At 37.4% G+C, this 142,841-nt stretch overlaps 10 protein-coding genes, 2 long non-coding RNA genes and 2 pseudogenes across 25 annotated transcripts; 7 read left to right on the top strand and 7 right to left on the bottom strand.

Annotated features, from left to right (window-relative positions):
- Positions 1–817: 817 nt before the first annotated feature.
- Positions 818–7,246, top strand: LOC103444435 (beta-glucosidase 12-like). Of its 3 annotated transcripts, none has more exons than XM_029108502.2 (13): positions 819–1,057; positions 1,526–1,595; positions 3,141–3,199; positions 3,413–3,488; positions 3,582–3,659; positions 4,978–5,020; positions 5,358–5,613; positions 5,827–5,942; positions 6,039–6,256; positions 6,345–6,376; positions 6,464–6,566; positions 6,678–6,786; positions 6,908–7,246. In XM_029108502.2, the coding sequence occupies exons 1-13, from the start codon at positions 857–859 to the stop codon at positions 7,077–7,079; spliced, it is 1,533 nt and encodes a 510-aa protein (XP_028964335.1). In that variant the 5' UTR covers positions 819–856; the 3' UTR covers positions 7,080–7,246. The 3 variants fall into 3 exon arrangements, with proteins under 3 accessions (XP_008381585.2, XP_028964335.1, XP_028964334.1); XM_029108501.2 differs by having other exon boundaries at positions 821–1,057; positions 4,933–5,020; XM_008383363.3 differs by lacking the exon at positions 4,978–5,020 and having other exon boundaries at positions 818–1,057; positions 5,351–5,613.
- Positions 7,247–18,417: 11,171 nt separating this feature from the next.
- On the top strand, positions 18,418–19,477 carry LOC139188239 (uncharacterized). Its single transcript, XR_011571548.1, has 2 exons — positions 18,418–18,732; positions 19,201–19,477. It is a non-coding gene; the product is annotated as an uncharacterized lncRNA (long non-coding RNA).
- Positions 19,478–43,825: 24,348 nt separating this feature from the next.
- LOC103426767 (beta-glucosidase 12-like) lies at positions 43,826–59,818 on the top strand (annotated as a pseudogene). Its single transcript, XR_011571487.1, has 13 exons — positions 43,826–44,033; positions 44,352–44,421; positions 45,132–45,190; positions 52,314–52,389; positions 52,478–52,557; positions 52,707–52,792; positions 52,913–53,168; positions 53,321–53,436; positions 58,665–58,882; positions 58,968–58,999; positions 59,088–59,190; positions 59,300–59,374; positions 59,502–59,818. The product of XR_011571487.1 is annotated as a beta-glucosidase 12-like (transcript).
- Positions 59,819–60,785: 967 nt separating this feature from the next.
- Positions 60,786–63,407, bottom strand: LOC103426766 (reticulon-like protein B17). The gene is made up of 8 exons (XM_008364845.4): positions 62,634–63,407; positions 62,388–62,538; positions 62,207–62,281; positions 61,970–62,111; positions 61,807–61,876; positions 61,627–61,692; positions 61,407–61,529; positions 60,786–61,062 (listed from the first exon to the last, which is right to left on the bottom strand). The coding sequence occupies exons 1-8, from the start codon at positions 63,157–63,159 to the stop codon at positions 60,866–60,868; spliced, it is 1,350 nt and encodes a 449-aa protein (XP_008363067.3). The 5' UTR covers positions 63,160–63,407; the 3' UTR covers positions 60,786–60,865.
- Positions 63,408–76,726: 13,319 nt separating this feature from the next.
- On the bottom strand, positions 76,727–78,568 carry LOC103444463 (DNA-directed RNA polymerases II, IV and V subunit 6A-like; annotated as a pseudogene).
- A 411-nt stretch (positions 78,569–78,979) lies between these two features.
- LOC139187894 (uncharacterized) lies at positions 78,980–81,141 on the top strand. The gene is made up of 4 exons (XM_070804511.1): positions 78,980–79,084; positions 79,183–79,954; positions 80,492–80,550; positions 80,947–81,141. The coding sequence occupies exons 1-4, from the start codon at positions 78,980–78,982 to the stop codon at positions 81,139–81,141; spliced, it is 1,131 nt and encodes a 376-aa protein (XP_070660612.1).
- Positions 81,142–84,940: 3,799 nt separating this feature from the next.
- LOC103421979 (uncharacterized protein At4g28440) lies at positions 84,941–87,575 on the top strand. The gene is made up of 2 exons (XM_008360018.4): positions 84,941–86,319; positions 87,097–87,575. The coding sequence occupies exons 1-2, from the start codon at positions 86,058–86,060 to the stop codon at positions 87,282–87,284; spliced, it is 450 nt and encodes a 149-aa protein (XP_008358240.1). The 5' UTR covers positions 84,941–86,057; the 3' UTR covers positions 87,285–87,575.
- Positions 87,576–89,137: 1,562 nt separating this feature from the next.
- On the bottom strand, positions 89,138–92,496 carry LOC103421980 (protein NUCLEAR FUSION DEFECTIVE 6, mitochondrial-like). Of its 7 annotated transcripts, none has more exons than XR_011571485.1 (3): positions 92,103–92,496; positions 90,038–90,543; positions 89,138–89,426 (listed from the first exon to the last, which is right to left on the bottom strand). XR_011571485.1 is itself a non-coding variant. In XM_029108500.2 (3 exons), the coding sequence occupies exons 1-2, from the start codon at positions 92,380–92,382 to the stop codon at positions 91,437–91,439; spliced, it is 288 nt and encodes a 95-aa protein (XP_028964333.1). In that variant the 5' UTR covers positions 92,383–92,479; the 3' UTR covers positions 90,951–91,088; positions 91,393–91,436. The 7 variants fall into 7 exon arrangements, 5 of the variants coding, with proteins under 5 accessions (XP_008358244.1, XP_008358241.1, XP_008358242.1 ...); XR_011571486.1 differs by having other exon boundaries at positions 90,038–90,242; positions 92,103–92,479; XM_029108500.2 differs by lacking the exons at positions 89,138–89,426; positions 90,038–90,543 and adding exons at positions 90,951–91,088; positions 91,393–91,444 and having other exon boundaries at positions 92,103–92,479.
- Positions 92,497–101,169: 8,673 nt separating this feature from the next.
- On the top strand, positions 101,170–104,747 carry LOC103444430 (nuclear cap-binding protein subunit 2-like). 3 transcript variants are annotated; one of them, XM_008383355.4, is made up of 9 exons: positions 101,170–101,309; positions 101,437–101,528; positions 101,646–101,869; positions 101,966–102,104; positions 102,187–102,220; positions 102,946–103,056; positions 103,837–103,890; positions 104,012–104,118; positions 104,373–104,747. In XM_008383355.4, exons 2-9 carry the CDS (start codon positions 101,511–101,513, stop codon positions 104,442–104,444), a joined length of 759 nt encoding a protein of 252 aa, XP_008381577.1. In that variant the 5' UTR covers positions 101,170–101,309; positions 101,437–101,510; the 3' UTR covers positions 104,445–104,747. The 3 variants fall into 3 exon arrangements, with proteins under 3 accessions (XP_008381577.1, XP_008381576.1, XP_008381579.1); XM_008383354.4 differs by having other exon boundaries at positions 101,172–101,309; positions 101,442–101,528; XM_008383357.4 differs by having other exon boundaries at positions 101,203–101,309; positions 101,492–101,528.
- Positions 104,748–105,127: 380 nt separating this feature from the next.
- On the bottom strand, positions 105,128–119,608 carry LOC103444431 (26S proteasome non-ATPase regulatory subunit 2 homolog A). 2 transcript variants are annotated; one of them, XM_008383358.4, is made up of 25 exons: positions 119,352–119,608; positions 118,925–119,025; positions 117,718–117,838; positions 117,550–117,609; positions 117,319–117,386; positions 117,096–117,138; positions 116,658–116,723; positions 116,206–116,244; positions 116,027–116,109; positions 114,941–115,055; positions 109,663–109,737; positions 108,928–109,086; positions 108,603–108,710; positions 108,406–108,510; positions 108,180–108,320; positions 108,001–108,105; positions 107,226–107,447; positions 106,894–107,007; positions 106,603–106,818; positions 106,308–106,367; positions 106,114–106,227; positions 105,934–106,019; positions 105,720–105,828; positions 105,443–105,621; positions 105,128–105,357 (listed from the first exon to the last, which is right to left on the bottom strand). In XM_008383358.4, exons 1-25 carry the CDS (start codon positions 119,469–119,471, stop codon positions 105,282–105,284), a joined length of 2,685 nt encoding a protein of 894 aa, XP_008381580.3. In that variant the 5' UTR covers positions 119,472–119,608; the 3' UTR covers positions 105,128–105,281. The 2 variants fall into 2 exon arrangements, with proteins under 2 accessions (XP_008381580.3, XP_070661493.1); XM_070805392.1 differs by lacking the exon at positions 119,352–119,608 and adding an exon at positions 119,215–119,341.
- LOC139188200 (uncharacterized) lies at positions 112,034–112,459 on the bottom strand. The gene is made up of 2 exons (XR_011571484.1): positions 112,321–112,459; positions 112,034–112,106 (listed from the first exon to the last, which is right to left on the bottom strand). It is a non-coding gene; the product is annotated as an uncharacterized lncRNA (long non-coding RNA).
- Positions 119,609–120,368: 760 nt separating the features above from the next.
- LOC103444432 (histone H3.3-like) lies at positions 120,369–121,465 on the top strand. 2 transcript variants are annotated; one of them, XM_017334056.3, is made up of 4 exons: positions 120,369–120,486; positions 120,598–120,671; positions 120,780–120,856; positions 121,037–121,465. In XM_017334056.3, the coding sequence occupies exons 2-4, from the start codon at positions 120,600–120,602 to the stop codon at positions 121,296–121,298; spliced, it is 411 nt and encodes a 136-aa protein (XP_017189545.1). In that variant the 5' UTR covers positions 120,369–120,486; positions 120,598–120,599; the 3' UTR covers positions 121,299–121,465. The 2 variants fall into 2 exon arrangements, with proteins under 2 accessions (XP_017189545.1, XP_008381582.1); XM_008383360.4 differs by lacking the exon at positions 120,369–120,486 and having other exon boundaries at positions 120,501–120,671.
- Positions 121,466–123,247: 1,782 nt separating this feature from the next.
- LOC103444433 (protein E6) lies at positions 123,248–124,357 on the bottom strand. Its single transcript, XM_008383361.4, has one exon. It carries the CDS (start codon positions 124,250–124,252, stop codon positions 123,365–123,367), a length of 888 nt encoding a protein of 295 aa, XP_008381583.3. The 5' UTR covers positions 124,253–124,357; the 3' UTR covers positions 123,248–123,364.
- Positions 124,358–130,571: 6,214 nt separating this feature from the next.
- Positions 130,572–136,411, bottom strand: LOC103444434 (transcription activator GLK1-like). The gene is made up of 6 exons (XM_008383362.4): positions 135,344–136,411; positions 134,750–134,890; positions 133,934–134,377; positions 131,687–131,746; positions 131,354–131,476; positions 130,572–131,009 (listed from the first exon to the last, which is right to left on the bottom strand). Exons 1-6 carry the CDS (start codon positions 136,031–136,033, stop codon positions 130,860–130,862), a joined length of 1,608 nt encoding a protein of 535 aa, XP_008381584.3. The 5' UTR covers positions 136,034–136,411; the 3' UTR covers positions 130,572–130,859.
- Between the last annotated feature and the right edge of the window lie 6,430 nt (positions 136,412–142,841).

Below are 142,841 nucleotides of genomic sequence, written 5' to 3'. Positions count from 1 at the left end.
TTATCATATATTTTTAGTTTTAGTTTGTACCCATTTTTAATTTGTAATTCTTTTTTAACTTGTACCAATTTTCTTTTCTGTTTTAATTTGTACCCATATGTTAATTTCTTTTTGTGCCCATATTTTTTAAAGTTTATTTGTATTTGTACCCATATTTTTTTTTGTATTTGTACTTTTTATTTTGCTAAATGTACCCAAGCTAATTATATGTACCCATTCATGTAAAACTTTTTAATCTTAATATGTACTCATTCTTAAAGATACCAATTTGTTTATGTAAAACGTACCCTTTTTTTTTATATAAAAACTATTCAATTTTTTTCTAATCCATTTTTAAACTTATATGGGTACATTCTTTTTTCTTTGATTTTAAAATGTATCCATGTCAAGTTTAATCGAAGAAATTTACTAATGTTATTAAGTCTAATATCTTTTTTTTTGTTGTGATTTTGAAGAATGTACCCATGTTTTGATACAATAAATTTTTTTGTTAATTTTGATGAATGTACCCATGTTTACACACACACACAATAGTATATTTATATTTTAATATTTTTAATCCCACAAATTAAGGTTTTTTTTATTTAAATTCTCATTTATATAAACAACTAAAATTTCTAATTTTAATTTAAAAAGTATAGTAACATACATAGAAATAAATTATCACATTAATTTCAGGGACCTTAATCAAAAATTAAAAACCAACAAGATTTCAATCAAAGAATATTTATAACTAAGGTCCAAAGTCTCCCATTAATAAATAAACTAGTAGCCATTTAATTAACTCTTTCAAGTGTGCACTTCCTCCTCTTGGATCTAGGCTCTATATATATGAGCACCAAGCCAGGAAGAGCCAATGCATCTAAATCACCAAAACTTACAAGTTATGTCACTGCAATTAGGGTCTCCTCTGTCATGTGTGCTGCTGCTTCTAGTTGGCGTTGCATTGACAAGTAGTAAAGCTGCGATTACGCCCAGTCGTTATGACACTGCTTTCCTCAACAGGAGCAGTTTTCCAGCAGGGTTTATATTTGGCACTGCTTCAGCATCTTACCAGGTCAGTCATTTAACCGATTTTTATGTGAATTCGGAATAAAAGCTACTACATCATATGTCATAGTATAAGTGGAGAAAGAATATACTTTTCAGTATTCCTCTATTTGTATTATGACATGGGTGATGCTATTCACACATCATTTTACCTTTCACACACTCATCTCAACTTTCGGTCGTCAATCGAAAGAATTGAAGAGGATCAAATGACATATTTAAAAAAAGAGTGTGTGGATAGCATCGCCCAGATAATACGTGATGTACCACTTTATTTCCAAGGACACTGAAAAAAACTCTCCAATCCTTCTGCAGAGGCTTAGTAATTAATTAATTAATTACCCTTTAATTTGAGTTTTGGTTAGTTTATCAGACTATTCTTTCAATGTCAGACCAAGCATCATGCATTAGTGTTGACATTAATCAATATTGGTTTGCACTCTTGTACGTGTGTGTGTGTTTTATTTTTCTCTAGTATGAAGGTGCTGCTAGAGAAGATGGTAGAGGACCAAGCATATGGGACACCTACACCCACAAATATCCAGGTGTGTATGTCTAGTCAAATAATTAGCTACATATGCAGATTTAACTTGAAATCATTTCCAAGGAGTATATATTAGTGAATTCATTCTTTTTGTTTTTAATTAACATTTTTTTAATGTTACACAAAAACTAATATTTATAACAGGTTCTAGCATATGTAAAGTCTATATACACGCATGATTCACCTATATTATAGATCAGTGAATTAACAATTGTATCAGTTTTGTCTGTATATTAATCCACGTACTTTCGGTATGAGCGACAAAATCAGCCAATTGAGTGTGGCGTCAAAAAAATAAAAGTTAACGTTCGATAGTTTACTTCACGGGTTCCTTCAGTGGGTTTTTAATTGAAAAGTATGAACTGAATATTTTCCATTTCCTAAACCACGTGACTACAATTTGCATGTGGTGTGATTTACAGATATAAAGGAGAGATTCGAACCAATCGAATCATATTGAGCACAAGGTTTCCAGTTTTCAACCCAAAAATTACAAAATCAAAATTTTATTTTCAAATTCAGAATATTCAGAAGTTTTCGAATTTGGTATTGTCTCATAACTTTTGGTACATAATTCGAAATTTTTACATTTTACCAGTTTTTAGATATTTTTTATTTTTCTTGTACATGCAGTTCAATGTATTCCATGTTGGATATACTTGTATATAAATCTTGATAGTTTGTAGTATATTACTAGTATGTTTATGATTTATGTACGAGACAAAATAGTATCTATTTTTGTGATATACACGTAGAATCAAACACACGCTCAGTTTCAATAAATAAGTTTATAATTAAATATAAAAAATTATGAATATTCCTCAAAAGAAACTATAAATAAAACATATACAAAACTAATAATGAATATGATAAACCCAAATTAATTACAAGATACTTCCCGCCCCGTGGATTTCCCCCTTCTTAAAAAAAAAAAAAAATCCAATTAACTATTGAGTACCAAAATGCAGAATATTTCAATTTGGATCATGCTTGTATCCCCCTGGGAGATTTTACTTGCCCCCGGGCGATTTTATTTGTCCCCACTTTCGATTAATGAATTTTTACTGTCTAAACATCATAACTGGACCTATTTATTCTTTTTATCATTTGAAGATCATATATACGAAAAACCATTCAATTTTTTTATGCATATAAATGACCAATGAACTCTAAATTGAATGATTTTTCATAGATATGATCTTAGATTATAATAAAGAAACTAAACGGTTCCAATTATGATATTCGGATGGTAAAAATTTGTTAGTTGTAAGTTGGGGGACGAGTAAATCCCCCATAAAGGAACACAAGCGTTATCCTTTCAATTTTTTTTTTTTATGGGAATAAAAGTGGAAAATTATTCTGCAAGATCCAGTATTAGTCTATGCATGTATGTGTAGTAATTTTTAATCAAATACTAATTGAGAGTCTGTGTGGTGACAAAAGCGACTGGTCGGGGTACATACATACATATACTTGTATATAGGGATTTACGTGGTCATTATGCTCTAAATTAATACTCAAAATCTTCTATGATGATAATATGCAGAGAAGATCACAGATGGAAGCAATGGAGATGTGGCTAATGATGAATATCACCGTTATAAGGTAGAAATCACATTAACTTTATTCTCCTAGACAATTTGTAGTTGGAAGGGTCCAATTAATAATTATCTTCCAACAACATCATAGGTTAGACTAAATTATGGGGCCTTAAGAAACGGGTCCAATGAATAATTATATTCCAACAACATCATAGGTTAGACTAAATTATGGGGCCTTAAGAACATTGATGATAAAATGTTGTGTTCTTATATATAGGAAGATGTGGGAATTATGAAGAATATGGGGTTGGATGCTTATAGATTCTCTATTTCATGGTCCAGATTGTTACCGAGTAAGTTTATATTTCGCATCCACAGTATAATATAACCAAGAATGCTTACATATATATTACATATAATTTAACGTTTATTTTCTCTTATCATAGATGGAAAGCTAAGTGGGGGCATTAACAAGGAAGGAATCAAATACTACAACAATCTCATCAATGAACTTTTACGCCATGGTGATAAATTTTCATAATGTCATTCATTTTTGCAACTTTCTTTTTAGGAGAAATTAAGTTTTCTTTCCTTAATTTTTAATTTCATTGATTAAAATTTTATTCTTTTTTAATTTTTGATCGAGGTATAATAGTTAAAATAATTTTTATTATTTTAGGAATCCTATTTGGTATTAATCTTTGCATGATTTTAGAAAGGATTTAATAATTTTGTTATTAAATTTCTTAATTAATACTGAAATTTAACATTTTGTCCTTCAATCAAGGAGAAATTGGTTCACATCCCTCAAGTTTTTATTTATGGAACCTTATTCTTTTTTAATTTTATATCAAAGTCTTTTTGTTGGTCATGGTACCCAGAAATGGAATCCTAGAATGACACCTTATATCTCTACAAAGTGTAAAGGCATTCATATTATAAATACTAGAACTACTCGGTTTTTATCAGAAGCTTGTGATTTAGTTTTTTATGCAGAAAAATATTTATATGTCAGCATATTTAAATTTTATAATTGAAAGTTATTTAACCATTCTAAATATTTATATGTCAGCATATTTATGGCTATTTTGTATTATATATTTCTTTTTAATTTGTACCCATTTTTTAATTTACAACCATTTTTTTTAAATATGTACCAATTTCTTTTTAGTTTTAGTTTATACCTGTGTGTGTATATATATATATATATTTTTTTTTTGTGCCCATATTTTTAAAATTTTATTTGTACCCATAATTTATTTGTAATGCACCCATTTTCATTAATGTACCATGTTTTTTTTTTGACAAATGCACCACATTGTTATACAGATGTAAAATGTACCAATTGTTTTACGTAAAATGTTTTCTTAATGTAAATCTTATTCACTTTTTAATTCAAAATGTACTAATATTTAAAATTAAAAATAAAACATTTTTATTTTGATAAAATAAAAAATTTGATCACTTTCACACAATTCAAATTTGAGGAGAAAAATAAGAATCCTATTTGGTATTAATCTTTGCCTGATTTTAGGACGGAGATCGTATTTTTGTTATTAAATTTCTTAATTAATACTGAACTTTAAATTTTCTCCTTCAATCAAGGTATTGAAATTAATAAAGTTTTAGTGTAAGATTTTAGTCAATCAGGAACCAGAACCAAAGGTATTGTTTAAAAAAAAAACGATATTCCATTTATTTGAATAAAGAACATTATTACGGAGCATATTCATGAACAATTTTGCACTCATAAACATAATCTAATCGAAGTTTATGCTTTTACTTGTTACACTCTAGGTGTAAAGCCATTTGTGACACTTTTTCATTTTGATCTTCCTCAAGCTTTAGAAGATGAATACGGCGGTTTCTTAAGCCCTAAAATTGTGTGAGTGAACGACTTTTAACCTCCACAAAATGCAGGGAGCTTAAGGGGAGGGATCCCCATTTTTTTTAAAAAAATGGGGACACGCTCCCCACCGTTAGATTGACTTTAATGAAATTGTGTGGTTGAGATTAAAACACAGGCCATAGAATCTCAACCACAAGATTTCATTTAATTCAAATCCAACGGTGGGGAGCGTGTCCCCATTTTTTTGAAAAAATGGGGATCCCTCCCCTTAAGCAATTCCCCACAAAATGATCTCTTTAATTGAATGCGAACTAATAGGATATATGGGCTTCAAAATCAGAATGCATTTAATTTTAATTTTTCTAGATTGCAGACAACATTTTCGAGACTATGCAAAACTTTGTTACAATGAATTTGGCGACCGCGTAAAACATTGGATCACGTTGAATGAGCCATGGACCTATAGCAACGGTGGTTATGCTAGCGGATTTTTAGCACCAGGACGATGTTCTGCTTGGCAGCAACTAAACTGCACTGGTGGAAATTCGGCTACTGAACCATACTTGGTGGCACACCACCAACTCCTTGCTCATGCAGCTGCTGTAAAAGTATACAAGGATAAATATCAGGTATTATTTTTGGTCAGAATATTGGGTTGTAGTTGAAAACTTCGATCTGACTCACTAATACTAAGTGATAATACACAACAACAACAACAAAGCCTTTTCCCACTAAGTAGGGTCGGCTATAAAGTGATAATACACGATCAAGTAATTTATTAGTGAGATAGACATAGATTGTGGCTTTTACTTGCTCAATCAAACCTGCATGAACATGTACAGGCATCTCAAAAAGGCTTGATATCAATAACACTGGCGTCACTTTGGTTTGTTCCGGTTTCTGATGCAAAGCACCAAAAAAACGCTGCGTTGAGATCTTTGGATTTTATGTTTGGATGGTAAGTATATCGATTAACTCAATTAAATGTTTATTTTCGGATATGTATTATTCACTGGCCAACAAGTTCATGCTTGCAATTTCCATGTTTCTGTAGGTTTATGGAACCATTGACGAGTGGCGACTATCCACACAGCATGCGGTCTCTTGTAGGAAGCCGATTACCAAAGTTTACGAAAGAACAATCCAAGTTGCTAAAGGGGTCATTTGATTTTCTTGGATTAAATTACTATACCGCTTACTATGCAAGTTATGCACCCTCAAACAATTCTGTAAATGCAAGCTATTTAACAGATGCTCGCTCTAATCAATCTCGTGAGTACAAATTAGAAAACTTTCTAGCAATTTAATTCACTTAATTGGAATAATTACACTCTGATAATTAACCATATGCATTGTGCAGCTGAGAAAAATGGAGTCCCCATCGGTCCAAAGGTAACATCAGATTGTTAGCTTGAACTCTTTGTGATTTTAGCATCAAATTTTTCTCAATAAGCTCAATTATCATCAAATGAGTTACAGGCTGCTTCAGATTGGCTATACGTTTATCCAAGAGGAATTCAAGACCTTTTACTCTACACGAAGGAGAAGTATCATGATCCACTCATTTACATTACTGAGAATGGTAATGACTTGTTTAAGCCTAATCGATTGCATAACCAATGTTTCGAATGCATATGGTGAAATACAATGAAGTTCTATAAAACCTATATTTGAAACTACATACACATTGTAGGTGTTGATGAGTTCAATGATCCCAAATTATCACTTATAGAAGCCCTTAATGACACCCAACGAGTTTATTACTACTATCACCACATATATTACCTTCACAGAGCAATCAAGTAAGTTCTTTTTAACTAATTAATATTAAGGTTTACTATACACTTTGTTTCGGTGAAAAAAAAAAAGAAAACTATATTGACGCCTTCAATGCATTTTAATTTTCGCTTCCATTTTATGTAGGGATGGTGTCAATGTGAAGGGATACTTTGCATGGTCGTTATTGGATAATTTTGAATGGAGTTCGGGATACACTGTTCGGTTTGGGATCAATTATGTAGATTACAACGACAACCGAAAAAGGTACCCCAAACTCTCAGCACACTGGTTCAAAAGTTTCCTCAAGAAGTACTGAAGAAATCTGATCGTAGTTATCGTCCATTACATAGATATTCGAAGCTGATCCTTTCTGTATTTCCTTCATTATTATGAAGTTATTTGTCTATGGAACAAAAATAATGGACTTTGAGCAATAAATGTTCATACTATTATAAGACATTTAGTTATTTGGATTTCCCTTAATTATGGTTCGTCTAATACCTTTTCGTCTACAATATTTTACTTAGAACTTGGATCCAGTTAAACCTTGACCGATGGAGATCTTCTTCATCGCATTTTACAGGCTGTACGGCGAGTTTTAAGTTAATTCTATGACAAACATCCTCAAGAGATCCTGTAGCATATATTATTTGGTGCTGCATATGAAGGTTGTAGAAGCATATATATGTAGTATATGTATACACAGAGATGACCTTAAATCTTGTCTTCTTTTTATTTTATTTTATAAAGTTGTTTAAACTGCTGGACAGTTCTAGCTGATAACAAATATCAGATATGCAGAAATGAAAGAAAAAATTGAACAATGATGAACATAAAAGCTGTAGAAAGAGACAGATAAATTAGAATTTGATCTTTGCTTATTTCAATCACGTGTTTACAAACTGACTCAATACATGTTATATATCGAAGACAAGTTTATTAGCTCGTAAGCCACCTAACAGACTCTTTTTAACAACCTTTAACCATCTTAACAGACTTTTGAGATGTGTCTAATGATGTGGCATTAGTCAACTATGTTCAACACCCTCCTCAATCTCAGCTGGGATTCCCAAGCTTGAGATTTTAACAATGTCTAACACAGGAAGGACTGTGAAGACCCTTGGTTAACACATCAGCAGTTTGATCATTTGTTGGAATGTAGATTACTTCCAAATCTCCTTGTTGAACTTTTTCTCCCACAAAGTGATAGTCTGTGACAAAATGCTTGATTCTTGAATGCAAAACTAGATTTTTCATGCAAAACTATAGCAGGCATGTTGACAGTGAATTATTGGTGAATTGGACAGAACAACACACAATTCTTTCACAATGTTTCTAGCCCAAGTTATGTCAGCAGCAGTGTGAGCTAGAGCCTTGTATTCAGCCTCAATACTGTTTTGCTTCCTAGATTGCCATGAAATAAGATTATTTCCTAGAAAAACTACAAACCTATCACTGACCTTCTAGTATTAAGATCAGCAGCCCAATCAGAACCTGAGAATGCAGTAAGATTGGCAAGTATATCTACATAATAAACAATGCCATTATGAAATATTCCTTGAAGGTACATGAAAATTCTTTTGACAGCTCCAAAATGAATTTCGATTGGTGATGTCAAGAACTGACATACTAAATTTACTACAAATACAATATATGGCCTACTAAAGGTCAAATACAGCAATAAACCAACTATGCTCTTATACAAAGTTGGATTTGTCAACAATGTTTCTTCTGAACGAAGCATTTGATTGTGAAGTTTACAAGGTGTTGATGCAGGTTTACATGAATCCATCCATGCCTTGTGAATCAAATCCTTGATATACTTGGATTACAACAACAAAGCTTTTTCCCCATTGAGTGAAGTCGACTGTATGAATCCTAGAACACCATTGCGCTCGGTTTTGTGCCACGTCTTCTGTTAGATCCAAATACTCTAAGTCTTTTCTTAAAGTCTCTTCCAAAGTTTTCATAGGTCTTCCTCTGCCCCTTCAACCTGAACCTCTATCCTGTAATTGCATCTTCTTACCAAAGCATCAGTAGGCCTTCGTTTCACATGTCCAAACTACTGTAACCAATTTTCTCTCATCTTTCCTTCAATTTTGGCTGCTCCTTCTTTACCTCAGATATTCTCATTCCTAATCTTTAACTACTCCTTCTTTAACTCAGATATCCTCATTCCTAATCTTATCATTTCTTGTGTGCCCACACATCCAACGAAGCATTCTTATCTCCTCTACACCCATTTTATGTATGTGTTGATGCTTCACCACCCCAACATTCTGTGCCGTAAATCATTGATGACCTTATTGTCGTCCTATATAAATTTTCCTTAAGCTTCAATGGCACACGACGATCACACAACATGTCGATGCACTCTTCTATTTCATCCATCCAGCTTGAATTTTATGGTTGAGGTCTCCATCCAACTCCCCTCTTTTGCAAGATAGATCCTAGGTAGCAAAAAACGGTCGCTTTTTGGTACTTCCTGATCCTTGATATACTTGGATTGATTAACAAAAATGTTGTCTTTATATGTAATCGATAGGTCTAGGAAATAAGTAAGATTTCCCACGTCCTTTAATTCAAACACTTTAGATAACTCTTGTATCACTTTTTGTACTTTGGATGAATTAGAGCTAGTAAGGACGATATCATCCACATATAAAGGAAGTATGATCATATTTGAACCATCCCTTTTTACAAACAAACTTGTATTTAAGGCTGAAGCATGAAAACCCAAAGCTGCCAAGTAACTGGTAAACTTGGAGTTCCAAGCACTTAGGGCTTGTTTTAAACCATATAATGACTTCATCAAATTTTACATGTGGGTGGGATGAGAAGCATCAATAAAGCCTTGAGGTTGCTTCATATAAAAGCTCTTCTTAAATATCTCCATATAGGAATGCATTTTTGATATCTAACTATCTAAGATCCCAATGATTAATGGCAGCTAAAGCTAACAAAATCCTAATAGTGGTGTGTCTTACAAGAGGACTGAATGTATCTAGATAATCAATGCTATACTCTTGGAAGAGGACTGCATGTATCTAGATAATCAATGCTAATACTCTTGGGAGAACCTTTGAGCCACAAGCCTACCTTTATATCTTGAGATATGTGGGACAATGATTTTCTAGGCCTATGACACGTGGAGAGAATGATCAGAATGCCCGAAGCCCATGGAATGTAGTCCGGTAGGATAGGCTTAGGCCGATTAAAGATATTACTTGTCTACCAATTAAAGGAAACCCTACCAAAAGACAAATTAGGATATCTTAAGAATTAGGCAATATAATCATGATTCTAGGAATATTAGGTATCTTATCCTAGATTTCCTCCCACAGTCTCCCAATTTGATGAAGATTACTTAACCTACAAGAACTCTTAAAATCCTTATAAATACACTAGCTTGGTTATTTATCAATGGACTTCAATCTCGCCTTCTCTGATCTATCTCTCTCTAGGACAATCAATTCATTCTCTACAAGACTACCACAAATATCCACCTACGTTTGCATATTTCCCCCTATGAAACTGCAATATTCATTCTCTTTATCCCCTAATAGAGATCCTCACGCCATCGTGTAGACACGCCAATGGAGAACTCATCTCCCAACACTCCACCATACGCTATTCGTCAAGGATGGCTCACACTATTCTTTCATAAAACTATACCCGTGGTTTAATTCTACTCCTTGGAGATACGCATGCAGTCATTTTCATATTCAACCACACCCCAATCAACCCCATGTTGGAGGAATATTAGAAAGTATGAAAATAACAATATAAATTTAAATAATAATAATAATGACCACAAAGAAATTCACAACATTAATCATGTATAAGATTAATATAAACAAGGCTAGAGAGAAAGAAAAACTGACAAACTAGGAGATTGATGCTTGTACAAATGCAATGTCCTAAAGACAGAATTTCGCCCCTACTCTTGTGCTTATAGTTCAGTAGGTGTCCATCTCCTAGGATTTAACAATCTATAATTCAAAGTCGAAGCACTTCAATCTTCGGACTATGGCAAACTTTATATATTTCGTATTCTAAAGATACGACTCAAAAATTGACAAACGAAGAACAAGAGAAACAGTGTGGGAAAACCCTATTTCTCAAGAGTAAAAATTAACTCTAATTTTCTATATTAATGATAATGGTTTCATGAGTTTATATAGAACTCAAGTACTTCTTGTTAAAGACATGTAACTTTTCATCTATAAGGAATGCACCTAAATAACATAACTTTTCTAAGAAATATGGTTAACACTATTTTTCATTCAATTATTAAAATTATATATTACAATATTGTATATTATAATATATAATTTCCAACAATTCTCCACATGAATGAAAAATGAGGAAGAATTTGAGAGTACAGGCAGACAAGAGATGCATCGGGAGATGTGTCTTTTGGACTTGAACCTACCATGGTGAATACTTATCGGGTTTACTTGGTAATGCAGTGGATGTGGAAGATCTAGAACTATTCACTGCAACAGTAAACTGAGACAATAAGCAACTCACATCACTAATCCTAATATATTACGGTTCATACGGTTGTGTTCATTTTGGTTTTAAACAATTCTTGGATTCATGAGAGGTTTAGAGAATTTAACCATCGCATACTCATAGAAGCGACCCACTTCTACTCTCACATAGGTGACCACTGATTAAGAATAGTATGCTTTATTCCTCTTATTTATAAGATATTACTGTCATTAAGTATAAATATACACCCTAAAACTTCTGCAGACAACACACTTCTTCCACCATAGGAATGAGGTATGTAGTGTATTAACTTCTTTGAATCGTGTCCAACCAGTTTGCCTATTGAACTTAGACCATGAGATCTCCAATCAACAAAGTTAGGTTTCCGCCCAGCTAATTCATTAGTTATGTTGGCTTTAGCCTCATTCTCCTCGATGATCAACTTACTCTCTAATCAAACCTTTAATAATTAGTACCACTTAAGTTGACTATCTTTAACGGTGTACACAATCCATCTTATGAAATTATATTTCATACGAGAATAGTTTATTTACAATGTCAAGTCCTCAACTGTACATGTTGGGACTTTAGTAAGTAACTTGCTAACACTTGGACTTACTCCCCCACATTTAAGGTATTTGTAAGAAGGTCTCTAACCTCTTCATACCTTAAAAATTGTTTATCATAAAATATATTGCTTATTATTTCTTTTATCTTGCAAATTACTCTTTTCAATTTAGACATTCTACTTTGTACTATTCGACAAACCATCACAATATATGAAGTCAATATGCTTCATATCCAGTACACCTCTAATTGAGGATTGATTTCCTTATGTGACTGCATATATTTCCATTTATGTACTTTGACTTCATATTGTAAAAAATTCAATTAGTTAGCATCATTGAATTCATCTAGTACATGTGGATGCTCTGAGCTATGAATAACACAACCCAATGGCTATGTACATTCAGTTTCATATGCATACTTAATAAGCATGACCTTGTCTAATTCAATTGTGCATGCTTACTCAATAAGCCTTTTTTTCAGTGTCTCGTCACATTCCTTTTACGAAAGACCCCCACACTTTAACTTATTGGTTGCCATGACATTTCCCTCTTCTCGGAAATGCACACTTCTTTAGAGCAGCATGAAAGTATGTCCACTTTTATTGAGGTCCACACATTGACTATCCAAACATTGACGTTGTTCCTCATTTAAATAATTTCAAGACTTAATCTTCTCTCAATCATGGCCTCTTTGTATGTCTATCTTCTAAACCAAATTCCAATGCCTCTTCATCAGATGATGCCAAGCGGTGCATCGTCTCAACTACTCCAAAGACACAATTCGGTGAAAGAGGAAAGACATCTTTTGGTAGTAATAATAGGAAATCCTTAAAACATGGCTGCATTCAAATCCAGTGCTAACGATCAAAAGGCATATCATTTTAATCCACTAATATTTCTTTAGGAAATATCGGGCACAACCAAACATCAAATTGCTGTGCATTTGTTTCATGAATATATCTGGGAAAAATCATCGTTCATGCTATCGTCAGTCTCAACCAATTGGTTAGAACAAATACCATGTAATTGATTTCCATTGACACTTATCATGATTTACACCTCTTCATATAGAGCTTTAACTTCGAGATTTCAAAATCTGAAAGAAAACCTATATCCAAATTGCCTCGTACCATTCTTAATTTAATTACGATGGTGGAAGTCGTGATGCCCTTCCAACATTTATCAAAGAGGGTAGCCCTTTCCCTTTATTCATTTTGGGTATGAAAGGATGCCATCTCCAAAGACACGGCAGACGGCAAAACACAACAAGCATATAACTGACAAAATGAAAAATGGTTTTCCAAAAATTTGGAACTTCACTTTACCACAAATAACACCAGTTTGCATACTGATCATTGTAGCAATTCCAATGTTTCTTCAATTCACCACCAGTCCCTTCACTGGCACTTGATCTTTCTCTATTTTGTATACTGAATATACAACAAGCAGCGTGCATAATGATCTAACGCCAGACTCATCAACAAATACTCATTCTTTTGTTGATTTCTCCATAAAGAACACTCTGGCATCATTCCATATGAGAAATTCAAATTTTAGTATCGTGGGAATTGGTCAAAAACATCGTACCCTTTCCCTATCAAATGCAGATATATTTTTTATTTTATTTATTAATCTCATACGCATGGCAGATTCATTTTATATTGACAATAACCAGGACCAAGAGATATACATATACTCATGTATGCCATAACATACATATGCAAACAATGAAAACACACAAATAACTGTCATGAAAAGCAACATACATCTTCCAATATATATAAATCAGAAGTTCAAAAACGTATGATGCAGCTAACACTAGTATGACAACATACATATATTATTCTACTAATATACATCAATATGCATATAAAACTCAGCCCCACAAATCTTTCAAAGAAAGATCAGAGTTTCTTCTTCTTAGTGTTTAGAGCTACATTCAATGTTATTGATCTTAACTTCTATTACTCAGACTCATATTCTCTAAGAATGCAAGAGAAAAAATTTATGTCTTTATATTGTTGGAGCAATATTAGGAAATATAAAAATAACAAAAGAATTTCAACAATAATAATCATCAAGAATTCACAACATCAATTATGTAAGAGATTAATATAAACAATTAGAGAGAAAGTTAGAAAATTGACAAATGTGGAGATTGAGGCTTGTATAAATGGAATGTCCTAAAGACAGAATTTCACCCCTACTTTTTTTATTGTAGTTCAGTAGACGTCTATCTACCAGAATTTAACAATCTATAATCCGAAGTCGAAACAGTTCAATCTTCATATTGCAACGAACTTTATATTCCGTACTCTCAAGACACGACTCGGAATTTGACAAACGAAGAACAAGAGAAACAAAGTGGGGAAACCTAGTTCTCAAGAGAAACAATTTAACTCTAATTTTCTATATTAATGATAATGGTTTCATGAGTTTATATAGAACTCAAGTACTTCTTATTAAAGAGATGTAACTTTTCATCTGTAAGTATACATCATTTGACAAGGGAATGCACCTAAATAACATAACTTTTCTAAGAAATATGGTTAACACTATTTATAATTCAATTATTAAAATTATATATTACAATATCTAATTGCTAACACCCCATTCTCCCTTCATCGAAGTTCATGGACTAGTTTGACTGGATTTAGTCTCCACTCATGGATGTGCACGAAATTGGTTCCAACAAATAGTGCTTTCATTGAAAGTGATTTCATATTCCCCTGTCCAAATCCCTCATCGACATGGAAATCTACTTTTGGCGAAAAATAATAAAATGAAGGAATTTTGGAATAATTTCAATTGGAGTGGATTGATGAGTCTTTCAAGATAATAATATCAAAATTCCATAATTTAATTAAAAACCGTTTGACTGTGGTGAAGAAAAGAAGGTCCAGCGCGCAGCTTTCCAAGATTGACATTTCTAGACGTTTTCAGTATTTTGAAGACCAGGATGGCATATTTCAAGGAATGCTCCTTCTGGGGATATGTTAAGGACATCTTAAGCATTAAAAGAAAATCTTTCAGGGCCAGTTCATAGTTGATTTGATAGTAAAAGTTTTATCCACGAGCAAAAACAAAAACAAGGACAACAGTCACAATTAATTTATGATTGACTGAAGAATCATGAGCCCTAACTCCATACGATGTGAAGAAGAGTTTTGTCAAAAGACTGGATTTTCTGAGAAAAGCACAAAAAAGGAGGATTTCTGATACCTTTATTTATTTTATTCTAATATCTTGTTACTTCGAAATGTTTAAATCACCTAACCGGGCAAGTTCTTTCTCACGCTAAGCTGATAAACTTCTAGCTTCCACACCATGCCTCACTTAGGTAAGCCATTATTTGCCTAATCACACTATCTTCGAGATATTGATCTAACCGAGATATTTTCAAGACATGCTAATTCTTTCGAGGAATCCCAAAACTTGGTACGCAAACAAACCAGGATAAGCAAAAGTGTATCCACCAAAGCCCAATTCTATCTCAACCTAAAGTTCCCCCAATACTAGGACAACCTGGCTAAGCTTTCACTAAGTCACTGTCGAAGTCTACTTCCAGAAGCTTGTTCAATGAATTGTATGAGTAAACTTTTTGAGTTATAACATTTTTAGTTCTCTTTGGAATTATGTCAAACTGTTTGGACCTAAAGTACAACATCAGCCCGAGTAATTAAGACCGTTGAGTGAGCATAGCTTCACACCGTTAGATATCAAGAAGATACTTTTGTTATTGTTAAAGGATAAGATTATGATTTTTCATCATAATATTATTTTTTAATGATAAATTACCTTGATATTTTCTTGTACAAGATAAATGGGGATATGCTTTAAGGCACATTATCAAATAATGAAGCATGCAGGATGGGATTGGATTTCTTGAAATTGTTATTATCCAATTCAAGTTTGGTGATAATGATGATGATTAAATGTTATCATGCACGTGTCTTGGTACTGATCAGGATTGTCAAAGATGATTGAATAATGGTGAGATAATGATTACACTTAGTGAGTTGCAACGGATTGCATGAGTGCATTTGGACAATAAAATGGAGAAGGGAGTCTCCTGGTTGAAGTAAGAAGCATGGCTTATGCATTATCAACTGGTCATTCATTAGGTCAGCGTAAAAATATGCGGCTATCAAGAAAAGTCGTGTTATCTACTCATGCTCATCAGATTCTTCATCACTATAAATATAAACCGCTGTGCAATGAACAAAGCATCTCCAATTCAACATAGAAACTGCCCTGCGCAAACTCTCGCTCTACACGAAACCTCTTAATAACCTTGAGATTTTTATTTTCTTTTTCCGCCAACTCATCTTCAGTTTGGATAAATAACATTGAAGTCATAGAATCAGCCGATCGAGGAGCACCTTCGGTTTGGATAAACAGCACTGCTTCGAGGCCGACTGGTTACCTATCCAAGTCTCGATCAATAAGGATTTTCGCGTCCTTATTCGTAGAGGTCATCTCATCAGCCTTCTTGGTGAAGTGAGGTTTTACCAAGTTTTTACATTCAGTACATTGAAAGCCGAATATGATATTTGAACTTCGCAGAATTAGCCACTACAAAAAAACATGGTCATTTGCAACCAACTTTTTATGAGGGCCTACAAATACTCTTGGAAAAACCATTATTTTAGACCAAAATTTAGGTTCCCTCGGAAATATGTCGACAAGAGATTTACTATTTTTAACATGCAAAATGCCCTTAGAAAAGGATTGCATCGCCGTCGAAAATAGCTATTTTTGGAGGGAAATTTTGGTGCCACATTTATTTATGATGAAATATGTATTCGTTGGTAATAGTTATATTTTTTCCAATGCTGTGTTTTAATTGTCAAAAGTAATTATTTATTTCCGAGGGCAACAAGTGGTCGTCGGTAGTAATTTCTCTATTTTCGAGGATGATTTGTTGTTGTCAGAAGTGATTGTGTATTTTCGAGAGGAACTAGAGGCCGTGAAAAATAACTATCTATTTTTTAGGGCAACCAAGGGCTCTCAGAAATGGATATTTATTTATGAGGGCATATAGTTGTCGTAAAAAAAGATCATTGACCAATGTAAATATTATATTATGTGGTATTCACTAGTGTAAATATTTTAAATTGAAAATCGAATTAGTTCATTGTATTCTTATAAGGTCGAGGAGTGTAGCTGTAAAAAAAAAAATCATAAAAATCAGAGTTAAAATAACCGTTAAATCATGATTTTTCGTTTGTAACTGTCAATTTTTTTTTGTCTTGTTACCTAATCTCTGAATGTTTGTTTTTTTTTTTTTTTTTTTTTTGCGATTTTTTTACGCATGCAATCTCAGATTATATACAAACAAGTTTGGCGGTTGGATTGTTGAACTAGTTTCATAGAATGCATATCCGTCAAAATGATGGATGCAACAAATACTTAAGAGTTTATTTTATACTTCCATTAAGTATAACATAAGATTTGTGGTATCCACTAGTGTAAACATTTTAAATCAAAGATTGAATTCATTCATTGTATTCTTAAAGGGTCGAGGAGTGTAGTTGTAAAAAATCATCAAAATTGGAGCTAAAATAACCGTTGAATCGTGATTTTTCGTGTATAACCGTCGAAATTTGTTGTCTCGTACCTAATATCTGAATGTTTGTTTTTTTTCGATTTTTGATGTTATATACAAACATGTTTGACAGTTGAATCGTTGAAACTAATTGTGCAGAATATGTTTCTCGTCAAAACAATAGATTCAACAAACACTTTCATACTTCCATTAAGTATAACATAAGACTTGTGGTATCCACGAGTGTAAACATATTAAATTGAAGATCGAATTTATTCATATTCTTATAGGGTCGAGGAGTGTAGCTATAAAATATCATCAAAATTAGAACTTAAGTAACCATTAAATCGTGATTTTTAGTTTATAATCGTCGAAAAATTTCGTTCCGTTACCTAATCTTTGAATGTTTGTTTTTTACGATTTTTGCCGTATGCGATCTCGGATTATATATAAACAAGTTTGGCGGTTGGATCGTTGAAACTAATTGCGTAGAATGCGTATCTCATCAAAACAGTAGATTTAACAAACACTTAAGAGTTTATTTTATACTTCCATTAAGTATAACCTAAGATTTTAGGGTATCTACTAGTGTAAATATTTTAAATTGAAAATCACATTTGGTCATTGTATTTTTAAAGGGTCGAGAGTGTAGCAGTACAAATCATCAAAATCGGAGCTAAAATAACCGTTAAATCGTAATTTTTCGTTTATAACCGTAGAATTTTTTTGTCCCATTACCTAATCTCTGAATATTTATTTTTTTTTTGTGAATTTTTACATATGTGATCTTGGAATATATACAAAAAAGTTTGACAGTTAGATCGTTAAACTAGTCTAGTAGAATACGTATTTTGTCAAAACGATAGATTCAAATAAAATCATATATTTTGAAAAAAAGAAAATAGAATCATACATAAATTAAAAATAAATCGGAGGCAGCGGGAGACAAAAATTATGGACGGCTGCCAAAATTTCGGCATGGTGCCCAAAAACTCAACTCTCTATTTCCAAAGACAGCGTTTAGCGCCGTTTAGCTTTCTCTTCTCCTCCTCATTTCTCTCTCGCAGCTTATCTGCCTCTCCTATTCACTCTAGCCTCCATCCTTTATTTCATTCTCAAAATCTCAGATCCCTCTCCTTTTATCTCTATTTCTACCTTCATCCAAAAAAAAATTCACACGCTTCCACTTCTGCAAACCCGAGCCCAGTTCCACCTTTTTGATCTCAGTGCATAAATCTTCAATTCTACGACACCCACAAGGGACTTCGATAAGAGATGAAGTTCGAGAAAAATGATGAACTGAGCATCTCAGAGAGCAGCGGAAATCTCGTGGTCAGCTGATCTAAAAAAGAAAGGTATAATCATGTCTCTCGTTACTCACTTTGATGCATGCGTTTGCTGAATCTCTGCATGCTGTGAATCTGTGAACATAGTATACAAAATGCTTGGGGGTAGTATGGTCTCTGTGTTTTTTCTGATCTCTGTGTTTTATGTTTTCTGCATTTTCTTCTTTTAGGATATTCAGCAAATAGGTAATGGGCATTGGATATTGGTCTTTGTTCTTGTTGTTTCTGTTATCTTTTTTTGTGTTTATGGGTTGATCGTGTGAGGCCAGAAGATTGAATTGTTAGGTTCTGCTCAAGAAGAAGAGGAAGAGGATGAGATTGAATTGCTGTCGGAAGATTGCAAAATTTGATTAATTTTTGTTTCGATTATTGGAGATTCACTAAATAGAAACCAGTGGGAATCCAGGATTTTTTTTTTAAACTTAAAAGTCAAAATTTATTTTCTATGTTGGAAGGTTTATTCACATAATATTTCAGGATCTTCGTCTTTTTAAATATGAAGGAGTGAATGAAGGAGCTATGTGAAGGAGTGATGAAGGAGCTACATACACGTATGTACAAAAGAGAAGATGCTTTTATCTGCACATCTTTGGAAGAATTCAAGTTTGCATTTTCGGAGTTTTAGGATAGTGATATGTGTTAATATGTTCAAACACATATCTTAGGTTTGTAATGGATGTATTGGTTTTACCACATTGATCTTATATATGTTTGTTTTATTAGTGATAATATATACAAAATATTCTTTGAACAATGCTCAGTGAAATTTTTACCAGAAAGCATATATTTCTTACATCAATTCCCATTGAAATGTTTTACTTTATTTTTTCCGATGAGGTGTTTTAACGATAACCCTATATTGTCTAAAATAATTTTTTGCGATAGACTAAAGTAGTAGTTTACGGCCAGAAATACAAATTTCGATAAACATCATTGGTTGAAATGTAGTTTTCTCTAGAAAAGTTATTGGTTGGAAATACTATTTGCTGACGAAGTAACACCATTGCAAATATATAATTCCAACGACTCTTGATCCTCACAAATATGTTTTTGTGCGTATTTTCAACAATTCTTAGTTGTTGGTAATAATAATTGTGATGACTATGTGCTCTTGTAAATAACATTTTTCTATTGGAAAAACATTTTTCAACACAATGTTTTGGTTATGAGAAAATCATCGCAAAAAACAGATGTTAACACTTAGAAAGTATATTCAACGATCATTTAAGTATTTGCGACCACAATTTCATGTCGAAAATAAAATAAGTTTTCCATTTTGAACATTCATTTCTGACATAAATATAACTATTAACAAGAAGTCATGTGTGTTGAAAATGATTTAATTCCGACGGCTAGTCGGAACAAAAGTATTTCCAATGGGACAATTTCCGACGCCCAACGAAGGCTTTTTACCGTCCGAAATAAGTATTTACAATGGCAAAATGCATTTTCGACGGTATTTGACCCTCACTAATGACACTTTGTTTTGTAGTGAAGAGCCTTGTCTTTAGGCTCTAGAACCCGAAGGCCAAGACGTGTTCCTTCCTCAGCTGCAGTGGCAAGATCAAGAAGTCAGCAGCGTGCTTAACGCAACGTCAACACATTTTACTCCATGGCTGAGCTCAGCTGACGAGTTGGCATGCCCCACACACAACCGAAGGATGTAGTTAGCTTATTAATTACTCGGTCTACGTGCCACGTAGGCTTGGTAGTTTTTAGGGTCAACACAAACTCAAATGGAGTATACCAAAGTATATTCACTTGATCTTAATGTACTCTTTTTCTCTACAATTATGAGCATTTTTTCCTTGGAGTTTTTGTTATCTGACTAGATTTTAACGATGCATTGGTCGTACCTTTGTATATGTCCCGTAGGCATTTAAATTGGCTTTGCATCCAAGTCATTATTTTCCTTAGATGATGGGTTTTTGTCCAATATTGGGCTTCTATTTAGTCGCGTTTTGTTAGACTTATTTCCATATGCAAGTTTCATATTTGAGACTAGCGTGTTCCCAGATCTGTGCCAACGAGTCAACTTCCTCAACTTTGCCAAACCTGATGTTACATTTACTTGGGAATTTACACACTTAAGGGAGAGCGTTATAAATATTATCTAATTACAATTGTGTAAATCCTAGATAAATTTGGTTTCTAGGTTATCCATTATTCTAGCGATTCTCTCACTATAAGATTGTACTTACTTGGAGGACAAGTTATTCCTCTCATCTTAGTCTACTATAAATAAAGACACTAATATAGGGAGAATCACAACAATCCCTAAGCATTCTACAATTTCTCCTCTCTTTACATTGCCCCACCCTCTCTTTACATCGAGAAAAACTTGTGTGGGGGCTCAGCTCGCCACTAGATCTTTCTAGTGGCACTACATTCCCCTCAAAACATGTCACATGACAAGTTATAAATATAATTATTTATTATTCTTTTATATTTAAAATTCTCATAATTATTTGTTCTACTAATTAATAAACACCATAAAATTCATTTAATGATCCATCTTTTTCCTCTCATTCTCCCTTTTTCTTCTTAAATTTTCTATGATGTATGTAGTTTTCTTCCCTACTCTTTGTTTTTTCTTTCTTTATAAGAATATGGGAAAAAAAAATTAAGCCATCTTCTCTAGTTAGCAACCGGAAGAATAAGAGACAAGATACATGGGTTAATTTTTGTGAGAATAGTTTTGTTGTTAGTCATGGTATATTCATCCACAAGGAATTGGATCCTCTTCGAGGCAATGCCTCGGGATCCTTCTGACCGGACAACACAGGTCATTGGATTTTGATTCAATGGCTATAAACATGAGGGTCATTCTAAAAGTTATAATAATTGTAGCCGTTTGATCAAAATCCAACAGTCCGTGTTGTCCGGTCAGGAGGATCCCAACGCATTGCCTTGGAGAGAATCCAATTCCCATCCACAATTCATATTAAACAAAATGAAAGCAAAATATCCTCACCTGATCCCAAAACACACTGCCTGAAATTTTTAGACCCAGACCAACCTACCCCCAAACAACCATCGTCTGCACCTTAGTGTTTTAAAATTCAAACTTATGGGCTACCCTAACTTTCAGCATGTAAAAAATTCTTCAAAATATGTGGGCAAAGAGGTTCATAAACTCAAAGAAACTTATGGGCTACCCTAAATCTCTCTCTTCCTCCAAATCAATACAACCATTGCCCGTTGAGAAAGACATCCTCGCCCGGGGGTTTAACCCTCCCCACTCCCCAAAACCCAAATCGATGACTTGGCTTCACACAATCCTTCCACTTTGCCGCCTTGAGACGTGTTGCCCTGTCATCCGGGCAGGCCCGTCATCCGGGCAGCCCCAAACCAAGGTCTAAAATATTGATGATATCAGAAATATCGGTAGTCCAAAAACACGGAAATTTCGATGAAAATATCGGGATATTATCGATATCAATAAAAATTGAATAAAAACCACCGAAATTGTAAGAAAAACTTGGAATTTTTTATTGAAACTTTGCAGGATATTTATTTAGTCAATTATCTATTAGTTTATCACAAAAAATTGGAAGGAAATGCATTGCATGATGGATTTAACTGATTTAAGTTGATTATATAGCGAGGTGACAAACATTGTGAGTGTAGAAAATATGTAGTAATTAATGAAAGAAGTTTAAACACACCATAATCATTTATATGTAATGAATTAGTATAATATTTTACACTTTATACATTGCATGGTAAGATACATAAGTGACTTAGTACCACATAGAGTTCCTATAAGGTTCAAAATTTTCACTATCTTCATCATCTCTATGTGTAGAGTAAGTGTATTGTGAAGAGTAGTCATCAAATGATAAATCCCCAAAATAGTTTTGCATGTAATTGTACATGCCACCCATATGGATCCGAGATTGGTTGACGTTATCCATAAGCAAAATCATTTGAAGATTGAGTCTCGGATTCTTTCCAAGAGTCGCTTGATTCCATCCCAACAGGAATGAGATATGAAGGGTAGGGAAATGGTTGGTTATGAGTATAACTATAGTTACTATTTCCTACTCCAATAGAGTCCGAAGTTATAGATAACCAGTCATCTTCTTGACTTGACAAAGTCCCCTTGCCTCTTTCTCTATGAGTATAGTCTTTCCCTATGGCACCAATTCCTGGTCCTGCCCACCTACTGCCATGGTCCTCATCCTATGTTGCATGCGTGAAGTTTGCATCACCAGTGAAGGGGCTCATAAATCCAGGAGGTGGTCCAACATAGTTTCCATATCCACCACTACCTCCAACTCCACTATATCCTTCATCATTCCCACCTTCGGTGGTAGGTGAGTCTCTTGATCTTACACTAGAGCTATCATTAGCATCAGCAGGATCTTGTGGTTGTGTAGGATTGGAAGAAGGTGGAATTCCAGTGTTTCTTGGTCTTGGGCGCAAAAGTTATTCCAAAGAGTCAGGGTTGCTAGATCCCACCTCCTTCTCTAATACTTTTTCTACATTTATCCCTTCATTACGTGCTTCTTCAGCAACTCTTAGAGCTGGGTTGCTTTCATTATCATCTAAATGAAGAGGTCTAATCCATTGATAAAGTTGGTTACCCTCTGTATCATCATCTTTAGCAACAATATCAAACACATCTAGTGGGTCACCACGGTCGACATCATCTATTTCTGCTTCCTTATCTCGAATTTGAAGCTTCATGTTGTAGTAGTAATAAACTAATTTTTCCAACCTACTATGAGCCAACTTATTTCTTTACTTTGTGTGTATGAGTGCAAATGTACTTTAATTTCTTTCACAAGTAGATGAGGAAGCTGTTTGTGATAATACTTTGATTGCTAACTTTTTCACAATTGGTGCATCAGTCCCATACATGATCCACCATTCAGCTATAATGAAAAACAATGTTGATAAGCCTAATAACTCCAACAAATTCTATTATAAACTGATCGTGAAATATGTTTACACTCACTAGGAGACATTATTGTTCGAGCAGCAACTAATGTTGGTTCTCCAAAAGTTCTTCCTGCATCTTTAAACCATGTTAGCTGAATTCAATAAATCGTGTTAGTTTAATCCAACAATGTAATTATTATAATTTAAGTAATTGTGTACCTCATTTCCAAATTGGCCAACTGTTGGTGATGCAGGGTCTAATTTAGAGTATACATTATGTACAGCACGTATAAGGGTACCATCATCTCCAACACTAGGTCTATACTGGTATCGAGGATTCGAATAATATGTTATTCAAAGAAACACATACTCTAATAAGAGAAATAATACTTTTGCAACTAAAGAAATGAATTGCAAATTATGACATAATTTATACCTGCTGCATGCAAATCGTGGTCCATCGGTCATCAATTATCTTTATGACCCACCTTGCACCATGTTTTCTTTCCAAGTCCTCCTTCACTACACGCATCAACTCATATATTGCCCCCATAGTAGGATACATTTCTATGTCAATGATCCGTAAAACTTTGTAAAGAGGTTCAAACACTTGACACACATGTTCTGATTAAGTCCAAAAAGCATGATCAAGCACTATACTTTCCACCATACAACTTGCATTTAAGTGGCTTAAATTATGGTTGGCCCAATCGTCACTAGTGAATAGTTGTTTCAACCCTGCTTTCTTCTTAAGTAGGCTGTCTAATGCAATATAGTTGGTGGCGAATTGAGTGGTAGCTAGACGAATAATTTCTCCTTTGCAAAATTCACGCATCTTTGCCAACAACCAACCGTGATTGTAAATATAATTTGTGATCGTTCTAGCTCTTTTTAGGACATTAGCAATATTCTCTCTCTTCCCCATTGCCTCAAACATGAGATAAATACAATGTGATGCACATGATGTCCAAAACACATTATGATGCTTCATTAACTTTTTTCTAGTTTTGACAAATGCAGAACCGTTGTCGATCACGACTTGGACAACATTATGTTCTCCCACCTCCATGATTACATCCCTCAATAATTTGTAAATATACTTGTAGTTCTTTATATGGTATGAAGCATCAACGGACTTTAAAAAAACTGTCTTTCCCTTGGAGTATACCATGAAGTTTATGATAGACAATCTGGTAGTGCCAATCCATCCGTAAAACATTATTATGCAACCATTAGTTTCCCACTTTGACCTCAACTTGTTAACATACTCGCCAATGTCTTTATACTCAATTTCCACATATTTGTTTCTTACCTCATAAGGAGTGGGCGGTTGTACTCCAACACCGGCCTGTTGACATCCCAATACCATATTTTTTAAATGATGTGATGTTGCCTTCTCAGTAGGGATATTTTCATAGATAAAGAACTTGCTAATTAGATGCCCCATTTCCTCCTTCACATTACCTCTAGTGAAATAACTCCAAACACTTTTTTGACATGCTTTAGATGACTTATATAAACTTGGGGCTATTGGTGGTGTTGGTTGTGATTCTCTAACACTTGCTCCCCGTCTCATTTGTGCACCACCACTTGTCCCAGAACCTTGTGCTCTATTAGGAATTTTATGAAGGTGTTCTCTTTCCCATGCTGACTGTTTGGAGGCACGAAATGCTTGTTTGAAATTGCGTTCTTCTTCAGTTCCCATGTCATCATCACATTCATCCTCATCATCATCATCATCACTGTCAACCGCTTGGCCAATGACTTCTCCTCGTAGCCCATCTCGAATATTTTCCATTCCATGTGTTTTCTTTTCCTTCTGGTGTTTTTTATTTTTTAATAATGTGGTGATGAATGCCTTCACTTCTAGGAGGACATTATCGCATCGTTGGACATTATTTCGTGGATCTAAACCATTAAGATGGTACTTAAGTCGTGTCGCTCCACCACTCTTCATTACCCGACCACAATATTTGCAAATTGTGCCATGTTTGTTTCCGTCTATTGGGTCTCCATGTTCCCAAGCTGGATCACATTTAGTAACTCCACTAGACATCTTAAACGTACCTATATTTATTTTTCATGGAAATTAGGCAATTATTTTTTGGCCAAAAAATATAATAGTGATGGTTATATAAGAGAACCTAAGTAATAAAGTTATTCTACAGAAGAATTAAACAGGAAGTAAAGAAAATGATTGTAAGAATTTAAGTAATTATAAAAATAATATGGAATAATAAAACCTAATATTAATGAATAGTAATCCAATTTGATATTAAAATAATAAATAACATTAAACATATTAAAATTATCCTAGGGAATAATTATACAACATTACTTAATTACTTCAAAAAATTAACATGCAAGTATTATTTGGTTCTTAGATCACATGCACGAGTCCACACAAATTTTTTTGTTGTTGTATAAATTACAATAATATAAATATAAGTTTGTAAACTTACCTTAAATATGAAACCCTTTGTGTAAAGGCCAAATAGAATCTGCGTGGACCAACAATAAAATAATAATTACACAAATGTGTGATGAAAACATATAAAGTCTTTAATAATGAAATAAGAGACAATAAACACACATGTAAGTGACCAAATTAAAAATAGAAAAATTAAAGACCACATGCCATTGACTAAGTAATTAATTGACACAATTTAAAATATAATACCACCAAAAATTTGGAATAGATAATAACAAACATGCAAATTAAATAACAATAATGAATGAGAATAACTTACTATATTTGAGTTTTTTTTTTAACTTGGGGGGAAATTGAGGTTGATAGATGTTGAGAATAACATGAGCATTATGTTTTGTTTTGGAGAGATGTTGAGAATAAGGGATGGCATGTGACCGTTTGATTTTATTTGTATATATAGAAATAGAACTACCTAACCATATACATAGAAATATGACTACAACTAATTAGTTAGGTGAGTGAACGTGGTGAGTAGTTCAAAAGTAGATACTTGAAAAGAAATTGTCAAAGATTCATTGTCATGTGCAAATTTGTTTCTTGCAAAAAGAATTCAAAACAAAACCATATATATAAATATTTTAGCATATTTTCACAAAAACATAAGTGATATGGTGGTCAAGGTGTTGAAGGAGTAAAATGGGAGGGGTTCAAATCCCCTTGGTGTTTTTTTAAATATAGAAATTTATCTTAGATAATAAATATTAGCTTGCAAGCATTGTAGACATCTTAACGACCATATAAATATTACAGACTGAATATGTAATCACAAACACATCTGTAGCGAGTTGGATAAGGCTCATGTGCGTGGTTTTTTTAAATATAGAAATTTATCCTAGATAATAAATATTAGCTTGCAAGCATTGCAGACATCTTAACGACCATATAAATATTACAGGCTGAATATGTAATCACAAACACATCTGTAGTGAGTTGGATAAGGCTCATGTCCGTGGTTGACAAAGGAAGGGGTTTGAATCTCTCTATGTGCAAGATTGAGATTTTACAACATTTTTCAAGTATTTTTAGGTTTCATCTCGCAATATTATTGATAATATCGCAATATATTGCCCAAATAATGCATTAAAATGTTGAAAATATCGTCTCCGATATTGTCGGCCCCAAACCCCTCATTATTTGCACACCGTGACTCATTTCGTCCTAAATAAAAAGGAGAAATAACTTGTTACTCATCTCCACGTCCTTAATTTTTGCCATGGAATTCTGGAACGGAAAAAATATTTAAATTGATACGTTTAATATTTGTTTTTTAGAAATAATCTTTTTATTATTTGCAAAATCATGAAAACCGAAATCTGAACAAGTGGTAAGTTTTGAATGAATGGCCGTACCATTAACCAAAATTCAATAGCAAGTTGAGTCCCACACCAGTTATTCTCCTCTCCTTCAAATAAAACATGCCACAATAAATTGTTATTATTATAGTATTATTGTGAACATTCCTAGTTTAAGTATGATTTTGTAAATCCTAGATTAGATTTGATTCTAGTTATCCTTTCCTATTACAACTTGTATTACTTGGAGAAGAAGGAATATCTTCTCTCCCTTTACTACTATAAATAAAGGCACAATGTATGAGGGATAACAACACACATTCCCCCTACAATTCTACAAACACACATCTCTCTTCCCTCTCTCCTATGTCGCAGGCCCCTCTCCCTTTGTCAGACAAAAATAGACCACAACACGTTATCAGCACACTCCTACCGCTGCGCTTAGGAATCTGACGTTGGAGAATTTTTTTCTGCATCAAACCAGTTCATTCATATCATCACGCAATCAGGTTCTTTCAAAACAACGACTTTTAACTCGATATTTTGCAAGCCCTGATAGCATGAACATTCACCATGATGCATGACCCAACTTTACGTTTAACATATTTTAGATTCTACATAAATTGTGTATGCCTCATAACCAAAATTGCTGCAATTATGTGAATTTGATATTTTGCATGAATTGAATCTTACATATGTACATGCATTGAAACTATTATTTGCATATGCATCAAAGTAAATATGTGATTCATTGAATTATATATGCATCTAATTGAATTAAAAAAAAAAACCGAAAGCATGCAGCCCTCTTTCTTCCCAGAAAACCAGTGCCCGTGATGGGCCACCTCCATGCTTTCCCCGAGCCGAGAACCCATCTTGGAGCTACGGCTCCAAGCCCAACACCGAGACCTGACGCCCAGAAGGCGTTGCCACCCATGAAATTGTCGCACAACATGGCCTGCAGCCATGCCCAACTACCCCCGACGACCTGCAGTCGTCCTCGACGAGTTCTTGTCTGCAATTCAATTTTTCTTTTGAAATAACAATCGAAATTCTAGGGTTTCAATATCACATCGAGATTTCTCCAATCTCTGTTCCTAGTTGGTTCCCCATTATCCACCGTGCCATAAACCCTAGGAGGACAGTCGCCTGAAGTGACGCTGACGTCCACCTTGTCGCGCTCCGACACCCAATGTCGCTAGGGTGTCCTGGTTCTTCTCGACCCGAGCCCTATGAGGCTCCATCATTCAGCCTGCATCAGCGCCCTCTGGGCTTGCTGCTGCTCTGCGATGTCACAGCCCAGCCCGTGCAAAAAAAAAAAAATTAGGTCTGCCTGCAGCAGCCCAACCCCTTTCCCCGTGAGCCTGCAGCTCACCCGAGACCCCACAGCCCATTTTTTTAGGCCTAGGTCTCATGGAACAATTTCTTCAAGCCACATGTGGCTTAGTGTTTTCTTTTGGACCCCGAATTTTATTCGTCTAAATTATTTCAGACCTAATGGGTTTTATATTTTTCCACCCACACTTTAATTTGACCCGAAGTCCAAATAATTAATTCAATTATAATTATACAATACTTTGGCATATACTTGTTGCATATTTGTTTGCATATATATTTGAGTTTGCCTGCAGGAATATATGAACCTGAAGTTCATAATTACTTTGAAACCTGAAGTTTCTTATAAACATGCCTTGTTTGAAAACCTGAAGTTTTCACTTCAACATATCACCCATGAAAACCCGAAGTTTTTCATGCACAATTAAACCAATACATGTCTATTAGAACCTGTATGTTCTACTCCTATGTGAATGGATTGATTTTTCTCCATTACACTAACCACATCTTGTCCATCTATTTTGTGATAGGAACATGTCGAATTTGAACAAACTCGACTTCACCACTTTTGAGGTCTTTGGATGGAACTACCTCAAGTGGGTTCAAGATGTAAAGCTCCACCTCACTGCAAAAAAACTTGCGTCCTGCTATTGAAGAAGCAACAGATGAACCTGTTGGCGAACCTGAAAAAGCCACTGCTATGATCTTCATCCGAAAACATATCCATGACACTCTACAAACTGAGTACCTTGCTGAGGAGGATCCACGTGCATTATGGGTCGCTTTGGCTGATCGTTTCGATCACCAAAAGGACATATTCTTGCCTGAAGCAAGACACGACTGGCAGCACTTGCGCTTCCAAGACTTTAAGTCTGTGAATGAATATAATTCTGAAGTTTGTTGATTCTGATCACTTTTCAAGTTTTGCAAAGAAACTTTAACTGAAGAGGATCTCCTGGATAAGACCTACTCGACTTTATCTGCTTCTAATATTGTCCTACAACAACAATATAGAGCTCAGAAGTTCACCAAGTTCTCGAATTTGATCTCTGTTTTACTTCTTGTTGAAAAGCAGAACTAGCTGTTGAAGAAGAATCATCAAGCTCGACCTACTGAGGCTACTGTTGTGCCTGAAGCACATTATAGCACTAATCAGCACCCAACACGCCAAAAGAGGCATGGTAGGGGCGGCCAGAAGCCATCCCACAAAGGTCAACAGAGCCAAAGCCCATCCAAAGGAGGAAACAAAGCCCAGAAGTGCCCAAACCTGGCTCCCAAGGCCCCGAACTTCAAGAATAAAGGCAAAGCACCCACAACCATGGATGACTATATGTGTTATCGCTGTGGTTCAAAGGACCATTGGTCCCGTGTTTGCCGAGCTCCCAAGAAGGTTGTAGATGAATATCATTCTCGTCGTAAGAAGTTTGAATCAAACTTCATACAAGTGGACGAACCGGAGACTAAAAAAATGGAGGTTTCTGACTTTCAGGAGGATACTACCCCTACGGAAGATTAGAATCTTAGACATAGACTTATTTTTTAGTCAAAATAAGACATTTGGGGCCAAATTCCACCAAGTGGCCAAACCCCCCTTGTTTTTGGTTGATTTTGAACAATTTTCCTTTATGTTTTTGGATTATTCGTTGGTAATTTATTTTGGATATTAAGTTTTAATCCTTGAATAAATGAAATTAGTTTGAATTGATATTTGTTTTTATAAACTTTTATGCATGTGACCGATTCAAATTAATTTTTCATTCTAGGTATAACTAGTGGGAAAGTTAGTTGTCTGGCAGATAGTGCAACCACGCACATTGTTTTGCGTGAACGCATCTATTTCACTAACTTCATACCTAAAAATGCACCTCTACGAATATGGCCAGAAGCGTATTCCAGAGAAGATAGAGCATATCCCGACTGGTCTGTATATTACAACCATACGCCCTATAAAATGCCACTAGGTGGTCAGCCCTACCATAGGGACCGCGCATGAAATTACACTTTGGCATGATCGTTTGGGACATCCTGGACGAATAGCGATGCACCGTATCCTCAAATCTTCATATGGGCATCCACTAACCCGAAGCTTAAGTTCGATCCATGAAATTGCATGTCAAACATGTTCTATGGGAAAGCTTATTACTAAGCCTTCTTATGACAAGATTCGTTCGAATCCTCCCATTTTTCTACAACGGATTCAGGGGGACATTTGTGGACCGATTCAACCTCCCTGCGGACCATTTAGATATTTTATGGTTTTGGTTGACGCTTCTACACGTTGGTCACACGTGTGCTTGTTGTCCACAAGGAACGCTGCATTCTCCAAACTGTTGGCTCAGGTTATCAAGCTCAGGGCTCACCACCCTGATTATCCGATCAAATTTATTCGATTGGATAATGTTGGAGAATTCACATCTAAAACTTTTGATGACTATTGCATGTCGGTTAGGGTTGAAGTTGAACATCATGTACCCTATATTCACACCCAGAACGGCCTGGCAGAGGCTTTCATTAAGCGCTTACAAATGATTGCTCGATCGTTGGTCATATGTACCAAGCTCCCGATCACTGCTTGGGGCCATGCAATATTGCACGCAGCAAAGTTGGTCTGCCTAAGGCCTGTTGTGACACAACCATTTACTACCCTTCAGTTGGTCACCGGATGCGAACCCGACATACCGTATCTGCGCGTCTTTGGTTGTGCAGTATATGTGCCGATCTCGCCGCCCTTACATACAAAAATGGGGCCTCAGCGAAGGATGGGAATCTATGTCAGATATGATTCTCCTTCAATTATTCGTTACTTAGAACCTTTGACAGGCAATCTGTTTACCGCTTATTTCATGGATTGTCACTTCTATGAGACAGTCTTCCCGTCATTAGGTGGAGATAAAAACGTGAACGTTCCTAATGAATGACGTGAATTATCATGGATGACTCCCACTTTGTCTCATCTAGATCCCCGCACTGCTCAGTCCGAAGCTGAAGTGCAGCGCATATTAGATCTCCAGAGCATAGCTCAGAGCATGCCAGATGCTTTCACCGATCTAGCACGCATGACAAGATCATATATTCCAGCTGCGAATATCCTACAAAGATGGATGTCAAATGTACGACGGACTACCCTTCTGGAAGTTCGGGACGCCAATTCTAGTGATCCACGTACATTAGCGGCTAGCCAATCATCTGCCCCTACACAAAAGCATGGCAGACCCCTTGGTTCAAATGATTCACACCCCCGAAAGACGAAAACCAGGGCATAAGGTCATGAAGAGCCTACCGTGAATCCGACTATCACTTACTCATTCTACCCAACTCATGAGGAAATTCTAGATTACGGAAGCGTCCTTGAAGAGATGAATCCTCCTCCTGAGAATCATGAGATTTCGGTTTATTATGCTAGCTTAGATGATGTGTAGTGTAGAAATGAGATTATTATCGATGATGCATTAGCATTTGCAGTAGCTACTGAGATCATGTTGAGCGATGACATTGAACCGCGTTCCGTTGATGAATGTCGACGTAGAGCTGATTGGTCAAACTGGAAACACGCAATCCAAGTCAAACTCGATTCACTTGCGAAACGTAAGGTGTTTGGACCTGTAGTTCCTACTCCTTCACATGTGAACCCCGTTGGCTACAAGTAGGTTTTCGTTTGGAAGCGTAATGAGAAGAATGAGATTGTGCATTACAAAGCTCGTCTTATAGCACAAGGTTTCTCGCAACGCCCCGGGATTGACTATGACGAAACTTACTCACCCGTTATGGATGTGATTACTTTTCGCTACCTTATCAGTTTGGTAGTTTCCGAAAAATTGGATATGCAGCTGATGGACGTAGTAACCGCATATCTCTATGGGGATCTTGATACGAAAATTTATATGAAAGTTCCCGAATGATTTACATTGACTGGTTCAAATATTTTTAAATCCTGGAACACGCTCTCAATTCGGCTGAGGTGTTCACTCTACGGTTTGAAACAATCCAGAAGAATGTGGTATAACCGTCTGAGTGAGTATTTGACTAGTCAAGGATATGTAAACAACGAACTATGCCCTTGGGTGTTCATTAAGAAGTCACATTCCGGATTTGCAATTGTTGCAGTATATGTTGATGACATGAATCTCATCGGAACTCCTGAAGAGCTCGCGAGAACTGCTTCGCACCTGAAGTCAAAATTTGAGATGAAAGATCTAGGTAAGACTCGATACTGTCTCGGTCTCGAGATAGAGCATTGTTTGGATGGAATCCTAGTACATCAATCGAACTACACCCTGAAGGTGTTGCGCCGTTTTAATGAGGATAAAGCGAAGTCTTCGAGTACTCATATGGTCGTTCGTACGCTAGATGCAAAACGAGATCCCTTTCGTCCGAAGGAGGATGATGAAGAGATTTTGGAGCCTGAAGTTCCTTATCTAAATGCGATAGGCGTTTTATTGTACTTAGCTCAATGCCTAGACCTAACATCTCCTTTGTTGTTAATCTTTTGGCAAAATACAGCAATGCACCAACACGCAGACACTGGACTGGCGTCAAAGACATCTTCTGTTACCTTAAGGGTACTACGGATTTAGGCTTGTTCTATCCCTACGAATCCTCGAGTGATGTCGCACCCTATGCTCATCGGGTTGATTCTCGCCTTGTTGGTTATGCCGACGTTTGATACTTATCCGATCCGCACAAGGCGCGTTTTCAAACGGGTTATGTCTTTACCGTTAGAGGCACCGTAATCTCTTGAAGGTCAACTAAACAGACCTTAGTTGCCACTTCGTCTAACCATGCTGAAATTCTCGCCTTACATGAAGTAACTCGGGAATGCTTTTGGTTGAGAGCAGTAGAGGGCCATTTTCGAAGCTCCTGCGATCTTCATCCCGCTGTTAATGCCCTGACGACGATTTTTTAGGACAACGCAGCTTGCATCGAACATCTCAAGAAGGGTTACATCAAAAAAGACAACACCAAGCATATTACGTCGAAGTTTTTCTTTACACATCAACAACAAGAGCATCAGAAGATTGAAGTCACGCAAATCCGTTCACAAGACAATCTGGCCGACCTCTTCACCAAATCACTGCCGAAGGCGACGTTTCAGAAGCTCGTTCATGGAATTGGTATGCGTAAACTTTCTGAGTTGTAAATTTGCTATTTCTCTTTGGAATTATGTCAAACTCAGGGTGAGTATCTTGTAAATACTTGCTTGATCTTAATGTACTGTTTTTCCCTACGATTAGGAGCATTTTTCCCAATGGGTTTTTGCTACCTAACTAGGTTTTAACGAGGGACCCACCTTGGGCTGGTCATATCCCTGATGACGTCCTGTAGACGTTTCTTTTGACTTTGCATTTCTCATACATTTTTCCTTAGACTATGGATTTTGTCCCTACTCGGGTTTTTACCATAGCCTTACGGTTTTTTAGTAAGACTTACTACTTATGTAAGTTCCTACCTTATTGAGAATAAGCATTGTTCCTTGGAATCAGTGTCGACGAGTCAACTTCCTCAACTTCTGCATGATGCTAAATCTACCTTGAGTATTTACACACTCAAGGGGGAGTGTTGTGAACATTCATAGTTTAAGTATGATTGTGTAAATCCTAGATTAGATTTGATTCTAGTTATCCTTTCCTATTACAACTTGTATTACTTGGAGAAAAAGGAATATCTTCTCTCCCTTTACTACTATAAATAAAGGCACAATGTATGAGGGATAACAACACATATTCCCCTACAATTCTACAAACACACATCTCTCTTCCCTCTCTCTTGTGCCGCATGCCCCTCTCCCTTTGTCAGATAAAAATAGACCACAACAAGTATATTGCATTTTCCTACTTTTAACTTTTCTTTCTCCATCTCATTGGAAGTTTCCAACTTTTGATGATGTGACTTGGAAGAATACTATTCAAAATTTTAAACCCTAGGAGTATTTTTTTTTATGGTATACTGCTAGATGGTTAATGAACTTAACAGCTCCATGCAGGACCATTTGTTTGATCTGGTGGAGATTAATTTTTGTTAATTTTTTCTTTCGAGTTAAATTAACCTAGAATGCTGACGGCTGACCACACCAGAATTGTCAAAAGTTGAGCTGGATTTGTTTTGTAGTCTGATAGCAAACGAATATACAAACATAGTAGGATACACTTCCGTAAGCGGATTGTTCGGCTTAAAAAAAATTATAAAAAATAAAAAACTTTAACAAAAAACATCTGGTACTGTTCATTTTAACGAAAAATCACATTTTTGCACTAAAAAATCAATCATAGTACTATTCATTTTCCCTTTATTTTGTCTTTATCATTAAAACTCAAAATTTTCATTAATTTTTCTCAAAATTTTCAAGTCATTTTCATTATTTAGGATTGAAACCTCAATTTTCTTTATAAAATAAACTTGTGTTATCCTACAATATAAGATAAGCATGCAAAATCCTGGAGAATTTTCAAACTCATGGATAATTATAATGTTTTCCTTTGACAATTCATGGAGCTCAAGAACATATTTAAAATCAAGCCAAGAAAAGAACAACTTTATATGTATAGCTATTAAGTTTCGTACCCTCACATATAGACTTTGACCTCGCCCCCTCCTCTATTAGTTTTTTTTAATGGATTAAGTAATTAAAACTCCTAAATATTTTAGTGTTGTTCTAAATAGGTCTTCACTTTTTTAAATATCCTAAGTGCCCAACATATTGAAAATGTCATATCCATTAAGCCCGTGCTAAAAATCTATTAAATTAACTAGATTTTACTTTGTCTCCAAAATCAATAGAAGATTATGGAAGCATAGCCTCCACCAACTAACGGTCACCACCACCCCCATCAAGTCATCACCTTCAAACCCAATCCAAAACCACCAACTCAACCTTGCAACTCAAGCTGCCAACATGGAGAAGAAGGTCATGGAGATTGATGAAATGGTATGGAATGCCAAGATGAGGCCACCACAATCTTGACCGCTCACAAAGAAGAATTGAAAATTTTACGAGCCGAGAATCAGCCAATGAGGAAATCACATGAATAGAAACAAGCTTCTTGAAACCCTATCTGAATTCTTAACCCTCCTCTTTGTTAAAAGATTGCCCTCTTAATGTAATTTCGATTTGGGTTCATTTTCAATTCAATTTAGTGCCCGTTTGATCATTAGGTTCCATATTACATAATCTATATTTAAAATTTGAATTTTGAGGCATATAATATTAATGTTGACCATGATATACTAGTTGGTGGGTTTTAAATATCATCTATGTTTGAAAATTAAAATGGGTTTAACAGATGTGACATTTTTAAAAATTTTGGTACTTGATATTAGAATATTTGAAAATGTTAAGAACAATTTAGAATGATGCTAAAAAGTTTGGAGTTTTGGGTACTTAATCCTTTTTTGTTTATTATTGTTAGTCCTTCTTCCTAACTATACACGGTTTTGCGGGTAATGGATTATCCTAATAGTTACAACCTTCTCATCAACACATTGTATTTCTTGCCAGCCTCTGGAAAGGTGATTCCTCGACGAAGCCACTAAGTGATCCCTTTTTAAGAAAAAAACACATTATATTCCAAATTTAATCAATGTTCCTCTCTTAATGTTGATTAAAATAATAGTCCAAATTGGATTCATGGTCTCCGTGGTGATAAGGTATTTGAAAAATTACCCATGTGGCAAAAAAATTAGGATTTAAACCCTTGTGATGAAGGTTATTAGCATATTTAACCCAAATGTGAGATTTCTATTAAACCTCAGTTAAATGTAGGGATAAAAGTGTCCAACCACTCTTTCTTTTTAGCCTTCTTCTCTCTTCCCTCTTTCTGTCTGTGTTATTGTACCTCCTCTTGACTCACTCTCCAGGCTCTCACACATTTATTCTCTGTTAGCCATTTTTTTCCTATCTTTGTAATCTTAAAAATGTAGGAATAACATTAATCGAATGCTTACGAAAAAAATTACACCTTTAATGAAGCAAGATTGCAAGATTTATCCCAAAAGAAACCCATTTAGGAATGTACCAATAATTTCCAGTTAAGTATTCAAACGAAGAATTGCAGACTTCAAGCATTAAAATTCTTACATGTTCAGGCAATTATGACTCAGATTAAACAAACAACAAGCACTTGACTCTTTGATCTTCAAATGAGCAAAAGCAAACACACAAAATGGGTAGAATCAGCATGAACCCAAGAATTGCAGACTTAAGAATTGCAAGAATTGCAGACTTCAAGCGTTGCAGAATTGGCGACGAGGAGGCCGACGATGAAGTCTGGGTTGCTGGTGGTGCCAATGCAGAGAGCGATGTTGCTGAGGCACTCAAGGGTGAGCTAGCGCTTGCAAACGAGGGAGCAGGCATCACGGCTGGGCTTGGAGTCAAGTCGCCGGAAGACCTCGACGATCAGCTCGTGAGGAGACACGTGTTGATTCGATCATGGCCTTGCATTGCACCGTGGATGTATAATTACACAGACAGAGAGAGAGGAAGAGAAGGCTAGCAGAAATAAAGAGTGTGGTTGGACATTTTATCCTTATACTTAACTGAGTTTAACAAAATTTTGTTTTTTGGGTTAATTTTGCTAAAAATCTTCACCACAAGGGTTTAAATCCTAATTTTTTTTTCCACATGGGCAATCCTCCGAATACCCTATCACCAATGGGACTATTAATCCAATTTGGCCAAAATAATAATATCAGCTGCAGTAGTAATAACAATAATAATAATAAACTATATACAACTCCAAATTAATTAATTAATAAATAAATGATACGCGTTGGTTGAATGCGAGACATCATCATTTGGTCTCAATTAGAAGGGTTCCATGCTATATAATTATAGAGCATATATAACATATAAGGAAAGAGCACTTTTTTGTCGCATCCTAGCCGGGGCCCCACCATATCCCAGGCTCGATTCCACCGTAGCACAATATTGTCCGCTTTGGGCCCCAACCACGCCCTCACGGTTTTGTTTCTGGGAACTCACACGAGAACTTCCCAATGGGTCACCCATCCTGGGTGCTCTCGCCTAAACTCGCTTAACTTCGGAGTTCCGATGGAACCCGAAGCTAGTGAGCTCTCAAAAGGCCTCGTGCTAGGAAGAGATGGGCATGTGCATATCAGGCACATCACCCCATCTTCGTTGGTCGATGTGGGATGTAACACTTTTATTACTTTTTACACACTTTTCTTAATTTTCAGCTTGTAGAAAATCAATGAAAAATAATTAATAGGAGTGTGTGGGAGGTTAAAAGAGGTGTGTGAATAGCAGTACTCTAAGAAACAAGTCTAGTATTGAACCATATCATTTTAATTTTTTTTTTATTCTATATATAAAGAGATCACATAAAATGGTGAAGCTTTCAATATTCCCAAAATATCCCTTTCTAATTAGATGTTTAAATTAGAACAATTTAATTTATAAAATAATTCAAATTAAACATAAATAAAAATCACAAAAAAAATTAATAAAAAATAACATGTTAAAAAACAAATTGCCACGCTCATAAGCATGTGGAAAAAGGCTTGTTAGGATACTAAATTAAAACAATTTAATTTATAGAAAAATCCAAATTAAACATAAATAAAAATCACAAATAAATAATATAAAAAATAAGATGTAAAAGGGCAAATTGCCACACCATAAGCGTGTGGAAAGAGTCAGCAGTTTATAATATAAACGATTTCGATTATATGTATGAGGTTTGTAACAAAACATATTGCAAAGGAATTCCTACTCATTCATTGAGAAGTAAAATTATTTTTAAAATAAAAAATAATTTATCGTTTTCTAATAAAAATAATATTTTTTTTCCATTAAACTACACTAAAGAGACTAAATTTTAAACCCAATATAGTAGAATTAAAATTAAAATTAAAATAAAAAGAAGAATAAAAAAAGGGTAGGCAGTTTATAATATAAACGATTTCGATTATATGTATGAGGTTTGTAACAAAACATATTGCAAAGGAATTCCTACTCATTCATTGAGAAGTAAAATTATTTTTAAAATAAAAAATAATTTATCGTTTTCTAATAAAAATAATATTTTTTTCCATTAAACTACACTAAAGAGACTAAATTTTAAACCCAATATAGTAGAATTAAAATTAAAATAAAAATAAAAAGAAGAATAAAAAAAGGGTAGGCAAAACACCGTTTACAATAATTTCTCTCCCATTTATCTGTGGGTGTATCATCAGCCTTGACGACGAACTCCGACAAAAGCCGTTGAGTTCGAAGCCTGCTGGGTTTTACATTTTTTAATTTTTTCATTAATATTTTATATTTTTATTAATTTTATATTATGGCTGACATCACCCTGACATCAACTCACGTCACATTGCCTTCGGCCGCTCGGGCCAACACGAATCGCCGAGCCTTTTCCTCGGGCTCGCTCGCCAGCACACGCTGGGCTTCATCACTCAGGCTACATGGCCCTGTTCTTGCGCCTGTCCCTTCAGTTGGAGCACACAGTGGACTTGCTCTAAGAAAACTTTTTTTCTAGAGGAACGAATCGAAGCAACGGAAGGGCTGAATCTTAATGAATCGTGGCAGCAAGGCCATCAATGAAACAAAAATGTGGATAGTCAAATTTTAACATGGATAATCGAATACAGTACCATTGAAAGAAATAAATTGTTCTTGAAAAAAAAAAGAAATAAAATGTTCTTTCTAATGAGAAAATAACTTTCCAATTTAGATAAAAAATTTAGCTCTTGTAGAAGATCACTTTCAAAATTCAAATATTTATGCAAGATCAGTTGCAAAATTTTTAGCACCTTTGCATCTACAAGGTCATTTTCAAAATTTCGACACTTCTGCTATATCAATTTTAAAAGTTTTAGCACTTCTGCAAGATTTGACACACCCCAACCTAGATCGAGGCATGTTGGCCGTCACGTGAGGGTGACGTAGCCATGTGCACAGTGCGGAAGTAAATAGAGATATAAAGAAATACGAGTAAAGAAAAACCAATTCAACTAGAGTACTAAATAGATAAGGTGCAAGATTGTGATTAAGTGTGAGATACACCATCAGAGTACAAATAACCTAAGTGCAGTCTGACTGGATAAGTACTAATTATACAACACCCAAAGGTGACCCTACATTGAGATGTTCTGTCAGAACCATCGTTGAAATCCTCGTGAGCCACCAAAGCACTTCTACCTAAAGCCTGGAGGGGCGCAAAACAGAAAGTCTGAGTGGGAAAAAACAAAGCTTTTCAAAATCATTTCATTTCTCAAAAGTTCTAACCCCTCGCCGTAAAACCTGTATAATTTCCCAGAAAATATAATATATGCTATAACAGAAATCATGCTCAGGATGAAAATTCATAGAAATATACCATGTCAAAGTATCTCAATAAAATGACATAAGTAATTCAGTTAAAATGTATCAATGCCAGATATCATATCAGCCGGCTCCACCTACGTGACTTGTATGACTGAGTTTATAGCTCATAATCAATCTCAATCATATCAAATCCTGCACACGAGTCGGAACCACCTAAAGTGGTCTGTACGACAAGACTAGGTGTAAAATAAATATGCTCTAGTGCTACGATCACATGAAGACTGTACGAATGATCGCGAGTCACCTATGAGTCGGAACCACCTAAAGTGGTCTGTACGACACGCATGTGCACCTAACTTGGATTCAAGGTGAGCATATGGTGCGGGAGCTGAACATCACGTGAAAAACTGTGCCCTAACTCTGAGCGGGAGCACTAACACCGGGGTGCAGGTTTATGAGCTCTCAATACATCACATCACCTCTCATATAACTGAAGCAATCTCATATCTTTAATTTACGAACTTACCTGGCACTTACATGTGCGTCCGCAACATCAATTATAATCATATGCAACTACTAATGCATAAATAAAATGGGCAGATACTTTGCATGGCATTTCCAAACGTGAAATCATTTAAATTCATTTTTTGGGAAAAATCAAGTATATAGGTATATACGGAAAACCAAAAGCCCACTCACACTGGTAAGTTGAAGGGTCATAGCCCCCAAGCCTCAATTGGTGGCGTTCGTCCTCTGGATAGGTCTTACCTATATGCGAAATAACTGAATTAACGTTATTTAAAGCGCATATACAAAAATAGGAAATAACTTCTCATACATAGCTCAATTGGAGTATTTGAATATACCATCATGACCTACTCAACCTTAGGAACACCCCTATATTTTTAGAAAATTTTTCGAACCACCCACGAGCAGGCACGTGCCTGGCACACCAAACGAATTCCCTAACGGCATTAGGGAATATTCTGTTAAAAATCAGAATATGCCGTTAAAGTTACCTAACCGCATCAGAATATTCCGTCAAAATTGACGGAATATTCTCCTCCTCCTTCCTTAGATCGTCGGAGCCTGGCGCTGATGCCGCTACTATCGTTGGAAACTGGAAAATCAATCAAACCTTCATATCTTCTTTGATTCTCAACCAAAACTCATGAAACTTGCACCAAAATGAAGCTTAGAGGGAGTAGAACACAACCTTACCAATTTCAAGCCCTAAAATCCACGAAATTTCGCCAGAGAAGCCTCGATATTCCGGCCAAAATTTTAAACTTGCCAAACTCAACTTCCTTATGTCCAAAACACTTCGTTTTTCTTCTCCGAGCTTCGCGAAGACGTCCTAAAGCTTCCTAGCAGCTTAAAATCCTCTAAAAACTTCACATTTATGATTGCATGAATAGTACTCAAAATCTGAGATTCTGAGTTCTCGGGTTTTCGAAGTTTTCACGTCCAAATAATAGTATCAATGGGTTCTTTGGCTCGGAAGGAACTTAAAAATGGTCTCCATAGGTTCGATCTGAGGATGGAAGTGAAGGTTCAAGGTTTGTCCATACAATTGTATGGAAATGGTACAAAATACGAAAGGGAGGAGAGAGAGAGAGTCAACGAGATAGGGTGAGGGTATGTGTGTGTGGTCCAGATTGGTCCCCAACCAAAGACAAATAAACTTAAAAAAAAATCTAATTGGGTCCAATCAGTTAGGAAATGAACTTAATTGATCCAAAACCTTAGCTCAAATCACAAACACAACCAAATGCTCAATGGCATTTTAGACTTTTCACACCACCGAAAAAAATATTTCGGGACAGGCTGTGACAAGATTAGTTTCAAAATTCATGCATCCAAATCATCAAAATCTTAAAAACCAAATAATTTTAAAAAAAAATACTAAAATAAAAAAGGAGACTTTGGATGCGATCCCCAATTATCAATTTTCTTTGGCTGAGACCTTGTTAATTTTTAGTTTTTTATCGAAGTCCCTACCATTAATGTAATAATTTATTTCTATGAAGGTTATTATATTTTTAAACTAAAAATTGAAATTTCTAGATTTTTATTGATGGGATTGTAAATAAAACCTAAAATATGTGGGATTAAAAATATTAAAGGATCAATTATACTCTTCAATATATTAGATATACATATATAAATATGTATACCTTCATTAAAATTAACCAAAATATTATTGTACCAAAATATGTAGCACCACACACAAAAAAAAAAAATATAGTAGGCTTAATAACATTAGTACATTTCTTCGATTAAACTTGATATTAATACATTCTCAAATCAACGAAAAAGAATGTATCCATATAAGTTTAAAAAATGGATTAAAAACTGAACGGATTTTATATGAACCCTTTTTTTTTATTAAAAAAAGTTACATTTTACATATAATAAATTGGTATATTTAAATAGTACATTTAAAATAAATAAAACAATTGTATGAATGCATACATTTAAAAATGAAAATGTTGAAATTTAAAAAAAAATTAATGGTACAAACTTATTCTAATTTTTTAATTTTATTTTGAAAATGTTTTGAACTGAAAATTAATTAGGAGTTTAAAAAAGGTGTGAGTATTAAAACCCTAAATCAGTTAATATTTTTCATTTAAATTTTTTTTGTAACTAACATGTATATTATTAATACATTAATGTTAGAGACTTCGATTAAAATCTGAAAAGTAATAAGGTCTCAGTCAATGAACATTAGTAACTAAGTGCCGAATACCAATTTTTCCATAAAAAAACAAAAAAAAACTTCCAAATCGTTATCATAAAAGAGGGAAAAAAACTCATAAATCTAGTGAACAATACAAAGAAGAAGTGGGGGATAGAGAGGAGTACGAGGAGAGAGAGAACGACAAAGGAGGAGGAGGAGGAGAGAGAAGTACGGAAGAAAAAAGGAGGAGAGAGAGAAATTAAGATGCAGAGATTTATGCCTCATTTGAATGTGCTTTTAAAATGACTGAAAGCGTTTTTGGTGAAAATATTTTTTATACCAATCCTTAGTAAAAATCTAAGTGAATCCTGAAAAAAACACTTTAAGTGCTTCCTGCAAAAAGCCCATATCTAGTGTTTCTTCCAAAAAGCACTTAAAGTGCTTTTGAAACTCAAAATCAATTTAATCAAAAGCACTTTCAGACATTTTAAAGGAACATCCAAACTAGCCCTTATCTTCCAAACAAAGAGGAGTAAAATTGTAAATATAAAGGTAATTTGAAAAACAATTATGACATCACGTGCTATATGGATAAGTTTGTTAAATAATTAAAAAAATTGTCTCTCCCCAAAATATTGTCTTATAATTTGACTCTGTGTAATTTCTCTTTGTTTTAATTAAAATTATTAATCAATTATCTAAATTTACAGATTGACAAAAAAAAACATATTATGTTGTATAACATATATAAAGGCATTTCTCTACATGTACATATGTATTAACCCACCTAATTATACATTCGTTTGCCCAATATTTGAGCTTTAAGTTATAATACGCGATTAATTGACAGTTGAATGTATGACAAAGATGTCTTCTTCACTTTGCGGCTAATATATTGCGAAGGTGTCTTATCTTATCCAATCAAAGACTAGTCTTAGGAGAGAGTTTTCAGTGTGATCGGTATATAGGATGATATATAACGTGTCACTAAACAAATAGTTGGATATGTGTTCTTATCACAACTAAAAATTTCTCTAGTCTTAGTAAATAAACTAGTAGCCAATTTAGTTCTTTCAAGTGTACTTCCGCCTATCGGCTCTATATATATGAACACCAAGCCATGAGGAGCCAACGTATCTAAATCACCAAAACTTACGAGAGCAAGTTATGTCGCTGCGATTAGGGTCTTCTCTGTCATGCGTGCTGCTACTACTAGTTGGCCTTGCATTGACAAGTAGTAAAGCTGCGATTACACCCACTGTTTACGACACTGCTTTCCTCAACAGGAGCAGTTTTCCAGTAGGGTTTATATTTGGCACTGCTTCATCCTCTTATCAGGTCAGTCCTTCAACAGATTTTTCAATATATTCGGAAGAAAACCTACCACACCATATGTCATAGTATAAGGGGAGAGAGAATACATTTTTCAATATACCTCTATTTATATTATGACACGTTGATTATAACTACACTGATGAAAAAAACTCTCCAATCATTCTGCAAAGGCTTAGTAATTAATTACCCTTTTTGAGTTTTGGTGAGTTGATTAGGCTTTTCTTTCAATGTCAGACCAAGCATCATGCATTAATGTTGAAATTAAATATTAATATTGGTTTCTACTCTTGTATGTGTGTTTGTGTTTTTTTTTTTCTCTAGTATGAAGGTGCTGCAAGACAAGATGGTAGAGGACCAAGCATATGGGACACCTACGCCCACAAATATCCAGGTGTGTATGTCTAGTCAAATAATTAGCTAGTTAACATATGCAGATTGAACTTAGAATCATTTCAAAGGAGTATATATTAGTGAATTCATTCTTTTTATTTTTAATTAAACTTTTTTTATGTGTATCTAATATTTTATAGCAGATTCTAGTACATGTAAGGTCTATATACGTACAAGTATGCAACTATATTATAGATTATTAAATTAGCAACTGTATCAGTTTTGTATATATATTAATCCACGTGTCATCGGTATGACGTCTATGTAAGTAACAAAAAGAGCCAATTTACCGTGGCGTCAAACAATTAAAAGTTAACTTTTGCTAGTTAACCTTACTGGTTCCTTCGGTGAGTTTTTAATTGAAAAGTATGAACTGAATATTTACATTTCCTAAACCACGTGAGTACAATTTGCATGTAGTGTGATTTAGAGATATAAAGGAGGGAGAATAGATTCGTATGGATGATTTTCGAACCAATCGAATCATATTGAGAATAAGGTTTCCAGTTTTCAATCCAAAAAATTTCAGTCAAATTTTATTTTCAAATTCAGAATATTCAAAGTTTTCGGATTCGGTGTTCTGCAGTAATTTTGGTCAATACTAATTAGTGTGAAGGTGGGAGACGGTGTACATATACTTGTATATAAGGATTTATGTGGTCATCATTATGCTCTAAATTAAAACTCAAAATCTTCTATGATAATATGCAGAAAAGATCAAAGATGGTAGCAATGGAGATGTTGCTAACGATGAATATCACCGTTATAAGGTAAAAATCACACTAACTTTATTCTCCTAGACAATTTGTAGTTGCAAGGGTCCAATTAATTAATATATTATCTTTCAACTGTCATGCTCTTATTCTGAGGACCCGTGAGAACCAAATGCATATTAATCACAAGATTTTATTTGTTTAGATCTAAAGGCTTAAAATATTTGACAAACTAATAAACCAAAACCAACTTAAAATTTATGAACCATTAGAAAACACATTTTGTTGTGGTCTATTTTATCTGACAGAGGGACTAGGGCCGGCGGCAGAGAGAGAGAGGAGAGAGATGTGTGTTTGTAGAATTGTAGGGGAATGTGTGTGTTGTTATCCCTCCTACATTGTGCCTTTATTTATAGTAGTAAAGGGAGAGAAGATATTCCTTCTTCTCCAAGTAATACAAGTTGTAATAGGAAAGGATAACTAGAATCAAATCTTATCTAGGATTTACACAATCATACTTAAACTAGGAATGTTTACAACACTCCCCCTTGAGTGGGTAAATACTCAAGGTAGATTCAGCATCATGCAGAAGTTGAGGAAGTCGACTCGTCAGCACTGATTCCAAGGAACAACGCTTATTCTCAATAAGGTAGGAACTTGCATAAGTAGTAAGTCTCACTAAAAAACCCTAAGGCTATGGCAAAAACCCAAGTAGGGACAAAATCCATAGTCTAAGGAAAAATGCGTGAGAAATGCAAAGTCAAAAGAAACGTCTACAGGACGTCATCAGGGATATGACCAGCCCAAGGTGGGTGCCTCGTTAAAACCTAGTTAGGTAGCAAAAACCCAGTGGGAAAAATGCTCCTAATCGTAGGGAAAAAGAGTACATTAAGATCAAGCAAGTATCTAGAAGATACTCCCCCTGAGTTTGACATAATTCCAAAGAGAAATAGCAAAGTTACAACTCAGAAAGTTTACGCATACCAATTCCATGAACAAGCTTCTGAAACGTCGCCTTCGGTAGTGATTTGGTGAAGAGGTCGGCCAGATTGTCTTGTGATCGGATTTGCGTGACTTCAATCTTCTGATGCTCTTGTTGTTGATGTGTAAAGAAGAACTTCAGTGCAATATGCTTGGTGTTGTCTCCTTTGATGTAACCCTTCTTGAGCTGTTCGATGCAAGCTGCGTTGTCTTCAAAAATCGTCGTCGGGGCATTAACGGCGGGATGAAGATCACATGAGCTTCGAATATGGCCCACTACTACTCTCAACCAAAAGCATTCCCGAGTTGCTTCATGTAAGGCGAGAATTTCAGCATGGTTAGACGAAGTGGCAACTAAGGTCTGTTTAGTTGACCTCCAAGATATTGCGGTGCCTCCAACGGTAAAGACATAACCCGTTTGAGAACGCGCCTTGTGCGGATCAGATAAGTATCCAGCGTCGGCATAACCAACAAGGCGAGAATCAACCCGATGAGCATAGGGTGCGGCATCACTCGAGGATTCGTAGGGATAGAATAAGCCCAAATCCGTAGTACCCTTAAGGTAACGGAAGATGTCTTTCACGCCAGTCCAATGTCTGCGTGTTGGTGCATTGCTGTATCTTGCCAAAAGATTAACAGCGAAGGAGATGTCGGGTCTAGTGCATTGAGCTAAGTACAATAAAGCGCCTATCGCATTTAGATAAGGAACTTCAGGCTCCAAAATCTCTTCGTCATCCTCCTTCGGACGGAAGGGATCTCGCTTTGCATCTAGCGTACGAATGACCATAGGAGTACTCGAAGGCTTCGCTTTATCCTCATTAAAACGGCGCAACACCTTCTGGGTGTAGTTCGATTGATGTACTAGGATTCCATCCGAACAATGCTCTATCTCGAGACCGAGACAGTATCGAGTCTTACCTAGATCTTTCATCTCAAATTCCGACTTCAGGTGCGAAGCAGTTCTCGCGAGCTCTTCAGGAGTTCCGATGAGATTCATGTCATCGACATATACTGCAACAATCGCAAATCCGGAATGTGACTTCTTAATGAACACACAAGGGCATAGTTCGTTATTCACATATCCCTGACTAGTCAAATACTCACTTAAACGGTTATACCACATTCTTCCGGATTGTTTCAAACCGTATAGTGAACGCCTCAGCCGAATTGAGAGCGTGTTCCGGGGTTTGGAAATATTTGAACCAGTCAATGTAAGTCCTTCGGGAACTTTCATATAAATTTCCGTATCAAGATCCCCATAGAGATACGCGGTTACTACGTCCATCAGCTGCATATCCAGTTTTTCGGAAACTACCAAACTGATAAGGTATCGAAAAGTAATCACATCCATAACGGGTGAGTAAGTTTCATCATAGTCAATCCCGGGGCGTTGTGAGAAACCTTGTGCTACAAGACGAGCTTTGTAACGCACAATTTCGTTCTTCTCATTACGCTTCCGAACGAAAACCCACTTGTAGCCAACGGGCTTCACATGTGGAGGAGTATGAACTACAGGTCCAAACACCTTACGTTTCGCAAGTGAATCAAGTTCGACTTGGATTGCTTGTTTCCAGTTTGACCAATCAGCTCTACGTCGACATTCATCAACGGAACGCGGTTCAATGTCATCGCTCAACATGATCTCAGTAGCTACTGCAAATGCTAATGCATCGTCGACAATCATCTCATTTCTACGCCACACATCATCTAAGCTAGCATAATAGACCGAAATCTCACGATTCTCGGGAGGAGGATTCGTCTCTTCAAGGACGCTTCCATAATCTAGAATTTCCTCATGAGTTGGGTAAAATGAGTAAGCGATAGTCGGATTCACGGTAGGCTCTTCAGGACCTTGTGCCGTGGTTTTCCTCTTCCGGGGGTGTGAATCCTTTGAACCAAGGGGTCTGCCACGCTTTTGTGTAGGGGCAGATGATTGGCTAGCCGCTAATGTACGTGGATCACCAGAATTGGCGTCCCGGGCTTCCAGGAGGGTAGTCCGTCGTACATTTGGTACATCCATCTTTGCAGGCGTATTCGCAGCTGGAATATGTGATCTTGTCACGCGCGCTAGATCGGTGAACGCATCTGGCATGCTCTGAGCTATGCTCTGGAGATCTAATATGCGCTGCACTTCAGCTTCAGACTGAACGGTGCGGGGATCTAAATGAGACAAAGTGGGAGTCGTCCACGATAATTCGCGTCGTTCATTAGGAACGTTGACGTTCTTATCTCCCCCTAACGACGGGAAGACTGTCTCATAGAAGTGACAATCCGCGAAACGAGCGGTAAACAGATCGCCTGTCAAAGGTTCTAAGTAACGAATAATCGAAGGAGAATCAAATCCGACATAGATTCCCATCCTTCACTGAGGCCCCATTTTTGTACGTAAGGGCGGCGAGATCGGCACATAGACCGCACAACCAAAAACGCGCAGATGCGATATGTCGGGTTCGCATCCGGTGACCAACTGAAGGGCACTAAATGGTTATGTCGCAACAGGCCTCAGGCGGACCAACTTTGCTGCGTGCAATATTGCATGGCCCCAAGCAGCGATCGGGAGCTTGGTACGTATGACCAACGATCGAGCAATCATTTGTAAACGCTTAATGAAAGCCTCTGCCAGGCCGTTCTGGGTGTGAACATGGGGTACAGGATGTTCAACTTCAACCCCAACCGACATGCAATAGTCATCAAAAGTTTTAGATGTGAATTCTCCAGCATTATCCAATCGAATAGATTTGATCGGATAATCAGGGTGGTGAGCCCTGAGCTTGATAACCTGAGCCAACAGTTTGGAGAATGCAGCGTTCCTTGTGGACAACAAGCACACGTGTGACCAACGTGTAGAAGCGTCAACCAAAACCATAAAATATCTAAATGGTCCGCAGGGAGGTTGAATCGGTCCACAAATGTCCCCCTGAATCCGTTGTAGAAAAATGGGAGGATTCGAACGAATCTTGTCATAAGAAGGCTTAGTAATAAGCTTTCCCATAGAACATGTTTGACATGCAATTTCATGGATCGAACCTAAGCTTCGGGTTAGTGGATGCTCGTGTGAAGTTTTGAGGATACGGCGCATCGCTATTCGTCCAGGATGTCCCAAACGATCATGCCAAAGTGTAATTTCGTGCGCGGTCCCTGTGGTAGGGCCGGCCACATAGTGGCATTCTATGGGGCGTATGGTCGTAGTATACAGACCACTCGGGTTACGCTCCATCTTCTCTAGAATACGCTTCTGGCCATATTCGTAGGAAGTTACGCACAGAAATTCAACTCCGTTTTCTACGTGGGTTTCAGCGTGGTAATTGTTATCTCTAATGTCCTTGAAACTTAGTAACGTTCTTCCGGAACGTGGAGAATAGAGTGCCTCAGCAATGGTCAAGATTGTACCATTGGACAACATTATACGTGCCTTACCGTATCCTTCGATCAGGTTGGATGGGCCTGAGAGGGTTGTCAGAGGTGCATTCTTAGGTACGAAGTTAGTGAAATAGATGCGTTCACGCAAAACAGTATGCGTGGTTGCACTATCTGCCAGACAACTAACTTTCCCACTAGTCATACCTAGAATGAAAAATTAATTTGAATCGGTCACATGCATAAAAGTTTATAAAAACAAGTATCAATTCAAAATAATTTCATTTATTCAAGGATTAAAAACTTAATATCCAAAATAAATCGCCAACTAATAATCCAAAACATAAAGGAAAATTGTTCAAAATCAACCAAAAAACAAGGTGGGGTTCGGCCACAAGGTGGAATTCGGCCCCAATTGTCTTATTTTAACTGAAAAATAAGTCTATGTCTAAGATTCTAATCTTCCATAGGAGTGGTATCCTCCTGAAAATCAGAAACCTCCATCTTTGTAGTCTCCGGTTCGTCCACTTGCAGGAAGTTTGATTCAAACTTCGTACGACGAGAATGATATGCATCCACAACCTTCTTGGGAGCACGGCAAATACGGGACCAATGGTCCTTGGAACCACAACGATAGCACATATCGTCATTCATTGTGGCAGGTGCTTTGCCCTTATTCTTGAAGTTCGGGGCCTTGGGAGCGAGGTTTGGGCGCTTCTGGGCTTTGTTTCCTCCCTTGGATGGGCCTTGGCTCTGTTGACCTTGGTGGGATGGCTTCTGGCCGCCCTTACCACGCCTCTTTTGGCGTTTTGGGTGCTGATTAGTGCTATAATGTGCTTCAGGCACAGCAGTAGCCCCAGTAGGTCGAGCTTGATGATTCTTCATCAACAGCTGGTTCTGCTTTTCAGCAAGAAGTAAAACAGAGATCAAATCCGAGAACTTAGTGAACTTCTGAGCTCTATATTGTTGCTGCAGGACAATATTAGAAGCAGAGAAGGTCGAGTAGGTCTTCTCAAGGAGATCCTCTTCAGTCAAAGTTTCATTGCAAAACTTGAGAAGTGATCGGATTCGACAAACTTCAGAATTATATTCATTCACAGACTTAAAGTCTTGGAAGCGCAAGTGCTGCCAGTCGTGTCTTGCTTCAGGCAAGAATATGTCCTTTTGGTGATCGAAACGATCAGCCAAAGCGACCCATAATGCACGTGGATCCTCCTCAGCAAGGTACTCAGTTTGTAGGGCGTCATGGATATGTCTTCGGATGAAGATCATAGCAGTGGCTTTTTCAGCCTCGCCAACAGGTTTATCTGTTGCTTCTTCAATAGCAGGACGCAAGTTCTTTGCAGTGAGGTGGAGCTTCACATCTTGAACCCACTTGAGGTAGTTCCTTCCAGAAACCTCTAAAGCGGTGAAGTCGAGTTTGTTCAAGTTCGACATGTTCCTATCACAAAATAGATGGACAAGATGTGGTTAGTGTAATGGAGAAAAATCAATCCATTCACATAGGAGTAGAACATACAGGTTCTAATAGACATGTATTGGTTTAATTTTGCATGAAAAACTTCGGGTTTTCATGGGTGATATGTTTAAGTGAAAACTTCGGGTTTTCTAACAAGGCATGTGTATAAGAAACTTCGGGTTTCAAAGTAATTATGAACTTCAGGTTCATATATTCCTGCAGGCAAACACAAATATATATGCAAACAAATATGCAAAGAATATATGCAGAAATATTGTATAATGATAAGTGAATTAATTTATTTTTGGTCTTCGGGGCCAAATTAAAGTGTGGGTGAAAATATAAAAACCCATATTTAAAAAAAATATTAAATAATAAAATCTCGGGGCCTAAAAGTATAAGCCAAGAACCCTCGGGTGGGATTACAGACCCACGGGGTGAGAAGAGGGGAATGGGCTGTTGTGTGCAACCCTTAATTTTTTTTTTTTTTTTTTTTTATGCGGGCCGCTCCAAGCGAGCCCAGAAACTTTTTTTTTTTTTTTTTTATTAGATGCATATATAATTCAATGAATCACATATTTACTTTGATGCATATGCAAATAATAGTTTCAATGCATGTACATATGTAGGATTCAATTCATGACAAATATCAAATTCACATAATTGTAGCAATTTTGATGATGAAGCATACACAATTTATGTAGAATCTAAAATACGTTAAACGTAAAGTTGGGTCATGCATCATGGTGAATGTTCATGCTATCAGGGCTTGCAAAATATCGAGTTAAAAACCGTTGTTTGGAAAGAACCTGATTGCGTGATGATATGGATGAACTGGTTTGATGCAGAAAAAAAATCTCCAACGTCAGATTCCTAAGCGCAGCGGTAGGAGCGTGCTGATAACGTGTTGTGGTCTATTTTATCTGACAGAGGGACTAGGGCCGGCGGCAGAGAGAGAGAGGAGAGAGATGTGTGTTTGTAGAATTGTAGGGGAATGTGTGTGTTGTTATCCCTCCTACATTGTGCCTTTATTTATAGTAGTAAAGGGAGAGAAGATATTCCTTCTTCTCCAAGTAATACAAGTTGTAATAGGAAAGGATAACTAGAATCAAATCTTATCTAGGATTTACACAATCATACTTAAACTAGGAATGTTTACAACACACTTCTTATTTTTATTTATTAAGTTGTGAAATATTTTAAGCTTTGACTCTAAACTAATATAATATTGTGGCTAATATGCATTTAGTCCTCACATGTCCTCAAAATAAAGACCTTAGGAGAGTAAGACTTTATATTTCAATAACATCATAGGTTAGACAAAATTATGGGGCCTTAACAAACACAAGACATAGGTAATAAAATGATTTGTGTTATATACAGGAAGATGTGGGAATTATGAAGAATATGGGGTTGGATGCTTATAGATTCTCTATCTCATGGTCCAGATTGTTACCAAGTAAGTTTGTATTTCACATCCACTGTACAATATAATTAACCAAAAATACATACATATATAATGTAACGTTTATTTGCTCTTATCATAGATGGAAAGCTCAGTGGGGGCATTAACAAGGAAGGAATCAAATACTACAACAATCTCATCAATGAACTTCTACGCGATGGTGATACATTTGCATAATCTCATTTATTTTCCGAACTTTTTTTTATTTAAAAAAAAACAATATTTCATTTATTGAATATAGGAAGTTATTACAGAACATATTCATAAACAATTTTGCACTTATTTTCTGCTTTTACATGTCACACTTGGGTATAAAGCCATTTGTGACACTTTTCCATTGGGATCTTCCTCAAGCTTTAGAAAACGAATATGGCGGTTTCTTAAGCCCTAATATTGTGTGAGTGAACGACTTTTAACCTCCACAAATGATCTCTGTATTTAATTAAATGAAAAACTAATATGAGTCGTATGGACTTCAAAATCAGCATACCATTAATTTCAATTTTCCAAATCGCAGCAAACATTTTCAAGACTATGCAGAACTTTGCTACGATGAATTTGGTGACCAAGTAAAACATTGGATCACGTTGAATGAGCCATGGACCTATAGTAAATGGGGTTATGCTGATGGATCTTTCGCACCAGGACGATGTTCTGCTTCGCAGCAGCTAAATTGCACCGACGGAAATTCGGCTACTGAACCATACTTGGTGGCACACCACCAACTCCTTGCTCATGCAGCTGCTGTAAAAGTATACAAGGATAAATATCAGGTATTATTTTTTTGTCAGAATATTCGGTTGTAGTTGAAAATTTTGATATGATTCACTAATACTACGTGATAATAGAAGATCAAGTAATTTAGTGAGATGGACAAATATTGTACCTTTTTGTCGCTCAATCAAATCTGCATGAACATGTACAGGCATCTCAAAAAGGCATGATATCAATAACATTGGTGTCACATTGGTTTGTTCCGGTTTCTGAGGCAAAGAACCATAAAAACGCTGCATTAAGGTCATTGGATTTTATGTTTGGATGGTAAGTATATCGATTAACTCAATTAAATGTTCATTTTTATTGGAAGTAGGGTTCAATGTTGGAAGAATATTGGAAGAATAATGCAAGAAGGGTCTGTAGGGTTCAAAGGGTCCGTAGGGTTCAATGATAATGCATCCATTTGTTTAAGTTCTTTGATAGATAACAGCTCATCCTAGTGCTATGTTAGCTGGTTGTTATTCCTCCAGCTTTGTAAAGCTAATTAATAGTTTAAGTTAGAGAGAGTGGAAGGCACAATGATGCTTTGTTTAGCTGTCAGGAAGGTCATAATGATGCTGCGATTGCTGCCATTATTCTCTTCCTTTCCGCTCCACCCTCCTGCTTGTTTTTCTTTTCATATATATGCTGTCCTTGTAGCTGGTTCTTCCTTATGAAAATTACATCATAAATTCATCATGGTATCAGAGCGGGCATCATCCTGAGCCAGTTCTGTATATTGAAACTGCTGTGTTTATTTTTTTTTCAAAAACAATGGCAGATGGAAGTATCATTGCTTCTCCATCTGTAAGCGCTTCTGAAATGGATATCAATCCAAACCAACGACTCAGTTCAGTATTATTGAATGAGTTTAATTATTTGCCATGGGCAAGGGCTGTTAGTCTTGCTCTCGGTGGAAGATCCAAACTTGGTTTCATCAATGGCAGCCAACCTGCACCAAATGCTTCTTCTCCAGAATATGGAGGGTGGCTATGTAAAGATCAACTGGTCATGTCATGGTTGTTAAATTCTATGGAAAGGAATATTGCTGAAATCTTCAGCTATTCCGAGTCATCTCTCATCCTTTGGACCACCGTGAAGGAGATGTATGGCAATCAAAACAATGCAGCTCGCATCTTTCAACTCAAGAAGGATATCTCCAACATACAGCAAGAAGGTAAAAGCTTTGTCCAACATCTTGGTTCTTTGAGAAGCATGTGGAATGAGTTAGATGTGTACAGACCTCACACAACTGATCTCTCTGTGCTCCTTAAAAGAACTGAAGAAGATAAAATTTTTCAATTATTGTCTAGCTTGAGCTCAGAATATGAGGATTTGAGAAGTCACATTCTCATGAACTCGGAGCTACCATCCTTCACTAGTATCTGTGCAACTATCCAACGTGAGGAAGTAAGGAGAAAAGTCATGAACAATGGTATAAAAACCAACGTGACAGAAGCTAGGGCTTACCTGACAAATGAAAAAAGATATAAAGGGAAAAATCCTCATTTAAAGTGCCTACATTGTGACAACATCGGGCATGTGAGAGACAAGTGCTGGATCCTACATCCAGAACTCAAACCTGACTTCATGAAGGATAAATCCGCACCAAAGACAAGTCGAGCACACCCTCGTGCCAACACTGCAACATCTTCATCTATCAACAATGTTGATACCTATCAACAGTTCACTGCAAATCCTGCCACCCTTTTAAATGAGTTCGCAGCGTATCTTCAACAAAAGAAAGGAAAAGAGGATGGATCGGTTGATCATAAAGATGGAAGTACTACTGCATTGATGGGCAAATTTGCAGGTTTTTTAGCTGATGCCGATTATGTACCTCAGACAGACTTGAAAGGTATCGTAACTGCTTTCCAAACTGCTCTTAAAATAAATGAGTTACATGATTTTTGGGTTGTAGATTCTGGTGCCACAGACCATATGACTAATCAATTGTCAAAGTTACATAGATTTGAGAAACTACATAATCATTCACATGTATCTGTTGCTAATGGTGAAGGTGCTAGGATTGTAGGAAAGGGAAAAATCCACCTGATATCTGATCAAATAGAGTCTATGGCCCTATATGTCCCATCATTTCCATTTCAACTTCTCTCAGTGGGAAGAATCACAAATTCCTTAAATTGTTTGGCCATTTTTTCACCAAAAACTGTCATTTTTCAGGATTGTATAACCAAGAGGACGATTGGTGAGGGGTTTTACCTTGATGGTCTCTATTACATATCAAAAAGCTCTTCCTGTGGATTTCATGCCAAGTCAAAGTCCATCCATACCTCCATTCAAGCTTTCTCTTTGTGGCACCAACGTCTAGCTCATCCATCTCAACCTATCTTATCCACCTTATTTCCTGACTTAGGCAAAGAATCAACCCACTGTGAAACTTGCCATTTGTCAAAGGCAACAAGACTACCTCTAGGGTCTTCGATGTCTAGAGTTTCTCACTTTTTTGAGCTTGTACACTCTGATATATGGGGACCAACAAGTGAATCTTTTGATGGTTATAAATATTTCATAACTTTTGTTGATGATTATTCAAGAGCCACCTGGTTATATTTGTTAAAATCAAAAAGTGAGGTGATGGAAGTGTTTAAGGACTTTCACAATCTTGTCAAAAATCATTTTTCTTCTCAAATCAAAACCCTAAGGTCTGATAATGGCACAGAATACATGTCCCAAGTCATGACTCAATATTTGAGCAACAATGGCATCATACATCAAACTAGCTGTGTTGGCACACCCCAACAAAATGGTGTTGCCGAGAGAAAAAACCGAGATCTCCTTGAAAAAACTAGGGCATTGATGTTACAAATGAATGTACCAAAACGTTTTTGGTCTCAAAGCGTCATGACAGCAGCTTACCTGATCAACAGGTTACCTAGTAGGGTTTTGGGGTTCAAATCCCCAATGGAGATAATCAAGAACAGAAAGGTGGACTTATCTCACCTTAAAGTCTTTGGATGCATCTGTTTTGTTCATGTTCAGTCATTACATCGAGACAAACTTGATCCTAGGGCAACTAAATGCATTTTCCTTGGCTACTCGTCCACACAAAAAGGGTATAAGTGTTATAATCCACAACTTAAGAGATTAATTGTTTCAAGGGATGTTCAATTTCATGAAACTAACTCTTATTACAGTAAGTCTCTGGATAGTACAAGTCAGGGGGAGATTATCTTGGACAGTTTTCCACTGCCAAGGACTGAGATATTCAACAATGCGGGTGATCAACCTCACACAATGGATCTTGTGGCTCCAAATCAACCGAATTCATATGACGACAGCAACATGCCTGTAGAAGATGAAACTCTACGTGGTATTGATCCTGAAGAACCTTCAGAAGAGTCTCCTCCTACCATACCTCGACGAAATCCAACTCGTGAGAGACACCCACCAGCAAGACTGCAAGACTTTGTTACGTACAAGCTCAAGCACCCCTTATCCAACTACTGTTCTTACCAAAGGTTGTCTCCTAATTACACTGCCTATTTGAGTAATATATCTGCGCATGAAGAGCCTCAATCATTTCAAGAAGCCAACCAATCCCAAGTGTGGCAGCAAGCAATGCAGGATGAACTGCATGCACTCGATCAACATAAAACCTGGAGCATTGTGCCACTGCCCAAAGGAAAGAAGATAGTAGGCTGCAGATGGATATACAAGATTAAATTCAACTCGGATGGGTCTATTGAAAGACACAAGGCACGATTAGTGGCCCGTGGCTTCACTCAAACATTTGATGTGGATTACAAGGAAACCTTTGCTCCCGTTGCTAAGATGAACACAGTGCGTGTACTCTTGTCTGTGGCTGTCAACAAAGGATGGCCTATGTATCAAATGGATGTAAAAAACGCCTTCTTACATGGTGAGCTTGAAGAAGACGTCTACATGAGATTACCACCGGGTCACTCTCAAAGTCATAAACAGGATGTTGTGTGTAAACTACACAAATCAATTTATGGTCTTAAACAATCACCGAGAGCCTGGTATGCTAAGCTCAGTTCTGTTCTTATCAGTGTTGGTTTTGGAAGAAGCAATGCGGACTCCTCTTTATTTGTACGTTCAGGCACCGCTGGTACATTAGTTGTTCTTGTGTATGTTGATGACTTGATCATCACCGGAGATAACCCTGAAGAAATCAAAGAACTCAAGCACTTCCTTCAGCAGCGCTTTGCAATAAAAGATCTTGGTGTTCTGAGATACTTCCTTGGCATCGAAATGGCTACCTCTCACAAGGGCTTCTTCCTTAACCAGCGCAAATATGTTCTGGATCTCCTTAAGGAATCAAATATGAGTGATGCTAAACCGGTTCCTACACCTCTCGACATTAAACTTAAGGTCAGCTTAGAGGGTCAATCTCTTCCAAACATAAGTTATTATCAGCGGTTGGTTGGTAAGTTGATATACCTAACCATCACAAGGCCCGACATTACCTATGCTGTCAGTATTGTTAGCCAATTTATGCACTCTCCCACGATGGAGCACTTTAACCTAGTCAAAAGGATACTTCGGTATCTAAAAGGTTCTGTGGGACGTGGTATAATCATGAAGAAAAATGCAAACACTCAGATTACAGGTTATTGTGATGCAGATTGGGCTGGCAATTCCATTGATCGTAAGTCTACAACGGGATTTTGCACGTTTGTGGGAGGCAACCTTGTCTCATGGAAAAGCAAAAAACAAACTGTTGTTGCAAGATCCAGTGCTGAGGCAGAATATCGGGCAATGGCATCTACCGCGTGTGAACTAATCTGGCTCAAAGGTTTACTGTGTGACTTAGGTGTTTTCAATCATCAATCCATGTCCCTTTTCTGTGACAATCAGGCTGCAATGCACATTGCTTCCAACCCAGTTTTTCACGAGAGAACCAAGCACATTGAAGTCGATTGTCACTATGTTCGTACACAAGTTCAATCTCAGGTTATCCAAACGCATTTTGTAAGGAGCTCGGATCAACTTGCGGACCTATTCACAAAATCATTGGCCTCTCATCAGTTTCAACTTCTTCTTGGCAAGCTTGGATCCATCAATCTTCTGGATCCAGCTTGAGGGGGAGTATTGGAAGTAGGGTTCAATGTTGGAAGAATATTGGAAGAATAATGCAAGAAGGGTCTGTAGGGTTCAAAGGGTCCGTAGGGTTCAATGATAATGCATCCATTTGTTTAAGTTCTTTGATAGATAACAGCTCATCCTAGTGCTATGTTAGCTGGTTGTTATTCCTCCAGCTTTGTAAAGCTAATTAATAGTTTAAGTTAGAGAGAGTGGAAGGCACAATGATGCTTTGTTTAGCTGTCAGGAAGGTCATAATGATGCTGCGATTGCTGCCATTATTCTCTTCCTTTCCGCTCCACCCTCCTGCTTGTTTTTCTTTTCATATATATGCTGTCCTTGTAGCTGGTTCTTCCTTATGAAAATTACATCATAAATTCATCAATTTTCGAATGTAATATTCATTGGACAACAAGTTCATGCTTGCAATTTCCATATTTCTGCAGGTTTATGGAACCACTGACGAGTGGCGACTATCCACACAGCATGCGATCTCTTGTTGGAGACCGATTACCAAAGTTTACGAAAGAACAATCCAAGTTGCTAAAGGGGTCATTTGACTTTCTTGGATTAAATTACTATACTGCTTACTATGCAAGTTATGCACCTCCAAACAATTCTGTAAATGCAAGCTATTTAACAGATGCTCGCTCTAATGAATCACGTGAGTACAAATTAAAAAACTTTCTAGCAATTTAAGTTAATTGGAATAATTACACTCTAATAATTAACCCTGTATATTCTGGCAGCTGAGAAGAATGGAGTCCCCATAGGTCCGAAGGTAACGTCAGATTGTTAGCTTGAACTATTTGTGATTAAAGCATCAAGTTTTATCGTACTGAGCTTAATTATCATCAAATGAGTTGCAGGCTGCTTCAGACTGGCTATATGTTTATCCAAAAGGAATTCGAGACATTTTACTCTACACGAAGGAAAAGTATCATGATCCACTCATTTACATTACTGAGAATGGTAACAACTTTTTTAAGCCTAATCGATTGCATAACCAATGTTTCGAATGTATATGGTGAAATACAATGTTCTACAAAACCTATATTTTGAAACTACGTACATATTGTAGGTGTTGATGAGTTCAATGATCCCAGCGAGTTTATTACTACTATCACCACATATATTACCTTCAAAGAGCAATCAAGTAAGTTCTTAATAGCTAACTAATATTAAGGTTAATTATACATTAATTCGGATTAAAATAAAAAAATTATTATAATGACAATTTGACATCTTCGATGCATTTTAACTCTTGCTTCCATTTTGTGTAGGGATGGTGTCAATGTGAAGGGATACTTTGCATGGTCATTGTTAGATAATTTTGAATGGAATTCGGGATATACTGTTCGGTTTGGTATCAATTATGTGGATTACAACGACAACCAAAAGAGGTACCCCAAACTCTCAGCACACTGGTTCAAGAGTTTCCTCAAGTACTGAAGAATCCGATCATTGTTATCGTCCATTACATAGATATTCAAAGATGATCATTTCTGTACTTCCATATTAGTATTTCCTTCATTATTATGAAGTTATTTATGTATGAAACAAAAATAATGAACTTGAGCAATAAATTAGATTAATACTATTTTAAGACATTTAGTTATGTGGATTTCCCATAATTGTGGTTTGTCTAGTACGTTTTCGTCTACAATTTACTTAGAACTTGGATGATTGGATCCAGTTAATCCTTGACCCGTGAAGATCTTCCTCATGTGATCCTGTCAATCATTTGTGATGTGAACTTTAGCATATATGAAGGTGCTGCATATGAAGGTTGTAGAAGTACATGCATACATACATACATATATAAATACACACACACACACACACATATGTATATGGAGTATACGTATACACAGAGTTAACCTTATATCTTCTCTTCTTTATATTTTATTTTATAGAGTTGTTTAAATTATTGGACAGTTCTAGCATCTTGCATACAAGTTCAGTGAAGAAATCAGAGAAGATTAAGGATGACATTGATGGATATATGGAAGTATTGAGGGAAGATTAGCTATGATTAGTTAAGTTTCCACCAGCTAGTCTCCTCCCGTTTGCTTCACTAATTAGCTCCAATATCAATCATCTACTCCGTCTGCGTTTCTCTCCCGATTTTTCTTTTTCGGGGGTCTCGTTTATGTTGTTGTCACTGTGTTTCTATTCCCTCTTCCCTGCACTCTTCCAAATCCGTTCGAGGGTCATTTGGTTTTCACTGGCAAGTTGGGTCGAAGAAGAAGAGGGGTTGGACTTTTTAAAATTATGCATATGCTCTGCAGGATATGAGAACATTCAAGTTGGAGGAGTTATCTGCATTTTCTTAGATCTTGAGGTAATAATGTGTCACCGTTAACTTCGATGGTGTGGCAAATATATAGCTCTAGTTAAATGTTTTCGCTCTGGTTCAATTTATTGAGACATACGTCCTGTCTTTGTCATCTATGAGTCTATGACACCGAAAAATCTAAGCAGAATCCCTTGATATTCCGGTTTTTAGCAATTGCCACAGCTGACGATGAGGGCACCCAAAATGAAAGAAGTTGAAACAATTACTATTTTCTAGATGTAAAAATATTGTTATTGATCAGTTAATATTTGTTGTCATCAGGTACAAACAAACACATTGTCACTGAAACTACTTATTGCTTGCCACTTCTGCAACTACTAATGCCTGTTTCTGCTCTTGTTTTCTGTCCGCGTCCACTTCTCCCACCACTCCAGCTACTGCTAATGCCTTGTGATGCTGCTCCTGCTCCACTTCTGCTTCCTCAGTCTCCATCGGTTGCACCATATGTTGCCGGCAGTATCGAAGAATTACAAGAGATATAAATGCTGCAAAGGTAATATACAACTTCTCACTTAAGAATCAATAGTTACTGTAAATCACAATGATGCTGGAAGAATCTTTAGGCAAAAGCAACATTTGTTTCTCCTACGAGACTGCAAATAGAAGCTATAACATGAATGACTTTTTTTAGTTCTCACGGAAGTATTTGTACCTTGTAATTTGATCATCTTATTGATCTATTTATGTTACTAGTCAGCAAACCACGAGTTGGTAAAGGTTTCAAAGATTACAAATTAAGGCAAAACCAATAGTGAGGTGCTTTTTCCTTCAGCATCTTTGAAAGTGGATTGTTCCAGAAACAGAAAATTCTGCAGTGCGATAAAATTACCTGTGAAAATACGGGTTTTGACAGAGGACAGATTCCAAAAAGCTGTGGCTGCTGATGCTGCTACAATCCTTTTGTGTGAGCAAGCCCCCCATGCTTCCAACACCCACCATTTCAAGCAGTCAACTGCATACCAAAATTACACTCAGTTTAACACGCAGTACTGATGAGTTATAACGACAGACTCAATAGACTTTAAAGTAGATTGGTGGATTGTGGATACCTTTTTGGTTGATTTGAATGGAGTAGCATGAGTATAGTTTTGGGATTGTGAAGCAGATAAAAAAAGCTAGCCATCATTTCACACAAAGAGTTAGCACCATGATCATCATTATAACACGAAACAAGTAAAGCAACAGAAAATAATCAACAACAGAGTTGGTTGATTAGAAGTTGGGCATACCAAGCATACAGAGCCTCCAAAATGTTATAAGATGCCCATACTCTGCTCCCAGAAGAAAGAATGGAGCTACCTGTAACTCGGAAAAGTTGAGCTTCCATTACTAATCATGCAAAGCAAGCAATTCCAAATTCAAACACTGCCTTAATGTTTTGTTTGTCATTACCTTGAGGGTCATGGATGGCTCTCCGGAGAAAAGCGCTCTCGTCTTTGATAGGGCAAGATTTACAGCAGGTAGTATCCTTTTGGCCACACCAAGAATGTCACCTTCTTTGAGTAATAGATCACACTTCTTTTCGGTATTATTTCTGTGAATTAAGCCGAAATAAAAGAATGAGTATTGGATACAAATAAAGCCCCCTGAAACAAAGAAAAGAGTGGCCGAAAGGGAAACAACAAGTACCTTTGACATATTGAATTGGAGACAAATGAAGCACCCAAAAACAAAAGTCCAATTTGGGAAATCGCTGAGAAAATGCTGAAATGATTGAAATGGTTAAGATTAGATGTTTTTTTATAGGCTAAAATTAAAATAGGAAAAATGTGGGAAAAGTGAATGAGAGTAGCAGTAGACTAGTAGTTACCTAAAGTTGATTCCTTTGGCAAAGCAAGAGGAAAGGAAGAAGAGCGACCCCAAACCAAACCAAAGGCTCGACCTTGCAACATCTCTCCACATAATCAGATCAGTCATGAGCTGCCCGATTCGATCAAGACTACCCCGATACTCATCATCGACTGCAAAACCAAACAGTGAAAACACAAGAACCTGAGAAACATGTAAAGACCAAAGAACGAAAAAGAAAAGAGAGCAATTTCCATTTGGGACTTACTTGATGATGAACTTGGGGATGGCAAACTGAGAACCAAGTCCAGCTTTTCCTTCTTGGACCGCCTTTTTCTTGGCTTCGCAACCTCCTCCACCAAGCCCGAGACTTTCTCTTCTCGAACCTCATTCTCCGACCTCCTCCTCGACCTCCGGTTCCTCGGCGAGGCACCCAGTAGGCCCATCTGCGAGCCTCTGCTTTTGCACTTACGGCGCAGCCCTGGAACCTCGACTACAGGATCGTCAGCCATTTCAAGGCGATCCGTGAGACGGGTCTTGGATCTTTTTCGTAAAGGGGAAGGCGAAAGAAGCAGTAGCTCGCGAAGAGGTAGCGACTCGGAAGATTTGAGGGAATGAGTGGAAGGCGATGGAGTCATCTTGGGTGATGATTTTATGAGGCCGAGAGAGAGATGAGGGACATGCTCGCACTGGGCAAGGCGTGAGGCTGACTTGGCTCGGGACGGCGGCTCGGACCGAGAATGAAGATGATAAGGGGGTGTTGTCGTTGATGTCGATATAGCCGTTGAATCCATCAGATCAGATTTTGATTAATGGGTTTTATTTATGCGTTTACGATCAGATTTTCTGGGTATTAATGAAAGATAGCAGTTTCTGGATCAAAGGGTTTATGGTTTCAATTCAAAGGGAAAGATTTCTGGGTTTACTTAAGAGATTTGTGGAGAAGACTTTCGATTTTTGGGGTTTAGGGTTCGGTTTGCTTCTTGGTTCTTGAAAATGGAATCCGGGGTTTGGGGTCTCTATCTATTGTAGCCGTTAGGGGCATTTGAATTTTAACTGCGGGTATGGTGGGGCCGTGAACTACAACGGCAGGAAATTTGAAGTGTCGTTTGTTTGCCACTATTTTGGTAGCTTCACTGGTCCGTTGAATCAAGTTTTCTATCTTTATAATTGTAATTAAAAGGGATACTTTGGATGTGGTCCCTAATCCTTAACATTCTTTGACTAAAACTTTAATGGTATTCAAAGTTTGATCAAAGTCCCTTGACTTTGGACACCTCATTATATTACAATTAATATTTATATTTTTATAGTTTTGACATTAATTGTTTGATATTTTATGAGATTTATAATCCTATAAATTTAAAATCCCTCATTATAATACTATTAGAAATGGTTACAATAAAAAAAATTCAAACATTTTGATTGAATAAATGGATAAAAACTATGTAAAAATAAGAAATAATAAATGGCAAAGAATGTATCCATAGTGTTAAAAAAATGGTACGTTTTACAGAAAAATTGGTACATTTCACATATAACAAAGTGGTTCAATAATAAAGAAGAATGGGTACATTATAAATAAATTAGGGTGCAGATAAAAGATTAAAAAATTATGAGTACGAATGAATTTTTTAAAAATATAGGTGTTAAAAGAAATTAATACATGGGTACAAAATAAAACTAAAAAGAAAATACTACAAATTTTAAAAAAAAATTGCAAATTAAAAGTGGGTACAAACTAAAAATATAAATATATGATACAAAGTTTAGGCATAAAACATAAATATACCATATGTAATTTTTCTATCATTGATTAAATATACAATGTTACATGACGGTGTACACATGGGTACAAACACAAATAAAACTTCAAAAAATATGGGCACAAAAAGAAACTAATATATGGGTACAAATTAAAAATGAAAAGAAAATTGGTACAAACTAAAAATAATAATGTATGATAAAAAAATTTAGCCATAAATATAAATATACTAATTTTAACATTTTTTAACACTACAACAACAACAACAACAAAGCCTTTTCCCACTAAGTGGGGTCGGCTATATGAATCCTAGAACGCCATTGCGCTCGGTTTTGTGTCATGTCCTCCGTTAGATCCAAGTACTCTAAGTCTTTTCTTAGAGTCTCTTCCAAAGTTTTCCTAGGTCTTCATCTACCCCTTCGGCCCTGAACCTCTGTCCCGTAGTCACATCTTCGAACCGGAGCGTCAGTCGGCCTTCTTTGCACATGTCCAAATCACCGGAGCCGATTTTCTCTCATCTTTCCTACAATTTCGGCTACTCCTACTTTACCTCGGATATCCTCATTCCCAATCTTATCCTTTCTCGTGTGCCCACACATCCCACAAAGCATCCTCATCTCCGCTACACCCATTTTGTGTACGTGTTGATGTTTCACCGCCCAACATTCTGTGCCATACAACATCGCTGGCCTTATTGCCGTCTTATAAAATTTTCCCTTGAGCTTCAGTGGCCTACGACGGTCACACAACACGCCGGATGCACTCTTACACTTCATCCATCCAGCTCGTATTCTATGGTTGAGATCTCCATCTAATTCTCCGTTCTCTTGCAAGATAGATCATAGGTAGCGAAAACGGTCGCTTTTTGTGATCTTCGCTAGATTGCTCCGGTCATTAGTGTGGATAAGTATATAAATGGATAGAGATAGGAAAGCAAACACAAGATGTACGTGGTTCACCCAGATTGGCTACGTCCACGGAATAAAAGAGTTCTCATTAATTGTGAAGGGTTTACACAAGTACATAGGTTCAAGCTCTCCTTTAGTGAGTACAAGTGAATGATTTAGTACAAATGACATTAGGAAATATTGTGGGAGAATGATCTCGTAATCACGAAACTTCTAAGTATCGGAGTGTGGTGTCGTCTTGACTTGCCTTATCTGTCTCATAGGTAGATGTGGCATCTTCTCTGGAAGTACTCTTCCTCCATCCAGGGGTGGTATCTTTAACTGGTGGAGATGCACAAGGTAATGTATCAATTTCACTTGAAGCTTACTTGTAGTTTCAAGCTTGGTCAAGCGCGATACAAACCATGTAGTAGGAGTCCCCCAAGTCGCCGAGCTAGGGGGTCTGCTGAAAGAGGTGATAGACAAGGTAAGCAATCAGAGCTCCGACTGATTGTTCACCTTCTCCCCATCTTGCAGCAGCATGAAGGATAAAGAGAAGAAAAATGAGAAGAGATGATATGAGATACTTTTGCTTTTGAAGAAGTAACTTTCCACAGGCTTATTCTTGAACTGAGCTGGAGGGTTTTCTGGTTTCCTCTAGAGTATAAGGCCGACTGAAGAATTTGAGGGTCAAAACAAGTCCATCAAATCTAGAGTACGTTCCACCCTGCTAATATGGGATACTTTTGCTTTTGACAGAGTAATGGATGTATCGGCACGTGTGCTGTTACGCTTGTCTCCACATGCTTCCTTGTATCCTTCGCACTTGCCCTATCTGTTCCTCAAGCAAATGCGGAATCTTCCCTAGAAACATAAGATGTTGAAGATGAGTACTCGAGAGCAATGCCAGGTAAGTAATCAGGTAAGGGGTTCCAGGCAGTCAGTTCCTGGCTGGAAGCTTGATTCCAAGTGCTGACTGATTGCTCTCTTTCTCCTTGTCTTGCAGGTAAAAACAAGGCCAAAGGAAAAGATAGGGAAAAAGCATGATATGGGATACTCTTACTTTTAACCCTGATGATATGAGATATTCTTGCTCTAGTATAGCTTGTTTGCAGAGGTATTATCGGGGGGAAAGAAAGCTGAATATTTCGAAAGGCTTCGTTGAGAGTGCCCTCTCAGATATGATGAAGGGTTGAGCATTTTTGCAGGTCTGCCTGTCCGTTGGGGATGGAGGTCGACATATATAGGAGTCTCCCTAACAACAAGTAGTAATGCTATTCATTTACCCTGCTTGGTCATAGCACGGTAGTGGGAGCTGCCAGTTTCACATGTTTTAACTCTGTCAGAGCACTTTGAAAAAGTGGTCTGTGGTATCTGGCTCTCGAGATTCGGAGAACGATGCCTCTTCGATTTTTGAGAAAGCAATCATGCTGGGGGTCTGGCTCTCGAGATTCGGAGAGCAGTGTCTCTTCGATTTTTGAGGAAGTAATCATGTTGGGAGTCTGGCTCTCGAGATTCGGAGGGCGGTGCCTCTTCGATTTTGGAGCAAGCAATCCTGTTGGGAGTGTTGTCTCGAATGTGAGTAAAGGTTGGGCATGTTTGCTAGTCTACCTTGCCCCGAAGCACAAAGGTTGACACACAGGGACTTTCCAATTATCTAGCAATGGTACTGTTCCTTTACCCTCTCTTCGCTTTTGAGAAAGTAGTCATGTTGGGAGTCTGGCTCTCGAGATTCGGAGGACGGTGCCTCTTCGATTTTGGAGCAAGCAATCTTGTTGGGAGTGTTTTCTCGAAAGTGAGTAAAGGTTGGGCATGTTTGCTAGTCTACCTTGCCACGCGGCACAGAGGTTGACACACAGGAACTTTCCAATTATCCAGCAATGGTACTGTTCCCTTACCCTTGTGGGTAATAATATGGTAGCTAGACCTTCAAAATTTATGTGTCTAAACTTTGTTGGTGCTGTTTCTTTGCTATTCTTTTACCTTTCTTGGTCAGAGCGATGTAGTGGGAGCTGCAAGCTTCACGTGCTCAACTTTGGCAGAGAACTTTGGCAAAGTTATATGTGGTACCCATGAGCTATTGTTGCGTGTGGGAAGTGGGTGATTGAACAGTAAGATTCATGTGCTTTCTACTTCACCAGAAGTCTTCGACAGAATGCCCATAATTTCTGCAAAGCTGAGTGTGCGTGTGACAGGTGCTGACAAGGCTAGAATAGTAGGTGCCTCTTCGATTTCTGAGATCGGCCCTCGTGGTCTCTGAGCAGCCCATCTTTTGAGAAAGCGAGCGCCTCTTCGATTGATTCGGAGAACGATGCCTTATCGATTTTTGAGAAAGCAATCATGCTGGGGGTCTGACTCTCGAAGATTCGGGGAGCAGTGTCTCTTCGATTTTTGAGAAAGTAATCATGTTGGGAGTCTGGCTCTCGAGATTCGGAGGGCGGTGCCTCTTCGATTTTGGAGCAAGCAATCTTGTTGGGAGTGTTTTCTCGAATGTGAGTAAAGGTTGGGCATGTTTGCTAGTCTACCTTGCCACGAAGCACAGAGGTTGACACACAGGGACTTTCCAATTATCCAGCAATGGTACTGTTCCTTTACCCTCTCTTCGATTTTTAAGAAAGTAGTCATGTTGGGAGTCTGGCTCTCGAGATTCGGAGGACGGTGCCTCTTCGATTTTGGAGCAAGCAATCTTATTGGGAGTGTTTTCTCGAATGTGAGTAAAGGTTGGGCATGTTTGCTAGTCTACCTTGCCACGAAGCACAGAGGTTGACACACAGGGACTTTCCAATTATCCAGCAGTGGTACTGTTCCTTTACCCTTGTGGGTAATAATATGGTAGCTAGACCTTCAAAATTTATGGGTCTAAACTTTGTTAGTGCTGTTTCTTTGCTATTCTTTTACCCTTCTTGGTCAGAGCGATGTAGTGGGAGCTGCAAGCTTCACGTGCTCAACTTTGGCAGAGAACTTTGGCAAAGTTATCTGTGGTACCCATGAGCTATTGTTGCGTGTGGGAAGTGGGTGATTGAACAGTAAGATTCATGTGTTTTCTACTTCCCCAGAAGTCTTCGACAGAATGCCCATAATTTCCGCAAAGCTGAGTGTGCGTGTGACAGGTGCTGACAAGGCTGGAAAAGTAGGTGCCTCTTCGATTTCTGAGATCGGCCCTCGTGGTCTCTGGGGAGCCCAGCTTTTGAGAAAGCGAGCGCCTCTTCGATTTCTGAGATCGGCCTTCGTGGTCTTTGAGCAGCCCAACTTTGAGAAAGCAAACGCTTCTTCGATTTCTGAGATCAACCCTCGTGATCTCTAAGCAGCCCAACTTTTGAGAAAGCAAACGCCTCTTCGATTTCTGAGCAGGCGCCTCTTCGATTTCTGAAGCTCCGTCGAGTGCAGATTTTTATAGGGGCTGGCATTAAGTTCCAAAGCACACTTGAATCTCCACCAGTAGAAGCTTCATTCTTGCACTTATAAGATCTTGATTTGTCCGACCTCTTCTCTCTTCAACACATTTGAAAATGTCTGGCCCCTCCGACCGTCGTTTGAACCTTGTTGAAGAGGCAGCCCCGCCTTCTCCAGACAACATATGGCGCCCATCCTTCGTCTCCCCTACTGGTCCGCTTACCGTTGGGGATTCCGTGATGAAGAATGATATGACCGCTGCGGTGGTGGCCAGGAACCTTCTCACTCCCAAAGATAACAGACTACTTTCCAAACGGTCTGATGAGTTAGCTGTTAAGGATTCGCTGGCTCTCAGTGTTCAGTGTGCAGGTTCTGTGTCTAATATGGCCCAACGCCTATTTGCTCGAACCCGCCAAGTTGAATCATTGGCGGCTGAAGTGATGAGTCTCAAACAGGAGATTAGAGGGCTCAAGCATGAGAATAAAAATATTTTATTATTCAAATAATTAATTATGTTATTAATACCCAAGGACCTTGATCAAAAATTGAAAATGAATAAAATTTTAATCAATGGAGTATCAAAAAGAAGGATGTTAACCTAATTTCTCCTAATTAAAAAGATGATCAGTTGATGGATTCGTGATGACAGTCCATCTTTTTGGAGACTAAAAAGGCTTATAAAAGCATTTCAGCTACTCCCTAATTACCATCTTACAATTTACAAAGGCATTTTAATATATTATTGTTTTTCCCAAAAGAAAAAAAAATTGTTATAACGTTTGGAGAATGGTGTCAAAAGGTTGTACCACACCATAATATTGTTGTCTGTGATTACATGTACATGGGATATTGATGATACAGATTGTGGCAACTTATAATATTTTGGAAGAAAAAAAAATGAAAAATTCTAGGATTGCTGCAACTTGTTATACCACATTGGTGAAGGACAGAGTTTGTTATGTACTTATATGGTCTTGGTTTACTTCCCATATTGTCAATTGATTTTATGGTGGAACCTCAATTTCATTATGGTATCAGAGTGGGTCGTCCTCATGTGAAGTCAAACGGCTACACGCACTCCACGTCACCCAGTTGTTGTCCACATGTAGGCTTGAAAATCCGTCACACGTGCGGTGATGTGTTGAGAGTTGTCCCACATCAATGAGGGACAAGGTTTGCTATGTGTTTATATGGTCTTAGGTTACTCCCTATATTGTCAATTGGTTTTATGGTGGAACCTCAATTTCATCAAGTCTTTCCTCCACTCCTTTTTTCTCTGGCTAGATTCCTCCGGCGACCTTCCCTTCTTATTTTTCTGTTCCTGTCTCTTCATCAGTGCAACCAACACCTCTTCTCATAGGGATGGGCAAAAACTGTTTATCCGTGAAATTTAAATGGACGGTTATGGGTATTACCTGCGATTACAACGGGTATCCATTTACCCATTTAATTTATTATATGTAAATTAAAAAATAATAATAAAAATCATAAAGTTTCAATCTCTCCTCTAGACTTAGAGTCTCAAACATCCCGTCCCCCGCTCATATCCAGCTAGTCTCATTGAAGCACGACGAGGAACGATAAGCTCGATCTTGTTCTTTGATTTGCAAAGGTCGAGATAGGTCTTTGTCCCTTCATGTTTTATCATACCAGTTTCCAGGCATTGCTTATCTGGTAGGCCTCCAACTACAAGAAGTAAAATACATTCATTTTTTTGTGGAATCACACTCCTGTTCTTTTTGCTCTGAACCTTTGGATTCTGGGGGATTTAAGCTGCCCACCTCACCTGCAACATGTCGTGAGTTCATATCAGTAGTCATTTCTTTTGTAAGGCTCTTTTGATGACAACGAGTTGACGAGACTTTGTGATTGAACGTGCTAAAGTATTAGTGTTCGAAAGTGTTTAGTTTCGGAATATTTTGGAGCTTTGAATCATCTAGTATTTAAGATAATGATTACTTTTTGTTTTTAGAAGCTTTACTTTGTAATCATATGGATTATAATTAAAGACTTGCTTGGGTGTAGTAGAAAAATATCGTTCGTAAACTATTATTTCAATAATTGGAATTGTATGAGGATTTAAATGATTAAAATAGGGAAATGCATACTAAAATGTACCTATAACGGTGTTTAATTGTCAGAAAAAAAAATTATGACAAAATTTTCTTTAAGTAATTTTCAAGTTGTTAAAAAAAACATGTAGATAGGTGAAAAAATTGTTAAATGGGTAAAAAAGGATAAATGGGTTCAAAAACAGGTAAATGATTATGGTTAAATGGGTAAACGGTTATGGTTAAATGGGTACACGGTTATAGGTATGGTTAACCGTTTATAAACGGTTATGGGTATGGATATAACCGTTTATGCAATTACCCAACAGGTAAACGGTTATGCGGTTATGAACATAAACAGTTATGGGTAAATAACCACGGTTACCCGCCCGCCATAATCGTTGCACATCCCTATCTTCTCCCACACCCTTTTGGGCAACCAGTGTTTCATGACTTCATAGGAGCCTCCGCCCTAATTTTGAAATATGACCCCACCCCCTCCCACCCAAGGGTTTTCCCTTGATTTGGGGCAACATCTTTGATTTAGGGTTCGTTATTGATTGTTGGTGGGTCAGGCCCTCCTCCCTATGCTGATTTTTAGACCATCTCCAATGGTGACCTAAAACCTAAAAATATTTAGCCCAGAAACAGTTTTTCTGCTCCAACCCTTCTGGCCTAAAATTTTAGCCCAAGATTATCAAAAAATGAATTAAGGCTATTTTTTTTTTTAAAAAAAAAAAATTATGTAGACTATCCTAAATTAATTATATGAACATTTTAACCTAAAAATATTTAAATTCTGATAAATTTTGAAAAATCACTAAATCAATACATGAAAATCATGATAAACCACATAAACTTAATACAAATGACATTTAATAAACCACATAAACTTAATACAAATGACAATTAATAAATCACATAAACTTAAAAAAAAAAAAGACAATTAATAAACCACATAAACTTAATACAATCGAAAACTCATAAACTTAATAATGATATCCACCATCTTGACTTGGTGATGGACTTGGGTGAAGTGAGATGAATCGTCATCTTGAAATATACTCCGTGTAGCATCCCTTCGTAAAATGTCCTTTTGCTTACCACGTAAGTATTTCTTCCTCTTTGGAATGTATTTGTCAAGGTCCTCCATCATCAAATTAATTTTGAATTTTTCTTGCTCCCTATCCCCTTGTTCCTTCATGGCCAAACGCATTTGGGCCGATTCTTCTTGCCAAGAGATATGGTTTTCATTCATTCTTACCATTTCGCTAGCAAATTGTGCACGTATTGGATCTTGGGACTTCCCTTTTCTCTTTGCTTCCTTTTGCTTATCTCTACCCGGGGGCCTTGCAAAAGAAGTTGAGGTCATTTGTTCGACACCTTCATTGTCAGCAAAATTTACACCTTCATTGACATCATTTGGGGGTGGGGCTTCACTATGAAATAATTTTTCCCATTGTTGATCCGCATCAATTCCCCACCTCGGACAATCCTTGAGGATGTTCCAAGCATGATGCAACTTAAAAGCTTGATTTTTTGGTGTAGTTCTTATCTTGTAAATTGCCATTGCTTTGTCACCCTATGCAATAAATACATAAAAACAATTAGTTGCAAAATACTATTATGTACATGACAACTAAAATATCAACAAAGAAACTCACAATTTCTGAGGCGCCCTGACACACCCCAACTGAGGTCAAGGCATGTTGGCCGTCACGTGAGAATGACGTAGCCATGTGCATAGTGCGGAAGCGACAAATATAGCAAACATACGAATAATTAAAAATCATATTACTAGTGTGAACTTCTAAACAGAAAGTGGTAAGAGTTAAGTGTTGGAAATGTGCCCTAAAGCCAATCATGTGATGATACTTTACGGACATTTCACATGTTAAACTAATCTAGTTTTACATATAAAGGGCAAAGATTATTGTTTGAGCCGTCTCATATAAATGTTATATGCTTAAACGATAAAGTCCAAGGAATATGTGATTGGGAGAATGTAATCTAATGAAGTTAGATTCATGAGACCATTCTTTCGTAGACACATCCTAAACGTTCCTGATCATAGGATTGCCAATTGGGCGTTGACAGTCCGTTAAGATCAGTACGTACTATGTCTTCTCTCAGGGAGAGTGATTAGTCTCGAGTCATTGGTGTGTGTGACATCAAGACAAGTACGGTAGGTGCTCAATAGAGAATGAGTTCACTGAACGCGATCAACGAAGAGTTCTCATATTCCATGTCACATGAGAACTCATGGTTGGGATAATGCAAATTAATCCTTTGACCTGAGGCATCATAGTTGTCTTGTGGTTAAGACCTTAATCTTTGATTATGTCAAAGTCACTCCATCAGGAGGGTGTCCACGGCATCGTTGGGGTCAAGCCGCTTAGCTATGGAGACAAGTGAATGCGCAACAAGGGATCTCTAACCTTCAAGTCGCTTGAAGGAGAATACTCTCTGATATGATTTGAATCTCTGGCCAGAGTATGAATGAGATTGGGGAATGCGTTCCAAATCACATTCAAGGTAATCATATAAGCACAAGACACACATTGGATAGTAGACATGAGAAAATAAACTATCAAACCAAACAATGTGGTCAAGAGTATTAGATTAGAGAAGGACCGTATTGCATTTGTAATCTCGAACTGAATAGGTTCTCTAACCTCTTCTGATTAGCTTGGATGACCATGATATGCTGCTAGGTGTCACTCATGGTTTGTGGAAGCCCTAAACGTGAATAATCACTAAAGGGAGAATTGAAAATAGTTTCAATTCACAATCGACGTAAAATGGTTTTAATCGCCCACTACCTCGCTAAAAGGAACCTAATGGATCGCAAACCATAAAAGGTAGAGATTGGAGATTAAACGGAAATGAGTAAGAATGATTAAATGGTTTAATCATTTATTTATGGCAAGGATTAATTAATATGTTAATTAATCAAACGAATAAGTTCGTTAAAGACTTTGGGATAGTTTTGGACCTTAAGGCCCAATGGGCTTCGAACGTCAAGCCCATTAACTTAAGTTGTATGACAATTTAATGAATAAAGATTCATTAAAGCCCAAAAGCCCAAAATCCCCTAAATGGCCGGCCATGATGAAATGAATTAGGGTTTTGGTTGTTTAGGTCACTTAAAGAAGTGACTATATAAATGATTTTATAGCCAAATATTCATTAAGGATTAAAAAGGGTTAATTTTGGGGGAAAATTGGTGAGAATTGTCTCTCCATTTTCTCTCTAAAGAGGCCAACACCTTGGAGGGTACATCTAGCAATCCTACTACTCCAAGGTCACTCATTTCTTCTACAATCTAACCTTGGTGAAGAGACTTAGAGGTTCTCAATTTTGGGAACTTGGAGAACCTATTCTTCCATCCAAATCCATGGATCTAAGAAGCAAGGAATGAAGGCCCTATCTCTTTGGGTGATTAGCCTTTGCTTATGCAAAGAGGAATCTACAAAGGTATTAATTTCAACTCACTTTGTTTTGAGTTGATTATTGGTTCACCAATCTACTAGGCTTTGAATTTCATGGTAATGTTTTGTTTTTGAGTGCATACAAGCATGATTCCGCCTTTAATTGTTAATTGCATGCTATATGATGTTGCTCAAATGAACATGTTTTCCCAAAAGATTTCCTTCATTAAGTACAATAGTAACACTCTTAGTCAGAGCATAAAGTCTAGTTGCAATCCAGTAGGACAAGTACTAGTTACACAGTACCAGGAATGTCATACTATAATATGGGTAAGTCAGAACTGCCGACGTCCTCTCTAGCCACCAATAACAATCTTACTTAAAACCTGGAGGGGCGCAAAACAGAAAACGTGAGTGGGCAAAAACAAATGTTTTACAAAATCATTTCATTTATCAACATATGTAACCCCTCGCTGTAAAACATGTAAAATTTTCTCATAATCAAGATGTAAGCATACACACACACACACACACACACATATATATATATATATATATATATCTCTCTCTAAAATCATAACCATTCAATTCATGCTTCACATAATCATTTTCATATGTATGCCATGCCTAAATATAATAAGTAACAATCCAGGTAATAATGATTTCATAGAAGTATGACATGTTAGCTGGAACTCCTGAGTAGTCTGTATGGCTGAATTCATAGCTCAAACTCAATCTAGCCTAAGTCACTACTATGACCTATACGGCAATATATTGCACATAAGTCGGAACCACTAAAAAGGTCCGTACGACAAGATTGGGTAAGATACAGTTATGCTCAATTCTACTTTCTCAATACTAGTTGTGCGATAATACGTTAGTCACCTACAAGTCGGAACCACCTATAGTGGTCTGTACGACAAGACTGTGCACCTAATTGGATCCAATGTGAGCATATGGTGCAGGAGGTGACATAATATACAGGCATGTGCCAACTCTCTCTGGCTAAATCGCAATCACCCGAGGTGCAGGTTTATGAGCTCATCGTTTCTCAGTCACATCTCATATATCCAACCAAACATGTTCATCACGCTACTCAATTCTTCAAATAAACTTATATCTCATTTATTTCATGTCATATATTGTATGGCTGCACCTAACATTTCGTTAGGCTGCCTACGTACCCTAAACAGGGATCAAGCCGTTCGTAGTTCACTTATACCAAACATAACTTACCTGTACTTACATGTGCCTCCACAGCACCACAATTATATATATATGCAACCATGAAATGCATATTCAAAATATAATGGCATTTGGCATATTATTTCAAAGCATATTTTCATTTAAAACACATTTCTGGGAATTATATCACGTATATAATTGTATACTGAAAACAAAAGCCCACTCACTGATAAGTCGAAGGGTCTTAGCCCCCGATTCGCCCGTGGATACACTCGTCCTCAGGATAAGTCTCACCTATATGCGAATAAACTATAAAAACGTTATTTTAAAGCACATAGACAAAACTAGCTAATAACTTCTCATACATTGCTCAAAATGGGTATATGAATATACCACAGTGATCAACTCAACCTCACGAACATCTTGATATTTTTAGAAAAAATTTCCTATAGCTCACGCGCCGGGGAGGGCACGGCCTCACACGCGGCCCACGCGCATCATCTTCACCTCCAGACTCCGGCGACCGTCAACGGCACCAGAAACTAGGCAATATTTCAAACTCCTTAATCTCACTCATTTCAAACTCCTTAATCCCGAAACTACCAAGTATCAATCAAGTTCATACCTTCAAGAGCCCACTGAGGGGTTCATGCTAAGACACCCATGCTGGAGCACAAGAGCTTCCCTCCACCCAGGAGACCAATCACAACACAACACATGTCAACGTCAGAATAAAAGCTCATAGAGTCCCACATCAACCACGGACGAAAGCTCGAAACTCTCCTCAACTATAAAAAAGATTATTCTCCTACAATTTATCTCTAATGTTGTTATTGTACTTAAACTAGTCATTAGAACCCACTAATAATGAATATGCTTGAACCTATATATTTGTGTAAACCCTTCACTATTATTGAGAACTCCTCTACTCTGTGGACGTAGCCAAGCTTAGGATGAACTACGTACATCTTGTGTTTGCTTCCCTATTTCTATCTCTTTACATATTATCTTCACCAGTGACTAGACCAACCGAGCAAAGGTCACAAACTTGACACTTTACGTTACTCCAAAGTTTCACTGATTTTGTGCATCAACACATATGGTAACCCTTGTAATTGTGTTGTTGTGTGTTTGTAAAAGCACGCTTATTAAATATGTATCGAGACTAAAATTGATAATAGAATTGTGAGTCTCTACTCAATAGTGGTTGATGTCAGTCTTGCATCACTCCCTATAAGGGCTGGGGCCAATCAATTACAGAGCATGGAGATAAATTGGTATTTGCTGTTGCAGGTTCACCTTGAACGAAAACAGGTAATTAACGGATCCAACCATTATCTACCCGGCTTGATAAGTTCCAACCCAAAACCGCAATTTTAGTTCCTTTTTTATCTTGCAAAGTCCAGTCCTACTACTCACCTTCGTTTCACTTGTAGTAAATTCATTTCTCTTTTTTTTTTTTAATACATCAATATTTTTACATTAAGGAAATGAAGAGTTCGGCTAAGCCACACAATAAAACCCTAATTTGGTAACGAATTCACCATCCATAAGATTCAAACCTAAAGCCTCTCACTTCAAGGAATACCAACAGACCGTAGTACTGAGTATTTTATTTCTCATCTTTAACAATAAAAGAAATCTAAAAATGGTTGAATCACACCCCGAAAATAGGATGTCCTGAACTTTCTCAAGTAAGGCATCCTTAAATTTCTGATGTCTTCTACAGTGTATCAAAACATTTATAGATGACAGAAAAAGTCTTTCGACATGTAAGTTTATAGGTAAAATGTTACAAATGTTACAAGTCAACAGATGCAGATCTAAACGGGAAATTTATAGATAAAATACCAACATCAGAAACCATTTTCCATGCGTAGATGATCATTCGCCTCCCACTTGCCTCTTACACGAGTCTTCCACAATCAACTCATCTACTCCCCAATCTTCATAACTGAAAATTTCACACTCGATTAAAATGTTTCGAAACCACTGCAAAAGCAAAATATACAATGCTTTAAATGAAAACTGCACCTTCCATCGGGCAGGTAGCAGCAAATGGTGAAGGGTACCTTCCGCTCACGAAGCTCCTTCATAGCAATCTACGCAATTCATAATAAAAGAGATCATACAGCGTAGCATATGGGAAAGCTACCCATTGTATCATTAGAGTACTAACCATTTGAGATCTCGCAAGTCGGATTAATTACCATACTTGTTTTCTTATGTTCTATGGAAAATCATTCACAACATCACAATACGGAGGATGGTATCCTAATATACGGGTAATCAACTTCTCTATAGAAGCAAAGAAAGCCAAAAGTAGAAAGAGAAAAACTGAGCTTCAATGTAAAGTGCGCTCATGTACTTCAATTTTGCTTTTAAAACTAAGGATTAATGTACAATTAGACGCTATATAAGGATAATACGCACATAGTCACAAGTCACAACACGCCATTTCGGGCCATTTTCCGAGAGTCACACAGTGGCACAAGCCCTCGGAAACTTTTGGGTTTCTGATTACAATTGCATTGTGCTACAAGGTTTGGCCGTTCTTCCATTTACCTTTGGCTCAAATTATAGAAAGGAGTTGTTTTGAAGGCACATGGAAGCGGATCGAAAATCCAATATGTAAGCACTTGTTTTGTGCACATCCATAGTAAAGCAGCAGATTAACATAGTAATAGTTATACTTTCTATGCATTTGTCGAATAGCTTTCGAACATATATAGGTGTAGGAGAATGGTACCTCACGTGGGTCAGTCTCACCCTGCAACTCAACCATCACAGGGGCATTCATGCTGCTCATCACAAATATAAAATACCCATTCAATCAATTTGCAATTCAAATTAACCAACAACAAAGATTCAAAACTGAAATTGATATAGAAATATACCTGATCTGCACAGCACGAGTGCCTAATATTCTAGCACGTTCATATTTGGTCATAAATTTGGATGTTCTTCGCGGTCGTTCCATCGGGGCTTGTTCTTCTTTGTCATCATCTTCAATGGCATCGCCTGGAAGATGTTAGCGTTCTCCGCATCCACATCCTCTTCTGTGCCTTCCTGTCCATCATCCAATTATTCCTCTTCAAATTTATTCATTTATAAAACAATATTTACACTAAGGCCTGAGGAATAAAATGGTATCCATGAAATTCACACCTAAGACCTCATAGAATATCACCAGACCGTATTACTAAGTTGCAGGTTCAAATCTATTTCTTTTATTTGTCAATACATACAAACTTGTGCTCCAGTAAATTTGTTAATCAGAGATTTTAACAACAATTATCGTATAATTAAAAGAAGCAGGAGACAAAATTAAAGTAAAATCCTCACCTCAATTTCTGGCTCGACTAGCTCATCCTCGTACCCAATGTCCATTTCGTTGTAATCGTCGTCCGCCATGGTTAATTGATGGTTTCTATGTCACGCTGGAGAAGAAGAAGTAGTAGAAGAAGCAGCAGCAGCAGCAGCTGGAGGCGTCTCTCAAAATCGGAGGAAGGGACTTTGACCTTATTTATATCAGAATTTATCTTGGCGGTGGAAGACTTTTCAACCCTTCAGATTATGCCACGTCTGCATCGACCTTTTTCCTACTGTTTTGTTGGTTACTTGTTATTTTAGCTCCAGGCACCATAGGGAGAGGTTAAAATCACAGTTGCAGTTTGATTTTATGTTCACGGTACCGATCATATTCATCAAATCATATTGATCCCGAGGTGGGCGGGGTAGGAGAGGTCTATCATTGGAGACTAACTTTTTTTTTATGGTTATCCTGTTGAAGCTGATCGTTATAAGTCTTGGGATTTGCTGCAACGTCTTAAGGAAACTTCGTCATTACCGTGGTGTTGTTTGGGGGATTTTAATGAAATTTTTCAAACAGTTGAACAAGAATGGGGGGTGATGTTCGAAGCGAGAGACAAATGGATGGTTTCCGGAATGCTTTAGCTAATTGTGAATTGCAAGACTTGGGATTTATTGGCAACAAGTTTACTTGGGTAATGACAAGGAATGGTGGTATTAAAGTTAGGTTGGATAGAGGGCTGGCTACACAAAAGTGGACTTATTTCCTGGATTTAAACTTGTCTGTTTGAAGCCGACATCTTCGGATCATATTCCGATCTTGTTAGAGTGGGAGGTCAGGCAAAGAGCAAAGTTTAAAAGGAGTTTTCGATATGAAGATGGGTGGTCAGTTCGTAAGGGGTGTGAGACAGCGATGCAGGCAGGTTGGTCTACTAGCTGTCATGGCTCTCCTATGTTTCAAGTTATGGAAAAAATCAAGGCGACGAGAGTTCAGTTGTTAAAATGGGTGAAGAGCTCGGAACGTTCCATTCCTTGGGAAATAATAGTAACGGAGGATAAATTGCAAACTTTGTTTGGTAAACCGTTTACTAAAACTACTATTGCTCAGAGGCATGATTTGTACACTCGTCTACATTCTTTACTTGCTCAAGAAGAGGCATTCTGGCAACAAAGATCCAAAGAAAATTGGTTGTGTCTTGGGGATCAAAACACCAAATACTTTCATCAAAGAGCAACTAGAAAACAGCGGCGGAATGAGCTGCATGGATTGTTTGACGAGGATGGGCAATGGCAGGAAAGTAAAGATGGTATGATGTCGGTCATTGTTAATTATTTCACGAAGTTGTTTGATTCAACGGGTGTAGTTGATGTTTCGGAAATTCTAAGATTGGTTGTTCCGAAAGTCACGGATGAGATGAATCAAGGTCTTCTTGTGTCGTTCTCTAATGAAGAAATAAAGGAGACTTTGTTCCAAATGCACCCGACTAAGGCACCTGGGCCTGATGGAATGATACATGGGTTTTATCAAAAACACTGGGCAGTTGTTGGTTCTGGTGTATGCGACAGTGTGCGACATCTTCTTTCGATAGGGAGTATGCTTCGACAAGTTAACTATACGCATGTCACCCTTATACCTTAGAAAGTAGATCCAACTTCCATGACTCAACTAAGACCAATTAGTTTGTGTAATGTGATTTACAAAATATGCTCCAAAGTGCTTACATATAGACTGAAAGTGGTATTGCTGGATATCATTTCACCCTCCCAAAGTGCTTTTATTGTTGGAAGATTAATTTTCGATAATTGATTGGTGGCATCAGAAATTGCACATTTTATGAAGTGGAAGAATAGTGGTTGGAATGGTGTGATGGCTCTAAAACTGGACATTAGTAAAGCTTATGACCGCATCGAATGGTCTTTCCTTGAACAAATTATGCGAAGGTTGGGTTTTGCCAATAAGTGGATTACCTAGATCATGAGGTGTGTCACGACGGTTTCCTATTCCTTCAAGCTCAATGGGGAGCCTGTAGGTTTTGTCCAACCTAAACGGGGTATAAGGCAAGGGGATCTGTTATCCCCGTTCTTGTTTGTGATTTGTGCAGAAGGTTTATCAGCATTGTTGGCTACAGGGGAGTTCCAAGGTTGGACTAAAGGTACAAAGGTATGTAATGATGCGCCAAGTATTAATCATCTTCTCTTTGCAGATGATAGTTTTATTTTTGCAAGGAGTACATTACAGGATGGTTGTGAACTAAAGAATGTCCTACATACTTATAAATTGGCATCGGGGCAAGCTGTTAATTTGTCCAAAAGTTGTGTGTCGTTTAGTGCAAATGTGAATGAAGTGGATGCCCAAGTGCTTGCTAATTGTCTGGGTATGAATAGAGTTAATTACCATGATTGTTATCTTGGATTACCGAAGAAACAGACATTTGCTTATATCAAATATTGCCTTTGGAAAAATTTAAATGGATGGCGTGGGAGTTTGTTAAGCAGTGCTAGTAAGGAAATCTTAATTAAAACTGTTGCCCTAGCAATACTAATGTATACCATGCAGACTTTCTTGCTTCCGAAGATGTTCTATGATGAGTTGAATCAGATGGTTACCCGATTTTGGTGGGGGAAAGAGGTTGGAAAGAGACGTATTCACTGGGTGAGTTGGAAGAAGATGTGCAAGCCTAAAAGTGAGGGAGGGTTGGGATTTAAAGATTTGTATGCTTTTAATCTTGCTTTGTTAGCTAAGCAAGGTTAGCAGATCATTCAACAACCGAATTTTCTTATGTCCAAAGTTTTTAAAGCTCGGTATTTCCCTAATATGGAATTTTTACTAGCTCCAGTAAAATCAAATTCCTCGTCCTGTTGGAAAAACATTGCAGCAGTTAGTGTGGCCCCCACCACATCCCGGCCTCGACTCTGCCATAGCACTATATTGTCCGCTTTGGGCCCCGACCACACCCTCACGGTTTTGTTTCTGGGAACTCACACGAGAACTTTCTAGTGGGTCACCCATCATGGGAATGCTCTCGCCCAAACTCTCTTAACTTCAGAGTTCCGATGGAACCTGAAGGCAGCGAACTCCTAAAAGGCCTCGTGCTAGGTAGAGATGGGAATATACATATAAGGCTTATAAGATCCACTCTCATGGGCGATGTGGGATGTTACACTTTGATTGGAATCACTCCATAATTCATTTGTTTGATCACTTTTTACTTAAGAGAAGTCCAATATCCTACATTGAAAATATAATTCAAAGTATCAAATTTCACACAAAATAACCAATAAATTCATACTAAGAGTAGGGTAAAATATCTAGTATAATATCGACTCATCAATTCCCCCCCTCCCCCCCACAAAAATAAAAACTAACTAAAGACTTGAACAAAAATTGAGTAAGACAATTTTCACTTTCAAGTTCTCAGTGATAGAAAACGTTAAAAATTAGAACATCTTTTCAAAAGTTCCAACTAACCCCATCATAGAGTCTAATTCATTTAAAACTACTTAAATTCATGAATATCCTTTCGTGTAAAGTGAACCAACATAGTTAAGGAAACTCGACTAAAACTCTTACCACCATCATCTTTATTTAAGACTTCACACTTTTGTATATTTAACTTTTTTTTTCTTTTTCTTTCTTCGATTTTTCTCATTCATTTTTTTTTATTAACAGTAGTGGTCGTGCAATGCCAGTTCCATTAAGCTTTTGATTCAACCCATGTAACGAGTTTTAGGTCAATGACTCACAAACCATAAGACTTTAGGGCACTAGGTGTAGACACCCCTAAGGACTTACTAATTCGAGCTGAAAAGGTTACGAAACCAACTGACCATCCTACCACATGCCAAGACTCTATTGTTTGACGCGAGAATCATTGTTGATTAGGTAGGACTGACCCAGTTACTGAGTACAATCTCGGGTGAAACAATTATTATTTTATTTTATAACAATAACTAACTTTACTTTACTTAGAACAAAAAATAAAATTAACTTAGACGAAAAATAAGTGCTTCAATGTCACTCCCCACAAACCATGTTAGTGTGAATGTGTAAATTTTCAAGTGTAACTCATGAATTATTGTCTAAACAATAAATAGAAAAGACTCTACTATGGGATTAACCTTCACCATGTCCATTTGTTCTAACCTTTAAAATAATCTATGGATATTAACTTAAAAAGAATGAATTTTTTTTTTTTGAAAAGGAAAACTATGGTCTATAGTATTGTACACTGCTTCTTTATTTCTTCCCCAATATACTTAAGGAAAACTATGGTCTATAATACCTTAACCGGACTTAGATACGGAAATTGTCATCTAAAAGATCAAATATTCCATTGAATGCATTGAAATCTCTGAACAAGATTGCTTGTGGTTGATTATGAATCCCTAGTCATCCCTTGCAAACACTACATAACGACTATATTGTGCACTTACAAGTGTACACCACTCTCTAGGCAAAGATATTATCGAACCAGCGGATGATTTATCAACACCTGCCAATGGATACTTTAGTCGTATAAATTCTCAACTAACATTGAGTACGTTGGGAAAATTGCCAAGGATTCAGACACATGCTTTATGGAATACACACCCAATTTTGGTGGCAAATTTGGTTGGAATATGCATTTGAATTTTTTGTGTTGTGATGCCTTCATTGTATTGAACGCAAAGTTGGTTTTAACATGGTCTTTGCGAGCGGTTGAAGATGAATCCAGATCCTCTTTGAGAGGATCCCGGGAATCCGTGAATCTTGTCCGTTCATCGTACATCATGCGGTCACAAATTATTTTAATATTTTGATTTAAAATTAAACACAAACAGTACCTGATAAAAACTGACTGCACGATGTACGATGAACGAACATGATTCACGGATCCCCAGAATCCTCACCAAAAGGATTTGGAGAGGATCTTGTTGGGTTGAAGATAATGTTCTCTGTCTCATCGCCAACAAGGCACTAAGGTACTATTTGGCACACAGACGAGACGGAACGGTACAGAACAAGACGAAACAAAATAGAATGGAGGTTCCATGCTACGTTTGGTGTACGCAAAGGCCGGAATGGAATGAAGGATTAAATGACAATCATACCCATCCACTTCGACGAGTTCGACCTTACTTGAGCCACCATCGATGAGTTCAACGTCATCCCTCACATCTTCCGCCTAATCCTCGTCGTCCCATCCCTCGAGCGACGGTGTTGGCCACGTCCTGCGAGTGGGTGGTCTTGAGGTTTTCGAGGCGGAGGGCGACAGTCTCGTCGTGGGACTAGCAGGGAAAAGAAGGCGACAAAAGGAAGGTAGGGTTGGGTTCGGATGGGTTTACTGGGATTGGGTTAGCCTGGGTTGCTGGGTTTATGGTGGAGGAGGAGGAGGCTACATGAGAAAAGATAGGGTAGAAGAGAGGGAGGCTACAGGAGATAGGGTAGATAGCGAAATTAATGAAAAAAATGAGGGGTATTTTTGTTCAAAAAGACTAAAATTTGTTCCACAAATTGTTTCCAGGGGGCAGGGTGGCACAAAAAATTAACTAAAATTTGTTCCACAGAACAACGCGTCTCAAGCAAACTGGCACACCAAACATGGGACGAGTGCATCCCGTCCCACTGCGTTCCATCCTATCCCACGTACCAAATGGTACCTAAGCGATGCGAGCGGGCGCTCTGCACTCTACGTTTGCTAGATAAGGATTAAGGTTTTTGTCAAATTTTCCCCTTTTTGGTTGAATGGGTTATTTTCAAGTTCATTTTAGCCTAAAAGACTTGGTTGTGTCTAAATTGCAAGGATTGTTCTTTTAAAGGAAAATATACACATTCAAGTTTCTTCAATCTTTGCTTATTTGATCCTACAACAATACTTATTGTTACTTTTTATTACAGGCGATATTATTATTCAAATAGAAGAAAATTTCAATCAATTAATTTTAAGGAACATAGATACACTAAGTGCCATAATATCATTAGTTGGAAACTTGAAAAAAAAATTCAATCAATTATATTATGATACTTGTTGTATCGAGTCATGTTACCGACACAATGAAAATATTTTCATTGATAAAGAACTCCAACTACCAATTCAATCGACAATTCCACATGCAAACACCAACATTGTTTTCTTTTAAAATTTTAATGTTTCCGAAAATAAATCAAATTAGAGATATTTGTCGATTTGCCTCCTGAACTTGTATAGAGCTATCAATTTCCCTAAACTTTAATTTTAGCCGATTATCTCCTAAACTTTTATAATTAGCCAACTTCCCCTATAAACTTTAACTTTAGCCAATTACTACTCTAAAATATATATATATATATATATATATATTGAAATAGTTACTGGAAATATTATAATTAATCAGGGTCGAGGCCAAAGTAGAAGTAGTACAGAAAGCCATATAAGCTAACCATAACAGACCGAACATTAAGGGAAAGGACATCAAACAAGAGGCAGAGAGAACTCCCGTCCCTTTTTGCACAGTAATGACATCAAACTAATTAGGTTGGGGGACATTGAAGCCCATCCTTGTTTAGAACACCAACAAACGAAGATGGGGTCGTTGAACCCAAACTAAGTCGCACATCTCCGCACCAGTATGCGACTCTACAAAATCCGCCACTCCATTAGCAGATCGAGGAACCCAGGACCAGACGCAATTAGTGAAATCATCACCAACCTGCAGAATCCCACTTAGGATAGGAAAAACCTTCCATTTTGCAGACTCCATTTTTCCACCTAAACACGATACCAGGTCCAGCGAATCCGATTCCACTATCACATCACATCCAAACACCCCTTGGACCGAGCAAGCACGCAGCCTTCAAGAATTCCTAACGCCTCAGCCTCCAGTGCGCTTTTGGCATAGATTTGCTTCTGTCTTGCAGCCAAACAATCTGAGTTGGAGTCACGCATAACCACTCCCACGTGACCAGGAACATCGAGACGACGCCAGTTAGCATCGACATTAACCTTAATAGAACTCGACCAACAGGGTTTAGGGCCAGGCACACTTCCAGTGATCAAACGGCTTGTCCGCGCCACGTGGAAGGCCGTCATAGCAGAGGAAATGGCAAATATCGTTTGTGAATGTGAGGGAATCACATAGTTGAACACAGCATTACACCTCGCCTTCCATATAAACCAGCAGGTGAAAGCAAGGCGCGATAGAGCCGAGATCCGATCCTCCTTCGTTTCAAAATCTCTCTCCAGAATTCCATTCAGAATTGATCCCAGGCTAGAGTTAGATTTAAAATTTTTCATCCATCCAATTTTTCAATTTTTTTTTTTTTTTTTTTGCCCTAATACATTGTCATGCGTTGTCTATGTGATCAAAATGTATAAAAAAATTGCATGAATGAATTTTTTTTTTATAAATTTAGCGTAAAGGGGGAAACTGACTATTTATAAAAGTTTAAGGATAATCGGTTAAAATTAAAATTCAAGAGAAAAATTGACTAATTATAAAAGTTCAATAGCTAATCGGCTAAAATTCAAATTTAAGAAGGAAATTAACACATCTATACGAGTTCAGAACAAATCGACATATATGCCTAATAAATATAAAATGAGGGCGCAAGTAGTCGATAAAAGTCCCACCCCAAGTTCGATCTAGGGTTAGGGTTGAACAAATTAAGGACACAAATTGGAATTTCGAAATTCGAGTGCAGAGAGAAGAATGGCGACGACGACAGCGAATAATTTAGGGACAGTGACGGCGAAGAGAAAGCCGGTGTTCGTAAAGGTGGAGCAGCTCCAGCCAAACACGAACGGCCACACCCTCACGGTGAAGGTGGTGAGCTCGAAGCCGGTGAAGGTCACCAACAAGAACGGCGGTCGATCATCTTTGTCGTCTCGGCCTACTCAGCCCGCTCGCATCGCTGAGTGCCTCGTTGGGGACGAGACGGGGACCATTCTCTTCACCGCTCGCAATGACCAAGGTATATAATTCATGATTCTGCAAGTGGTACCATACAAGTTAATTATCTATTTACTGTAAAATGTGAATTATGGTATATATTATTTGGATTTGTGTTTGGTTTTTGATGGGTTTTAGTAAGATTTGAGTTGCATTTAACTGTTTCATTTACGGTAAAGGAAATCCAATTAGGATTACAGGGAGAATTTCTGTTTTGGGTTTGATTTGATTCATTAGAAGTTTTAGTTAAATGTCTGCTTTTGGTATAATGTTTGATTCTTTGGAGACCAACCTATGATCTCTAATCCTGCTATCGGTTTAGTATGTTTAGGGCTCGTTTGGTAAGGAGGATTGAATTGGAATGTATAACTGTCTAATTTCAATCTAATTTGAAGGTAGAGGGGAATGGTTTTCATTTTAAGGGGATTAGACATGAACAAAACTTCTCCCTTCTACTCACGCATTTTGGGATGGGATTGGAAATTTGGAATGGATAACTTTTCGTAATCCATCTTCTGCCTCCAAGCTGGCCACAAAATTTTCATTTCTTCTTCGTACCTTGAAATAGTTGCTTATTCATTCTAATCCAAGCTTCCATATCAAATGAGGCCTTATATCTTGGATGGACAATTTGGTACAAGGAATGCTAGTTGGGACCCAATTCGATCAAATAAAGTTATGTATTTCTGTATGTATTTGTCTGCAAATTGTAGATGGTTGCCTATTCTGTTGTTGGGGACTGTTGTTGGTTTGTTTTTTGTAATGCAATGTAATTGATGACCTGACGTTATATGTGCAGTTGACACTATGAAGCCAGACACGACTGTGAACCTGCGTAATGCAAAGATTGACATGTTCAAGGGGACCATGAGGCTAGCAGTCGACAAATGGGGACGTGTTGAAGTCACCGAACCAGCTAACTTCCAAGTTAAAGAGGATAACAATCTTTCTCTCATTGAGTACGAGTTGGTTAACGTTGAAGAGTGAATGATGAGTGTTTTGTGGGAGTGGATACTGATGAGGTTACTAGTAAGAGGTTAGTTAGATATGTATGTGTGCCTAACCATTAATGTAAGCGAGATGCAACTTGTTGATGTGCCTGTCTTTCTGTCTCTGGTCTTGCGATTGCCGTGCTTTTAGTTTTAGAGGAGTGGGTCTGGGTGGTGATGTAATATGACTAGGGCATGATTTGGAAGTTTTGAACGGTCTCTTTTGTTGTTGGAATTGGAATCTGGAAACAACTCCGCTAGTTGTATTTAATAAATCATGCATTGTGTACATCATTTGCGTATGTCTTTTGCCATCAAGTATATAGTTGCTGTTGTATTTGTTTTCTGCAAACAAAAAAGATTTTCTTTTCTTTTCTTTTCTTTTTTCTTTTAAAACTTTGATGAACTGCGGCCAGGTTTTGGAATTGATTTCAAATCAATCTTTACAAGAGTGCGTTCGAACGTTTGAAAAAAAATATATGTTTGTGTTTTCGTTTTCATATTGGCAAGGGAGTTGAATACCTGACCTCAAGCCGACTGAGGTATTGTTATCTTAGGGGGTGAGTTAATTTGGATTTCATAGGATTTTAATAGATTTTTTTTAAGTGAAAGATTTGAAAGGATTTTAATAGATTCACAATATTGTATGGACTTCGTTCATGGATTTCCTAGGATTTTAGTTGACTCCTACAACATAAAATAAATTTCTTTCCTAGTTCACAATCTGAAGGGAGCATATACGTATATCTATTGATATAGAAATACAAACCAATGAAATATGTAAATGGAATGGATCATTGAGAATATTGATCCAAGAGTTCAAAATCCTAATTTGACTACCCTATGATTTTTAAAATTCACATTCAAACTTCTAATTGACTACACTCTAATTTTAAAGTCTATTAAAATTCTATCAAATCCTAATTTGATTACACCCTCTCAATATGAGTATATGTTCAAGATCGGTAACAGAAAAAATAAAATCCAGGACAATCTTAAGTTTAATATGTGAATACGGACCTGGATTTTCCGAATTCGATATTATTAATAGGATATGGATTTTGATCCTTTGAGTCCGATAATTCGAATATAGTTTCTATCTCGTAACACAGTCAACTTAAATGTGACCTTGTGTTGACTAGAATTAACAATGATTTATTCGGCTTGATATAATAAAATTCTTTTTATCTCCTCATCTTTTTCTGAAGATCATGAATAAAGAATAATTTGAGCATCCAGCAAGTTTATTAATGAGATTTTAATTTTCTCAGTGATTAGAGTATCGCATTTTTCAAACAAGGATAGTGCTATTTACTCTTTTTTACTGTTTATACACCCTTCTTAATTTTGATCATCGGAATCGAATAAATTGAAAAAAAATCAAACATATATCAAAAGTGTATAAGAGAAAAAGGAAGCACCGCAATAAATTCGTGGATTCCTCCTAATCATGTTCTCACTCCCCTTGGAACCCGAATATACAAAGCTGAAAGCCTAAAACCTGAACTACCAGTTGTATAGCTATAGAAATTACACTCATTCAGTTGGCTTCAACACTCTCTTTTATTCAGAATCAACACAGCCGCCCTCCACCCCCACGCCCACCCCCATCCCATCAAGAGTTGAAATACCAACGCAACAAAGCTACATGAACTTTCTAAACCCAGCCCTAGTGGCGGAGGGCAAAACCAAAAACGTCCAATCAATCTTGGACATCATCATTTGACAACTAAGAAAACGTTAAGAATTCCATTCAAGAACTTGCAATCAAAGAAGGTATGCAAAAGCAATCATCACAGGAGAGATGAAAAGGATGATGAAGGTAAGAATATATGAGTAAGAGGGTACGAATTGACGAGACAAACTGTTGAAAATAGTAGAGTTCAATAATTCAAAAGAAACTAAATTAAAATCACATCTTGTTGACTACCATCACTAACCACAAATTCAAGTGAGATGCGAGTGGGAGAACGCTACACAGGAGGGGAGGGAAAGACAATGTATGAGTGATGAGGACTCTGGCTATTTGCTGCTCTATTATAAAAAGTGGCCAAATGAAATGTAAGCTCAGGATCGGAAAACACTGTTTATTGCGCTTTGAGTTTGGAGAAAGGATTGATCAGCAGCATTCCTCAAGAATCTGCGCACGGATTGAAAAGGAAGAATAAACATGTCAGCTACTCGAGAAATCTGCAGGGTTCTGGCAAAACCATAAAAGAAGAGGCAGAATTGGAATGCAAAATCACGTAGCCCCTAACAACCTTTGACACTTTCTACGTAGCTTAACTTAGATCATGGATCATTTATGAGCCAAAATGCTTGCAAACCCAAACTTGAATGGGCGAACATGTTCCTCACCACTTGATCAAGGATTACAAAGCCCAAGGTTGACTTGAGTATACCCCAAACTCCACTCACTAATATTCATCCCTTCTACCACAACATAATGCTAAGATAATTTCTACAAATCGAGCATAAACCCAAACATAGAACTGGATTCTTTTAGACTAATGGCACTGGAAGGGCTTATATGCTTTAAAAGGTGGAAGCTACTTTTTCTTCATATCAGAAACCATACCACCTCATGGCCCCAAATGCAAACGATTTTTCTTCTAATAAAAGAGCAATGAGAGAAATAGAAAATTTGCTAGACATGATTCAAAGCCACCAGGATTTAAAAGAAAAAAAAATACAATAACATGCAGAGAAGATTATATATTCATCTGGACAATGTATTCATACAATTCTTACATATAATATTCTCCTTGTACTCAGACCCCCCTCCCTAAAGGGAAAAAGGCGAAAGAGCATAAAAAATGAGAAGGTATTTCAGAACAGATTCATGCGGTAAGCATGCATTATTAAGCTTCCAAGACATCATTCTCTTCAAGTGCAATAATTTTGAACAGACTTCTACCGAACTCACTGGACAAAGATCATGCATCATCGTTGCAAGCTGATTAAATACAATGACTCTTTGGTCAGTAACATCAATGCAAAGGAAACAAATCAAATATGCCGCAATACAAAAGATTGCCACTTTATAAGTGTAAAGCAGAAACACAAGGGAAATGTCTTTAGGACTTTAGAAAAAAGTAACCAAGTCTACTCGTTGATCTAGGTTTAAAAGCTCAGAACATGCAACTTATCTCTTGTGCAGCTCATTCAAAACTCCTAATTACCAGCAGTCACTGCCTTATAAGTACATAAAACTTCCTTGAATCCTTGGAACATTCATCACACATCATCATTGCAAGCTGATCAAATAAAAATGATCAGTACACTAATTTTATGATTATCGTGGTTCAAAAATTTTTAAACTCCATTTAAACATGTAAAACATTCAGAGCCCAGAGCATGTAATATTTATCACCCTTGAATTTGGCACTTTTAAGTTAAAAGAGTAGAGGAGAGGTGACACGGAAGAAGCAATGAGAAGAGCAGAGATAAGATTTCACTTGGGTGCATTTTCTTGTAACTTTAACAATAACAAGATACAATCTCATTAAAATACAATTTCAAATCCGTCTTCAACAGTTTACCTATCATTGATGATTCAATATCTTAAAAATCTCCATGAATTCAAACACATGTAGAGTATTTCTCAATACAACTGATGCCATCATAAAAAAAACTGCCATGAGATAACTCAACACATCTAATGGACTCCAATAAACTTTTCCTCAATAAAACGTCTACAAATTTAAAGAACATAAAAGTTCTCCAATCCATCTTAAAATCTTGAAATTTTAACAAATCAAAGTTACTCCAATATTGCTTCTTGATCTTCATCTGTCTTGGCCTACAGCAATAAAAAGAGGTATTTTGCACCTTTCACTAATATGTAGGAGTATGGGAAGAGATATTGACTTAGTTATTAAGACAGAAATTGAACCAAAAAAAAAAAAAAAAAAAGCGGAGAGTTAAAATCCTCCATATTGAGCTATTAGTACCTAAGAAATTTGTTCGTGAAAGTTAAAGACCACAAAACTTACTTATTGAACATCTTGTATCATGAGAGACACATATGATATGACTCTGCAATGACAATTCAGAATTTATGGATTCTAAATATCTGAACCCAACATAAATAACCACTAACTTACCAAAAAAGGAAGAAAACGATATCAAGGGACCTTACAAGTGTTCGCTAGATACCTAATTCGAGAATAAAACCCCAACGATTAGGCAGCCAACAAACAAACTACTTCTTTGTTGAAACTTGAACATAATGAAGCAAAGCTGCTCCTAAAAAATATGCAACCGCACCAAAATCCTAGCAGGAGGAGGACTAAGAAGCACAAGCAGAATAAGAGTGGATGTTAGCACTGGCATAAAGAAATCCTCCCATCTCGTCGAGTGTCTATTCTTTTGTTAGTTCTACTAAGATAATCTAAAATGATCAAACTCCAATATCAGCGTACAAATGAGGCACGATATTACAAAAATGGATGGACTTGTTACACAGAAACATAAGTATGTGCTTATGTAGAAATAAAAGTTGGATACTTCCACAGAAATAGTCCCGTAAGTTGAATGCTTCCATCAAATCGAAAAATATGTCAGGGGATTACTTAGAAAGCATTCAGATTTCGATTTTTGACAAGTTTATTCATAACAGCCACATTGAAATGGAAACGACACGAAGTAAAGAAAAAGGGATATTTCAATGTCAAATTCAATTTCAATTTCGATCCTATTGCACGAAACAGTAGTTTTACAGTGAAACCAAAACACAGTAGCAGTCACCAGAAAAATAAGCAAATTCAGGAAGAAATTGGTGAAAGTGAGAGTGAGAGTGAGAGTGAGAGTGTACCTTCTGAAAGCCAGCCATAACTGTGGCGAGTGACAGAGAGCATTGAGTTCATCAAAGCCGAAGCTGTTGCAGTGTGGTAGGGCAGCATCGACTCCACGCAGAAGCTCAATTGAACAGGAGACCGGAGAGCGGGAAAAGGAGAAGAAGAGGAAGCCCGCTTCGCGGCCATGCGAAACGGGGAACGGGCGGCTTTGGCTTCGGGGGCGAGACGCGCAGCACAGACAGAGCTGCGGCCGGCGCAGGAGCGGAAAATGGATCTGGCGGCTGCTGAGGTGGCCATTGATTCTTACTATTTCTCAGAGGAGGAGGATTTAGGGTTTTGGATGCTTGCCACTCACACTCGGGACGTGTTTGAGAGTTCGGTCTTTTTCATTTTGTTTTGAGTAATGTTCTTATTTATTCTCTAAATTATTATTATTATTTAAACAACCGTCTTTTTTTTTTTTTAAGGAAAACTAATAAAAAGTTTAAAAAAAATTCTTTTTCAACGAAAAGTCATTTTTAAATGTATAGTAAATAGTGTCAGTTAAAGGTAAAAATGTGATTTTTCGTTAAAAGTGAACAATTGTTAAAACTCCATTTTTTTTAACAAGTTTTAAAAAGGAGAAAATGTTGTCTTACTACCGTCTAGTGGTATTCCTTTTTACTTATAAGTGACAGGTCTTAGGTTCGATTCTTGGTAAAGACAAATTTGAATTACATTATTACTAATTCATTGCAAGGCTTAGCCTAACCCCTCTCGTAGATAATATCGTTACTTTTATTGAAAAATTTATTCTAATATAAAATGACTTTTAAAGACCTAAAGACCAATCAATCATGTCTTGCCACATAATTATTAGTTATATTGATTCTTTTTAAACAAATTATTAGTTATACTAATAAAAAAAAAACCTAAAATATCATAAATAAGAAAACGAATAAAATATCATGAACCCCACAAGCTTTCCTGGGGAATGAAGTTTAGAAATTAAACTTATCAGGAAGAGGGGGAATTGGGACTTAACAAAGCAAAAGCCTCAAGGCTCGCAATAAAGCGCATATTGAGGAAGATATGATCAAGCTTCACCAGAGAGTAGAGCAAGTTAGTCTTTAAGATTATTATAATGTTGAGGTAGATGAGGAGAGAAGCTCATAGTCTAGATTACATTAGGGGACTCACGGATCCGACACTCATTGAATTTGGACCATGTTTGGTGTTTTGGAACAATTTGAATACCTACCATATACTGAATTTGGAGGAATTTGATGTTAGGGAAAGCCAGTGCAACACCAAACTATGAGTGAAGCTCTTCCAATTTAATCACACTCTCTCTTGTGTGGTACGAATTCAAATTGGAAACGATAGAAGTTGGGTACTGGAGCGGTTTTCGAGACGTGGTAGTGTTGCGATGGTTGGCGATAGAGGAGGGGCGCTAGGTGTTGGGGATTTGGGAAGTCAGTAGTGACGGTTCTGCAAATTTTATAGGGAGAGGGCTGCTGCCTTATGGTGATATTTGGAGTTATTGGGTATTTTCATTTAGTGATAATTGTTTTTTTTCATAATTTTTTTAAAGCAAGAAAAAATTGAAAAAGAAATATGTAGGGTAATTTTGAAAATAATGGTGGGTAGAAAAATAGTTGATTGTTGCAGTCACATTTAGAATATGAATGTGATTGTGTAAATCCTAGGGAATCTAGGAAAATATCTTATATTCCTATTAGGATTAGATTACCTATTAAATATTATAATCCTAAAGGGAAAGGTTTTACCCTCCATACTACTATAAATAAAGGCAGAATGGGGTGAATCAAACACACCTCACAATTAAATCAATCTATCTTCTCTCTCAATATTGCCGAACACCTCTCTCTCTCTAAACCCTAGATCGTTCAATCAAATAGGCCTACAACACGTTATCAGCACGCTCTTGCCATAAGCTGAGAAATTAAAGCATCGTTGAAGGAGGCTATCATCCACCAAATTCAAAGGCTTATCCGTTTTCTGCTAATCAGGTACGCTTAAAATAAAAGAAGATACTTGAAACGTCCACGAAGCATGAAAACATTCCCCATGATGCATGAACCCCTCTATGTTAATATTTTCCTTTCGATATATATATATATATATATATATTGTATATGTTCATATATTTGTTAATATATATATTTGTTTCATGCATCGCACAATTAAATTGTTATGTGGAATTTGTGAGTCAAAGTACAAAATTAAATTAGAAGCATATTTAGGGTTTTCCTAAACCCTATGGAATTTTGAAAATAAAAAAAGGGAAATTGGACATAATTTGGCACCACCTATGCGGCACAACATTGGCAGCAGCCCTCTGGGCTTTGCTGCACCTACATGGACCTCCAGGCTTTCGGCCTGCTTGAGTGGAATAGGCATGCAGCCCTAGGTCCCTCTTTGTGGAGGCTTGCAACCTTCCTAGACCTTGACCAAACCCACGACAAGCTTTGCTTGTTGGGTTCTTGTCCCGCACACACCCAGGCCCGCATACCTGTTACCTTTGGTGCTAGCCCACTCGATTGGGCCTTGTTTCCTTGCGGTTCGCAACATAGAAAGCTAGCCTATGCGGCTAGGCTCCCATTCGAACCCACATGCCAGCCCACGAGGCTGGTCTTTGTCCACCCGTGCCCAACCAAAGCCAGCTTTTTGCGCTGGGCTTTGCGTGCACCCTTAGCCCGCTTCTCGAGCCTAATTTAATGGGTCTGAAGCATGCTACCACCATCCAAAGACCTTTGGGCCTTGCCTTATGCTTAAGGCACCCAACCCGTGCCCCCTAACCCACGACACCAAGCCCAAATATTTGTAAGGCTATATTTTCGATCCAATAATATTATGTTAATATTATTTAGCTTCTACAATCGACCATGTATGGCCCAATTTATTGAATTAATTAAAAGTGACCTGCAATCTATTAATCTGATAATGAATCCAAAATTATTGACCTGAATATCACTTTTGGACATTAACGATTCAACAATTTATTTTTATACTCTGAACTGTCACATACTTTTGTAGTAACGAAGCTTTCACACTTGAGTTCCCGAAGAACCTCAAATCCACTACACTTAGTTAGTATATTGCATTCTGTGTTTCTTGCAGGAACCTCTCATTATGAACTACTTGTTCATAAAACTAAATTGAAAGTTTCAAATTTAGTGCATTTGAAACCTGAAGTTTTCATTCAAAACATACCACATGAAACCCGTAGTTTTCATGCATAAATTAAACCACTACATGTCTATAGAACTTGTATATTATATGATATAGGTATATGGCTTACCATATGACTAATCATGTTTTCTCCCTCCGTTTTAGGGACATGTCAAATTTGAACAAGCTCAATTTCTCCACTCTAGAAGTCTCTAGAAGAAACTATCTGAAGTGGGTTCAAGACGTGAAGCTCCATCTCACTGCAAGGCACCTATCGCCGACAAACCTATTGACGAAGCTCAAAAGGCTGCTGCAATGATCTTCATCTGAAGACACATTCATGATGCACTGCAGACTGAGTATCTCGCTGAGGAGGACCCACACACCCTCTGGCTTGCTCTGGCCGACCGTTTCGATCACCAGAAAACATATACTTGCCTGAAGCAAGACATGACTGGCAGCATCTTCGCTTCCAGGACTTTAAGTCCGTGAATGAATACAACTCTGAAGTTTGTAGAATTCATTATCTGTTGAAATTTTACAAAGTGGAAGTAACCGAATCAGATCTCTTAAAGAAGACCTATTCGACCTTACATGCCACCAATATTGTCCTGCAGCAACAATATAGGACATAGAAATTCACCAAGTTTTCAGATTTGATCTCTGTTTTACTTTTTGCTGAAAAGCAGAACCAACTTTTGATGAAGAATCATCAAGCTCGATTCACTGGCTCGAATGCCGCACCTGAAACGCATGCGACCTATTCTACCAGCCATAAACGATGAAAGAATCGTTGTAGCCGTGGCAATGGGCGGCAAGCCCAACCACAGGCCTAAGGTCAACAACGTGTTGCACCTAAGGGAAGAAATGTGACACAGCAGCGTCTACCACTCGCCCCTAAGGTCCCAAACTTCAAGAATAAGGGTAAAGCTCCCATTCAGGTTGCTTCTACTGAACTGGACATGTGTTATTGTTGTGGATCAAGGGATCATTGGTCACGCGTATGCCGAGCTTCCCCTGAGACTATAGCCAAATATCATTCTCGTCGTGAGTCTAACTTTGCACATGTGGATCATATGGAAGATGCAACTACATCAATGAAGATATCAGATTTCTAGGAGGTGTCAACACCTATGGATGAATAAATTAGACATGTTTTTAGGGTGTTTACCCCTAGTGGCCGAACCCACTGGGAGTGGCCGGCCCTACCCCCTATTTTGCTAGGTTTATGGTTTAATTTTGAACAATTTTTCTGTGTATTTGGAATAATTTGTTTGGTTTTGGTTTGTTTTGAATTATGGATTGTTATTTGAATGGATATTATTTTCTCGAATTGCTTAATTGAATGAATGGACTTATATTTATACATGTGACCAATTCAATCAATTTATTTCTAGGTATGTCTAGTAGGGAAGTTAGTTGTCTGGCAGATAATGCAATCATGCATACCATCTTGCGTGAACGACACTATTTTACTAACTTAATACCCAAGAAAGCTCATTTGACAACTCTCTCAGGCCCATCCAACCTGATTGAAGGATACGGAAAGGCACGTATCATGTTGTCTAATGGTACAATTCTGACCATTAAAGAGGCACTCTATTCTCCAAGTTCTGGAAGAACGTTGTTGAGTTTTAGAGATATTCGAGATAATAAATATCATCTTGAAACCACTGAAGATCATGGTTCTGAATTTCTTTGTATCACTTCGTATGAATATGGCCAGAAGCATATTCATGAGAAGTTGGAACGTTTGTCGAATGGGTTGTACATCACAACCATTCGCAGCATAGAAGCCCATAGTATGGCCGACCCTATGCCTGAGTTCTCGGACACTTTGTTGCTTTGGCATGATCGTTTGGGACATCCTGGATGTGACATGATGCACCGTATCCTCAAATCTTCACACAGGCATAAGTTACATCCCTATGTTGGACTCCTACCATGTAAAGCGTGTTCTTTAGGGAAGTTGAATACTCAACCCTCATATACAAAGATTATCCCCCCTAAATTTCTTCAGAGGATTCAAGGGGACATTTGTGGACCAATCTAACCAACCTGCGAACCATTTAAATATTTTATAGTGTTGGTTGATGCATCGACAAGATGGTCACATGTTTGCTTGTTGTCCACACATAACGCCGCGTTTGATAAACTCCTAGCTCAAATCATTAAGCTAAAGGCTCACCACCCTGATTATCCGATCAAGTCGATTCGACTGGATAACGCTGGAGAGTTTACGTTATAGACTTTTGACAATTATTGCATGTAAATAGGAATTAATGTTGAACATCTTATGTCTCATGTTCACACCCAAAACGCCCTGGTAGAAGCTTTCATAAAGCGCCTTCAATTGATAGCTCGGAATTTGGTTATGAAAACCAAACTGCCTGTATCTGCCTGGGGCTATGCAATATTGCACACAGCTATGTTGGTCTGTTTGAGGCCCACCGCTACCCAACCACATTCACCGTTACAGTTGGTCACTGGTTACGAGCCTGACATCTCGCATTTACGAGTGTTTAAGTGTGCCATTTATGTGCCAATAGCACCGCTACGTACCAAAATGGGTCCTTAGAGAAAAATGGAAATCTATGTCGATTATGATTCGCCATCAATTGTTCGCTAATTAGAACCCTTGACAGGAGATCTCTTTACCGCACGTTTTGCGGATTGTCACTTTGATGAGATAGTCTTCCCGTTGTTAGGGGGAGATAAGCATGCTAACGTTCCCGTATAATGCTGCAAATTGTCGTGGTATGCTCCCACTATGTCTTATTTAGATCCCCACACTGCCCACTCTGAAACTGGATGCTTTTAATGATTTAGCAAAGGTGACAAGATCACACATACCCGCTGCAAACACGCATGCAAGGATAGATGTACCCCGTGTATGTCAACAACCCGCCTGGGAAGGCTGGACCGTCCCTGAATATGGGAAGGCAGCACCTTCCACGCGGCAAGGTATATTGGCAGCTAACCAATCATCTACTCTGACCCTGAAGCGTGGAAGACCCATTGGTTCAAAGGATTCACAACCCTGGAAGAAGAAAATGGCACCAACTAATGACCCTAGCTTGAATCCGACCATCGCTCACTCATTCGTTCCAACGTATGCGGTTATTCTAGATTACGGTGATGCTTCAGATGAAACATGCCGGCCTCTCAAGAATCGCGAGATTTCGGTCCACTACACAGTATTGGATGAGGTTTGGAATAGGAATGAGATGATCGTCGACGATGCATTCGCGTACTCAATAGCTACTGACATCATGATCAGCGATGACATTGAACCACGTTCTGTCGATGAATACCGACGTAGAACCAATTGGTCAAACTGGAAACAAGCAATCCAGGTCGAACTCGATTCGCTCGTGAAACGTAAGGTATTTAGACTTATCATTCCTACACCACCATGCGTGAAGCCCGTTGGCTACAAGTGTGTTTTCGTGAGGAAGCATAATAAGAAGAATGAAATAGTGCGATACAAAGCACGCCTCGTAGTGCAAGGCTTCTCTCAGCGCCCATGGATTGATTACGAGGAGGCGTATTCCCCCGTAATGGACGTTATAACGTTTCGCTACCTAATCAGTTTGGTAGTTTCTGAAAACCTGAATATGCAGCTTATGGACGTGGTAACCGCGTATCTTTATGGGGATCTAGATACATAAATTTATATGAAAGTTCCAGAAAGACTTCCATTGACTGGTTCAAATAGTTCTAAACCACGAAACACTCTCTCAATTAGGTTGAAAAGGTCACTCTACAGATTAAAACAATCCGGGCGGATGTGCTATAACTGTCTGAGTGAACATTTAACAAGTTATGTGAACAACGAACTATGCCCATGCATTTTTATAAAGAAGTCACATTCCAGATTTGCAATCGTTGCAGTTTATGTCGATGACATGAACCTCATTAGGACTCCCATAGAGCTTGAGGAAATTGCTACACCCTTGAAATCGGAATTTGAGATGAAGGATCTTGGGAAAACTCGATACTGTCTCGACTTAGAGATCGAGCATTGTTTAGATGGAATCCTAGTACATCAATCGAACTACACCCAAAAGGTGTTGCGACATTTTAATGAGGATAAAGCGAAGCCTTCGAGTACACCCATGGTCATTCGAACTCTAGATGCTAAACGAGATCACTTTCGTCCAAAGGAGGATGATGAAGAGATTTTGGAACCCAAAGTTCCTTACCTAAGTGAAATTGGGGCTCTATTGTACTTCGCTCAATGCACTAGACCCGACATCTCCTTCGCTGTGAATCTATTGGCTAGATACAACAATGCGCCCACACGCAGGCACTGGAATGGTGTTAAAGACATTTTCTGCTACCTCAAAGGTACTATGGATTTGGGTTTGTTCTATACCCACGAATCTCCAAGTGTTGCCACCCCCTATGGCCCTCGGATTGATTCTCCCCTTGTTGGTTACGCAAATGCTGGATATCTGTCTGATCCACATAGAGCACGTTCTCAAACGGGTTATGTCTTTACCGTTAGAGACACCGCTATATCTTGGAGGTCTACCAAGCAAACGCTAGTTGCGACTTCGTCTAAATATGCTGAGATTCTCACCCTAAATAAAGTATCGCATGAGTGCTTTTGGCTAAGAAAAGTTATGGAACATATTCGAAGCACTAGTGGTCTTACATCAGTCGTTGACCTTCTTACGACAATCTTTGAAGACAATGCAACATGTATCGAGCAGCTGAAGAAGGGATACATCAAGGGAGACAACACCAAGCACATAGCGCCAAAGTTCTTTTACTCACACCAGCAACAGCAGCATCAGAACATTGAAGTCAAGCAAATTCGTTCCCAAGACAACATGGCCGATCTCTTTACCAAGTCATTGCCCAAGTCTACATTTCAGAAGCTCGTCCAAAGAATCGGTATGCGTAAATTATCTGAGTTGAATCGCTTGTAGTTCTTTTATTTAGAAGTTATGTCTAACTTAAGGGGAGTATCTAGAAGCATACTCACATGGTCTTAACGTACTCTTTTTCCTACGATTAGGAGCATTTTTTCACACTGGATTTTTGCTACCTAACGAGGTTTTAATGAGGCACCCATCCTGGGATGATCATACTCCATTGAGTTCACTACATTCGTCCAATTTGACGTTCGTTTTAGACATTATGCATACTTCTCACTTTTTTCCTTAGTCTATGGGTTTTCCCATGCCTTGGGTTTTACCATAGCGAGATTTTGTGAGTTTTACTACAAATGCATACTTCACTTAAATTTGAGATTCGCAATCACCTGTTGTGTCGATAACTTCATCAACTATTCTACCTTATCTGCTAAAGATCTGATGTGATGGTTTGTTGAGTATTTACACACTCAAGGGGGAGTGTTGCAGTCATATTTAGAATATGAATGTGATTGTGTAAATCCAAGGGAATTTGGAAAAGTATCTTATATTCCTATTAAGATTAGATTACCTATTAAATATTGTAATCCTAAAGGGAAAAGTTTTATCATTCCTACTACTATAAATAAAGGCACAATGAGGTGAATCAAACACATCTCACAATTAAATCAATCTCTCTTCTCTCTCAATATTGCCGAACACCTCTCTCTCTAAACCCTAGATCGTTCAATCAAATAGGCCTACAACATTGATGTATTTTTTCACTTTTTATGTTGGGTGTAAATATAAGGTGAATGAGGAAATAAAATATTGGTGTAGGCATATCATCACTCATAATATATTACAAATTCGTCTTTGACGATAATCAAATTTAAAAATTTAAATACTAAGTGGCCTGGTACAAAACTTATGCCTTATATCTAAGAGCCTTGTATTTATGTTTAGGTGAAATTGAAAAAGATAAAAAGCAAAATATTATTAACAATAAATAAATAAATAAATAAATAAATGCCGACCCGGACCCGGTGGGGAACTTGGGAATCCACCCGAAGCTGAATAAAGTAGAAAGAGAAGGGAGTAAACCTCATCCCTCCTCCGTCTACACTTCCCAGTCTCGCGCGCGAGAGAGGCCAAAGCTACCGCTTCCTCTTCGTCTTCCTGTTCCAGGTACTCTCTCTCTTCCGACCTAAAATATTAGGGTTTATAGTTGCTTCAATCAACTAATACCTGCCGTTCCTCTAATGATTTTATCACGCATTATTTTTTCTCTCTCTCTATATACTCTCTTATTCAGTGCAGATTTGATAAAATTTCTGCAACTGTTTCTTCAATTTTACCTGACTGATTAGCCCTCGGTTACACACGGCCATGGCTTCCTTGTTTAAGGTAGATTTATTAAGTTTCGCTCCCTCTCATTTGTTGGACTTCAAATCTGGCGCTTTTATTTTGTCAAAGATTGATGAAGATAGCATACCAGCTTTTTATCCTTTGTAATTTTGTTAGGAGCAATCGAAGCTCTCGCAGTACTGGGATAGACGGTTTCCCGGTTCTCAGGAGGAATTTGAACAAGCCCTCCTGGCATCAACCACTGTTTACATTGGGAATATGTCCTTCTATACGACAGAAGAGCAAGTTTATGAGCTCTTCTCTCGCGCCGGAGAAATTAAGAAGATAATTATGGGCTTGGATAAGAATACAAAGACGCCTTGTGGTTTTTGTTTTGTTTTGTAAGTCTCCGTCTTCTTCGTACTGTTAGTGTCTTGAAAGGAAATAGTTTATCAAGATATGTGTTAGCAGGACTAATCTGAAAAATTTATATACAGGTACTATTCTCGAGAGGATACTGAGGATGCTGTAAAATATATAAGCGGGACTATTCTTGATGATCGCCCTATTCGTGTGGATTTCGATTGGGGATTTCAAGAGGGAAGGCAATGGGGTCGTGGGCGAAGTGGTGGACAGGTTGATTACTCTACTCTGCTTTCTTGTCATGGGAAAAATGTACCATTCTTATTGTTTTGATTTTATCTTCTCTGTTTTGCAGGTGCGTGATGAATATCGTACTGATTATGATCCTGATATCCTTTTGTTTTAGTTTGGAATGTCTGGTAAAGCTTTCTTCAGTATGGTTTATAATTAAAATGTTGCTTGTTCCCTTGGGATTAAAATTGGGGCCCGAGCTTTTATTTTTCTTTTAAATCTAGATAGATTATCCAAGCTAAACTTATGGCACTACTATGCTGCCATAATTTACGGTCTCATTTCATCTTAACTATTCCAAATTAGCGACTTTTTAACATGGCCAATCCATCTCCAGTTCTAGCTCAGGAGTGTCTATTCTGATTTACTTTTTGTTTCACTATTCTTTTGTGGATGGACATCAAGTTTATATACCTTTTTTTTCCCTCTGCCTTTTGTTTCTTTTCTTTTTCTTTTCTTTTTTTATCTTTGTGTATTCTCTAGCAGCTGTTTTCTTATTTTATTAGTTGAAAAGCTTATCTACATATTGTCATTTGCCACCCAAGTACACGTTTAATATAGTGATCCCACTTAATTAGAGTTGCAGGAAGAAGATGTAAAGTGATTAGGTCTTTGCAGATTAAATTTTATCTGACATTCAGTCTGAGTAGTTGCTCTGAATTTGACTTGTGGTGTTTCTGTTCACTTTTTCTTATTGTGAAGCATTTTCTATTTAAAAAGTAGAGCACATTCTAAAAAATAAGCTGGTGATGGATAATTTATCTACATTATTGGATACGTGATGAAGAAAACGTTTCTCTTTTGTTTCCTTAATATGTTATACGTAGAGGTGGGTATGGTAAGTTAGTTCAAAAAGAGTTGGAAGCTCAAAGATCACTTGTTGATTATGGAACTGGATCATTGGGATCTTTCCCTCCAGTCATGCCACCTCACTGTAAGTTACTTGAAACTGTTTGATCTGTTTCCAGCTTTAAACTACTTAGATAGTTCAAGAGATTTAGATCTTTTGCTGGATCGGTTGTCTTTGCTTATGTGATTCCATTAGTATTTTCGAGTAGGTTGATTGCAGGTGCACTGTGTACTGGCAACTGCAACCTTACCTTAGCAAAAGATCTCAATTGAAATGATGCAGTCAAGCATCCTCCAGATGGAGAGTGGACCTAACCTGAGGGAAAATTTCTTAGCTTTATTAAGTCAAACACCTTTTCATTGTGTTGTGACCTGTTGGAATAGGGAAGGCACCCAGGTTGTCTCCGACCGCTACTTAATAGAATAGTCTGGGCATAGCCACTTTAATGATTCCAAAGTCACTCAATTATTGCCTATTCACTAGTGAACCCATGATAAAAAAGTCACTCAATTATTGAAATACATCTCATTTCTCTAGCATTTTGGTGTGTCATATTTGGAAAATTTGAATAGCCAGCAAATTCGAAGAAAAACTTAGTGCTGGAAAATATAGACATTGGATTCATATTGCAAAATAGGTGGAATAGGGGGGGGGGGGGTGGGTGGAAAACTACTGATCTGTGTCTCACGGCTACAAATAGAACCTGGAGCTTCATGCATTGCATCAGGATTGAATGCAACTATCTGAAGGGACTACAAGCATTAGTAGCGATCCTGTTGAGATGCATAATATAACTGTTTGCTATGGTGGTATAAAGTAGAGTTTAGTTCCTCACTGAACGCTTTTGAGTTTTAAATCGTTCAGATGGTAGACATGGAGGAGGTCCGAATTACGGGGGCACTCATCGGCCTGGTAGAGGTACCTATTAATAAAAATATTCCTATGATTTGTGTACTAGATTTGTACAATCGTTTCGGCCGTTCTTGTTAACACTTTTTTTGAACAACTGATTTAATTTGAAACTTGTTTGCCGAAGCAGATTATCCTCGGAAACGGCACCGCGATGATGACCGCCACTCATATGACAACTCGAAGAGAAACTCGGATTCTGAATCGCGGAAGAACACTGATCACGAATCTAGACCAGTAATTTCTACGACTCACGTCCCAATTCGTTTTGAATCCTCTTAATTTATATGGTATTTGCAATTGTCAACCTGTTTGCCATGCAATGTAGTATCGTCCCTATGACTGAGAGTGCCATTTCACATGTTCATTGATGTTCCTGTTTCCTCTTTTTCATTGGAATGGCAACATGGGGCAATTATACATTCATTATTGAAACAAAAAAGTATAAAGAAGGAAGGACGGGCGTTTTAATTTTTTATTTGCTGCAACAGGAGAAAAATCCACGGTTTCGTGAGAGTGGTGACTCTGATGAAGATGAAGATGAGCAAAAGCGGCGAGCTTAATCAGATTCCACAGCTGGGGATTGATCAGTGGACCGATACTTCAGTGCAGATAGAATTCAACGGCGTCCAAATCCGAATGGTGATTGAATTGTGCCCCAGACAACTTGAAGACATGGTTTTCTTTTGTTGATTTCATTTCTTGAAGGCTTAGTTTTCCGCACTTAGTCCTGCACAGGAGAGTAATCAACTTCAAATGTTAATTAGTAATTACATGGATTCGATTCGGCTCGAGGTAAGGAGACAGAATGTGCATTCTACTAAAAGATACACTACTTTTCAATATCTAGCCTCAAATTATTATAATTTCATGATCATCTCACTTGAGCTGCACTGCAAGTTTTAGATACCTAGTCTCGATTTTCGGATGATTATGATTCCAAGTGTGTTCACCATAGTCATCGTTGCCGTCGTTTCGTTGAAAGTATATGGAGGGGAATTTTCAATACTGCCTTCAACAGATTGAGAATTTGGGAGCGGCAAGTAGCAACAGAAGCACCCTCACCAAAATCCTTGATCGTACGCACAAAGCCCGTGAGAAACACGTAATGTTTTTTCAAGGGGAGAAGGGTGTATTGTTTACTTATTTATACTTATTTATTTAATGCGTTCTGGGAAGAGAAACAAATGTTTAAAGGTCTGGAGGAGGAGGAGGAGAGCAGAGCAAATCAATGGTATAACCGTAATTGATCGGTCGCCAAAGGGTATATGAGTAATTAAAACTAAAGTAATAAAGAATCATGTTACAAAATCAACGGTCACTGAATGCTTCCATGAAAAATAGAGCATTCGTCAAAGATTACAAACTCTCCAGACAGTTTGTTGGGTGGACTGGACTAACTAGTTATCTTCCCTGTAGTCTGGATTCTCTTTCAGGATCACGAACCCTTCCAAGATCGGGGACAGGGGGATGTACCTGTAAAAAAACCAGTTGTTAGTGTGTTAGAGCGGTACAACAGCAAGTCAGTGAAGCGTAAACACTACGGAGAAAAATCATTTACTTTTCAGTAGCCAGCTCCGCTCTATCACCCGCAGCAAGAAGAACCGGTGTTGAGTGGGTCTGGAAACCAGTGATTGTTTTGGGACGACCAGCCTGGCCAACCACATCAACAGCTTGTCCCACTCTAACAGGGATGGACAGTGGTTTGAGGTTCTCATCCACGGTCAACAACATTCTCGGCTAGCACAAGAAAAGTAGTTACCAATATAACGTGAGAGAGACCAGATTTAATAACCGAAAAAAACTGCATATAAAGAAGAAAGTGATCAAACACCAACCTGCATTGCCAAAACAATAAAGTAGAGAATGTAATGATATTTCCCAAGAATGATGGCTTTCATATCAAGACATGCATGCAGCAAGGTAATGATTCCAGCAAGTGCCGTTCTGTAAGTAGAAAGATAGTTTATAGATGTTAGACTAAGCCACCAAGCACCGTTCTGTCAGAAGTAGAAATGACAGAGTTTATTTGCAGCCACAAGGTTTACTCACGGTGATAGCAAGAAGCGATCAGAATGGTATGGATTTAGAGTTAACAGACCCTTTCCCAAATGTACAAGACCTTGAGCAATTCGCACCTGCAGACAGTGGCCAAAGATATTATATAACTGCAGACTGGAAAACTCAAAAGGAAAAGGAAAGAACAAAAAGATAGGACTCAAGATGTATTACACAGAAAAGAAGGCTGGCATCTTTGTAGTAATAACTTGAAAGATTGCGAAGCATGCCAGCTATTCTAGCGTTGTTGGTTCCCGCGCCTAGCAAACCTAATGAAATCACTGCAGCCTGAAGAATCCAAATGGAATATTAGACTTGCTATGAAATATGTGCCAACAATGGAGATATTGAATGCTGTAATATGTTACCATTGCTACTTCTGAATCTGTATCGTGGCTAAGCCTGCTCAATGTGTCCATAACATTGACCTGGAGGAAACACCCAAATAGAACAGTGAAAAGGGCAACTATAACCCAAGTAACTTAACTTCCCAACGTAGAATCACTAGTAAAGATAAGTATTTCAAAAATCACTGTTCCATGTCTATTCCAACCCTCGATACATGAATGGTTAGATTTCAAGGGCAGTTGAGCAAGCATTGGAAGTAAAAGTTTTACTTTTAAAGGCGTTTAACTATCACAATGGATGTAACCAGATTAATACCTTTGGATTTGACATGCAAAGGAGACCAAGTGCCAACGGAACTGCCCGACGGATATTTTGTTCTCCGTATTGTAAAAGATGCTCTAACGAACGAATCGCCATTTCAACTCCCAATTCTTCAGCCATTGATATCATAGCAATTCCAAGAACAGCGGGTCCCTGGTGAGTTTCATTTTTCTCAAGATGTTGTGAACAATGACCGAGAAGGTTTTGGACCTGCATGAGAAAAGAGTTCCCAACTTCATACATGTGGCAGAATCAAATGAGATTTTAGTAGCCTTAAAATATTACCTTAAGAACATTGCCTGTTCCTGCATAAGCACAAGAAAGCAAAGTCATATCGCAATGCTTTCTTATTTTTTCATTAAATGTCTTTGAAACTTCGGCAGTGGCCTCCACGCTTTCCTGTGAGAAAGTAAATTCCAACAACCATTAGAATCATGAACAATTGCGTTCAACATTGTAATGAGCTTCTTTGGGCACAATGACTTTTAACAATACAAGCTTAAACTACACAACAAACATCAAATGAAACTAAAATCGAGTAGGAAAGAAAAAAACATGATTTTGTAAAATGCAGAAAGAATAAACAATGAATTCCAGGAAGTTCAGCATGATTTTACCTGCTTCCCAAGGTACAGAAGTCCAAGGCTGAGGGGAATCAACCGAGCAAGGGGTTCCCCCAACTCCGAGTCACTTCGGTCCATTAGTGCAAATATGATTGCCTGAGCAACCTCTTCATTGCAGGAACCAACGTATACCAACCCCAATGAGATTGCAGTAAATGCGACCACGTCAAGGGGGGCTTTTGCATCATTAAGTATTGGAGTCAGCTTACTACGTATCTGAAAAAAGAAGGATAAGTTAGCTTTAAATGGAAATTAACATTCAACAACAGATCAATCCAGACTCTAACCTAACAAACTCCTGTATGCAACCCCCCCCCCCCAAAAAAAAAAAGAAAAACAACAACAAAGCCTTTTCCCACTAAGTGGGGTCGGCTATATGAATCCTAGAACGCCATTGCGCTCGTTCTGAATTCATTTTCATAAGGATTCGACGTAACTGTGGAGTGCCGGCTGTCGACTACCTGACGCCCTCCCCCTCCTCCTTTACCCGGGCTTGGGACCGGCCATGTAAGATAAACTTACATAGGCGGAGTTCAAAAAAATAAAAAATAAAAAATAAAAAAATAAAAAAAGAAGAAAAAAAATAAAAAAACCTGTAATGATCAGATCAACACATGTTACAAATCCAAGGACAGTAGTGATTAAAGAAGGTTTGACAGACTCCTCTCATTTGATTCTTGAACCAAGAATGATGCATAGAGTTGGCCATCAATGGAAAATTTTCCGTGGCCTGCCAGATGTATCAACAGGAAAAGCTAAGACACTTTACCTGCTCATTCTGAGCACCAGCGTATGCAATCCCAAGGCCCATTATAGCACCAATCCGGATAAATGGATCCTCTTTATCAATGTACTCACCAAGAAGTGCCAGCGCCTGTAAAAGGAATTAAGATTCAGAGATACATTTCTAAGGTTGTATTCCGTAGATGAAAAGATTGAGGTACCCACAGGATCACAATCATTCTTGATACTGCAATTGACAATCCCAACCCCTAACAATGCACCAGCAATAACATGGGTATCCTTGCTGTGGAAGTACTTGTCAATTTGAGCAAGTCCAGAGTCAACATCCCACAATAAAATCATACCCTGTCAAGAAGAATAACAAGGAAGAATGTAAAATGCAGTTTAAAATAAGATAATGAAATGAGCAAGGCAATAAAGTCATGCGTACCAAACTTGCAGCAGCACTGGTCTTCCCATGCTCTTTATTCTTGAAAAGCCAGTTTCCTGAAGAGCCTCCACTTGAGGCATCTGATGGGACTGTCATCAACTTATCCTGCACCAAAACGAAGTATCAAAGAACGCATGTCAATCAGCTCCGCAAATCGACAACTTTTTAGCAGATATATCGAGTGTGAAACGTTTTACCTGACCAAATCCAGCATTTACAAAAGCGTTAACAAATGTTGCAGCCAAGTTCTGTCTTGCTGAATCAACACTAGCACCAGCACTTGCCCGGCCATCAAGTAAGTGTGCCTAATTGAAAGTTCCAAGACAGTATAATTATCAGAGAAGGGATAAGAAGGATAATAAAGAAGCAACTTTAATAAACTACACAACCACAATGAATAAAACAGTTATATTGCATTTATTTTCACTACACATGCCACAGAAACACAGATTTATTCCCACAAGTATTGTAGATATGCATATCATTCTAGCTCAAGCATTACAAATAATCAAAAGTTCAAACCTTGTAAATGTCCTCTGGAGTTTTAGCCTCCATGACCTCAATGTCACGAGCAAGAGTAAGATAACCTTCACTTAGCTTAGTATTGTTGATAATATCCTGCAATGCTTCTCTGTCATCATCCTCCGCAACCATCTCATCATCAAGCTCAAAACTAATACCCTGCATGAATTATAAATGTGATTAAAATTAGTATGATTAAGAAAACACGCATAAAAAATATGCCATACAACATTACTGTCCAATGATACCTTTTCAGGAAAAGTGCACAAAATACTTCCAAGGCTAATGAATATCACTTGAGCAATGACACCTAATTACATGCCCCCACTTATCTTATGATAACAAGCCAAAGAGAGAAACAATAAGGAACAAGAGGACACACTGTCCCACCCAGAACAAACCCATCACAGTTCACTCTTATTGTCAAGGAATCAAGCTAAATTTAGCCATGAATGTATCATGAGAAGGGTATATAACTCTATTTCAGAACATTACTTAGAATGTTTTAACAAGGAACATAAGCATGCATTCCTTCATATAAAGAAGAGAGTAATGCTACACTTACCACATTTTTCATACCACATTTGTACGACGTCTCTAATAGAGGTAGGGCCCACCAATACAAGTGGGTCCCACCTCTATTAGAGAGGTGGTACAAATGTAGTATGAAAAATGTGGTGAGAGTGGTATTTTAGTAGAGAAGGAAATGAAAACTAAGGAAAATTCAACACTTACATGTCGAGCAAGGATGTAACAAAATTGCTTTTTACGAAGCAGATCATCACATGATGTAAAGACGTTCTTTATATTCTGCACGCATACACTCTTGATTGTTAATACCAAATAATTAGAAATATGTAAAGACCAGAGACAGGTAATTACATGTGCAACATATACATATTGCAAAAGTTCTCATTTCACAGAAAAATAATCTTCTCTGAAACCCTTAAGAAATTGAAATGTTGCATACTCAACTATAATTTATAAATACAACAACAACAACAACAACAACAACAAAGCCTTTTCCCACTAAGTGGGGTCGGCTATATGAATCCTAGAACGCCATTGCGCTCGGTTTTGTGTCATGTCATCCGTTAGATCCAAGTACTCTAAGTCTTTTCTTAGAGTCTCTTCCAAAGTTTTCCTAGGTCTTCCTCTACCCCTTCGGCCCTGAACCTCTGTCCCGTAGTCACATCTTCGAACCGGAGTGTCAGTCGGCCTTCTTTGCACATGTCCAAATCACCGGAGCCGATTTTCTCTCATCTTTCCTACAATTTCGGCTACTCCTACTTTACCTCGGATATCCTCATTCCCAATCTTATCATTTCTCGTGTGCCCACACATCCCACGAAGCATCCTCATCTCCGCTACACCCATTTTGTGTACGTGTTGATGCTTCACCGCCCAACATTCTGTGCCATACAACATCGCTGGCCTTATTGCCATCCTATAAAATTTTCCCTTGAGCTTCAGTGGCCTACGACGGTCACACAACACGCCGGATGCGCTCTTACACTTCATCCATCCAGCTCGTATTCTATGGTTGAGATTTCCATCTAATTCTCCGTTCTCTTGCAAGATAGATCCTAGGTAGCGAAAACGGTCGCTTTTTGTGATCTTCGCTAGATTGCTCCGGTCATTAGTGTGGATAAGTATATAAATGGATAGAGATAGGAAAGCAAACACAAGATGTACGTGGTTCACCCAGATTGGCTACGTCCACGGAATAGAAGAGTTCTCATTAATTGTGAAGGGTTTACACAAGTACATAGGTTCAAGCTCTCCTTTAGTGAGTACAAGTGAATGATTTAGTACAAATGACATTAGGAAATATTGTGGGAGAATGATCTCGTAATCACGAAACTTCTAAGTATCGGAGTGTGGTGTCGTCTTGACTTGCCTTATCTGTCTCATAGGTAGATGTGGCATCTTCTCTGGAAGTACTTTTCCTCCATCCAGGGGTGGTATCTTTAACTGGTGGAGATGCACAAGGTAATGTATCAATTTCACTTGAAGCTTACTTGTAGTTTCAGGCTTGGTCAAGCGCGATACAAACCATGTAGTAGGAGTCCCCCAAGTCGCCGAGCTAGGGGGTCTGCTGAAAGAGGTGACAGACAAGGTAAGCAATCAGAGCTCCGACTGATTGTTCACCTTCTCCCCATCTTGCAACAGCATGAAGGATAAAGAGAAGAAAAATGAGAAGAGATGATATGAGATACTTTTGCTTTTGAAGAAGTAACTTTCCACAGGCTTATTCTTGAACTGAGCTGGAGGGTTTTCTGGTTTCCTCCAGAGTATAAGGCCGACTGAAGAATTTGAGGGTCAAAACAAGTCCATCAAATCTAGAGTACGTTCCACCCTGCTGATATGGGATACTTTTGCTTTTGACAGAGTAATGGATGTATCGGCACGTGTGCTGTTACGCTTGTCTCCACATGCTTCCTTGTATCCTTCGCACTTGCCCTATCTGTTCCTCAAGCAGATGCGGAATCTTCCTTGGAAACATAAGATGTTGAAGATGAGTACTCGAGAGCAATGCCAGGTAAGTAATCAGGTAAGGGGTTCCAGGCAGTCAGTTCCTGGCTGGAAGCTTGATTCCAAGTGCTGACTGATTGCTCTCTTTCTCCTTGTCTTGCAGGTAAAAACAAGGCCAAAGGAAAAGATAGGGAAAAAGCATGATATGGGATACTCTTGCTTTTAACCCTGATGATATGAGATATTCTTGCTCTAGTATAGCTTGTTTGCAGAGGTATTATCGGGGGGAAAGAAAGCTGAATATTTCGAAAGGCTTCGTTGGGAGTGCCCTCTCAGATATGATGAAGGGTTGAGCATTTTTGCAGGTCTGCCTGTCCGTTGGGGATGGAGGTTGACATATATAGGCGTCTCCCTAACAACAAGTAGTAATGCTATTCCTTTACCCTGCTTGGTCATAGCACGGTAGTGGGAGCTGTCAGTTTCACATGTTTTAACTCTGTCAGAGCACTTTGAAAAAGTGGTCTGTGGTATCTGGCTCTCGAGATTCGGAGAACGATGCCTCTTCGATTTTTGAGAAAGCAATCATGCTGGGGGTCTGGCTCTCGAGATTCGGAGGGCGGTGCCTCTTCGATTTTGGAGCAAGCAATCTTGTTGGGAGTGTTGTCTCGAATTTGAGTAAAGGTTGGGCATGTTTGCTAGTCTACCTTGCCACGAAGCACAAAGGTTGACACACAGGGACTTTCCAATTATCCAGCAATGGTACTGTTCCTTTACCCTCTCTTCGATTTTGAGAAAGTAGTCATGTTGGGAGTCTGGCTCTCGAGATTCGGAGGACGGTGCCTCTTCGATTTTGGAGCAAGCAATCTTGTTGGGAGTGTTTTCTCGAATGTGAGTAAAGGTTGGGCATGTTTGCACTACCTTGCCACGAAGCACAGAGGTTGACACACAGGGACTTTCCAATTATCCAGCAGTGGTACTGTTCCTTTACCCTTGTGGGTAATATTATGGTAGCTAGACCTTCAAAATTTATGTGTCTAAACTTTGTTAGTGCTGTTTCTTTGCTATTCTTTTACCTTTCTTGGTCAGAGCGATGTAGTGGGAGCTGCAAGCTTCACGTGCTCAACTTTGGCAGAGAACTTTGACAAAGTTATCTGTGGTACCCATGAGCTATTGTTGCGTGTGGGAAGTGGGTAATTGAACAGTAAGATTCATGTGCTTTCTACTTCACTAGAAATCTTCGACAGAATGCCCATAATTTCTGCAAAGCTGAGTGTGCGTGTGACAGGTGCTGACAAGGCTAGAAAAGTAGGTGCCTCTTCGATTTCTGAGATCGGCCCTCGTGGTCTCTGAGCAGCCCAGCTTTTGAGAAAGCGAGCGCCTCTTCGATTGATTCGGAGAACGATGCCTCATCGATTTTTGAGAAAACAATCATGCTGGGGGTTTGGCTCTCGAAGATTCGGGGAGCAGTGTCTCTTCGATTTTTGAGAAAGTAATCATGTTGGGAGTCTGGCTCTCGAGATTCGGAAGGCGGTGCCTCTTCGATTTTGGAGCAAGCAATCTTGTTGGGAGTGTTTTCTCGAATGTGAGTAAAGGTTGGGCATGTTTGCTAGTCTACCTTGCCACGAAGCACAGAGGTTGACACACAGGGACTTTCCAATTATCCAGCAGTGGTACTGTTCCTTTACCCTTGTGGGTAATAATATGGTAGCTAGACCTTCAAAATTTATGGGTCTAAACTTTGTTAGTGCTGTTTCTTTGCTATTCTTTTACCCTTCTTGGTCAGAGCGATGTAGTGGGAGCTGCAAGCTTCACGTGCTCAACTTTGGCAGAGAACTTTGGCAAAGTTATCTGTGGTACCCATGAGCTATTGTTGCGTGTGGGAAGTGGGTGATTGAACAGTAAGATTCATGTGTTTTCTACTTCCCCAGAAGTCTTCGACAGAATGCCCATAATTTCCGCAAAGCTGAGTGTGCGTGTGACAGGTGCTGACAAGGCTGGAAAAATAGGTGCCTCTTCGATTTCTGAGATCGGCCCTCGTGGTCTCTGGGGAGCCCAGCTTTTGAGAAAGCGAGCGCCTCTTCGATTTCTGAGATCGGCCTTCGTGGTCTTTGAGCAGCCCAACTTTTGAGAAAGCAAAAGCCTCTTCGATTTCTGAGATCAACCCTCGTGATCTCTAAGCAGCTCAGCTTTTGAGAAAGCAAACGCCTCTTCGATTTCTGAGCAGGCGCCTCTTCGATTTCTGAAGCTCCGTCGAGTGCAGATTTTTATAGGGGCTAGCATTAAGTTCTAAAGCACACTTGAATCTCCACCAGTAGAAGCTTCATTCTTGCACTTCTAAGATCTTGATTTGTCCGACCTCTTCTCTCTTCAACACCTTTGAAAATGTCTGGCCCCTCCGACCGTCGTTTTGACTTGAACCTTGTTGAAGAGGCAGCCCCGCCTTCTCCAGACAACATATGGCGCCCATCCTTCGTCTCCCCTACTGGTCCTCTTACCGTTGGGGATTCCGTGATGAAGAATGATATGGCCGCTGCGGTGGTGGCCAGGAACCTTCTCACTCCCAAAGATAACAGACTACTTTCCAAACGGTCTGATGAGTTAGCTGTTAAGGATTCGCTGGCTCTCAGTGTTCAGTGTGCAGGTTCTGTGTCTAATATGGCCCAACGCCTATTTGCTCGAACCCGCCAAGTTGAATCATTGGCGGCTGAAGTGATGAGTCTCAAACAGGAGATTAGAGGGCTCAAGCATGAGAATAAACAGTTGCACCGGCTCGCACATGACTATGCTACAAACATGAAGAGGAAGCTTGACCAGATGAAGGAAACTGATGGTCAGGTTTTACTTGATCATCAGAGATTTGTGGGTTTGTTCCAAAGGCATTTATTGCCTTCGTCTTCTGGGGCTGTACCGCGTAATGAAGCTCCAAATGATCAACCTCTGATGCCTCCTCCTTCTAGGGTTCTGTCCAGTACTGAGGCTCCAAATGATCCCCCTCCGGTGCCTTCTCTTTCTGGGGCTCTACCGACTGCTGAGACTTCTCCTAAGCAACCTTTGTGAAGGCTCCCTCTTGTGTGTTTATTTTGACTCATGTATATGTACATATTTGTAGCTTATCGGGGATATCAATAAATAAGCTTTCCTTCATTTCAACGTATTGTGTTAAATACACCAAAGCCTTCTTCGCTAAGTTCTTTGAATTTTCTTTTGTTGAAGCTTGTATGTTGAAGCTTTCTGAGTGGAGCATGTAGGTTGGGGTAGTGTTCCCTTAATTTCCCGAGTGAGGAAAACTTCTCGGTTGGAGACTTGGAAAATCCAAGTCACTGAGTGGGATCGGCTATATGAATCTTAGAACGCCATTGTGCTCGATCCTGTGTCATGTCCTTCGTTAGATCCAAGTACTCTAAGTCTTTTCTTAGAGTCTCTTCCAAAGTTTTCCTAGGTCTTCCTCTACCCCTTCGGCCCTGAACCTCTGTCCCATGTATTTATAATTTATAAATACATGGCTCAAAAAATATCAAAACTGTTGCATAGCACAAACCTGCATGTTATCAAGGAACAGTGCAATCTGAAGCGCATTTGGATATTCTTCAAATTTCATATATATAGTATATGCAATATCCAAAACTAGTACATCATCTGGTCCAGGAAGGTATCTGCAATACGTTAAGATAAGAAGAAAAAAGTCAGCACTCGGAGTACAGTCAAGGAGAATGAAAGAAAAAACAATACAATGGCACCTGGCAGCCACTTAACATATGTCATACAAAGATTTTTTTTTTTTTTTTTTTTTTTTTTTTTGTCCATGTCATACAAAGATATGAAATGAAGAGTCTCACAAGTCTATAAAAGCAACTGACGCACGATATTCTCTGACCATAAGGACAAAAAAAAAATGGCAAATTATTTTTATTGCCAAATGCCCCAACTGAAACCTTTAAATCTCAACGTTTTGGCAATTAATAATAGGAAACAATAGAGAAAAAGCAATGGGATCAAATTTCGAAAGTTGACAGATTAGATCTAGGGCATAGAGACCCAAGCTAGACTCTAAATCTAATTTTCTGAGATAAGCTGGGTAAAATGCACATGAGCCTCCAAAAAGAGTATTTATACTAGGGTTAGTAGCCCTAGCATCCTAGCCCTTGTTTGCTTAACTAATTGATTCAACCCTACCCCTGTGAAATACTTCAAAAACGACCTGATCACTTAAAAAGACTAATAAACACGATCTGCCAAACTAAAAACAAAATAAACTTCAGACAAGACAGAAGGAAATAAAAAACCCTAAACTAATTAGAATGCAACCCAAATTGGAAAGCAGGTTCACTTGGTATTGGAAAGTCTTGTAGATGCTCTAACATCATCCCCAAAGAAGCAAAATCAAAGAATTTGGAAAAACCAAGTCCATAGGACGGTACTGTCATATGTAGCATTAACATGCAATGACAAATTTAGAGGAATACCTCCATATATTTCCTCCACATCTAAAGTTATGAACTTGTTTTAAGAAAAATTCAGTTAACAACTTAAATCAGACTTCTGAATAGTCATGAGAAGCTATGCCACTTTTTGCCCCATAAGAGTGTCACATGCAAAGAGAAATTTCTTAACTTCATCTGCTTACCTTGCTGAACTGGTGAGGTAGAGACAAGTCCTCTTAAAATTTGTTTTATCAACATGCTCAATTAATAGATCAAGGTCTTCAACCTGGTCATTGGTCAAATTATCAGGCCCAAGAAGAAAGGGAAAGTACAAATGGCTTCACAGGAAAAGAATATTGAATAATTAATTAATAGATTTTACCTCCATTAAAAGGTCGACAGCTTCAGGTTCAGCATTGTGCTGCAATGCAGAACAAATAATTAGAAGCAAAACCAATACAGTTTTCCTATTTAACATCGCCTACTGTTTATAGATTTGGATTTTCTGTCCACCTTCCAGATGGAAATTTCCCATTCAATTAAATTAAATGGGTTGAAGTGCATCAACAAGAGGAGTTCGGCTTTTGAAACTTTGTGGACAATGTCTTATTTATAATATATTTCCAAGCTTTTGTTTGCAATGAGATAGATAATATCATAATACAAGCTAAAGCTCTACTTAAAACACAAATGAAGAGGAGCCTGATTTGGCTTTACATCATCTACCCATCTTCAGGGGGCATTTTCAAACTATCAAGGATTTATGTGTAACTTGATCATCTACCCTAGCAAGAAGGAAAAAAATTCAAAGCGCAAACGTGTTACGAATATTACCTTCATGTGAAAAGCAACAATTTGCTGCACTAATTCCATTAATTCTTCAATTGGGGCCTCTTCACTCTGTAACGAGAATAACAAAGTAAAATTTAGAATAAATTTTTATAATGAGGCCATAAACAATGACATGAAGCATTAAAGGTCTTGTTTCACTCATTAATTGACACATCTCCAGAAATAAATTTAATGATACCAAGAATAGACAAGTAAAAGAAGATATGGCTAAGAAACAAATGACCATGCAATTTGTGTTTTTAGCTATATTAAGCACTGCAACCATGTATTCCTAGCTATATTAATCTGGCTTATGCTAATGTTCTCAATTTCACAAGTAAACAAATGATTGAGATCAACGTAAAAATATGCTCCGAACAACCTACAGTAACTTTTAAATAAAAATGTTATTACATCATATATACAGGATAGACATAAAACCTGTCGCTTAGCAAATTCCTGAGCAATTTCTCCAGCTAAGTTCCTGATTACAAACAAGAAAGTCAACCAGTAGTGAGCAAAAAATATTTTCTGAACACAAATTCAGACACTAATCCCAAGGAACCTTTAAAACCCCCAAAAAAACCTAAATATATTGGGAATTATGATACTATAATACCACAAAACTTCCCTAGAGGAAAGTTCTAAACTAGATTAGTCTGACCTGACATATTCATGGCCCCATGAACCAATATCACCATCCGAACCCAACAACCTGTACTTCAAGCTTTCCTGAAAGTGGTGGACATATAGACAAGATGAACACAATTATTCTGAATATCACAAGGAAGGTGAACCAGAACTAAAATGAACAAGTATACTAGTATTAATAAATACAACCAACCAATAAGGAGAATAATTGAACAGAAATCCTAAAATAAGTATATTGGCGTACCCGTTCTCCCTCAGCTGACATGGTCAGTGCCAAAACAGACAATATATCTGCTAGGTATTTCTGCATGTACGAGAAGGTAGATTAATTACACTACAGTGAACAATATTAAAGTCGGCAGGGTACAAATACATGAACTACACCTATTCTATGAGAAACTAATAATTATACCTTCAACTCTGATTCTGCCATTGTTTCATAGTAAGCTTTTAGAGTTCCATAATGTGGGCGAAGATACTTTAATGGCTTTGGAACTGAAGTCATGGAGCTAGTTGAGGTACGGATTTCCTGCCTATGAGATGAAATTTTATGTGATGTCAGGTCACACCCTATGAGATAAAACTATAAAAGTCGTACCCAGTGCACAAGGCTCCCGCTTTACGCAGAGTCTGGGAGAGGTGAATGTCGGCTAGCCTTACCCCCATTTATGGAGAGGCTGCTCCCAAGTCTCAAACCCGAGACCTACCGCTCATGGGCGAAGGCACTTGCCATCGCACCAAGTGCGACCTCTTATGAGATAAAACTATATAAGAAAAAATTACTGCTTCCACTCCAGGTATGAAGCGTAGTAACTGCTATGTAAAAGTAAAAAATGAATATAACACATCAATCACTTTCTACACTAACCAAAGATTGCAAAATACTTTCAGGTGCAAATTGCATTTATAACATAATAATCATACACACACATCACATCCATAACAGCGTTGGTCAGAGTTAGAAAACCTCTGCTTTCCATAATTTTATGTTTTCTAGAAACTCTAGGTTCAGCAACAATGAAGCATAGATAAAACAATTTCCCACCGAAGACCCTTTTGGATCTTTATAGTGCCATATTTACTGCTGAGTGCTGACTACCAATGTCTCTTTACAGATTCACTAGGAGGAACAATAGAATACCCCAAAGTCAACCCCTCTTTACCTTCATTTTTTTGCCATAAAAACAAATAATCATAAATATAAAGGGCTCAAAGATAGTGTTTTTTTCGTTCAACGGCCCTGTAGCTATAACTTAAAAGATAGCGGATAAAGCATCACGGAATTCAGTTCACTGTAAAAGTGAATATTATTTTATACTTGGCTCCCTTTGAGAATATCAAGTAATTTTTTCCCTTCGAATTTCCTAAATATTCCTCCACGCTATTTCCACACATTTTTTCTATTCCCTCAAAAACTGCTCAATAAAAATTGGGACTTGTGATAAAGTATAGACTATAATTCACAAAGACAGTGGTTATCGGAGGGGAAAAAGGATGGCATAGAATGCGATTTCCCATAGTGCCATAGACAGTGAAGGGTTCCATATAAGCTAATTACATTACAAACCACTTTGCTTGATGGTCTATTACTAACTTTTAAGAGGACAAAAAGAGTCTACCTCATACTCTCTAGAGCATTCTTCTGCACACCAGGATCAGTATCCTGAACCCTCTCGACGTACAACTCTAATTGGTTCTTCAACTCCAAATCCTCCTCAGACTGCACGGAAATCCAATGCAGCTCAATTAAAGAAGCAAATTTTCATCGAATACTAAACAGTAAACACCCTTGTTAATCAATTTAACAATCGAACACATCGGAACTCTTGGACTAATCAAGAAACAAAATAAATTGAAAACGACTTGGATTAAGTAAAAAAATACTTGAATTTTATATGCTAATACTGGCCTTGACACAAATAGACATGAACGAACCCTAAATATCAATGCTAGTAGAGAGTTTCTAGTGCGGGAACTTCAGCTTAATAAATTTTCTGGAGAACCAAACAGGCAGTGAACGGAACCCTAACCCCTGGATTTGCTTACCAAATCCTCATCCTTCTTATCGTCCTTCTTCTTGGGGTCCGTTGCGGGGACTTTAACGGTATCCTCATTGCGCTTGCCGGAGCCGCTTCCGCTTGGGGCGTTTGGATCTTGAGGTGCCATGATCGAAGTTCGTCTTCTCCTCTTTCTGCTTTCCTCTTGAACAAGAAAACCTCAGTCACGACTCACAACTCTTTTCCTTTCTTTAACACTCCCTCTGCTGGGGGTTTATAGAAATGAAAAATACCCTGTACTGCACTGTTTTATTGGGCTGATGTATTGGGCCTTATATTCAAAAATTTAACATGTTTTTTTTAAGGAACTGTCCGATTAATGAACTTTCGTAGACACGGAACACGTGATCAATACAAACGGGTCGACTCTTGAATTTGAGAAGATAAAGAGCGTGAATATCTTCTAGTTAAAAACTTGGTATACCTTGGGACTTAGTACTACGGTTTAGTGATATTTCTCTTCACTTGTAAGTAAGAGATCTTATGTTCGATTTTCGCCAAAGACGAATTTGAACCATATTATTGTTAATCAATTATAAGGCTTAGGCCACTCCTCCATTCCCTTAGTGTAAATAGTATCGTTTGTTATAGTCAATATTCGAAAACAATTAGAAGCAAGAAGACAAACTTAAATGTTGCAAAATTAAATGTTGGAACTTGGAATCACTAGAAAACAAAAAAAGTGAAAAAAAATTGATAAACCTTTTTTTACCCAAAATAGAAGAAAGATTTATCTTCTACTCATAATTTCTAGTGCTCAACGTGGATTTATGGGTTCATGACAGTTTTCTTTTCGTTACTTCCAGTTTTTTTTTTTCTTTCCGTTTTATCTCTTTTATTTGTTAAGCTTTCCTAATCACGAATCCCTCACAAAAGAAACACAAATAATTCACGTTGGCAATCCACGAATCAGCAATTCAGCCAATCAGAGACAAATCACGAGGATTAAGATATTTCCGAAATTAAAACCCCCTCCAAACCCTAGTTGTTGCAGAAGACTTGTAGCCCACGTTTTCAACCGCCTCTACCACTATAAATAACCGTTTTCTCATTCCCTCCTTCTATCTCATTCGCGACTTGACGAAGTGTGAATATCAAAACCCTAATTTCTCCCCTCTCGAAAGGTTCGAGTTTGTTATCTTCCAATTTGTTTGAGTTCGTAATCTTTGTGTTTCTTTCTGATCGGTTCTTCGTCACTCTGATTTTCAAATTCTTTTGCATCTTTTATTGTGAAGAAATGGCTCGTACGAAGCAAACTGCTCGTAAATCCACCGGCGGTAAGGCTCCGAGGAAGTCACTTGCCTTCAAGGTGCGTTTCGTTAGGGTTTCTAATGTCTAGAAAATTAGAATTGATAATTGCAAGCGATTTTATCGGGTTTATTTGATCTAAGTTGCTAATTGTTTTAATTTTGTATAGGCTGCAAGGAAATCAACACCCACAACCGGAGGAGTCAAGAAGCCTCACCGCTACCGCCCTGGAACCGTTGCTCTTCGGTATGTTTTCAAATCAATTCAGTTCAATCTTCTGAATCAAGTTCTTTAATTTTATTATATGTATCGTACGTGTTCTTTGAATTTCGTTATCCGAATCGTGTTCCTGAATTTTGGTACGCAAATGTTCTTGAATTTTGTTACCTGAATCGTGTTCTAATTCAATTTTATATTAACTTACAGCGAAATTCGAAAATACCAGAAGAGCACTGAGCTTCTGATCCGCAAGCTGCCGTTCCAACGCCTTGTTCGTGAACTCGCACAGGACTACAAGACGGACCTGCGGTTCCAGAGCCATGCTATTCTTGCTCTCCAGGAAGCTGCGGAGGCTTATTTGGTTGGACTGTTTGAGGACACCAACCTTTGCGCCATTCATGCCAAAAGAGTTACCATAATGCCAAAGGACGTTCAGCTCGCTAGGAGGATCCGTGGTGAACGTGCTTAAACGCGCATGTTTGTTTTATAATTAATTTCTTAGTTTAGGAATTTAGACATTGCCATACAATTGGATTTACTTTGTTTTAGTCAAATTGCTATACATTTGGATTTAAGTACCGATATTTCGGGCATGGATTTTCGAATATTGCAGTAGTTGCTTATATTTTGGTTGGACATTTATTATGTTGATACATCATACATCTGTGCTGTTCTTCCTTTCCTGCTTTTAAATTGTTATTTATTTCTTCGTTTTTTTTTTTAACTTTGATTGCTCATTGGAGATTGGATTGGTTGAATGTGTCCGTTAATTGTCAATGGTGTTCTGCATTGTACCTGGAATCATACAGCGATTGCTGGGTGCATAGTTCGACATTTTCTAAATTAGTGCCTGCGCAAGACGAGATGAAAAGAAGAATAGCGCACGTAGCGCGCACTTTTTTTTTTATATATCAGAAATAGCATGTATATTGTCATTTCATCGAGTCTTGATAGACTTGAAGTCATTTGAAAAGACATAATACACACATGTTAATGCCTCATTTGAGTAGGTAACTAACATGTTCCAAAGTTGCTCCCATATAAATGCTTAACGAAGAAACACATTTATCTTGAACACACTAACAATGTTTGATATCATTGCATCTTATTAATATGTTTGTCCAAGAATGATGATGCTTTGTTATTCTTTGATATCACCATTTCATTTACTTTGCATTTTTGGATTGTTTTTTTCTTCCTAAAATAAAGGGTAAAGTGAATAGTACCAGGATTGAATTTTTAGTGTAAAAATGTGGTTTTTCGTTAAAGTGAACAGTACCGGGTGCTTTTCGTTAAAGTTCCCGGTATAGGAAAACTAATGAAAAGGGCTTGAAAATTTTGAGTTTTAATGATAAGGACAAAATAAAGGGTAAAGTGAATAGTACTAGGATTGACTTTTTAGTGTAAAAATGTGATTTTTCGTTAAAGTGAACAGTATCGGGTGTTTTTCGTTAAAGTTCCCATTAGGACTAGATTGTAAAGGGGCAACACATCTCTAACGCATTTTATCAAGCAATTGAAGGGCATATATGAAAGGCAACTCTAACCTTAAAAAAGGCAACATCCAAGTCATCTATGGAGATTCACTAGAGTTTGGAGGGTCAGCTGACCCCCCTTGCCCCTAAGTCGGTCCCCCCTGGGTGGGTGGCAAGAAATTTTGCGGGTCTATTTCAAGGTCCGGGTGGTTGTGACCAATTCATTGCGAATGGAGTATCATGGTCGAGGCGGAAGCCGGTGAGGGCGGGTGGCTTGTGTGGAGAAAGGATTTATCTAGGTTGATATAGAATCTGATTCTCAGACCCTTGTGGGAGTGGTTAGAGCCCTAGAGGTGAAGTTTAGCCGGAGGCTACGATTGAAATTTTTCCATACGACATACACTGTTTGAAGCAACACTTGAGGTCAGTAGAGTTCTTGTTTGATCTCCGCGCTTGTACTGGTTTGGTACTGCTTAAATTATTTTAAAAATAGGGGTAAAAAAAGGCTAGAGTAAAAAATTTGTTTGGTAGTTCAATGATGTGGCATCCGATGTATACGTTTCTATTCCAATTCAATAAAATCTTCTATATACGTTTCTATTCCAATTCAATAAAATCTTCTATCCTTGGACAAAAGAATAAGATAAGATAATTTGCCTAGCTAACCCAATGACTCTTTAACTAATATGAATTCAGACTAAACCTTCTAGATATAACAAAATGAAAATAATGTGACATTAACATGGCACCCATATAATTTATAACAGTTGAGCAGATGTTTGTAAAAGGGAAAACAGTATTTCTATTTACACCAAAAAATCATCTTTGGACACTCATCCATATAAATATATTCGAAAGTATGAAGAATTGGCGAATTAGAAACTTGTTAGGAGTGAAAGGGTTTAATTTTTATAGCGAAAACATATACAAAAGACAAATGGAATTCCAAAACAAACCATAAAATCTCTTATATATTGATTAAGTTTTCAACGCACACCTAAAAACATGAGATCTCTCTGTATGTTGGACATAATTGTGCAAAGTGTAACATAAATATCATTTAGGGCACATATCCTTGGGTCTTCTGGTACCTATCATACTCCTCCATGGTGTTGAATTCATTGGAGCTGTGACTGTTGCCATAATAGCCCTCAACATCATTTCTGGTACTTCCTCTCCCATCTGATTCGTAGTTACCATTGAAATTATTATTTTTGATCTCATTCTTCACATCATGATAGTATTTACCATTTTCCAGAAACCTTGTATCACTCATCCCTTGCTGTTCACTAATCTCATTGCCTCCACCGGGGGGATTGCGGTTGTAGCCTCCTCTGCCATCGAAATTTTTAACGTAGTAACTGTTGACGGTGTAGCCAATGTCCTGTTTACTAATCCCTTGCTGTTCACTAATCCCATTGCCTCCACTCGGGGGATTGCGGTTGTAGCCTCCTCTGCTATCGTAGTTTTTGACATAGTAGCTGTTGCCGGTGTAGCCAGTGTCCTGATTAATGTTGTCCTTGTTGTACAAGTTGGTGCTTTCGTAATTACCTTTTGGATGATCAAAACTTTCACCGCTAAGTTCTTCACTCAAAATTTGATCTTCAACATCGGTAATTGTGGTTGGAGTCTCCTTCGTGGAAGGGGAATTGGTCGAGCCAAGACCATAAAGGCCGCTGTTGCTGCCATGGTCTCTTTCGGTGTAACTTGGTGTCGGTGCCGGTGTTGGTACTAGTTCCGGTGCCTCTGCTACTACTTGTAGTGCTGGCGTTGGTGCTTCGGCCTCCGCCTCCATAACATAATTATCGTTTTTGTCGTTGTTGTTGTTGTTGTCGTGGGTGACCTTGCTGAAAGACACGCTCTGTCTAGCATGAATGATGCGTATAAAAGAAGAGCAAACTAGCACCAGAAGGAAGAAAAATGGCAGTGGTTTTGCAAAAGAAGCCATTGCTTTTAGGGTTTAGGACTTGGTGGTGTAATGTCTTGTATTTTTGAAGCTTATTTATAGAGAGGATTTTGCTGTGCTTGTGTTGTCTAACTAATTGGCCGAGCAATTATGCGTAGATTGAGGAAGGGGATCCATGTGGGGTTTGAAAATAGAGGGATATAGGGCACGCTGCATGTGCAATTCATGACGCATGACTCTCGGTCAAAAGCCTATAGAAACGGATTTTCCTTTTTCCTTTTAGTTATGCAACCAAAGGGTCCTACGCTGATATAATTTCAAGGGGTAATACTAGAGAGATTAAATTTTGGGGTGTGATATCCACACACCCCATTTTACTTCTCACACACTCTTTTAATTTTCGGTCATCGGATCGGATGAATTAAAGAAGATCAACGAACAGAAATTAACAAGGGGTGTGTGAGAATTAATTTGGGGTGTGTGGATAGCACACCCCTAAATTTTTAGGCAAAATTTACGAGAGATTTTTCAGTGTGACCGGTATATGGGATGGTGTATCACGTGTTACTAAACAAATGGTGGGATATGTGTGCTAAAAAGTTAATAACTTAAAAAATAAAATTTCCCACAATTCCTATTAAAACACGTGGTGTACCACTTGTGTTCCCGTCACAACTAAAAATTTCTCAAACTTTACAAACTAAATAATGTATTACCAATATAAATTAGCTCGCTTATCAACGCTTTAAATAATAAACCAATCATCAACTTTCATTTTCTTTAATTTAAAAATTTAGTCTACAAATTTAGTCTATCTAGCATTACCTAATTTGAAAACCTCAAAGTGCAATGTCAAAAAAATTAGAGCCTCTTAACCCATTTTGAAAATCACCTCAAATCTGAAGATTGCAAAATGCAATTAGTTGTTAGATCTTTTACATAATTTTTAACACGTGTTATACCACTAAATTAGTCTACTTTTAATAGTTGAGTTGTAAGCTAAACACTATATACACATATGTGTATGAATCAATAATTAATGATAAATATACACCTTGTTTAACTTCTCACACAATCTAGTTTAGCCTTGTCCATTGTCCCTGTTAAATTTGTTGAATCTAATGACCAAATGCAAAAAAAAAAAATTGTATGAGAAGCTAAACATGCTTTGCGAACTCACCTCCCCATTCCGACTAAAGATCAACTAGTTGAGTTAGTTCTTTTTATATTTTATATTGGCAGTTGAGTTAGTTAGGTAAAGAAAAATTTAAAAAGAGAAAGGAAAAAGAAAAGGACGGTGAGAGGCCCCACTCCCCATTCCCATTCTGGCTTTCCTTTGATATTGCTTGATGATGTGTTTTTTTTTGTTTTTTGTTTTTTTGTTTTTCAAATTATGTTTGTGCTTCATGCCAAAAGAAAATCACTTAGTTTCATTTCCAAGTGAAAGATTTATTAGGTTTGAGTTTCGTGACTGTGACTGGCAATTTTGACATCAATTTATTCAATCTCACGGGTCTTAATGTAAATATTTTATCGTCACTCAATTTCTAAAAAAGAAAAACCAAATAAAACAGTATTTACAGAAGTATTGGATAAAAGCGGCATGAACAAAAAGCATGGCATCTTACCCCAATAGTCATTGATTTGTTTCTAAGCAATCTTGAAGTTGAAGGTATTGTTGTTTGTGGCGCAATCACTGGACTAAGAATGCCTGCGTGCCTCGACATGTCAAAACATTGTGAGTGCTTTTCTTTTCAAAGGTCATATTTTTTGTTTTTTTTTTTGTTTTTGATTACGACCCCGCTCCAGAAATGGTGGGGGAAATCAGCCACTCAAGTGGGCTGTTGTGAATGATGCTTTGGAAGGCCTAAATCACCACCCATCAGGTTTAAAGCACTAAGAATGATCACATAAACTTCTAGACTGAAAGACATTTGTGTAAAATTGGCAATTTCTAACAAAATGCTTGAGTTTGTAATTTCTTATACTAGTGCATGTTTTCGGTTATAATTATTTAAGTCTAAGTTTGTCTCTCGTGCTCTTGATCATAAGAATGTCAAGCATTTTAGATACACTCAGGTAAGTTTGTCATGCATATGCATTTTTTGTAATTAGGTTTATTTTGGTTCAAATACATTTAGTTTTGGCTGCATGGTTTTGGGCTTACGAATTGATCCTGATTTGGTTATTACCGTTATTTTGGTTTGGACTTGATGAATCAGCTCCTGGTTGCCTTGTTATTTAGAATGTTAGTTAACACCTAAATTGATAAGTTTGCATGTTTATCAAGTTGATAATTCCAAGTGTTTTTCAGTTTAATCCTATCGCATGCATGATTATCCTTATATGCTTTTGATCTACACAAAAGAAACCTTAGCACAGCCATATATATTGAAGTCTTACGGGAGGTTTTGGCCGGTTGCAGCTGCGAGATACACTGACAAGTCCAAGAGCAGAATTTATTTAGCAGCACATATATACCATTGTACTCAGATCTTGCAATTGAAATACAAAACCGATCTATATAGTTTAAACATTGTTAACAACCCAAAGGATTGGTTTGCTGAGTAGTATCATAATCTGAGTTGGTTTTTTGAGATATTCCCAGCTGCTGTAGCATCTTGGGTAAGGTACATGGTAAACTCAAATTCAAATGTGGTATATCATATTGAAGAGTTTATATTGAGTCATAATTAACCACTTGGGATATATCCCTAAGTTTTATTTATAAAGAAAAAGCTACTGATATGAATAAGACCTAGTTTGGGAGTGAGGTGCTTAAAAAAAAAGCACCCATGAAAAAAAGCTATGAGGGTTTTAGGTGTTTGGTAAACTGAAAAAAAGGGCTTATTTTGGAAGTTGCTGTGAGAATAAGCTGAAATCAAAGGAAAAAGCTAAAGCTGCTATTTGCAGCTTTGGAAAACTGGTTTTTTTTCAAAGCACACGGAGCTACAATGCTTCTTTAATGAAAAGACCCACTATCAGACTGTTTTTTTTTTCCAAAAGCACTTTTACAAAAAAGTTTACCAAACACTATGCTGATTTATTTCACAGCCGCTTATTCTCACAGCACAGCCGCTTATTCTCACATCAGTTTTTTTTTCAAAGCACAGCAATACCAAACCAGCCCTAAGTGTTGCTATTAACTTTCAATTTAAAATGTTTTAGATTTCATTCTATAAGTCATATTAACATAATACGTAAGATTGAATTGGATTGGATAATGATAGGATTTTTAGGTACTTGTGCAAAAGAGGTTAAAATCACACAAAATACTTGCAAGCGAACAAGGTTGTTATAATATAAATGGTTGAATATCAGAGCACACAATGAACAAACGAACAAACTGAATATAAACTAATATAATTTTATTAAGTAAACGAAAGATTGCCATGACGGCTATATAATCCAAGAGGCTACATTGTGAATGACTTCTTATTCTCTAATGAATAACAAAGCACCTTATTTATAATAAACTAACCATAATTTCTAACAAAACCTAATTCTAACGGGTTAAGCCCAAAAAACCAAACATTCAAATAAACCAAAATACTAATATTTTCCAACACCCCCTCTCAAACGCATGGCGGTATACGACATGGGTTTGCAAACAAGCAGATGTGAACAGGCTCTGTTAGGCGGACAGACAGACAGGCAGGCTCCGCAACGCGAACAGACAAATAGGCAGACTCCGCAACACGGACAGACAGACAAGCGAGCAAGCAATCAAGCAAGCAAACGAACAATCCAGGCTTCAATCAACAAGGCCCAACTAAAGGCCTTCAAACAAATCATAATAGCCCAACAGATTGTGGGCTCCATACATTTTTTTCTTTTTTTTCCTTTTTCCTGTTTTCTTTTTCTATTTTTTTTTTCTTTCTTTTCCTTCTTCTTTCTTCGGTTCTGGTAGCAAAATGGGCGCAAAACATGTGCAGACCAACATTCTAAACCCAGACTCCGAGGTGTGGTTGCAGCTTTTCAGGCGAGGAAGCAAGTGACGGCTGTGAGATTTCAAGCAATGGGTGGAGGCGTGATTGGGTGGCTTGGCGACGGGGTGGATTCGAACGACAGATGTGCTGGGTTTCTGATTGCAGCGGCAGCGTGCAGATGGGCGGACGGGTTTACAGGTTCAGGGCTAATTTACAACGTCAGATGCTAACAATAATAGGATCGTACATGTCCGAGTTCTGGGCAACAAGGCGGTGTGGCGTGGCTGGTGGTGCGATGATGCAAACCTGGTATAAAAGCTGGTGGCTGGGTGACGATGCACGGAAGGTTCAGGCAGGCAGTGAAGTGTGGGTGGTGATGCGGGTATGAGAGGAATCGATCTAGTGTGGCAGTGGTCTCAAACTGGGGTTCTGGGTTCAGCACGGTGTGCCTCGGCCCTCCCAAGCAAACAAATTCAACCATCTTTCTTTTAACAACATAACTGATATTGAACAGACAAACAAATCGATATCAACCCCAAAACAGATTAATTCCCGAAGGATTTAACCTGCTCTGATACTAAGTTGAATATCAGAGTACGCAATAAACAAACGAACAAACTGAATATATACTAATATAATTTTATTAAGTAAACGAAAGATTGCCATGATGGTTATATAACCCAAGAGGTTATATTGTGAATGATTTCTTATTCTCTAATGAATAACAAAGCACCCTATTTATAATAAACTAACCCTAATTCCTAACAAAACCTAATTCTAACGGGCTAAGCCTAAAAAACCAAACATTCAAATAAACCAAAATACTAATATTTTCCAACATAAATGGCTCAAGCAATGTTGTTTTCCGTTGGGATTATTTAAAACAATTAATGCAAAACCAAAATCTCAGTTAATTATTTGAAACAAAGATTGGAAAATGTTGATTTTGAATTTAAAAGTAATATAATAACCAATTAAAAAGGAAATAAATCAAAGAGAAAAGGTTTTGAGAAATAAATTTGGAAAAGCACTAGGGTTCCACCATCCCCTTAACAATTATATGTAGATTTGCTAATTACTTATGAATTACCCATGCAACTTTGAAGATTAGGTTTTCCTTATGCATATTCTACTTGTGGCATTCAAGCTAGAACGTATATCAAACATGCAATCCGTCTGTGACATTCAGATCAAATATAAGCATGCATGACTCATTATGATTTGTGAAAACCTTTTGAAAAACCATGCAACCTCTAAGATGTGGCATTCACCCTAAGTGAAATTACAACTATCAATCACAAGAAACAATACTCAATTCCTCGATGGCATTCCGACCGAATTGCATCCAATTACTTATCTAAACATCCTAATGGTCATGAATCATTATGAAACAAAAACAGTTTAAAGCACATTGATTAATAATTCAAAGTATGCATGCGTAAGATCATAAGCAATTAGATAAAAACTACATATTCATGCTAAGGCTCAAGGCATCGCCCTAGCAAAAGAAAATTAGTTACGCATATTCATAATTAAAAATCAAAAAAATTATATTAAACTAGAAAAAGATTGAAAACACCTTGTAGAATAAAGTCTGAAAATCTCTGAGCTTTAGTCAAATTCTTCTTCTTAAATCTTGCATATGTTCCCCAAACCCTAGGCTGGCCAAAAAGGCTTATTTATATTACTCTAATTAAAATCCTCCTAGTAAAAGGTCTTAGATTAAGACTAGGAAACCTAATAAATTGAAATAAAATAAGAAACATAATTCTACATTAACTTGGTAATTCGGCCAAAATTCTGCACAGCCACGTTTTGGACCCAAATCAGCTCCAAAACTGGCCCAAAATAGCTGGATTTAAAGCTTGGACTATTCTAAACACTTATCCAGAAGGCCACGAACCCATCTGAGGTCATTTTGGGCTCCAAAAATGCAGTTTAAGCCCAGAAACGTCACTTTTCAGCAATGTACACTACTTCTTTAATAAATCGTCAGAAAATAACCGCTTGGTAGAAAATTCCCAAATTTTGATACGAACAAGCCAAGAGACACACGAACGTCCTCCAATTTGAATCACTCTAAAATTCGTTTGTATGATCACGTTTTTCTTCAGAGGAAGTCGAATGTCCTACATTGAAAATATAAAGCAAAATATCAAAATTCTACCAAAATAATTACCAAATTATACTAGGAATAGGGTAAAATATATAATATAATATTGACCTATTAGATAACTTAGTATATTCAAAGTAAGAAATTGAGATTAGCTTTCAAATTATACCCAGGTTGAAAAAATTATATGTATTAGTTACAAGGCGTTGATATTCTACCATTTTGTTCTTTCATCACATCTCGAATCTAGTGAGTCTACCTTTATACGCTAAAACGTGACCATATAATTGTGGACAGAAGGCAAACTAACAGTGCATGGTTGAGCATAAAAAGCTTGTAGTTTATTTACTTTGAACAACCACTACAAAAATCATTCGCTTTATTCCGACATATATATGCTAATATAAGAAGGTGTCTTGGACACATATTACGAAGAAAGTAGTTTGTACTCAATTAGCTTATGGAAGAAGGCAGAAGAATGACGGGCCGAAAAGAAAAAAAAAAAAGAAAAAAACTCGCAGAGCAGGTCGATGTGTAAAATATTATCTATGAAAGGACATGTCGTCAAATTTGAGGTTTTCAACCTCTGTGTCTTGAACAAACACCATCAGGCACAGGAGAGTGGTATTTTTGGAACTCCCTGTCGCTGTAGCTCCACCATGACGGTATCAGTAGTGGGAGGTCTTAGGCCAAGAGGAAGAGGCAGCCACGGTTTCGATAAAACATCTCCAATGGCTGCATCTATGCTCTCTTTTGACTGTTACATATACAATTAAAAGAGATTAAATTGTCATCCTTAATTAGTTCTAAACTAAAGTTACTGCTAATGAGATATCAACGATTTTGAATTTATATACACAGATAATAAATAAGATCTCGTTTTCTAGGTCATTTGATGACCAAGAATATTCATGGTCACTGATCTTTTGATTTAATATCAAGTGTTGAGATTAAAACATTAACAATACATTCTTTTATTCTTTATCTTTAATATCAAATCTAAAAATATTAAAAGTGAACAATCACGAATTGTTGGTTAGTTGACTACGAGAACATTTCTGCAATATAACTCCCAAAGAATTAAGTGACAGACTGACTCACCGGATGAAAGTCGAGACGAGGGTGAGGGCCAGATTGTGGTGGAGTGGGGACAGCAATGCCTGCGTGGTCTACTTTGTACATGGCATGCGGTGGAATACCCGGAACCGGTGGGGCGGGAAATCTCTGTTGCATCAAATAAGATTCAAACAAAATTAATTAAGCCAAAATATTGTTCCATGTACAAAATACATTGACACGCATTCATAAAAGATGTCGGCTAACGTATCATGTAATCTATGGAACGTTTTTTATGTTCCAAAATGTTTATGAATTGCATTGTATTTGTACCAATAAAAACTACAAACTCCAAAAGTGTAAGGAATGATTAGTTACCGTCGGAGCAGCCAGCTGCCTCGGAAAGCACGGTGTTCCTGGAGTTAGTCCGTCCGGAACCTACACCATCAAGTCGTAAATGTATTTTAGTACTCAAATTTGGGAGTTTTAATGAAAAAGGTTAGGGTTAAGTTTGTTTTAACCAAAAGGCAAAAACCATCTATAATTTTATTTAATGAAAATGGCTTGAACTTTAATGAAAATGACTTAAATTTTAATAAAAATGGCAAAAGTTTAATACAATAAAAAACAAAATAGAAATAAAGAAATTAAAAAAATGACGCACACACTATTTTTGAAACTGAACGGTATTACACTATTTTTTAAACTGAACACTATTTCTGAAAACTGAACACTAATTATTTCTGAAACTTAACACGAGTACTACATTATTCTAAAATTGAACACAGCTACTACACTATTTCTGCAACTGAACACGGGTACTATTTTTAAAATTGAACACAAGTTAGCATGCACTGAATATGTTTTAAAACTAAATATGGTACCTCTCCAGGAAGTCTAACGACCATTCTTTTATCTCCTCTTTTTGATTTTTCTAGACACTTTCTCACATTCCAAACAACTTTTCTTTTTCTAATTTTCTTATTCTCATCAAATTTTCTCTAAATCTCTTCAATTTCTTAGCTTTCTACACCAATACTTAATTTTCTTCCATTATCAATTTATAAACCAAGAACTAAAAAATTGTATGAATTAAAAACAAAGAAATAAAATAAAAAATAAAAAGAAAAGGCATGCCTCATGCCCGCCCTTCCACAAAACTCGATCACCATCCCTTCCCAAAACGCTCACCGCCGCTGCCCCACCCCTACACCCACCCCCCATCATCCCAACCCAGACTTGACCCACTCCCTCCCAACCATACTTGCCCCATATGTGATTCTAAATCACACGAAACCCACCTCAATTTAAAATTTTAATTTTAAAGGAATAAAATATGTTTGGATTATGTTAAAGTGTTATGTAGCTGAAGGATTGGTTGGCGTGCCCTTGCACGCGCCTTTATGTAGGTTTTTTTTTTTTGCCCTTTTCTCTTGTCCTTATTGTTAAATAAACTAATTAAATGATTTTTTTTATTAATATTCAAAGTTTTAAAGTCATTTCATTAGTTTTTCTTAAAAATTTAGGCTTATTTTTAGCTACACTCCTTAGAACTCCATCTTAATCTAACTTTGCTCCTGTAACTCAAAAGTTATAACTTTACTCACTGAAACTCAAAATTTGTTCTACTTTGACTATGGACTCTTTTTTCTCCCTGAAACTTATTGGTCGCCTCCTAAAACATATGTGGGACCCAACACCCAATAACTAACTATGTCGCATGTGCAATAAATTTGATTATAAGTCTTCATTATGCATCAACATTCAACAATCAGAGAATATTAAGTTTAAAAGAAATTGAGAGATGAAAATATAAAATGAAATTGATTAGCCTGGCTCACCCAAATAAAAAGAAATTAACAGATCTAAAGCAATGGGCAAATTTTGAGTTTTATAGAGATGACTTTCAAGTTTCAGATGGAAAAATGAAATCAAAATCGAGTTTTAGGTGGCAAAGTGAAGCGAATTTTGAGTTTCAGAGAGCAAAGTTGCGACTTTTGAGTTATAGGAAGCAAAGTGAGATTAAAATCAAGTTATAGGGGACGGAGCTAAAAATAAGCAAAAATCTTATCTAAACTACAAGAAAGGTTCAAACTTGAGTGTATAGAATGGAGCATACTGCTCTAGGAGAAATTTTTTAGTTGTGACGGGAACACGGATGGTACACCACGTGTTTTTAAGCAAGTGGTGGAAAATTTTAATTTTTAAGTTATTAACCTTTTAACACACATAACCCACCATTTATATAAGAACACGTGGTGTACCACCTCGTGTGACGGTTACACTGAAAAATCTCTCCTGCTCTAGTTAACCAAGCAAGTCAACTTGTCTATAACAACTATTTTTAGTTCTTGGAGTAAAAACTACTTTTGTAAGGTTTCAAAATTTTCCTTCATTTAATTTTCAACTTTCAGTTTTTGGAAAACTGAATACAGTTACCAATTAAGGTTTTTTATTTGTTAAAAAGTATAAATAAGAGACAAAATCTGAAAAAGGAAATGACCTAGAGATAGAGAATTATACTAAGAAGCACTTTACTTAACTAGACACAGAGATAGAGAACTAAACCAATTTGTTTAGAGAGAGAGAGAGAGAGAGAGAGAGAGAGAGAGAGAAAGAACTTACACGCTGGTGGTGAGAGTGAGGGTGGTGCCAGTACGAAGCGTCTGGAGGAGATGGTAGAGGAGGAGGCCATGTATGTGCAGGAGCTGTTGGTGGAGGTGGTAGTACTGGAGATGGGAAATGGTGGGGAAGATGATGCTTTGGTGGACACATGTACATCATGGATTGGTCCATGGTGGGGTGACCCCACACATGTAAGGGTCCGGTTAACTGGTGGTGGTGTTGAGCGTGGTGCATGGGAGGAGGTGTAGTACTAGTTATCGGAGGGAAACCCATGGTGGGTGCATTAAGCCAATTAGGGCTATTCATCATCATGACGTCCCTTCTACTCTTGGCTCCTGCTCCTCCTCCAGCGGCAGCTGCTGCCCCATACATTTGCCGTCTCTGGGTCCAGCTAGCTGCGTCTGCTTCACGGGCTAACAAGTGTTTCCTATGCGATCGATATTTCTGCACATTAAATAATAATTTATAAATCTAAATGTATTGGAAAAGTCACTAAAACGAATTCCAAAATCATGAAAGAAACAAATATCTTTGTAATTCCCAAATAGATTTGTTTCTCTTTGAAGATCGAAAACCCTTATTTATACCGCTCGTTGGAATATCAATCTGAAGGAAAACACCCTTATTTTAAACTATATATGAGAGACCTAAACTAAAACCAAAAAAATAAAAACGCAGACTGACAATTGAATAAGCTATATATATCTAGTTCCATGTTCAGCATGTATATATGTTATGTATAAAGGCTAATTAACTAGATTAACTAGAGATGGAATAGAGTAGTATAGAATTAACTAGGTGGGGAAAATATTGTACTTGAAGGTGGCTAGCAATATTGTGGCGAGTAAGACAATCTATTCCCATAAGCTCTAGAATCCTAGAAGGAACTGCCTTATCCACCCCCAGCTGCTCTACTGCTTGCACGAATCTCCTGTGAAGTTCTGGTGTCCAATCCACCTACACACAATTCAATAACCAAAACCATTTTCAATGTCAGATCCCGCACTGCATATATATATATATATACAAAAACTTCTTTTAAAGTTGCCAAATAATTGAAAAGATACAAAAGAAAAAACCACAAATCTCTCTCTCTCTCTCTCTCTCTCTCTCAATTATTGCCATTCACAAACATTTTTTTAGAGCACTGCCATTCACAAGCTTGATAAGAAACGAATAAATTACAATCCGCTCCTGCTTGATTCCCGTGAATTCTTTGCAGTTGATGAAGTTTGTGAAGATCCCATGACCGACACAGAGAGAGAGAGAGAGATAGAGAGAGAGAGAGAGTTGTTATCTATACATATTACATAGTACGAGCTTCTCATATATTTCATCCAACTCAAGTAACATACTGCAAAACCTAGAAATTTAATTGATAATTGCAAAAGCCAAGCTATATATATGTACCTTAACTTTTCGCCTCCCATGAGAATTCTTGGATTGGACTGTGGATGAAGACTTTGTTGCTAATTTCTGATCAGCTGATTCTCTTCGGGTGGATCCGGAGGATGGACGATGAGCTGCCCTAATTTCATTAGTATCATATCTTTTACTCGCTATTTCTTGATCTACTCGATGATCGGGAGTAGGAGTAGTAGTAGTACTGGAGCTGGAGTAATTTTGATTCAACCCTGAATTATTATTAGTACTCGTTATACCAACTGCGGCTGCAGCAACCTCGTCATGCCCCTGCATGTCCTCCTCCTCCGGTTCTTCCACTTTGGACAACGTCGTCGTAGTCTTTGCGGTATTATAGTAACCGTCAGCAACCTCCTCTTCCTCTTTGGATGGTGTAGTTGTTGTTGTGTTGGTGTCGCCGGCTGGTGCTGAAATTGAAAAGTCAAGTATTTCCGAGTCCATTTCCAAATCCGGCAACACATCTCCGTCATGGATACCAATGAAGAAGTCATCGAAGTCGATGCTATCCAGCAGACTCCCCATTCCCATTCCCCCGGAAAACTCTGGGAAATCAAGCACCGCGTTATTTCCGCCATTAAAAGCAAAACTACTCTCCACGTCACCATCATCACCTAATTGTTTTTCATCTTTGAGCTGATGGTGATGATGACCCTCCCGCAAAGGTGATAAAATAAGCATCAAGCAATTATTTCTGATTAATTTCCGGATGCAAAAAAATAATACCAAAATTAACAGCGGTAGTAGCTAATAAATCAGCTAGTCTGCTGAAAAATAATTTCAAGCACACGGCTCACCCTCTAGGGTTAACAGCTAGCCAGTAAGTACTGCTCCATCGGAGTAGCTATGCTAGAATGAAGGATGTGAGAGGAGAGTAGAGGAGGCAAACAAGTTGTGTAATGAGGTTGGATATCCCTCAAGGGGTTTTGTTGCTTTTGCAGTTGGTAGTGGGAGTGTATAGAGGTCGGATGGATATCAACCACAACTTGTGTTGAGATCTCTCTCTCTCTCTCTCTCTCCGATTTGTTTTCGCGTTTTTGTTTTATATGGGACTGCTACGTATAATATTTCCTTTGTTATTATGTAATATTTCTGTTTGTGGATGGCCTTTTTTCGAAGCTTTTGAAAATCTATCAGTGTCTCGTGAGCTTTGTTTAATAAGTTTTTTCAAGCTAAAAGGAGGTGAGAGAAACTCCAAATTGCTGACACGGTAGGAGAAGGGGCCTTATGGCTGGAATTGGAATTGGATTGATATACTGTCCAGCTCACGTACGTCAATTAGTCATATGGACGGATCCAATTGACCTTTGTACTTTTACGGCAGATAATTATAGTAGGGAAATGATATTCACACGATGATTTTCTTTCTTTTACACGTCTATATTTAATTTTATTTGTGGGTATGTAGATAGAAGAAAATAGTGTATATTTATATCCTTTCTTAAATCATATCATACTTGTTTTCTACACCCATGTGTAAAAAAGATTGTTTTGAAATCAGTAGAGGTTTGCTAGCTCTTAATTTTCTTTTCTCCAATCACATTTATCACTTTTACCACTTCTAATACTTGTCTTTCTTTGGGAACAAAAAACTGTGTAATTACGATGACAACGTTGATGGAGAAAAAGAAAAAAGAAAAAAAGTTCTTTAGTGGTATGTTTATTTACATTTTTTGGAAAGTGAGTGATATTGGTAATAAGGGAATGATAGGTAAATCATTCAGCTATGAATAAACAATAAAAAAATTTAGGATTAATCTCAATTTACTACCTTAAAATTTTTTGATTTTTAAAATTTGGTACATGAAGTGTTTTTTTTAAATTTATTTATTTTATCCCATAGTGATACTTGAAATTATAATTTTGGGATATTTTCATACATCCGTTAAGGTTGCTGTTAAATTAGCCGTTAACTAGTGACGTGTGGCCATATAGACAATGATTGGGTGCCACGTATCAATATGAGGCCCACGTGGGTATTAAAAAAATTAAAAATTTTATTAAATTTTTTTTAGTGGTCTTCTCCTACCTCCCCCTCCCCTCCCTTCCTCCCTTCTTCCTTTCTTCTCTCCTCTGCACCAACCCACCCAACCTTCCTCTCCTCTTCAACTCCTCGCACATCCACCATTCCCCCTCCCTCTTCGACTCCACCCACCCAACCCTCCTCTCCTCTACTCTACTCTTCGACGGCCTCGTGAGCACGAACCTTCGGGCCCCACCTACCATATTTGACGACAGTGGAGAGCCATGGGGCACCAACCAAAATTGCAACCCCTTTGATGCATATCATCTCGCGATGCTCCTCTGATTGCAATTGGTTCTTTGATGTTGCTTCCGATTCGGCCATGACATCAGTGCTTCGCGACGAGATCTGGTAGGTGGGGCTGTCGAAGAAGAGAAGAGGGTTTGGAGGTGGGTGCAGAGGAGAGAAGGGAGGGAGGGAGGGTCATGGGAGGTAGGAGAAGACCCCAATTTTTTTTTAATAATTTTTTATTACTTTTAACTTTTTAATATTGACGTGTGACACCCTATCATTGTCCACGTGGACGTCACGTCACCAGTCAACGACTGATTTAACAGTAACATTAACAGATGTATGAAAAAGGTCCCAAAATTATGACTTCAGGTACCACTCTGGGATGAAAAAAACTTCATGTACCAATTGTTGAAAACCAAGAAAATTCAGAGTAGTAACTGAGATTGACCCAAAAATTTAAGTCAAAATACCATATTTTAAGTTTAATTACTAAAAAAAAAGTGAACTAACTTGTCCATGATAAAGTTGACCAACTCATTTAGGTTTGAATTTGTCAGGTACTATTTGTGTTTAATTTTAAATAAAGATAAATAAATAATTTCTGATCCCACGATGCACGATGAATGGCTAAAATGTGAGAATTCCTAAGAACCCCATAATTTGAATCCGGAATCCAAATCCTTAGATCAAAACCAAATTAGGGTACACGTCACATAAAGCAAGAATAACCCCTTACAACTGCACATATATATTGGCGAACACCATCATGTTTGTACCCAAAATTCAAAACCGCCCGACTAGAATGAATTTGGACTGCTATATAGTGGCCATATTGGACTAAGATGACAAATGGACGTGCGGCGTGGCGTAGACCAAGAGTCTAATTAGGGTTTTTTTTGTTTTTTTTGTTTTTGGTCATTGGAGTCTAATTAGGTTGAATTCTAACATAGGCCGAAATTTTACTGAAGCTAACTAGTCGATGGGATAAAGATGTAGGATAAAATATGGGTCAATTTTGAAGAAGAAATGTAAAGAAAATAAAATGTTTAAATTATGGAAAAGAAGAATTAAAGTTGAAAAATATTTTATTCAATCGATATTGTGACAGATTAGACAATGACAACAAATAATATTCTGACGTCAGAATTGAATGTATAATATATATGTTGATTTTGAAGAAAATATCGAACACAACAACTCATGGTATACCATGAGCCCATCGTTTTTTAAGCCATTTGAAGTCGTTTAGGCTTCCAAAACACAGTTTTAGGGGTGTATTCAATTGAGACTTTGACAGATTTGAATTCTTTTTACAAATTCAGGGGTACTTATTCAGAATTTTAATTGATTCTTTGAAAGTCTAGGTGTATTCAATCAGTATTTGAAAAGGAGTTTATATTCTAGTATATTCAATTAGAAATTGATTCTTAAGAATTTTAAAAAGTTGGTGAATTTGAGAGAATTGGAGAGATTTTGTTTAAACATTCTCAAACCTCAAATCCCCCCCCTAAAAAATTGAGGGAATTCACTCACAATTTTACAAAGACTTTTTAGGAATCAAGTAAACTTCACCAAATCCATGGATGTATAAATCCATTAAAATCCCTACAAAATTCCAATTGAATGCACCCATTTTAATTTTTGTTATAGAAAGCAGACCTTTGAGTTGTCATCTGATCAGTGTTGTTTTAATTACCAAAGTCCTTTAAGTTGTTTCAAGCAGTTGAAATCCTTTATTTAAGTTGTTGGATTTTTCAATTGTAATCATCAATTCAATCTTTAATCAAATTATCCTTTGTAATTTCTTTCAATTTTCTTGTGGATTTAAGACTTTGTTCTACAAGGGATTACGTTGGTAACCCTTTGATCGATTTGTGTTGCGTCAAATTACGCTGCTACTAGAATGTTCATGGCCTAACATGTTATCACGACCATGTTCACAACCAACCTAAAATTGTTGTATTAGTTTCGGTCTATTGATTTAGGAGGCCCTGTGCGGTAAATAAATTGAGGCTTTTCTTTAAATAAAGAAAAATAGAAAAAACTCTTGTCACTCATAATCCTAGTTTTTTTTTTCTCGTCCAAACACTTTCAGTTTTGAACAAGTATCATTTTGCCATGAACTAAAAATAGTACCTGATTTTGATAGCAAGGTGGAGAAAGAATCTAGGTCAACAAAGTTCCTTCCTTAGCCGAACAATCAATTTGTTAGCTGGATACTTAAAAGTCAGACCCCGAACGCATTATCCGTCTTCCAAAATTCCATATTCAACCCACCTAAGCTACATGCTGGCTTAGTAGTGGCACAGTAGCTATGCATGCATCCAACCCAAAGAAGCACCAAAATCCTTCTAGGCTGCCTCGCTGTGCCGTAACCTCAAAATTAACACAAAGTAACCTCAAATTTTATTAACGTATGGGACAAGAAATGTAACTCCATTTCAAAAATTTTAATACAAGTGATATTTTATTTCAAATTAATGAGAAACATGATTCAAACTCATATGTGAATATATGAAGGAAGCATACGCAGTGGTGGAGCCACTTGAGGACCAGAGGAGGTTCGGACATACCTTGAAATTTTTCCTTTTGTAGCTTCTCTTTGTATCATTTTGGTTGGATACTCTGCATTCTTCGACTTTACTATATGAGTTAACATAGTAGTATTGTTATGAAACCAACTCCTTATATCAACTATAGTCTTCCTTTGTTCACTATTTTGCATGATAGCTTGTTTTTTTTATAATGAAACACTTATATATGGAATAGAAGAAGAATTTCTCTTAAAAGAAAATTCCCATAGCTGCAGTTTTGAGCCATGAATATTAATTTTTATTCAACTTCAATGTAGGAACTTATAAAGGCATTTGGTATTTATGATATAATTATCTAAAAAAATTGTGACTTTATTGCTCTCTTTTGATTAAAAATTTTAATTCCTCTTTTTTTTTTCTCATTAGTTATATTAGTTTTTGTCAATTTCTGGCATATGGCTTAGATGCCTCTCCTAACTTTGATTTCTGACTCAGCCACTGAACATATGTACTCTATCCGACGTTACTACGGTCTCACGTCTGCATGTTTCTTGTTGAATTTTAATATAAATCGTAAATGCAGAGGATCACAGGCTTGAATATGAAGATGGTCCCTGCCTACCGTCTAGTCAGATTGACTCAACTGAAAAACTGAATGAATGGTGCACAGCAAATTTTATTGAAAAATGGCATCGATCATTCTTGGCAAGGGCCATTACATCCATCACCGTCTACTGGCTCGTGTTATTGTTGTCTTTTCTTATAATACAGTTCTGGTGCCGTCCTTTTCACCATATGTCTCCTTGCCCTTGAACCTTTTGCAAAAGGATCATCAAATTTCAAAAGGATAATTTGATGGGAGTAGGATTTTCTCCCTTTCTAATTTCATGCCTTTTTTTTTCATTTTCTCACACTTTGCTTTGTGTCTTATTGTCTTTGTACAAAAATTAATATAAAATGTTGACGTGGTTTAGTCGTAACCGTTTAAGTAGGAGGGGAGGGAAGGAGAGAGAGGTTAGGAGGGGAGAGAATCCTCCTATTATTAATTTTAATATATATATATATATATATACAGAGAGCTTAAGGGAAGGGATCCCCATTTTTTGAAAAAAATGGGGATTAGGTGTGGGGCCCACTTCACATCAAATTTCAACGATCCGAACCGTCTATTTTGTTAGTCTCGATTCATAGATCATCCTTGCAAAAATTCAATTCAATCCGAAACCATTTGCCTATTTAATTATCAATATCAAATTTCATATTTTCTTATATAACAAAGTATTCGTTCATTTCCTTGAACCCAATTAGATGTCTTAAACATTTCCAATTTAGCTAATATTTTGCAAGGATGATCTATAAATCGAGACTAACAAAATAGACGTTCGGATCGTTGAAATTAGATGTGAAGTGGGCCCCACACCTAATCCCCATTTTTTTCAAAAAATGGGGATCCCTCCCCTTAAGCTCTCTGTATATATATATATATATATATATATATATATATACGCTCGTAGTGACAAGCGTTACAACTTTCGTGAAAGGCTCAACTTCGAAATTCGCCACTATAATCCCATAAACTATAGATCGAAATTTAATTGTTGATTGTTGTTTACATTTATGCTTCATTCTTCTCACCAAATTTTATTTTTTGAAAACATTATCTTTTAGAGGATGCAGGAAGATGAACGATTCGGATCGTTGATATTACGTCTAGAGTTTTAGCGTTAGTAAAAATATTGCTTGGAGTTTATAAAGTCTCTATAAACTATATAAAATCGACTCATATTTTAGTTAACCATAAATATCAAAATGTGATGTCAACAATCTGAACCATTCACTTTTCTACCTCCACTAAAAGATCATGTTTTCAAAAAGAAAATTTGAAAAACGAAATTCGGTGAGAAGAATAAAGTGTAAACGACAATCGACGGTTAAATATAAATCTAAGGTGTATGGATTATGGTGTTGAATTTCGGAGTTGACCCCTTCAAGAAAGTTGTAAAACTTGTCATTATGAGTGATTGTATACCTTTTTTACATTTTTCATAGTTCTACAATAACAATTATGCATTTTATTAATTTTTCAAACGAATAAAAAACACTATTCATGAAGGTTTGGAGAGTTTTAAAAATATAAACAATGATGTAACCATCGTCTACGCATGGAGGATGCAATCACGAGCACTTATATATTCATTCACATTAATCACATTTGTACATTAATTATTATGAATTTTTATTTATTTTGAACTCCCCTAAAAATACTATTCACGAGGGTTTGTAGGATTTTAAAAATTAAGACGATGATCTACCCATCTCAAAGCGTCTCAAAACGTAGAGGGTGCGATCACAAGTGTTTGAATATTCTTTCACATTTTTTCACACTTGGTAAATTAATTATTATAATTTTTTAATGTGTTTGGTATTTTTAAATTACTTTAATTTTTTTAATTTTTAATGTCTTTTATATTGTTTTAATCTTATTTTTAAAAGGATAAAACATTTATGTGTATGACTGTATGAGAAAGAGTAAAAAACTTTGTTAGGTCATTGACTCTAAAATTAAAAGTCTATCTTTTTTGCTATACTAGTTATTTGAATTGTGGACAACAGGTTAAGTAAAATTTATCCCGGTAATGATAATAAGAAACTCTCATAATACAATAAATAAATAAATAAAACTTAATTTTTTAAACTT

Source organism: Malus domestica, chromosome 09 (assembly GCF_042453785.1).
Source record: "Malus domestica chromosome 09, GDT2T_hap1".
In the NCBI taxonomy this organism is placed as follows: domain Eukaryota; kingdom Viridiplantae; phylum Streptophyta; class Magnoliopsida; order Rosales; family Rosaceae; genus Malus; species Malus domestica.
This window is presented reverse-complemented; position numbering and strand designations above follow the sequence as displayed.

Excerpts from the sequence above, each read along its gene's own strand:
- LOC103421979 (XM_008360018.4), top strand. The coding sequence starts at position 86,058 with ATGGCGACGACGACAGCGAATAATTTAGGGACAGTGACGGCGAAGAGA. Across the intron at positions 86,320-87,096 it reads CACCGCTCGCAATGACCAAG|TTGACACTATGAAGCCAGAC; the intron begins GTATATAATTCA and ends TTATATGTGCAG.
- LOC103444433 (XM_008383361.4), bottom strand. The coding sequence starts at position 124,252 with ATGGCTTCTTTTGCAAAACCACTGCCATTTTTCTTCCTTCTGGTGCTA.
- LOC103426766 (XM_008364845.4), bottom strand. The coding sequence starts at position 63,159 with ATGGATTCAACGGCTATATCGACATCAACGACAACACCCCCTTATCAT. Across the intron at positions 62,539-62,633 it reads ATCCCCAAGTTCATCATCAA|TCGATGATGAGTATCGGGGT; the intron begins GTAAGTCCCAAA and ends TTGGTTTTGCAG. Across the intron at positions 61,693-61,806 it reads TTGGAGGCTCTGTATGCTTG|CTTTTTTTATCTGCTTCACA; the intron begins GTATGCCCAACT and ends AATGATGGCTAG.
- LOC103444432 (XM_017334056.3), top strand. The coding sequence starts at position 120,600 with ATGGCTCGTACGAAGCAAACTGCTCGTAAATCCACCGGCGGTAAGGCT. Across the intron at positions 120,672-120,779 it reads GGAAGTCACTTGCCTTCAAG|GCTGCAAGGAAATCAACACC; the intron begins GTGCGTTTCGTT and ends AATTTTGTATAG. Across the intron at positions 120,857-121,036 it reads CCTGGAACCGTTGCTCTTCG|CGAAATTCGAAAATACCAGA; the intron begins GTATGTTTTCAA and ends ATTAACTTACAG.
- LOC139187894 (XM_070804511.1), top strand. The coding sequence starts at position 78,980 with ATGGGGGGTGATGTTCGAAGCGAGAGACAAATGGATGGTTTCCGGAAT. Across the intron at positions 79,085-79,182 it reads TTGGCAACAAGTTTACTTGG|CCGACATCTTCGGATCATAT; the intron begins GTAATGACAAGG and ends GTCTGTTTGAAG. Across the intron at positions 79,955-80,491 it reads TGGTTCTGGTGTATGCGACA|AAGGTTTATCAGCATTGTTG; the intron begins GTGTGCGACATC and ends TGATTTGTGCAG.
- LOC103444435 (XM_029108501.2), top strand. The coding sequence starts at position 857 with ATGCATCTAAATCACCAAAACTTACAAGTTATGTCACTGCAATTAGGG. Across the intron at positions 3,660-4,932 it reads CAATGAACTTTTACGCCATG|GTGTAAAGCCATTTGTGACA; the intron begins GTGATAAATTTT and ends GTTACACTCTAG. Across the intron at positions 6,377-6,463 it reads GAGTCCCCATCGGTCCAAAG|GCTGCTTCAGATTGGCTATA; the intron begins GTAACATCAGAT and ends AATGAGTTACAG.
- LOC103444431 (XM_008383358.4), bottom strand. The coding sequence starts at position 119,471 with ATGGCACCTCAAGATCCAAACGCCCCAAGCGGAAGCGGCTCCGGCAAG. Across the intron at positions 117,839-118,924 it reads AATGCTCTAGAGAGTATGAG|GCAGGAAATCCGTACCTCAA; the intron begins GTAGACTCTTTT and ends TTCATCTCATAG. Across the intron at positions 105,622-105,719 it reads TTATTGTTTTGGCAATGCAG|CCGAGAATGTTGTTGACCGT; the intron begins GTTGGTGTTTGA and ends TTCTTGTGCTAG.
- LOC103421980 (XM_008360019.4), bottom strand. The coding sequence starts at position 92,382 with ATGGCCACCTCAGCAGCCGCCAGATCCATTTTCCGCTCCTGCGCCGGC. Across the intron at positions 90,544-92,102 it reads TTATGGCTGGCTTTCAGAAG|CTTGCAATGATGATGTGTGA; the intron begins GTACACTCTCAC and ends TTATTTGATCAG.
- LOC103444430 (XM_008383355.4), top strand. Across the intron at positions 102,221-102,945 it reads TCGTACTGATTATGATCCTG|GTAGAGGTGGGTATGGTAAG; the intron begins ATATCCTTTTGT and ends AATATGTTATAC. Across the intron at positions 104,119-104,372 it reads CTGATCACGAATCTAGACCA|GAGAAAAATCCACGGTTTCG; the intron begins GTAATTTCTACG and ends TTGCTGCAACAG.
- LOC103444434 (XM_008383362.4), bottom strand. The coding sequence starts at position 136,033 with ATGCTTATTTTATCACCTTTGCGGGAGGGTCATCATCACCATCAGCTC. Across the intron at positions 134,378-134,749 it reads ATATTGCTAGCCACCTTCAA|AAATATCGATCGCATAGGAA; the intron begins GTACAATATTTT and ends TTTAATGTGCAG. Across the intron at positions 131,747-133,933 it reads CTCACTCTCACCACCAGCGT|GTTCCGGACGGACTAACTCC; the intron begins GTAAGTTCTTTC and ends TTGATGGTGTAG.